The sequence below is a fragment of the Cicer arietinum genome, chromosome 3 (assembly GCF_000331145.2).
Source record: "Cicer arietinum cultivar CDC Frontier isolate Library 1 chromosome 3, Cicar.CDCFrontier_v2.0, whole genome shotgun sequence".
Classification (NCBI taxonomy): Eukaryota; Viridiplantae; Streptophyta; class Magnoliopsida; order Fabales; family Fabaceae; genus Cicer; species Cicer arietinum.
This window is the reverse complement of record NC_021162.2, coordinates 71,020,263-71,149,585: the sequence shown is the minus strand read 5'-3', so window position 1 is coordinate 71,149,585 and position 129,323 is coordinate 71,020,263. Positions and strand designations below refer to the sequence as shown.

Genomic DNA, 129,323 nt, shown 5'->3' with positions numbered 1-129,323 from the left:
TATATATATATATATATATATATATATATATATATATATATATATATATATATATATATATATATATGTTTCTAAAATATATTTTATCCGAATACACTGAGCTTTGATTTTTCATCCTAAATTTATAGGATTAAGAAAAATGTTTTGTATACTCTACTTTGAGAAATAAAGAAGTAAAAAGGATAAAAGGAGTGATGTGATAGATGAAGTCTGGTAATGGTGTAATAGGAAGAGAAATAAAGAGAAAATGAAAGTGTTAAATGGATATAGAAAAATTATAGACATGTGTATATCATTTTAAAACAGAGATATGTTAAAATAAATGGCGGGTGTGTTTGTTTGTTGTGTATAGGAAGGTGAATGCTTCAATGGCAAGAAGGGAAATGCTATCATCAGAAGGATCAGCATGCATGACAGGGAACCCAATTGATGATTGTTGGAAATGCGATCCAGAATGGCCAAACAATCGACAGAAGTTAGCAGATTGTGCAATTGGGTTTGGTCAGTATGCAAAAGGAGGAAAAGGTGGTGAATTTTATGTTGTAACAGATTCTTCAGATGATGATGCGGTTAATCCAAAACCGGGTACGTTAAGATATGGTGTGATACAAAATGAAGCATTGTGGATCGTGTTCCCTAGTAATATGTTGATTGAGTTGAAGCAGGAATTGATATTTAATAGTTATAAGACTATTGATGGACGTGGTGCTGATGTTCATATTGTGGGAGGAGGGTGTATCACTCTGCAGTATATTAGTAATGTTATCATACACAACATTCATATTCACCATTGTCACCCCTCAGGTAACACAAATGTGCGATCAAGTCCAGAACACTACGGGTACAGAACAGAATCAGACGGTGATGGAATATCTATATTCGGTTCAAAAGACATATGGATCGACCACTGTACACTCTCACGTTGCAAAGACGGATTAATAGACGCCATAATGGGGTCCACTGGAATAACAATATCAAACAACTTTATGTCACACCACAACGAAGTCATGCTCCTTGGACACAGTGACAATTACCTCCCTGACTCTGGAATGCAAGTCACAATTGCATTCAACCATTTCGGTGAGAAACTCATTCAGAGAATGCCACGTTGCAGAAGAGGTTATATCCACGTGGTCAACAATGAGTTTACTCAATGGGAAATGTATGCTATTGGAGGGAGTGGTGAACCAACTATTAATAGTCAGGGAAATCGTTACACTGCACCCATTAACCCTTTTGCTAAAGAAGTTACTAAGAGGGTTGAAACGGAACAGAGTCAATGGAAAGGCTGGAATTGGAGATCTGAAGGTGATATTTTGATTAATGGTGCTTTTTTTATTACCTCTGGTCAAAGTCTTGAGATTAAGTATGAGAAGGCTTTTAGTGTTGAACCTCAATCAGCTGATCGCATTCTTCTTCTTACCATGAATGCCGGTGTTCTCGGTAATGCAAGGTACTATTATTAATTACTCCATAATATACTTATAACTACTACTACTACTACTATTAGTCCATTAATTATGTGAATGAACAGGGACAATAATGTGGGAATGTGGAGTAGAGGTCCAAGCGGCAACAACGATGGTGTTTCATCAGATTCTGGTCCATATTACACGGATGATATGTCGGGAACTGGTTTAGTGGTGTTGTCGTATTCTTTTACTATGTTCTTGTGCCTCTTGTTGTCTTATAGAGTCATACAATTAATAGTTACTCAATGACGACGAATGCGTCTCCTATGTAATCGAACACTTTTTTTATTTCTATTTCTCGTAATTCAATTCAAAAGGCTTTGCACCTCTCTGCAACTACTATCATTTCAACTCAATCTTTATTTGCTTCATTCACTTCCTCGATGCCCTTCTATTCGAGTTTGTCTTTTTAATTGACTTTTTACTTGTGAGAGTTTTTCAATTTAAGGAACGATTTAATTATTATCATCTTCATCTCCGAAAGCATGAGGGCACATACATGCAAAGCACCAACGTTGGCAACTTTTTTATTGATTCTCTATGCAAGTTATGTGCAAATAGATTGGTTGAATTGAGTGCAACTATACTCTATACTCATCAATGTCACTATCAAATACAAATTAGTGAAAATTGGAAATAGAAACATAAATTAGTTTCTTAAACCAAATAGGTCCTGAGATTGATATAGAAAGATTGAGAGGAATATACCACAAACAGATTTGAACTCAATAGGGGCCGTTGTGACCAATTATTAAAAACGGTGGTGAATTTTTCTCAAATTTACAAAAAACTTGAAAAATTAGCAAATTTGTAGAGTTGGATGATGAACCAGTATCGTATCATTAAAAACTAGACTAAGGCCCAACTAGGCCCAAGTCCTTTAACAAAGGGGTGCAACAATACACCACTTCCTATCTGGATGGTTAATTGCAAAATTTGAAGTATTTTATCATTCGTCCCTACACCTAAATCTCTCACCCCCCAATAAACTTGAATATACAATATTACCCTTTTAACCACCCATAAAACTTTCAATTTTTTTATCTTCTCGATTTTTCACTCTCAATTTCAAAAATTTAGAAAAAAATATATTAACATTCGAAACTCTCCAAATATTCAAAATAAAAAGTAAGTACAATCTCAAAAATTTCAAAGTTCTGAAACGTAAAATTTCAAGATTTTTGAAAGTTTCAAACAATTCGAAATAATTATTTTCTAAAATTTTCGAAAGTTTTGAAATGCAATTTTCTAGAATTTTCAAAAGCTCTTAAAGTTTCAAAATGAAAAATTCTAGAATTCGAAACTTTCGAAATAGGAATAATGAGTTATAATAGGACACGTTCAAAAGTTATAGAGAATTCTTTTTTCTTTCTCATGTTGGATTCTAGTACTACTTTTTTCCTTGGTATTCTCTTATTTAGTGAAGGCTACCCTGAAATCAAGTTATTTGTTGGTATGGTAAATGTTTCCTTTATTATAGTGAACCAACAAAAAGGATGAGTCATACCAGGGGAGTGATCTTAATGAAAAGAAGGGATAATTTACCTTTATGTTTCATTTTGTTTAAGGATATCTTAGTCAATGCATTAAAATTTTACTAACCCATCTTTTCTTCCCTCATATTTCCTCTAACTTTGAAGAGCCAAAATGTAGCCAAAAAAGATTTCGTTTCTCTGCACTCCAAAAAAGTTGAATATGAACATCTCAACTTGTTTTTGGGTTTTTCCAAATTGTGTTAAAAAGTTGTCCGAGCTCTAACTGAAAGTGTCTAAAACATGGGTGTGAAAAGTTGAGACACGTCTCCATTTATCTTGGATTCTAGCTTGGCTATGAATTGGCCAAACCCTTTGCTTTCGTACAAAACAATCTCACTAGCTATAGCATTATGTATAATGTGCTTGATACTTCTCTGTGGGTGTTTATGTATTGATATTTTAGGACTTGATATTTCAGTGGCGAAGGAATCCCGAGTATTTTATCACTATTGGTTATGGAAACCCAAAAACCCATGGTTGAGAAGCTTACATACAGTGAAGAATTGCAGGTTAGCTATATTGTCACATCATATTAAAGTTGGTTGAATGCTTTTTGATTGTTTAATCATAGAGACCTATTTGTTATTTGTTTGTGGCTATCAGTGTACTGTTTTGGATGTCAATGTTGTTCAATGTCGTAGAACAATGTTTGCGGCTATCGATGTTGTTTTAGTTAATGGTGTTCTTCGTGTAGGAGATCAAATAGTTGTATGCGGAAAGCAGGCAAGCAGGCATCTTTGATTCTAAATGCATCATTTTTTAATACTTATGTTTTGCTTCTGCCTAATGAACGTTCTATTATAGGGGAAAATTGTTACCTCAATTCAAGCTTACGGACACCTCCTCCAATGAAAATGTTGGAGGTACATTTAAGTATCTTATGCAGCTTATTTATTTCAGTATCATATTTGTTGCTTGATTGGAAAATCAATACTTAGGTACATAATTTTCTATATAGTATGCATGTGAAAACAAGAAACTTTTTGGTCGGAGTTGATATCTTTTTTGTTGATTTGGCATTAAAGTCTGGTTTTGGAAGGAAAAAGAAATGTTAAAATTTGAATGATTTATATATAAACTGTTGGAAGCTAAGGAAATGACATTGAGATTTTAACATTATGCTTAACAAGAAACATCAGAGCTTTAAAACCACAGGCTCATAGCTTGATGGGCAATCTAATAGTTCATCCATGATACATCTTCAACTCTTAAATCCATGACAAAGCAAATGACTGTGATATAGTAGAAGTTTTATATTAATGAATGAACTCCTCGTCCATATATATTATTGTCAATCGTCAATTTATTTGTTTGTAGTAACATATTATAAAACAATGAACTCCCGCATTCAGATTTGTACTCCTGCTAAGTTATGGTAGTGTAATTTCAGAGAAAAGACAATCAATATTACAATCGAGTCAGAGGTACGAGGCATGTCACGATCATTGCTGCCAAGGTATTTCTTTGTGATATTGACTTCTTTATGCCTTTTTAACTATGTCTTTCTTCATTCTATTGTTTCTAAATGTTTCGAGAATCAAAGTTTTTATATTATTTTTGTATAATATTTCAGGGGATTCAAGATGCTATTGTTGACACTATGTTATATGTGTTGAAGCCGGGTCATGTCTTCCACAATGAGTGTCAATAATAATGCAAAAGAGATGCAACTAAGCTAGACCGTTCCATAGGGACTTATAACCTGAGACTTAAGTTTAGGTCAAACCATACTTATATTTAAATTGACAGAGCTAAGACTTGTTGAAAAATACTATTTTGCTAAATTGTTCGGATTTAGACCTATCTATTTTTACCAAGCCGGTGGCCTATTTACCTATTGAAACAAATATACATAATATAATTTTATTTTGTTTTGTTTTGCAGTTTAGCCTATCTTTTTAAATTATAATTTTATTCTAAATTCTACCTTTCTATATTATTCAATCTCCCAGTTTAAAGAATAAATCTAAAAATACTATACAAAAAGGAACCTATTTTTAGTAACTTTTCGTCAAATTATTTTTAATAACTATCATAAATAAAAGGTCGTTAAGAAACAAAACAACTTCAGTTTTTTCTTGTTTATTTTTAAATCTTTAACTAATAATAACTAAATTATAAAATGTTAAAATCAATTTTGTTTTATAACCTGTAACAAATTCGTTAAAGGCATTGCAAGAAGAGAAAATTTTCATTGCTTAGTTATTTATTTTAATTTGTAATGTCTTTTTAATTTTTTGTGGTTTTATTCTTCTGTTATTTTTTGTACCTAAACCAAGTTGGTGAATGTGAATGTTTTTAATTTAACACTGCTATAATTTTTCAAATATTTTCTTATTTTATAAATAAAATACTTTGAACGTTAATATTAAATATTTTGTATATGTGTAATAAATGAAATAAAAATATCAAATTTTGGTAGAAATAGTGAATTTTAACTTTAAGATCAATATATGTGGAAATAAATCAAGTGGACCAACAAATGTCCATAGTCTAGTTTACTTCAAACTCAAGTCATATTAGACTTATTTTTTCTGTAAAATATATATAAATAAAGAAGTTTGTTTAACTAAAAATGTCAAACAATATACCATTAAAACAAATTTTGAACATATCAAGCCAATATATTGAAGTAAATACAAGTAAACTATTTTTATATTATCATATTAAATTTCATATTTTGTGTTAAATCACAAATTTATTAATATTTTATGTAATTTAAAAGTATCACACAAAGTAAAGTTCTCTAAAATGTTACGTTAGATTTCAAAATATATATTAAAAGGTCAAATGAAGTAACCAAAAATATGTTTAAAAAACTAAAATATTAATAAAAGATTTGTTTAACTATATGTACTATTATAATTTTGATTTATTCAAATATTATTGTAACAATGTCTTACTCATTTAAGGACAAAAAATAATTGGTTTTATTTTATAATTCTCTTTTTTTCTACCTCAACTTTTTAGTAAAATTTATGTAATTGTTTGTACTTTAAAAAAAAATTAACAGTAAATTTCACACACTATATATAAAGAAATAATAGATTGTGAATTTAAATTCCCATTTCAACATATCATATATTATTGTAGTCCTTTATCATCTAAATCTAAATTTTACTTATAATTAAAACTAATTGCTCAAAGTTTAGTAGGGTTACTGCTAATATTTCTTTTTAAATTAAAGTTTAATAGCAGTTTTGGTCTTTCTATTTTAGTTGAATCGTTCATATGTCTATCATATCTTGTCCTAATAGAATAGTTTCTCGTTGTACAGACATCTGGGGACATGTCTGCTGTCTGGGACCACATGTCCCAACTTTTCAATTTTGATATTTATGATAGCCAAAAAGATATTTTCAATTGTTATTACAAACTGAGAAAAAATAAATAAATTTATTTATTTACAAAACAACACCTGTATTTGTGTGCTTTTTTAAATCTTAATTCGTGTTTTTGACTTTAGTTGTGGAAAACTGTTTCATAAATCAATATTAATAATATTGTTTTGAGAACAAAATTAAATAGAATGTATTTGATAATTCTGTTTTTAAGACAAGTGTCATTGCAAATTTGCAAGAGAAAACTTACGATAAATGTTAATTAATTGAACAAATAATTAGACACAGTTAAATTAAAACAAATTAATCTGTTACGTACAAAAATTTCTCAATTATTTGGGAGATGGGCCGCTCAAATTAAATAAATAATTAGACACAAATAAATTGAAACAAATTAATATGTTGACTCAATAATTCGACACGCAAGATATATATTCATAAAACTCTAATATTAGTATATTAATAATAGTGTTTATGAAAGTTGCAATACTACAGGAATCACATCATAAATTTAAAAAAGGAATATTAGCAGTACTCCCTACTAAAATTTGAGCAATTAGTTTTAATTATAAGTACAATTTAGATTTAGACGATAAAGAACTACAATAATATTTAGAACAAAAAAAATGTGCAAACAATTACAAAAATTCTACTTTAAATGTTGAGAAAAAAAAAGATAATTATAAAATAAAATTAGTTATTTTTTATGCTTAAATGAATACTGCATTGTCTTAATAGTATTTAAATAAATTAAATTACAACAGTACGTATAGTTAAACGGATCCTTTGTTAATATTTTAATTTTTTAAATATATTTTTGGTTACTTCATTTCACCTTTGTTGAACATACTCAAAGTATAAGAAATAAATATAATGTGATACATTGTTATAATGGTTGTATTGAACATATTTAAGTTGTGAATGATAAATGTTATATGTGAAATGCCATTAATAAGTTAGCATCACATTATATTAATGATTTATTAAAGTGTCCGCATTCATGCATTCATATTCATGCATTCATTCATAGTCGTGTGGTGGTGCGTCCATATTGGTTGGAGGCCACGTATCCTTGTGGGGATTTAGAGTTACAGTGGTGTTGCTTGGAAGGATCCACGAAAGTCCTTACGAGGGAGGCGATATTCCGCAATCATTACATTGACATATAGATTAAGTCGTCTGTTCGAGTATGCATTGAATCAAGTGTGATTAATGTTTTATAAAGATAAATGATGCATTGTATCTCATGATAATCAGTTGAAATAATGTTATTAACGATGTATATATTATACTGTAAAATCTGTATACATTTGTTCGTTTGGATGAAGCAATGTTAATAATGAATGAGAATATTAATAGACGCGAAGGAACAAAAATGGTAAGAGATAACATACGATGATGTGGAGGATGATGATTGGTCAAAATTAAGAAATGAGAGACAAATGATCACATTCTTTTAATGACATTTTGTTCTACATTCCTCTTACAAAAGTAATACACAAATTAGTTTCTCAACATACAAAGACATGCGAACCACCTGACATCAAATCTCTCAATTTTTATTTTTGATTTTCATGATAGCCAAAAAGATGTATTTTCAATTTGAACCCACAATTTATTGTTTTTCTATGTGAGTTTTGCTGCTAAATTATCTTGAACAAAAAAAAGAAATGCAAACAATTATATATATTTCACTAAAAATTTGAGAAAAAAAATATAATATAATTATAAAGTTAAATAAATTAGTTTTTATCATTGTTAGAATAATATTTGAATAAATTAAAATTACAATAATATCTATAATTAAACGGATTTCTTGTTAATTATTTTAATTTTTAAAATATATTTTTTAGTTTATTTAACCTTTAAATATGTATATTTTTCTTTAGTTAATTTTATAATTTTATCTATAAAATTATTAACAGAGCAAAACCTATAATAATAATTATTATTTTTAATTTATGACATTTACAACAACAAAAAAACGTGATAAAGCATGATCTCCATACAGAGAACAAAATTCCAATTCCAATTCCCTATCCCTAGCCTCTCATTCTCTACCGTAATCGCATTACGCAATGATGAGTTGATTGGCAGCACCCGCACACACATCCAAGACAGTATAACAAACAGTATAGTTTCTCATATTATAGACATATGAGTACCACATATCGGTTATAAAATAAAATTAGTTTTATTTTTAAATGAGTAAGACATTCTTACAATAGTATTTGAATAAATTAAAATTACATTAGTATATATAATTAAACAATTCTTTTATTAATATTTTAATTTTTTAAATATATTTTTCGTTATTTTATTTAACTTTTAAATATATATTTTGAAATGTAATATAACATTTTAGAAAATCTAACTTTATGTGATATTTTTAAGTTACATAAAATATTAATAAATTTGAATCAAAATATGAAATTTAATATAATAATATAAAAATAGTTTAGTTACATTTACTTCAATATATTGGCTCGATATGCTGAAAATTTATTTTACTGGTATATTTACAGAGCAAGTTCCACTATATTGCATTTGTTTTCATTTTTGTGTTGAATGCTTTATCATCAATGTAATTCTGTATTTTTTTGTTAATCACAGATTAAACTGAAGAACATGAATCACAAATAAGTATTCAACGTTCCTCGTAAAAAAAAAGAAAGAAAAAAAAAAGGAACGTCTTTCATGCGATATAGCAAAAAGAATTTAAGATAGAAAATGAAGGAATTCAATAAGGAGTTGGTAATTCATCTCATCAAGTGTAGTGCAATTGGAGCCAAAAGACCGCTGCGTGAGAATTTAATCACGACACTCATATCGATAAAGACATCACTCTAATTATATATTTATACGATTGTATTTCTTTTGGAATGTATGATTGCATTTATTTTGGAATGTGCGATTGTAATTATTTTAGAATTATTTTGGAATGTGCATTTATGTTGAAATGCTTTTATCAAAATTTGGAAAATAAATATGCTGTGACATGTTATATACATGGCGTGAAATGTTATATTCATGGCTATGTATGAAGAGCTATGTGATCATAAAAGGATCTCGTTTCATCTGGAGATTCCAGATGACCTGCAAGGAACAGAAGGAGAGATGTCTATGTCATTTGATGGATGGGGAACCGGTGCCGATGGAGGAGGAACGGTTGCCGCTGTTTGCAATGATGGGTGACGATGATATACTCGATCGAGCCGAGGAAATGAGTCCAAACAACTATACTTTGGTCAAGTCTCCCGCTGAGAGAAACAGAACTTTCAAAGAGTTCAGTTTCAGAGATCTTCCCTTGGAAGCTATTGTTAGTATGTATACTGACGAATGTAGTGAGCTCTTTGGGGCTCGTGCTAGGAGAACCTTGAAGAGAGCTGATGCTCGTGCTCGTGCTAAGAAAGCATTCGAAAGAACTTGTGTTGTCTCGGAACCGAAAACAAAGTACACTGTTATTCTCAAAAAGATTTTTAAAGTAAAAAAGGATGCACCACCCGGTGAAAAACCAATGGCCATCAAAACGCATTTAAGAGACCTTCTTATTGTACCTGAGATGATTGGCAGCATCCTTTAGTGTATAATGGAAAAGCCTTTAACCAAGTGGAAGTCAAAATCGAGATGATTGGACACTATCTCGGCGAATTCTCTATTACATACAAGCCCATTAAACATGGAAGACTTGGTATCGGCGCTACTCACTCCTCCAGGTTCATTCCTCTCAAGTGACGTGCTTTGCAGTTTTGTTTGTCTGTTGCATCTGCCATGTGCTCGTGCAAGGATCTTAAACTCATGTTATCTCATAAGTTGAACTGGTTTTCTATCCTTCAATTTGTTACTTGATTCTACAGTCCCAGGGACTAGGCTAGATGATGAAATGAATTTGATTTATGAATTTATAACTTTATATGATATTCACGTAACATAAGTTTTATAGTGAAAGACTTATGTGATGAGGCTGAAATGTTGTGACTCATGTTGAACAAGGCAATGTCTAAGTGTTTTGCTTTATGGTGTATTTACGAGCCTTTGTGTAGAGGGTGGATCATAGAATGAAACTATTGTAATGCAATTTATGTGGAAAGAATGAATGTCAATCTGAGTTAAGTTTTGCTGCCCAATAATGAATGTCAATCCTAGTCATTTATCATGAAAACTTACTATCACTAAAAAGTTGAAACAAATGGAAAAAATGAATGTCAATCTGAGTTAAGTTTTGTTGCTACTTTGACTCAAAAAGAGTGCTTCTAGGAATAATTTCTCTCAATTTTGTGACTCTGAGATTTCACAATTTTTTTTTATCAGTTATGATCTAAAACAGTTGCATATTAGGAAGTTTTCAGAATTTGGGGATATTTTCCTTAAGCCAAATCTCAGAGTAATAAGTAGGCTGCAGAGAGTCAAATTCAAAGCAGAACATATTTGCATATGTAACCCAAAATCAACACCACCCACAAGGCATTTACATGAAATCAATAAATAATCAGTTACGCTAAAATCAAAATTCAGTTTCAAGTTTACTAATTAATGCCATTAAAATATCATTACATGCACCTTACCAAAATGTAAATAACACTAATGGTAATATTAACAAAGAAATCTATAACTCAAAAATATCATAAATAGTGCATAAGCCAAACCACAAACTTCCCTTTTAAAATATTATACATAATATTTACAATATATTCACTTATGTAAGCCAAAGAATCTTATTTTATGCGAAGGATGTAGATTATTTAACAGAGACAACATACATTTATATAATAACTGTTTCAAGAAGACAAGTGAAGTTTTTGAAGAATTCAGTATTTAAATATATGAGTAAACTTCAATGTATACAAAATTAAATTTTTTATTTTTACAAAATTAGAGTTAAACTTCAACATTATGTTTGTACCAAAAAGATTAATCCTTATTATGTGGTAGTCTCGTTACAGTATGCAAAAAGGAATGCAAGACCGCTGTAAATCCTGAATCAGCGAGAGATCGAACTTTATGACCCAAAGGAAAAGAATATACCTCACTATTGATTTATGCATATTGTATTTGTTTTTCTTTTGAATTCTGTATTTGTTTTCAATCCATTACTATGTATATTGATGTACTATTTTCTAGGGTGGAAACACATACAAAACAATTACTGTAATTATATCTATTGCTGCATCACTCCAATTATATATTTATACGTATGATTGTATTTCTTTTGGAATGTATGATTGCATTTATTTTGGAATCTATGATTGCATTTATTTTGAAATGTGTGATTGTAATTATTTTAGAATTTGTGATATTGTATATATACTATGCTGAAATGCTTTTATCAAAATTTGAAAAATAAATATGGTGTGACATGTTATATTCATGGTTATGTTGAACATATTCAAAGTATGAAAAATAAATATCATGGTTATGTTGAACATATTCAAAGTATGAAACATAAATATTATGTGATATGTTGTTATAATGGTTGTGTTGAACATACTAAAAGTATAAGGAATAAATATAATGTGATACGTTGTTATAATGGTTGTATTGAACATATTCAAGTTGTAAATGATAAATGTTATATGTGAAATGCTATTAATAAGTTACCATCACATTATATTAATGATTTATTAAAGTGTCCGCATTCATGCATTCATAATCATGCATTCATTCATAGTCGTGTGGTGGTGCGTCCATAATTGGTTGGAGGCCACGTATCCTTGTGGGGATTTAGAGTTATAGTGGTGTTGCTTGGAAGGATCCACGAAAGTCTTTACGAGGGAGGCGATATTCTGCAATCATTACATTGACATATAGATTAAGTCGTCTGTTTGAGTATGCATTGAATTAAGTGTGATTAATGTTTTATAAAGATAAATGATGCATTGTATCTCATGATAATCAGTTGAAATAATGTTATTAACGATGTATATATTATACTGTAAAATCTGTATACATTTGTTCGTTTGGATGAGGCAATGTTAATAATGAATGAGAATGTTAATAGATGCGAATGAACAAAAATGGTAAGAGATAACAGACGATGATGTGGAGGATGATGATTGGTCAAAATTAAGAAATGAGAGACAAATGATCACATTCTTTTAATGACATTTTGTTCTACATTCCTCCTACAAAATCAATACACAAATTAGTTTCTCAACATACAAAGACATGTGAACCACCTCACATCAAATCTCTCAATTTTTATTTTTGATTTTCATGATAGCCAAAAAGATGTATTTTCAATTTGAACCCACAATTTATTGTTTTTCTATGTGAGTTTTGCTGCTAAATTATCTTGAACAAAAAAAGAAATGCAAACAATTATATATATTCCACTAAAAATTTGAGAAAAAAAATATAATATAATTATAAAGTTAAATAAATTATTTTTTGATCATTGTTAGAATAATATTTGAATAAATTAAAATTACAATAATATCTATAATTAAACGGATTTCTTGTTAATTATTTTAATTTTTAAAATATATTTTTTAAAATATGTATATTTTTCTTTAGTTAATTTTATAATTTTATCTATAAAACTATTAACAGAGCAAAACCTATAATAATAATAATTATTTTTAATTTCTGACATTTACAACAACAAAAAAACGTGATAAAGCATGATCTCCATATAGAGAACAAAATTCCAATTCCAATTCCCTATCCCTAGCCTCTCATTCTCTACCGTAATCGCATTACGCAATGATGAGTTGATTGGCAGCACCCGCACACACGTCCAAGACAGTATAACATTTTAGAGAATCTAACTTTATGTGATATTTTTAAGTTACATAAAATATTAACAAATTTGAAACACAAAATATGAAATTTAATATGATAATATAAAAATAGTTTAGTTACATTTACTTCAATATATTGACTCGATATGCTGAAAATTTGTAATAGTTTAGTTACATTTACTTCAATATATTGACTCGATATGCTGAAAATTTGTTTTGCTGGTATTTTTACAGAGCCAAGTTCCACTATAAAAATAGTTTAATTATATGAAAATAGTTTTATTTTTAAATGAGTAAGACATTCTTACTCTAGTATTTGAATAAATTAAAATTATATTAGTATATATAATTAAACAATTCTTTTATTAATATTTTAATTTTTTAAATATATTTTTCATTATTTTATTTAACTTTTAAATATATATTTTGAAATTTAATATAACATTTTATATAATCTAACTTTATGTGATATTTTTAAGTTACATAAAATATTAACAAATTTGAAACACAAAATATGAAATTTAATATGATAATATAAAAATAGTTTAGTTACATTTACTTCAATATATTGGCTCGATATGCTGAAAATTTGTTTTGCTGGTATATTTACAGAGCAAGTTCCACTATAAAAGGAGCCATTTCATTTTCTTCGTTATTATTCCATTTTTTTCAAAGTAAAAGAAAGGTGAAACTTGGGATTTTTGTTAAGTAGTAATGTGGTTTTGCATTTGTTTTCATTTGTGTGTTGAATGCTTTATCATCAATGTGATTCTGTATTTTTTTTGTAAAAAAAAAGTAACGTCTTCCATGCGATATAGCAAAAAGAATTTAAGATAGAAAAGGAAGGAATTCAAGAAGGAGATGGTAATTCATCTCATCAAGTGTAGTGCAATTGGAGCAAAAAGACCGCTGCGTGAGAATTTAATCACGACACTCATATCGATAAAGGCATCACTCCAATTATATATTTATATGTATGATTGTATTTCTTTTGGAATGTATGATTGCATTTATTTTGGAATGTGCAATTGTAATTATTTTAGAATTTGTGATATTGTATATGTATGTTGAAATGCTTTTATCAAAATTTGGAAAATAAATATGGTGTGACATGTTATATTCATGGCTATGTATGAAGAGCTATGTTATATTCATGCCGATGGAGGAGGAACGGTTGCCGCTGTTTGCAAGGATCAACAGGGGAGAGAGAGTCAAGTCTGTAGATTCAACAACTGCAATGATGGGTGACGATGATATACTCGATCGAGCCGAGGAAATGAGTCCAAACAACTATACTTTGGTCAAGTCTCCCGTTGAGAGAAACAGAACTTTCAAGTTCAGTTTCAGAGGTCTTCCCTTGGAAGCTATTGTTAGTATGTATACTGACGAATGTAGTGAGCTCTTTGGGCTCGTGCTAGGAGAACCTTGAAGAGAGCTGATGCTCGTGCTCGTGCTAAGAAAGCATTCGAAAGAACTTGTGTTGTCTCGGAACCGAAAACAAAGCACATTGCTATTCTCAAAGCACACTGTTTTCGGTTCCGAGAGAACACAAGTTCTTTCGAATGTTATCTTAGCACGAGCACGAGCATCAGCTCTCTTCAAGGTTCTCCTAGCACGAGCCCAAAGAGCTCACTACATTCGTCAGTATACATACTAACAATAGCTTCCAAGGGGAGACCTCTGAAACTGAACTCTTTGAAAGTTCTGTTTCTCTCAACGAGAGACTTGACCAAAGTATAGTTGTTTGGACTCATTTCCTCGGCTCGATCGAGTATATCATCGTCACCCATCATTGCAGTTGTTGAATCTACAAACTTGGCTCTCTCTCCCTTGTTGATCCTTGCAAACAGCGGCAGCCGTTCCTCCTCCATCGGCACCGGTTCCCCATCCATAAAGTCAAATGACACAGACTTGGCTCTCTCTCCCTTGTTGATCCTTGCAAACAGCGGCAGCCGTTCCTCCTCCATCGGCACCGGTTCTCCATCCATAAAGTCAAATGACATAGGCATCTCTCATTCTTCTGTTCCTTGCAGGTCATCTGAAATTTCCAGATGAAACGAGATCCTTTTATGATCACATAGCTCTTCATACTTCGGATCAACAACAATCATTGCCTTCTCAATGAGGGTTACTCCAATCAAACCTAAATACATAATAAATACATTAGCTATTATGAAATACATACATTAGATAAATAATTAATCTCAAACACTACTCTAATTTCAAACACTACAATTTTAGGAACATACTAGGAACATAAAGGGAGCCAAAACACAGCAACGCATAAAGGGAGCCAAAACACTATAATTTTATAATAGCTAATGCTCAATATTTATCAGAATCACATTAATGAGAGTGAGACTACTTACTTGTGATTCATGTTCTTCAGTTTAACTTGTGATTAACAAAAAAAATACAGAATCACATTGATGATAAAACACTCAACACAAAAATGAAAACAAATGCAAAACCACATTACTACTTAACAAAAATCCCAAGTTTCACCTCTCTTTTACCTTGAAAAAAATGGAATAATGATGAAGAGAGTGAAATGGCTCCTTTTATAGTAGAACTTGCTCTGTAAATATACCAGCAAGTGAAAATTTGAATAATAATGAAGAGAGTGAAAATTTGTTTTGCTGTATATTTACAGAGCAAGTTCCACTATAAAAGTAGCCATTTCACTCTCTTCATTATTATTCCATTTTTTTTAAGGTAAAAGAGAAGTGAAACTTAGGATTTTTGTTAACTTATTGCACTTATAGGAACAATGGTGACACTTTCTCCCATTCTACATATCTGAGTATTTATCCCCTGTGATTTGAACTGAGTTTCGAATCTAGTGATGATAAAATGATCCCGCTTCATCTGGAGATTCCAGATGACCTGCAAGGAACAAAAGAATATAGGCATTTGACTTTATGGATGGGGAACCGGTGCCGATGGATGGGGAACCGGTGCCGATGGAGGAGGAACGGTTGCCGCTGTTTGCAAGGATCAATAGGGGAGAGAGAACAGATATGTAGATTCTATAATTTCACTGATGTGGGTGACAATCCGAGGGGGTGACAATCCGAGGAGAGAGCGATGTATGTAGATTCCATAACTGCACTGTTGTGTGACGATGATGTACTTGATCAAGTTGCTTATTAATAACAGTGTACTTGGAAGCTATTATTAATATGCTCGGACGTTGCTTACGCTCGTGCTAGGAGAACCTTGAAGAGGAAGGCTGCTGATTTGAACGCTATTCTTAAGAGGCTTATAGTACGAGGACTGTGTTGTACTTGTTGAATCTAGTGACGTGGCTCACTTTTCACCTTTAATGAACTCTAGGAAAGTGATGTTGAAGTTGCATAAACAAAATGAGAACCAAGCAACATGACACATAGCTAATCAAACAAAGATAGATACTGAATCAGATACTCTGTCATCAAATTCCAACCACAAATTCACTAGGCATGTTTACCTCTGCTCTATACAATTAACACAACCATGTTCAGTTTCATGATGGGAACCCCTCAACCTTGGTTTGCAATGGATGAACATGGTTGGACCAAGGTCTTGTTTGGATAAACGCTTAATTAAAGCACTTACAGTATAGTTTATTTCTATAACAAAAAATAAATAAAAATCAAACTATACTTTTCATAATATATCACTATGAGCATCTTAAGAATAGCGTTAAAATCAGCCGCCTTCCTCTTCAAGGTTCTCCTAGCACGAGCGTAAGCAATGTCCGAGCATATTAATAATAGCTTCCAAGTACACTGATATTAATAAGCAACTCGATCAAGTACATCATCGTCACACATCAGTGCAGTTATGGAATCTACATACATCGCTCTCTCCTCGGATTGTCACCCACATCAATGCAATTATAGAATCTACAGACCTGCTTTCTCTCCCCTGTTGATCCTTGCAAACAGCTGCAACCGTTCCTCCTCCATCGGCACCGGTTCCCCATCCATCGGCACCGGTTCCCCATCCATAAAGTCAAATGACACAGACTTGGCTCTCTCTCCCTTGTTGATCCTTGCAAACAGCGGCAGCCGTTCCTCCTCCATCGGCACCGGTTCCCCATCCATAAAGTCAAATGACACAGACTTGGCTCTCTCTCCCTTGTTGATCCTTGCAAACAGCGGCAGCCGTTCCTCCTCCATCGGCACCGGTTCCCCATCCATAAAGTCAAATGACACAGACTTGGCTCTCTCTCCCTTGTTGATCCTTGCAAACAGCGGCAGCCGTTCCTCCTCCATCGGCACCGGTTCTCCATCCATAAAGTCAAATGACATAGGCATCTCTCATTCTTCTGTTCCTTGCAGGTCATCTGAAATTTCCAGATGAAACGAGATCCTTTTATGATCACATAGCTCTTCATACTTCGGATCAACAACAATCATTGCCTTCTCAATGAGGGTTACTCCAATCAAACCTAAATACATAATAAATACATTAGCTATTATGAAATACATACATTAGATAAATAATTAATCTCAAACACTACTCTAATTTCAAACACTACAATTTTAGGAACATACTAGGAACATAAAGGGAGCCAAAACACAGCAACGCATAAAGGGAGCCAAAACACTATAATTTTATAATAGCTAATGCTCAATATTTATCAGAATCACATTAATGAGAGTGAGACTACTTACTTGTGATTCATGTTCTTCAGTTTAACTTGTGATTAACAAAAAAAATACAGAATCACATTGATGATAAAACACTCAACACAAAAATGAAAACAAATGCAAAACCACATTACTACTTAACAAAAATCCCAAGTTTCACCTCTCTTTTACCTTGAAAAAAATGGAATAATGATGAAGAGAGTGAAATGGCTCCTTTTATAGTAGAACTTGCTCTGTAAATATACCAGCAAGTGAAAATTTGAATAATAATGAAGAGAGTGAAAATTTGTTTTGCTGTATATTTACAGAGCAAGTTCCACTATAAAAGTAGCCATTTCACTCTCTTCATTATTATTCCATTTTTTTTAAGGTAAAAGAGAAGTGAAACTTAGGATTTTTGTTAACTTATTGCACTTATAGGAACAATGGTGACACTTTCTCCCATTCTACATATCTGAGTATTTATCCCCTGTGATTTGAACTGAGTTTCGAATCTAGTGATGATAAAATGATCCCGCTTCATCTGGAGATTCCAGATGACCTGCAAGGAACAAAAGAATATAGGCATTTGACTTTATGGATGGGGAACCGGTGCCGATGGATGGGGAAGTGGTGCCGATGGAGGAGGAACGGTTGCCGCTGTTTGCAAGGATCAATAGGGGAGAGAGAACAGATATGTAGATTCTATAATTTCACTGATGTGGGTGACAATCCGAGGGGGTGACAATCCGAGGAGAGAGCGATGTATGTAGATTCCATAACTGCACTGTTGTGTGACGATGATGTACTTGATCAAGTTGCTTATTAATAACAGTGTACTTGGAAGCTATTATTAATATGCTCGGACGTTGCTTACGCTCGTGCTAGGAGAACCTTGAAGAGGAAGGCTGCTGATTTGAACGCTATTCTTAAGAGGCTTATAGTACGAGGACTGTGTTGTACTTGTTGAATCTAGTGACGTGGCTCACTTTTCACCTTTAATGAACTCTAGGAAAGTGATGTTGAAGTTGCATAAACAAAATGAGAACCAAGCAACATGACACATAGCTAATCAAACAAAGATAGATACTGAATCAGATACTCTGTCATCAAATTCCAACCACAAATTCACTAGGCATGTTTACCTCTGCTCTATACAATTAACACAACCATGTTCAGTTTCATGATGGGAACCCCTCAACCTTGGTTTGCAATGGATGAACATGGTTGGACCAAGGTCTTGTTTGGATAAACGCTTAATTAAAGCACTTACAGTATAGTTTATTTCTATAACAAAAAATAAATAAAAATCAAACTATACTTTTCATAATATATCCTAGACTTATGTAACTAAACTGAAAATAGATTGTAGAGTGATATGGAAGTCGATTGTTCTAATCTCACACGCGGGTGTAACAAAAAATATCATAATTATAAAAATGAATCTGCATTTGTGATTAAGTGTGTAAAATTACCCTGATACGAGCGGTGGCATCTTGACCAGACTGAAGAAGAAGCGCAATGTCGCGTCTCATCTGCCTAACCACCACCTCCCTCTTGTTCCTTAACAGCTTAATCCTGGCCACCGCCATCTTCGCCGCCGTTTTACTGCAAAACGACAACAGAAAAGAATGTCGTTTATATATTTCTATTTAAAACCCCCAAATCCAGTGAATTGAATCAGAGAGAAAGAGAGAGAGGAGTAGTTACCATTTGGAAGAGTTGAATCCGAGACCGAGAAGGGAGAGAGTGAGCTTGAAGATTCTCTTGGTGCGTGCAGTGGCTGTGGCTGCGACCGTCATGACGAAACCGCAGAGAGCGAAAGAGAGAAATGGGTTTGGGGTTTGTTAAGTAAGGAGAAGGAGTAACGGTCTGCTGAAAAAGGGAAGGTGAGAACAAAAAAGGTGTGTGGATCTCTTTTGTCGTTTTTTTGTGTGTGGGAAAATGTAGCCGTTATGGAAAAGTAGGAGCACGTTTACTGTGTTGTTTGTCAATGAAGGTTCGATCATCGATATATCTCGTTGGATTGTTGGAATTGGAATCCTATGCAATCAGATCGCCACTCACCATATGTAATGTTTAATCTACCGGCCACAATAATGCCACGTCAGTTAACTCGAGATTCGCAAGACCTATTACTTAACCTCTTTTGATAATAGTTGATAGCGAATGATTTATATAAATAGTTTATAGTTGAATAAGTTTATTGATAAAAAATAACTTTTTTATTTTTATTTTAATATAATTTGATCAGTTTACATAGGTCAATAAATTAAATAAAAAATATTATTTTTATTAAATTATATTATTATAAAACAGAGGTAATTCAATTACTAATTAATAAGTGTAAAATAATATGAAAATATATTTTTAATTAATAAATAAAATTTATATATATTTAAAAGCTGGTAATTTTAATTTATTAGTCAAATATACATTTCATTTATTAAATTAATTTTCAATTTATAAAATTTTGTTTTGATTCACGTTTTTTATACTTAATAAAAATAAAAATTAATTGATAAGAGAAAATTAAAATTCTTTCATGTTTTCTCTTTATTTTGCATTGATTGAGGTGATATTTGGTATCCTATGCAATTATAAGATTTATAATGGATTTTAATTAAAATACAAAGGATAAAGCCATAATAAAAAAAATTAAAATAGGAAAGATATAAAATTAAACGTTATTTAACATAGTATTTCAAAAAGTACTATAACTATTACTAAACATTGTTATTTTTATTAGATAAAGTATCCATTAAAAACTAGCGAATCGGCCTTTCCAAAGAGCCTAATACTTTTCAATTATTAGAAAAACTAATACTTTTGCATTTATTTAATAGTTTTGTATAAATAAAAAATAGGTAGTTAAGTGTATTAGTCCTGTTATTTCGTATAAAAAAGAAATAAAATTATTAATTTATTTATATTTTATTATGGTCATCGTTTACAACATGAAAATACATAGATTGATTGACTTTGTCTATAATTAAAAGTCAACAAATTAATACATAAACTAATTTTTTATATTTGAAATTGAAAGGAAGAATAACTAAACTTTTTTCTAACGTTTGAGTATATTTTTTTTAAACCAAAGATATTCCCACACATAATTTTATAGATTAAACTCTGAGGTAATTCTTTTAAAAGATTAACATATTTCAATATATGTTTTTTTCATATGCATTGACCATAGATTAAATATTGACCAAAAATTAGCAAGCATGGTAAATATAAATTTGAAACCAACTATTTCCAAATGGAGTATGACCATCTCTTTTTTATTTTCTCATTTTCTCTCAAGTTGTGAAAGTTGTGAGAGTGATACATATATAAAAGTCGTTTTATATGAATCTATGTATAAAAAAGAAAATGGAGTAAAACAATATTTTTGTATGTATCACTCTAACAATATGAAAGAAAACGAGAAAGTTAAAACAAGATGATCTTAATTCTTTTTATGATGGATCAAATTAGTGACGGTACACATGTATAACATTAATTGTGGTATCATTTTACAAATTAATTTAGAAAAGAGCATTTAATGAAACACTATTTTCAACATATTTATATTTATAAAACAAATCGAAAGAAAGTTTCATAAAAATTGAACGACAATTTCAAAGTTATAAATATTGATACAAAAATTAAATTACTAGAAAAACTTGAAATTTTTCCACAACCACTACTTACAACTTAATTACACATTACAACGGTTTTCACATACGAACACATCTTACTACCAAAATAGATATCTTGTTTACTTGAAAGTAGTTTCCTTAAACTGGTCATATCCTACAAGGTATTCAAAATATAGATTGTAGAACTGTAACTAATTCACCATGTGATATAAATAACATCAACTATATTAATTTTATAATAGACTAACGAGATTGATATACATTTCTTTCGAAGTTGTTACTTAAACTTAGAGAAATTCTTCTTCATGTGTCATTTCTTTTTGCAAAAGAAACACTTAGACTTTTTCTTAATTTCACCTTGTGGTGATATTTCACCTTTCCCATTTTTCTTCTTTTGATTCATGTTCTTTCTCAAAATTATCATTAGAACAACTTCACTCATTTCCTTTGTTAGTTTTTGATGTTCTTGAATAGAAATGGTCATGAGTTCATTGATTGACATTTTGTCTTTATGTGTGTTGTAAGAAATTTTGAAGGATTTATATGACGATGGAAGATAGTTAGAATATAGTGCACAAATAAAATAATTAGAAATATCTGAAGTAACAATGTCGATTTACAAGAAAGGAGGTTTGAATTGTAAATGTAACTTTTAAAAATTCCTGTTAAAAACTTAAGAAAATAACTCAAGATTGATCTTGGTTATGATAACAGAAAACGGAGAACGTTCTTGGTTTTTATTATAAAACAGAGAACGTTCCTTGATTAGCTTAAAACAGAAAATCAATTTGTGTTTTATCTTAGTTAATCAATTAAGTTTAACAAATAAAGAGATAGGATAGAGAATATCACACAAATATATATCCTGGTTCACCCAACTTGGGTTACGTCCAGTCCTCACACTGTGAGATTTTCCACTAAGTGTTTAAAACAAATAACCTTCTTGATTTTACAGCACCTAGTCTAGATCACCCTTGATCTGTTTCAATCTCTATTACTTTCCACCCATAAAGTAACAACAATACCTATCTAACTTTGATAGGATTCGATACAATCTAAACAAACTATAAAGAAACTCTTATAGTTTGAGTTTTTACAATAAGATTATTTTTTGACAGAATCTGAGATATCTCAACTCTTGTTTGAGATTTGATTCTTTACAAAGAATTCAGTAATAATCAAGCAATCTGATATGAGAATTTAGAACTGCTTATTCTTTGCGAAATTTGAGAACTTCAAGTATGTGTATGTGATTGATTTGTAGGATTTTACAGCACTCGAATTTCTTGTTGTATTCCTGGATATTGGTCTTTTATTTATAGGCTTTAGAAGCATTTAATGAAGGTCAAAAAGAGCTGTTGGTAGTGCTCTTAATTTTTCACTGAAACCAATATTTTAGAATAAAATTAATCCAGCCTTGAATTGATTTAAAACTGCTTTGACTATTCTGTTACATCTTTTAAATCAGTTTTGTCTTCTAGTTAAAGAGCCTTTGAAGTTTCTCCCTTAATCTTAGATGGTACAGTTTCGATCTTGAATTTTGAATGTAGCCAAAAGAAGTTTGGAGAAAGATTATAAGCCATTGTAGAGGAGAATAGACTGCTGCTGGAGTTATGCAGAAAACGGAGATTGATTATCAATCTGGATCTGTCATTTTGATCTTTCTGGAGATTTGATGATCAATCTAGAGTTCATGTTTTGATCATTCTGGATGTCCTTTGTAATGTCTTATCATATATCAAGGTTGATCAAACTTTCTTGACAGTTTGATTTTAGAGTTCCAAACTGTTTTAGTGAAAAATAGTTGGGATGAATCTTATTTGTTCCTTGCCATGTACTGATTCTATTTGAATGAATTTCTGAGGCAGAAAGATTAAAGAGGTGGAGAATGATTGGTCAATATGCTGTGATGAACATTCTTGAAACTGGAGATCATTCTCTATTTTTATGCAGAATGTTCTCGTTGCTGTTTTTTCTGTTTTGCTTGATTCTGTTCTTAATTAAATTCACTCAAAAGCACAAGTTAAATTAACATAACATTTTAGAGTCATAATTAACTTTCTTAATTAACATTAGTTTCTTTTTTGATGATGACAAACATGTTAATTTATATTTTAATTCTGATTCTAATATCAAGTATTTAAAGAGCTTAAAAGCTCCCCCTCAATTTATGCAATTTTTAATTTGACAGAATTTAAAACATTATATGCGATAAACTGGTTTTTCATTTAATTGTGAGCAGAATTACATAACAAGACTTTCTAAAAAAAATTAAAAGCTAACTTAATTCTCCCCCTTTGTCATTCAAAAAGGTAAGAGAAGAGCAACTAAGATGCTAAAGAGGGAGAAGATCTTTCCGAAGAGAAGGATTTTCCTGGTGGAGGAACTTTGGGAGGAGGAGGGACCAGATGAAGTGGTGGAGGTGGAATTCCCAGCTTGGGAGCAAGTTGCTCTTTGAGCCAAGTTCTCAGTAGAGTGATTTCCTGATCTTGCTGAAGCTGTCGAGCCATAATGATCTGCAGTGCAACCATGATATCTGAATTGGAAGGTTCAGACCGGCGAGGAGGAGAACGAAGATGAGTTGTTTGCTGAGTAATAATGGCAACAACTTTATTAGGAGACCCAAAAATAGATGGAAGAGTGCCAACGAATGTGGACATGGATGGGAGAAACGCAAGAGGGGTAGACGGATTTCTAGATGGGGCAGCAGGTTATGGGAAGTTCAAAAACTGACTAATGCTAAAAACAGAAGAGCTGGTTTTTTGTGGTGATACAAAGAGTGGTGACATGGTGCTCATGTTTTAATTAGTCAGAAATGTCCCAAAATCCTGAATTGGGGGGCGAAGAAGTTGAGAAAAAGAAATGAAGTCAGTTGAAGAAATGGTGGATGATGTAGGGAGAAAGGTTGAAGGATTCTGGTGTTTTGTTGGAGAACATTCTTGAGGAGGTGAAGAACGTTCTTGAGCAGGTTCAGGAACTGCTTCTTGTGAGTGTTCAGATGAGGAGGGTGTAAATGGAATGAGAATTTTGGCAGTCCGGAGTCGAGCGTGTCTTTTTCTTTTGAGAGAGGTGGGAAAGGAAGATGTGGTGGATGAAGGTGGGGCAGAAAAAGTCTTTCTCATATGAGGGAGATTTTTGGTGGAGAATTTGGAGATTTTGATTAGAGATTTTTCAGAAGAAAAGAAAACTCCAAAATACCTGAAGACTTTAGCCAATAACATTCCATAAGGAACAATATTCTTCTTGTAGTCTTTGGTTGCTGCACAGATCATGTGTTGGAGAATCACATGAGGCAGGTTCAGAAGCTTGCGATTTAGGAGATGGTGGATGAGCAGTGCGTCATTGTTAGATACATACTCATGACTCCCACAATGAGAGATTAGAGTATGCTAGCACATAATGTTGAACACTTTAGGGAGGGTTTTAAGGTATGTTGACAAGTAGCGGGTTGATCCTTCTTGAAGCAGATCAGAAAGTACTTCAGTCTTTTGAAGATTCAATGTTGAGTACCAGTTGTTGCCAAACACAGATAGGCCTTCTGTGGGCAACTGAAGAATAGAAGCCAGAATGTCCGGGGTTATTTTGATCTAAACTCCCTTTATCGTGGAAATGATAAGGGATTTGTCAGCAAAAGTCTTTGCATTGCAGTAAAATGCTCAGACAACATTTGGGTAGTAGCATTCAGACGTTCGCATGAATGATGTCCAACCAAGAACATATGTGTGATGCTGGACAACATTGCCTTCAATGATGAGTTTGTCAAAGACAAAAACTCGTCCGATCCCAACTGGGCGTTGAGCCCATTTGTTTTTGAAGTGTTTGGATTTGTTAGGGGAAATCAGAGGCGGAGTATTTTGTTTGGAATTTTTAGAGGGTGGAGATGGTTCAAATTCAGAAGAAGTGGAGGTAGAGGAATGTTCTGGAGTGGGAGAACGTTTGGCGTGTGTTGATGGTGAAGGTTGTGGACGAGGAGAGGATTTTGGAGGAGAGACTGTGGGAGCAGGAGAACGTTTTTGTGATGAAGGAGAAAAAGGAGTTTAAACTGAAGAACATTTTGGAATTGGAGAACGTTCTTGAGGTTGGGGTGAGGAACATTGTGGAGAATGTTCTGGAGAGGTGGGTTGACAGTGTTTGAGGTTTTGTTTAGGAGCGATGGTTTTTCTCCTTTGAGGATTTGGGAGATTCTTGCGAGCAAGGAATTGTGCAATCATCATGGCAGTTTTTGTTTTCATGGGTTTTGTTTTTGGTTTGGATTGAGAGGGGGATTCAGTTCGTTTAGAAAGAAGGGAGACAATTTCATTTATCAATCTCCATTTTTGGTTTGGGGGAGTTGATTGTGAGGGTTCGGAGGAGAAGGTTGATTTGGATGGTGTGGTAGGTTTGGTGTTTGTTGGTGCCCTTGCTGATGTTGGAGGGAATGAATCAGAAGTCTCAGAATCTGAGATGATGAAGTAATGTGGTTTTAGATTTGACGGTTTTGAGGTTCCAATTCCAGATTGAACCCTCAATGAGCGTCGTTTAGGAATAGTTTGGTGACGCAAATGTGGAGGAACCTGAGCAATGTTTGGTGTAGGACGAGTATATAGTGGTGGAAGAATAATAGACAGAGGATTGGAATTGAAGATTTCTTGGTTGTTGTCAAAAGAGGTTGAATGAGAGGATGTGTGTGGTGGTGTTGGTTGAGGTGGTGGAGAGGGTGAACGTTCCACAAAATCAGATGAAAGGGATGAAGAGGATGGTGAATAGGGAGAAGCATTTTTGCGTGCTGATTGTTTGGTTCACGCCATTTTTGTTTGTGAGTAAGTGATTTAGAGTGAGAGAGATGAAAGAGAAGACTGGTATTTAGATAGAATCTTGATGCAGATTTTGGGGAAAAAGAAGGTGAAGAGGTTGAAAAAGAAACTATTTTTCTGACTTGAGAAGAGGAAAAGAAAATAATGATTGTTTTTCTGACCAATTGTTGTGAACCTAGGGAAGGAGGAAAAAAATTTGGAGGCTATAAAGCATGTGTCAGCACTCTATCTTCAGACAAAGAGACGCGTGTATTAAATGCCAAGATTTACCTTTTTAGTTTTGAGAGGGAAAGTGATGACTCAGAAGAGAATGTTGGTTTTTCATAACGGAGAATGATGCTCGCGAAACGGAGACGGATAAACGTTCTCCGTTTTCTGCAGAAGCAAAATTTATCTAGAATTTTTTGGATTTTTCATAATTTTCAATTTTTCTTTGATCAAATTGAAACTATCCTCGACAAGAGGCTTTGTAAAAATGTCAGTAAGTTGATTTTGAGTATCAACAAAAATTAATTCAATATCTTTCTTATTGACATGATCACGAATAAAATAATATTTTATTTCAATATGTTTTAATCTAGAATGTTGAATTGGATTTTTAGACAAATTTATAGCACTCGTATTATCGCAATAAATTGGATTAATGCTTCGCCTAAGAACTGACATGCTTTACTCGCGTTTTTTCTTTCAATTTTATCTTCGGCATAATCAGCATCACAATATGCTATAAGATCAAAATGTCAACCCTTTCTATACCAAAGACCAAGATTAGTGGTTCCAACAAGATATCTAAATATGCGTTTTACTACTGTTAAATGAGATTTTTTTGGTGCTGATTGAAATCGAGCACATAATCCTACTGCAAACACTATATTAGGCCTACTAGCAGTTAAATAAAGCAGAGAGCCAATCATTCCTCGATACTCTTTCTCAGAAACAGAATGGTCATTTTCATCTTTTTCTAAAGAAGAAGATGGATGCATATGAGTGGTCATGATTTTTGATTCATTCATTTTGTATTTAACCAACAAATCTTTGATTTTCTTTTCTTGACAAATAAAAATGCCGTTTTCATATTGTTTAATTTGTAAACCAAAATGGTACCTTAATTTTCCCATCATCTTCATTTCAAATTCACTTTGCATAAGTTTTGAAAAACTTTCACACATTTTTTAATTTGTTGATCCAAAAATGATATCATAACAGCTAATGTATTTCTGTATTTATGTTTGATTGGAGTAACCCTCCTTCTATTGAGAAGGCAAAGATTGTTGTTGTTACGAAGTATGAAGAGCTATGCGATCATAAAAGAATCCCGCTTCATCTGGAGATCCCAGATGACCTGCAAGGAACAAGAAAGATGCTATGTCATTTGACTATGTGGATGGGGAACCGGTGCCGATGGAGGAGAAACGGTTGCAGCTGTTTGCAAGGATCAACAGGGGAGAGAAAGCAGGTCTGTAGATTCTATAATTGCATTGATGTGGGTGACAATCCGAGGAGAGAGCGATGTATGTAGATTCCATAACTGCACTGATGTGTGACGATGATGTACTTGATCGAGTTGCTTATTAATATCAGTGTACTTGGAAGCTATTATTAATATGCTCGGACATTGCTTACGCTCGTGCTAGGAGAACCTTGAAGAGGAAGGCGGCTGATTTTAACGCTATTCTTAAGATGCTCATAGTACGAGGACTGTGTTGTACTTGTTGAATCTACAGACCTGGCTCTCTCTCCCCTGTTGATCCTTGCAAACATCCGTTCCCCATCCATAAAGTCAAATGCAGGTCATCTGGAATATTCAGATGAAGCGGGATCCTTTTATAATCACATAGCTCTTCATACTTCGAAACAACAACAATCCTTGCCTTCTCAATAGAATGAGGGTTACTCCAATCAAACCTAAATACATAAATACATTAGCTATTATGAAATACATACATTAAATAAATAATAAAACAAACACTATAATTTCATAAATGGAGCCAAAACACTATAATTTCATAAATGGAGCCAAAACACTATAATTTCATAATAGCTAATGCTCAATATTTATCAGAATCACATTAATGAGAGTGAGACTACGTACTTGTGATTCATATTTTTCAGTTTAACGAATAAAGTTAGTCAAAACACTACGCTAATGCTCAATATTTGGCTCCCTTTCTGTTCCTAATATGTTTCTAAAATTGTAGTGTTTGAAATTAGAGTAGTGTTTTGGCTATCTTTATGCGTTAAACTGAAGAATATGAATCACAAGTACGTAGTCTCACTCTCATTAATGTGATTCTGATAAATATAGAGCATTAGCTATTATGAAATTATAGTGTTTTGCCTCCATTTATGAATTATAGTGTTTGAGATTAATTATTTATTTAATGTATTTCATAATAGCTAATGTATTTAGGTTTGATTGGAGTAACCCTCCTTCTATTGAGAAGGCAAGGATTTGATTGGAGTAACCCTCCTTCTATTGAGAAGGCAAGGATTGTTGTTGTTCCGAAGTATGAAGAGCTATGTGATCATAAAAGGATTCCGCTTCATCTGGAGATTCCAGCGGTTGCCGTTTGCAAGGATCAACAGGGGAGAGAGAGCAGGTCTGTAGACCAGAGATTATGCTAATAATTCTATATCATTATATTTCAATGTCATTTATTTATTTTAAAATGATTTATTAAGTGGGACTAACACATAAGTGAAAAGAGAAAGACCAGAGATGGTCACTAAAAGAAATTCATTTAAGGGTGGTCCCTAATAAGATAAAGCAACCCCTATTGGGATGCTCTAATGGACCTCTCCATTTCTACCCTTTCTATCGAAGGTTGCCTTTTGGATTGGTCTTTTCAATTTAAGCAAGTTTATGATTATTTATAAATAAATTAAAAAAAAACTTCATATATTTATAGACTTTTATGAAATTAAATAAGAGTTTTCGGAGAAGAAAATGAGACACCGAAGAAAAGGAGGGGTTGGGGAACGAGTACATAACAAAATTACAAAACTGTTTTATATTGCTCTCTTGAGAAAATGTAAGATTGGATACAAAACAAACCGGAGCTTCATCTTTCACAAAGGCCACCGTATCAACGATCAATGAAGGATTTGTTCATAAGTTCCACAGCGTCGTCCATGAACTGCATGCACACAAATAAAATAACTACATTAATCATGAAAGTTCATTGCAGGTCTCAACTGGAGATATATCCATTAATATCAAAAGATGAACAAGCTGATTGTATAACTGCAACACAACCAACCAGGCCAACCAAAATAAATAAATCCACATACAAGCAACGATATTTAAGATAAGTCATAAGAGATGATTTTTGATTCGACTAGTTCAACAAAAGCATTAAGAATAGGCTTGAACAAACTCTAAGCATTTCAGGAAAAATACATTGCACAAAATAAAGTGTGGGTTTTTGAGCAAAGCATCTGGCAAAGTCTGAAAACACTATGGTAAAAGACAGGTGAAGCTGAACTTTCTATAGCATACTGAAACTTAAAATTCAATTTGCTACAATACCGTTGGTTTTTTATTCAAGGTATTCATGGTATTTTGTATGATATGCAGCAAGGCCATGTGTTTCAGTGCAATAATAATGATTGGCATCCTTGTTATCACAAGGAGAAGTTTAAATTGTTATCATCTTCATCTCTAAAAGCATACGGGAACATATATGCCTAGTAGCAATGTTGTGCAAATATGTTGGATTGAGTGCAATTAATATACTGGGAGAAAAGTAGGCAAGTAACTCTATACTCCATCACACAATTCATCAATACGATAATATCAAATACAAAGAACTTGTTATGTTCAGCCGCAAGAAGTACCAGCAATATTTCCCATGCATGTAGGAAATATATATAAAAGAATTCACCTTGCCCATCGCCTTAAGTTCTCGCCCGACTGGTTCCAAAAATTTCAGGTCAATGTCGATAGGCCAGACCTGTCCAAAAAGGAAGCCAAAACAAAATATTTCTGAAGAGCATTGCCACAAAAGAGATGCATAAATATTAGTGAAAACCTAAACATAAACTACATGGGGAAAAAAAACATCAAAACACATGACAATAGGAGGAGGAAAGATCAGACAGAATTCACAAACATAACACACTTTTAATTTAAATTATACAGCGGGCTCAAAGATCTGTTGTTACAAAATTGATCACCTATTTGTTATGATGTATGCAAGATTTGAGGTAGCAAGAAAACTTGGACAATAAAAAGTTGTTTAATTGTTTTCTACATATCTTTCTAAACAAGCAACAAAACAAAGCAAGACACATTTTTGTAACTATTAGTAAAAATAGGAAATAGAAACATAAAACAATTGCTTAAATCTAAATAGTTCCTGAGATTGATATAGGAAGATTGAGAAAAATATGCCACAAATTTGAGAAGGAAAATGGCAAAACAAAATTCAGAATGTACTCCAAGTTTTTTAGCTGAATGATGAATGTGGTAGATGGTATTAATATTGGGATTATAACTCGTGAGGTCAATCCTAAAGATCATTTACGGTGGTTAATTATCAATTCTGAAGTTGTTAGATCAGCCTCTAACATAAGGATTAATGCTAAAATCCTCCTAAAAAATCAACAAGTTCCTAATTTTTGTTGAAAAAGTAAAGATATTATTATAAGGCCCCACAAGAAAGACAACTACAACTGTGAGCCATAGTCTGTAGTTTCTTTCTCCTATACATACATCCTTTGACAATAGATTAAAATAAAATATGCAATGGAAATTATAACAGTCCAGTACCAAATCAGTAAAATCTAGTTCGAAAATTACCCTAACACACAACGTAATCAATTATTAAAATGAAAAGAAAACATTTAAAATCAGAAGAAACCAAAAAGCATCAAACGTGAAAATTCGACATAATTTGATTTAAAAATTTGAAAGAAGAAGAAGAATATGTACCTTGAGGCCAAGTAGTCTGACGGGAGTAATCTGACCAGGTATGATGCATTCAGGACCAGCTGCTTCCACAATAGCCTCATCACCCAAACCATCACCTATAGGGTCTGGATGCTGCAAAAAAGAAATTGAAAATGAAAATGAAAACTAGGTTTGTTGAATTTGATGAAAAGTGAAAAGAGATACATACCTTCATGATGGAAATTGCATAGTCGGAAAAAGGTGTATGGGAAACGCGAAGAATTGGAGAGTGATGAATTTTAGGTATTGGCTTAACAGATGAAGATGTAGCTCTCCATGGCACGTCCTTTTCAAACGTGGAACCTTTCATCTTCGACATTTTCAACTTATTATCTATCTATCTATCTCTTCTAACTCTCTTCTTACAACACATATCATAGATGAAGTCAGAGCCACTGAAACTCTCCTAGACACAAATTTTGGATTTTTTTTTCTCTCTCTTGTTGTTCCTTCTGCATTTTTAACTTATTATTATTCTTTTGGGAAAACTACATTTTATATGGTGTGAGGTATTTTTATACGACACTCACATTTTTTAATTTTCAAAATTTACTGATTTTTTCATTACTCACTAAACAAAATTGTGTCTAATATATTTTTTTCTACCATTATTTATCAAAAAATACTTTAATATATTGTCTTAACTAAAAATATAATCATCTCTTTTAAATTATAAATATTTAGATATATGATTGTATTTTTATAAATTAAAACGAAAATTATAATCGTATCATACAGTAAATGACATGAATATATAGATGTAAGAGTGACAAAAAAATTTGATGTTATTTTTTTTTTTTGCAAAAATAAGAGAGTGAATGTATTTTCACAACTAAAGAAGGTGTAAGTGTCATTTAAAAAGAAGAATAGTCAATGCAATTTATTTATTTATTTTAATTAAGTTTAACTCAGCTCATCAAAGTGCATGTTATTTTGCCAAACTTATGTAAATGACTCAAATTACCATTTAAATTATTAAAAAAAAATGCCTGAATAGAATGTGTTCCACAAATTTAAAAAAATTAAATTTTCTAAAATACATCTACACAAAATTTAAATAGAATTTTCTAAAACATATCTAGAATCTCAGACAAAAAAGTTTAGAATTCCAACAAATTTAAAATAATAGTTTTTTCTAAAATATTTATATTTTAAAAAATTTAATTTGAATTTTCTAAAACACATGTAATCTCATCTCGCAAAACTAAAAAGTTATGTTCCAAAAATTCTAAATGAAAATTTTCAAAGCTAGTTTAAAATCTTGTGAGGGTGAGAGTTTTTCGAACTTGATTTAGTGGTAAATATAAAATTTAAGGAATTTGTAAGGATAGGAATATAATTGTAGAGGAGAATAAAATTTTCAATCAACTGATGGAGCTTCATACAAAATGAAGACCAAGGTTTCGGGCGAGAAATTTTGCCAGTGACTCTGAGATTTGGTTAAGTGTCTTTTGGTAATCCAAGACTAATTGAAGGCTCTTTAGTTCTTGCTCTGAATTATTTGGATTGTCTTAATGATATGGACAGGGGACAGAGAATTATATTTGGATTGTTTTTTCCATGCAAATCCTACATAGCGGAAAACCTACATGAAACGATTCCTCTTTACACATCTGAATACTGTCAAAGACAAACATCTAACACCACCATGTCCTTCCCATTTCCTAACGTTACACGCGGCTAAATGTTATTATGTCCATATGTGAGATTATATGATGTCGCTGTTGATAATAAATGGCATTGCATGCTAGTTTTCAACCGCGATACTAATGTTCAAACCAACCCCTGCAAAACACCTCCAATCAAAATACAAAAAATTAAGCACAAAAGGGTGGGAGGAGAGGAACTATTCCTTGTAACTACAAAATGTACCATGTTTCCAGAAAGAAAAATAAAATTTCCATATCTTTCTGTACGAGGAAAAAATACAAAAAAGCATTTCACAGAATATTCTTAATCTGCAGACATTGCTCACAATGCCAAATACATTTTGAACTTAAATAAATCATTGCTTTCTTTAACTTTCTGATTATCCAATTGAGAAAATGGAGAGCAAATATGAATTACATGTAGGGGGAAGAAACCAAAAAATAATGGCACCAGAATATAATTCTCCACCTATCCAATGAACAATCCCAGCTACGGCAATAAAATTATTTTAATTTGGCTAAACTATAATCATATCTGGCCCATTTTGTGCAGCAACATCTGACAGTCTCTTCCAATTCAATTCCCGCTGCTCTTCCACCTCTTTGGCCTTAGCCTCTCTCTCCAAATACTGCCTCTGGCACTCTTCAAATAATTCAGCATCCATTTCAACAAACATTTTTCTAACATTCACAGTCAGCCCATTAACAGCCTGGTTCCAATGACTCTGTACATTTTTCTCCAATGCTTCAAATATTATCGGTAATACAACAGTCCTGTTTTGGGCAATTAAACTGACAATGTGCTCATTATTCCACAAAAAGAGGGTCCGTTCTGCGACCTGCATTGTAAATGTGTTTAAGTATATAGACTTTTTGAAGGGGTAATTTAACTATATACAATAAATGAAACAGAATGCAATTTTTAAAAGATTAATGAAAAAATAGTCAATTAAAAGCAATCAGGATTCTCATTCCAATCTAGTATGCTAATTATCACTTGAAAGGTAAGACTTGGTGTACTTTCCCGTACTTGCACAAAGCACTTCCAAGACCGAACTTATTCTATGGAGGTTAAACTAAATCCAAACCTAAAAGCTAGTGTGTGAAGATCCGTTCTGAATCTTCTGATCATTAAGCCCTCTCTTTTGACCCTTGAGACTAATCATTATACGAAAGGGAATGCTCCAATAGAAGACAAGGGCATCTATTAGTCTTCCACAAAATGTCATTAGTCATGCATTAGGCCAGTCCTGATCTGGAATAATTACTATTTAAGTTCAAGAGGAAACCAAGAGGCCAGTCAGTCTTAATGTTTCTGAACTATTTGGGTTTATGGATCTGATCTTCAACACAAAAGGCCAACAAGAGTGAGATAATCACAAAATTAGTTCAGAATTTTCTAATTAAAAAACTAATAACCTGTAGAAAATCCTCAATCCTATAACGACTAAAGAGTTAAGACCATATTGACACTTGACAAGCCAAGCTAAAAATAACATCTTGTAGAAAGAGGTAAACGAAAATCACCTTAAATAGCACGAGGTAGAGAAAACCATATCACAGGAAATGTACACTTTTTTGTTTCCACGTATTCTAGATGTTTGAGGTTGAGACCCTGTTTTAATTTTTCCATATCTGATGAGTTTAAGCTCAAATTACCATTGATGACCAAGATTAGATTTGGTAAGCTAAAAAAAGGAAGGAATTTAGTGATGCTGAACTTTGGAATCTTGAAACAGGAGAACTGATTCACTCCTCACTTCCTTGCTTCACTTTTAAAAAGGATCACCTAACTTGTGTCCAGGGAAGAAATAAGAGCAGAGAATGGAACTACATATAAGTTTTGGATAATAAACACCCCATGGTTCTCTATTAGCTTTCTGGTAACCATTGTTGTTAGGAGCTAGATCTAAAGCGTAGGATCCTAAGATCTTACGCGTTCTACGGCATGAATAGTGTTAGAGCGAAGGAAAGATCTTTGTACGACCCGGATCTATGGGCGCGCAGAGGAAGCGCGTGGACGCGTAGGGGCGGCGCTCCCCGTCGCACTGGGTAGAGGTGTCATTTTGACCCATTTCACAGTTTTGACCTGTTTCGACCCGTTTCCGACCCGGTTGTAAAACCCTAGATCTGGCCCATTTTGCACCTCTTCGCCTTCGTATTCTGCTTGTTTCCCATATAGAAAAGACATGCGCACGAGGAGGAGAAGGCAGTAGCAGCAAACACAAAGATTTGAAGGCAGCTTTGTTTTCTGTTCGTATTCCTCCAGGAATTGCATTAAATCAAGATAAACGAAGCACTGTTCCTGTTCTGCAACTTCAATTAAATGTTTCACTTTCAGATTCTCTCCTTCTATTTCTTCTATAAATTCTTCTCATCTTAGATTATGGTGATAGGTTTTGTTTTTTAGTTTGAGACAATGGTAATTTGTGTTTCAGTTTGTGATTTTTTATTGAACCAATGAAAAATTTTATGTTACGGTTATTTTTCTTAATTTTATGGTATAATTTTGTCAATTTTGTGAGATCTTAAGATCCGCTTTACGATCCTACGATTTACGCTTTTTCTATACCCCAAAGATCTTAGGTAGGATCTAGAGTTTGACAACCTTGCTGGTAACACTGATTACTGGCAAGCCACATTACAAAGATGGCATTGAAGGAATTATTAAAAAAAATAAAATATATGGCATTGAACGTGCATTCATAGAAATTCTATTCAAACTAATTTCTCCCATTAATTACTCGGACAATTAGCACTCTAAAAAAAGCACAAATTCATTTTAATGAAAATAAATTTTCCATTTTATACATGCAATGTAAATTTTTGAAATCTAGGCTGGGTTTGGACTTTAGATTCCTCGGCACAGTAGACGTCTAATCCTATTTCCATTTTCTCACTCCATTCCAAAGAGGTACAAAACAAAGGGTTTATGTGTTAGACATGTAAATACACCACTGTGATTTGATTATATGTGTCTTTTTTCTTTTCTTTTCAGAATTTGTATTTTTAGAGCGTGTTTTGTTTGTTTTCATTCAGTTTTTCTGTTTTTGGAGTTTTTTTAAGGCAGTGGTGAAAACTGAAAACACACACAGACACTCTTAGGTTTCTCCTTTAATTTTTCACCAACATATTTATCATTTTATCAAATAAGAAAAATTTAACATCTAAGAATCAATGTTCAGCCCATGGTACAAACTTAAACTGCAAAAGTCTTATTATCATTCACACAAATAGAAAAAGATTATCAGGACAAACTAATAGAACTTATAACAAGAGACCCAATTATGAATCAATAGCTTTGAACTGCAAGACAAAATGCAATGTAGTTAAAGTACTCATCTGCACATGAAAACACATAAGCTAACACTGCAGCTTGATGATTGAAATGAAAAAGAGAAGAAACAATTCTTTAAACTAGGAGATTCAAATCAATAAAGAATGGTAGAATTTAGAACCGACACCTAAAACAGATTTATATTCAAAAGCATTATAATATAAAAGATAGGCTAAAATGCAAAGCATATGCTTCAACTCGTCTCCACCAAATAAGCCCCATGGTTGTAATTTTTGCAGTTATCCTGAAAACTTCCTATCACTAAAAAGTTGAAACAAATGGAAAGATTGAATGTCAATAGAGTTAAGTTTTGCTGCAACTTTGACTCAAAAAGAGTGCTTCTAGGAAGAATTTCTTTCAATTTTGTGACTCTGAGATTTGACAATTTTTTTATCAGTTATGATCTAAAACAGTGGCATATTAGGGAGTTTCCAGAATTTGGGGATATTTTCCTTAAGCCAAATCTCCGAGTTTTAAGTAGGCTGCAGAGAGTCAAATTCAAAGCAGACCTTATTTGTAAGCTAAAATCAACACGACCCACAAGACATTTACAAGAAACCAAGAAATAATCAGTTACGGTAAAATCAAAATTCAGTTTCAAGTTTTAGGTTTACTAATTACTGCCATTAATAAAATATCATTACATGCACCTCACCAACACTAACGGTAATATTAAGAAAGAAATCTATAACTCAAAGATATCTCAAATAGTGCATAAGCCAACGACGAATCTTATTTTATGCGATGGGTGTAGACCATTTAAAAGAGAAAATATACATTTATAAATTTCAGAGTAAATTGTCAAAAACTAGTTGTACCAAAAACAATTGTCAACAAATAGTCATCAATTGAATTAAAGAAGAAAAACAAAAAAGAATAAACAACCTCTGTACGTGAGAAATGTGTGTGATGTGACAATTATGATAGAACATTATATACTTCTCAAATTGATAGATAATCGTAAAACATAGTTCTTTTTGGTTTTCCTCCATCGCCAAATACATGAGCATTAATGTGCGAAACTGTAACTGAACTATCCACAAAACTAAACAAACTGGGTTCAACACATTAATACAATCACAGCAGAGTTTGGGACTTGAAGGATACCTCAGCTAAAGTTTACTAACTAGGAAACCAAACCTTATATTGCTCATAAGTAAATATTATACCATATAAGGGCCTAGTTGAAATCTATCTCACAAAGAAAATAACAGTTCAACAAGAAACATAGCAAATTTATAACCCAATTATCCAAAGGAAAAGGAAACTAGTAATTAATAAAAAGCTTGTATTAATCCTAATCAATCAACATCATGAAAAACCATTATCAACAAACCTGAAATTGCGGACTATTGAGACAACGTGCAATCTGTCTAAAAAGAAGAACCATGCAGCGTTGGAATTCTGCAGCCTGCATAGCCTCCAGCACCTCCTCCAGCTCCCCAAGAAATAAAATTTCCTTCTGGCAATTGGTGAGGGGCCAATACTTCAACAAACCCCTAATAACAGTATCCGCCAACTTATAATCCTTCTCAACAAACTGAGAGATGCAGTAAGACAATTGTTGATGGTACACAGCAACAGGTTTAGGTTTATGCAAAGGCAACAAAGCCCTCACAAGAAACAACTTATGTTCCTCCTTCATAGGCAAAGCAAACCCATTAATGACACTCCCAAGAATCTCAAGAAGCTCACCAATCCCACTATGTCTCTCAGTCTCATATATAAAACGGTAAAATATGTTATTAATAGCCTTCCTAATAAAAGGTCTAAGAACCATGAATTTTCCATACACGCGATGCAATATAGTTTTCACATACTCACGCTCTCTAGGGTCCTCGGAATCAAACAAATCAAGCAATTTAAGCACAAAGGAATGATCAATGTAACGTTTAGCTACCTTAGTATCAGTATCAGATGAAACCACATATCTAAGAAGAAGCTCATAAACAAGCTGCAAATGAGGCCATGCTGGCTCTAAAGACGGTTCCTCGTCTTCCGGATCTGCGGTGTCTTGCCCGGTGTTCTCGTGCGACGCCGGTGGGAGACACCGGAAAATATTCACCGACACCATTTTAATCATCTCTTCTTGACAAATCTCAGTTATCTTACCGGAACCAGATTGAATGAATTCAACCAATTCCATCAACGTTTGCCTCTTGATTTCCTTCTCCCGAACCGATTTCATCGTGTCGGTGAAATCCAACGAATGGCAACAAATCTGAAGCTTCCGGATAAACAAATTCTGTCTCTCGGAAACCGGAACGTCACGGAACAATGGAAGCGGTTCGATTGTTCCCGAAGGCGGAGGCACAACTACCGCCGTTGGATTGTTCGCCGGAGGAGCGTATCCATCGGTTGAATCCGATTTGGAGGGTTTCTTTTGCCCTCCCTTCATTATTCTCTTGAACATTTTTGTGTGTGTGAACCTTAACCCTAAAATAACGAATTAGGAAGTGAGTGATTATTATGAGGAGGGGATTGTGGAAGATGAAAGCTACTACGACGTCGTAGAGTGTTTCTTATCTGTGAATGGTTCTTCTCGCATGGTTTTCGCATCACAACTTAAACGAAGATGGATCTGAGGATTAGAGCGGTGAATGATCGGAGTTGTGGCGGGTTGATTAGTCGGAGATGTTTTCCGGCGGCGATCAAATGAGTGGTAAATAGAGAGAGAGCGTATGTTTGTGTTTTGAGTAAAATAAAATTGAATAGATTATTAGAGACAGAGAGGTGCATAATGGTGTCAACGATATCAATGGATAAAGCATTATTACTAAATTATTACGATAATAATAAGGAGAATACTTACTAATACTATTTAACTGTTTTTTGCGGAATAATTGTAAGAAAAAGGTTGAATTTCAAGTTCTGCTCTACTTTTTGACATTTGACAAATGACAGGAGTATACTCTCTCCCAACTCTATTTTTTATAAATAAAAACTATTGTATAGTCTAAAAGTCAAAATCTACATTTTAAATGTTGTTCATACTTAAGTCTTGGAGAAAATATAACCAAAAAAAAGGTCCTGAGAAAATAATTTATTAACCATTTATAATATTTTTATTTTTATTTTGTCTATAAAAAAATAATTATTTAATTTAATAATATTTACATTTGTCAATTAAGTAAAATCTATTTGTTATGTTTATCTATTTTATATACTTTTATACAATTATCAACCATGTAATAGGATTTGTAGTATACATAAATATCTATATATATAGAAAAAAAATTGTAAGCAGTTAGCAATAACATATTATTGTTTGTATTGATTGTAAGTAGTTAGTTAGTTAATTAAATATTATGTTGAGTGAAAACAATGTTAAAAAGTTCAATAATTTAATACTATTTATTTGATATAGATATAGATAAATGTATAGATATTAAAAGAAATTATAATTAAATAGAGAAAGATAAAATTGTAAATAAAATAATTCAAATCAATGGTAAATTAGCAGAAAAAATAGTAACACCAAAATTTTATATTCTCACCACATATAACCTAGATATTTATTAAAATAAATTATCTTAAAATAAATAACACGTAGATATCCTTTTTCTAGAATTAAATTTTAAACTATGTTATAAAATTTAAAACTAATATGTTGATATTTGTAAAGATAGTTTATAACTAACATAACAAAATGAAAATTAAACAAGTCATATTTAATTTTGGGTGTAGTGTTCATCAAATATTGTTCTAATAAGAGGTAACACGTGGATATCCTTTTTCTAGAATTAAATTTTAACTTTTGTTATAAAATTTAAAAATTTAAGTGTTACGAATTTTAATTAAATAAATTATATATAAAATACAGTTTAATACATTATTTTTTAAATTAAAAAATTAATTTAAAATATTAGATAAATTAATGTGTTTTTTTTATTATTTTTAATTCAATACATTCTTCATATATACGTTAAAAGCTATGAACATTCATTATTTTTTATTTATTAAATATAATTATTTGAGTAAGCTATGTCATGTACGTAGATATTATATATATTAAAAAAATACATAATGATTGTAAATTATAACTTCTATTATATTATTATATTCGTTGAATCGTTGTCATGTAAAAAGAACCTCTATTTCATTTAGTCTTATATGTCTAATTTTTTTATAGAAATGTATTATATATCTAATATAAATTTGCACAAAAATTTGTAAATGTTCCAATAAGGTGTCGCTTTCAACTTAGACAAATGTATTTTTCTTATTTTCCTTCTTTTCTTCTTTTTGTACATAGGGTATAAACAAAATCACAAAAACAAAGACACGACTTGTTTAAATATATTACTCCTCTGCGACGTATTTAAGTACACCACTATTATATCTGCCTATAAATTTAGTACCTTTTGACCTTGTATGCTATCACAATTTTAAATTTTAAACTGCAATAATTATTCTTTAATCAATGTATCTAATTATATTATCTTTTTATACAACATATAATAAATTATAAACATAAGTTTCAATGAAACATTTCATAAGGGCATCATTCTAGTTATTGAGACAATCTATAGATGAAAATTTAATTTCAAATATCTCACATCTAGAAATTAATTTTTTCACATAGAAAATGTTCTAGTTATTTGGAGTATGTTAAATGAGATTTGTGAGTGACTTAAGTTACTGTTTATAATTTTTTAATATAATCTTGTATTAAAATCTTTCTTGATGCACATTAAAACAATATAAATTGTAAACAATTTATATTAATATATGGTCTAACTCATGCAATGTGTCAACGTGTTTAAAGCAACCAAATCTCACTCACGCGTAAGAATAGAAAATACATGAACCATCAATTGAAGATGTGCAACATTTTCATTTATTTATTTATTATGGTCATGTTATTCAATACATTTATCAAAATTATCATTACAACAACAACATTGAATTAAGTTGTTTATTCTCGGCAATATATTCTGGTGTCTAAAAGTTGACTTATGGCAAGTTTGTTAAAGTTCACCCTCAAATAATATTTTTGACAATGTGTTTTGCAGTTTGATCATTTTATTGAAAAAACAGTATCTGAAAGAATATGCATAGATATTATTAAAATATGTGTATGTGTTTTTAGAGAAACTTAAAAGGAAGAATGTTGATTTGTAAGTTTTTCTATAACTCAAAATTTAAAGTGGTGTTAAGTCTATAATATTATTTTATTTTGATTATCAAAATTTATTGAATAATAATACTCTAGAATAGTTTTTTCTTTTTCTAATTCTAGAATTGTTTGTTAGTTATTACCCATGATATACTATACCAAACTACATATACCGTCACAAATTTAGCATGAAGATGATGTGTTTCGCTATTTTATTAATATGTCCATAAATATTCGATATAGTCACACACTCAAATTAAAGTTGAATCTAAGAGAAATATAGAGACTTAACTTTAATAACAAGACCACTGTATAAACATAAATGCAAAAATTAATCAAAAAATGCTTTAGACACATTACCTCAAACACCAAACACTAAATTTACCACCATTAAAATTCCCTAGATCTTAATACATTTCAACGATATTTCCGACGAAAATTTAATATGTCAAATAACATATTACATACTAAATAACATTAATATATATACCTTTCAATATACTAATATATTAAAAATTAACATTACAAAATAACAAATATCAATTATATTTAAAATTTATGAAATAATTTTTTTATATATATTTTAAACACCACTAAAAATTACATTAATTCAATCGTCACAAACTCAAGAGTAACTATATTTATAATTACAATATAGCAAATTATACTAATCATTCAAGAAAGCACAATCTATTCTTTTTATTTTATTTAAAAAAAAGTCCAAACATCAATTCAATATTCATAGCTAAACATTAACCACACATCTCTTTCTATTATATTATGATCTATGGGCACATATTTTTAACTTCATCTTAAATTTTGATCCGATCAATTCTTTAAACTCTAGCATGTTATTTAATTATCATGGAAGAGTATGAGTATCTCCAACATAGCTTAACTTTGTGTTGTTTTAGATGTCTTCACTTTCAAATAGAGTATCACTAGTTTTCACAATCTTCTTCTCAGCCTCAGCTGCTTCAAGTTCCGCCCTGTACTTTCTAAATACATCTCCTTTGTAAAATTCCTTTGTCCTAAGCACCAAAATAAAAGAAACAAAACATCCAATTAATGTTGATGTTGTGATAATAATAAAAGCCATCTTGTAACACTCTACACCAACACAAGTTAAGTCCTTCCCTTCTTGTCTCTTTAGTCCATTATTCTCCAACTGTTTCAAAGCTTCTTTATCATATAAATAACCAGTCAGTCTCACATTTAATATGTAAGATCCCACAGGACTTGCCACAGCTCCAAAATTGTACAAAGTTGAGTAGTATTTCAATCCAAAAATTTCTGATATGATTGCAAACATCAATGGCCATTGAGCTCCAAAACAAAATCCAATAATCACAGAAGAAAAGTAAAGAGAGTTTGGAATACCAAGAGCTATTAGAATATGACCAACACAAGATAGAAGCATAACAGTAGTGAGCAAGTATGGACGAGGGATTTTGTATTTGTTTAACAAGATTTCTGAACTATAACCCGCCGCAACTCGTCCTAGATAGTTCCATATACTCACTAGTGACATAAAAGTTGTAGTACTTTTACTAGGATATCCTAATGAATGACCAATTTGCCCTAAGTTATCAATTGCTGTTAATGTTCCACCAACACCAAAAGTTGTTGCTATAAAGAGGATCAACATGTCAATACTAAACAAAGCTTGCAAAATTGTGTAGTCTTCACCTCTATTTGGAGATTTAAACAGAGTCTTGAAACAAGAATTTTTGTTCTCCAAATTTGTTTTAATAGTTGATGTTATTTTTGGCACGTCCATTTCTTGTCCATGTGATGACATATTCCCATGTGGAAGTTCATTGATAACTTTCAATTGAGAAATAGAATTGTCCTTCAAGAGCTTAAATTCCTCTCTAAAAACTACAACAAGTGGAAGAAGTAGGAAGAAAATAACACCAACTCCACCAACTACATACTCAATCCTTGAGAAACTAAACTTATTTTGGACAATAATCAAAACCATGAGAAACAAAGCAAGACCAAGTGAAATATAAAGAAGATTATAAAAAAAATTACTCTCTTTTGAAAATTGTTGTTGATTCAATTTCAATATCCTAATAGTTGGAAGAAAAAGAAAAGAAACAGCAGCAGGAAGCCAAGCAATAAGTAAAATAAGAGCTTGAACATTATTTTCATCATCATAATCATAATATAAACTATGATAAATTTGTGTGATTATAGCACCACTTAAACCAACATAACCTTTCAAAAAACCTAAAACACTACCACGACTATTAGGAAAATTCTTAACACAGGTAACTAAAGCACCCGTGTTAGAAAAAGTTTGAGAATTTGCACCAATACAAATATAAAGACACATTAACCAAACTTTGGGTTTATGAATTTTTTTAGTAACAGAAAGCCATATCATGAAGTAACCAAAGAAATTCATGATGACACCGGTAGAGAGAACAACCCAAGGTGGTGTGATTTCATTGATCAAACCGGAAATAACACCAACATTGGCACCAAGGTCTTTGAAGAAACTAAGTAAGTTAAGAGTAGTTTGGTCGTAGGATAAAGAGGTTTTGATTTGGTTAGAGTAAAGACCGAACATGTAGGTTGCACCTGCGACAGACATGATTAGTGAAGAAGCAAATAACATGAACCAACGACCTGTGAGAAGATGGTAGGTGAAGCTTTTTGTAGCTACCATTTTTGGTACTCTGTTTTGATAATTCAGTTTTTGTGGATTAATGGGATCAAGCAAATAGCAAAATGAAGGATTCTGTATATAAAAGTATATGATAAGAAACACAAATTCAGTTTAGTTTATAACAACAAAAAGTAATAGAAAAAAGTCTTTTGTGGTATTGAGTGATGATGAAAGCTCGGTTTTAGTTAGAATTAGAAAATGGATATTATTCGAAAACGGGTATTATTGATCGGGACGCAATTAACTATACTTCGTTCACTATTTAAGCTAAATTATCAAAAAAAAATTAACAACATTATACATATATATATTTTATATTTTAAATATTCATTAAATATTTTATTTTATATTTATTTTAATTTTTTATTTTCTATCACATCATTAAATTATTATATTATTTTATCTATTTTTCTCTTAAAGTGTATACGTCTAATTAGATATACACAAAAATATTTTTATTTATTTAAATGTTATAGTTGATAACAAAAATTGAAATACAAGAAGTTTATATCGAAATAAATAGAGTATATGGATAGTGAAATAAATATATGTTTGCGGTCATTCTAACAAACATAAAAGGAATAGTGAACGGAATTTCAATTAAAAATTGCATATTTCTAAAGTTGGAAATACATATACACATTACTTTTTAAAGTTGGAGACTGAAAATTGAACATAAAAAATTGAACCATATAAATTTTTTAAGAAAAATATATTTAATCTTAAAATTTTGATAATATATTAAATAAATCACAAACTTACATTTTAATTTATCTCTACCTCTGTATGAATCTGTATTAAAATTGTATAATTAATTCTATATCAATACTCTTGAACAAATCTTTCTCAAGTTGAATGAGAAGAAAAGTTTATATAGATCACAATATATATAAAGTGTTTGTGGGGTCTACGAACTTAGTTTTTTAAATTTATAAAAAAAAATCGACAAATTTTTTTTTAGTTTTTTTTCAAAATTTTCTGATAATTTTTTTTTTCCCGATAGAAAATAATTTTCAAAATTCTTTTATTTTTTTCTCAAAATTTTTTAAGCGATCCTTTGGACTTTAAAATTTAATTGAGGGTTCTAAAAATACCCGTTACTTGCCTCAATATCTCATGACTTGATCATCGAAATATTTACAAGTTACCAAAATTGATCTCTCAACATACATGCATATGAAAATTTGACATCCATTTAAGACACCATGGTTGAAGAAATTAAGGCCGGTGGTGTATTTAGAAAGGATTGTCACAAGTTTTTATTTTATTTTTTATAAAGCGTAGAATTTGCTCCTCAATCAAAGGGATAAAAATAAGGTATCATAATTATGTAAGTACAATAATATGAATGGAGAAAATGACGGGCACTAAGGGGTGCTCCTCAATCTGCCAATAAGGTGGGAAAGTGGGGATCCCCATTATCATAAGAGAATTCATATGGTTTACATTTCACCACTTTGAGCCCGAGGACACAAACAACAGATTGTATTTCCTCAAAGTCACGTCTCTTTAAGTAGGGTTTATAATTGTTATGACCACTTCTTAAATGTTTGTCCTTAATGTATAAAATAATATAGCTATGTTATATCATATCATAATATAGCAATGTTGTACTATAGATTTTTCATTTTTCATTTTTCATCGTAACATTTAATATTTTTCATATATATAATTAAAGGAAAATATACATATATGAAAATAAAATATCAGTATAATAAAAGAAATAACTATAAGAAAATCAATATTGCCCTTTTTATTTTTAACCATATTTAAATTTTAAGGGAAAATGTCATTAACTTATCATTATAAAAAAAGTCAATCTACCAAAAAAAAAAATGAAATAACTACCTTATAATATAAGAAACATATGACTACCCTATAAAAAAAATAACTAGCAAAAATCCAACATTTTAAAAGAAAGTTTTCTTTTTAACAAAAATCGAGTGGTTTTTTAGAAATTAGGAACTTAAAACTTATGGCTTGTTTGATTGTGTTTTACTTTTAAGTTTTTGAAAATTAATTTAGAAAACAGTTTTTAAAAATAAAATTTTAAAAACATCTGTTTGACAACTCAATTTTTAAAATAGTTTGACGTTAAAAAAACTAAAAAATGAAAAATAAAACATCAGTTATCTGTATTGCTTTTTAGTTTTAAAAAGTATAATATTAAAAATAATTTTATAAAACAGTTTTTAAAAACAAATAATCTAAACAAGTTTTTTAGTTTTTAAATTTTAAAATACTATTTCTTAATTTTTTTTTAAATTACACAAGCTGTATTTGTAAAAATAATGATTACACTAAATATTTGCCATTGATAAATATTAACAAAATGAAAAATAAATATTTATAACTATTACATAAAACGGAATAAATAATTTTCAGTTAAATAAAAATAATCACATAAAAAATATTTATCAGTAATACATAAAAAAAACAAAGAACAAATATTAAAATAACACATGCTAAATTTATATATTTAGTGTATAAAAAAATATGGTACAAATATTTGTTAATGATAAGTATAAAAAATCACAAGATAAATATTTATTACTGATACATAAAAAACACTTTACAAATATTTGTCATTAATAAATATTAAAAAATACAAGATAAATATTTATAAATGATATAAAATAAACACGAGACAAATATTTGTAAGTGGTATAGATAAAAAATCACACGACAATTTTTTTTCTTTTTGATATATAAAAAAGTACGAAACAAATATTTGAATTTAATAAATATTAAAAAATAATTTGACAAACATTTTCGTTGTCACATAGAAAAACACAAAACAAATATTTGTTTGAAAGTTAAACGAGACAGTTAAAAAATTCCACTTACGCATAACCCGCGATAGTTTACAAGTTTTGTAACCCGCAATAGTTTACAAGTTTTTTTGCTAGTTAACTTGAAAGTATAAAATAAAAAAAAATAAAAAGATTTAGCTTCAGTTTTAGTCACTTGACTTTCACCAATTCATGAAATTGATTATTCTACTTAATATATGCCAGTTTATTATCATTCTTCTAATTTTTTAACTAAAAAATGATAGATAGTGTAAAATGACTAACAATCGTAAAATTATGATAAAATATTATGAAAACTTTAATTTCGACTTTAAAAATTATTCATTTTTATAATTTAATTAATAACATATGAATAATCAATACATCTAGAATTTTCTACATCATGAGATCGTGTGCCACACAATTTAAAATATGTGACATTATTATTTTTAAGTTCAAATGATTTGATAGATGGAGCAAATCGGTAAGGTTTTATAATAAGACAATGATAAATTTGAACAATTAAAATGACAATGATTCATCTATAAAGGAGAGAACAATGTTAGCTTACACAAGCATGAGAAACAGAAGTACACGTGAGATACCTGATGTTGAAACTCTTCACTTATGTAGAATACCATCTCTAGATAGGTATAATCACAGTAGTACAATTGCAGTTATGTGCAATTATGGAAATAATTTGGAATGAACTTCTAGTCTCAGATTCATAATTAATTTATTACTTTCTTTTTTAACTTTGAAAGAGAGAGCTCGCACATGCGCATGCATATATATATACATATATATATATGGCTTAATTGCAGTTTTGGTCTCTCTATTTTAGTTAAATTGTGAAAGTAGTCCCCCCATTTTGTTTCTCCCTAGTTTTGGTCCCCAAAACAGAATTTTGATCCAAAACTTGATGAAATTTTATTTTTTAAAATTGTATTACACCATTTATGGTAATAGATTTTAGGTACAATTGTTGCAAATGAGATCTTGAGACATATGTGACTTAAATAAATACAAAAAAAATGAAATTTAAACAAATTTTGGACAAAAATTCTGTTTGGAAGACCAAAACTGAGGATAAACAAAATAGAGGGACTACTTTCGCGATTCGGTTAAAATAGGGAGACCAAAACTGCAATTAAGCCTATATATATTTGTTTCTTGGACCATAACTTTAGGGACCTAGTGACCCTTGGATGAAAAGTTGAAAAGTAGTTGCACTGGAAATGATATATCAAGCAAAGCAATGGTCAAATATAGAATTTTAACAACCAAATACCCATATAAAGCAACATCATGTAAAAGAGTCTCATCATCTTAAGTGACAACTGTTTTTTAAATAATACACTCCAACTGTATCTAGTATTTTCATCAACTATTACCAAAATGTACTATTAGTAAGCAATGAATTTAAGGTAAGGAATAAGGCCCTCAAATATCTGAATGGACTAAATGAAAAGAATCAAATATTTAGTTACTTAAGTATAACCATGTTATTACTCAATAGAAACAACAATAACAAAGTATTTGTGAAACATCTCACTTTGTAGAAAATGAATGTCCAAACCTATAATGCCAAAGGGTGGACTATGAAGAAAGTATAGTGTCAAATGAATGTTCAACTGCAATGTGAAATATGTTGATATCTTTCTTTAAGATATCCATCCTCTATTTGCACTATCACGAATAAAAACACTTGACACTGTCTATTGTTTTGTATTATCATATTTACTCTCTCCATTTTCAAACACAAAACTCATATTAGACTTCATCTTCAGCGCAACAAAAAATGACCTTGTTTCTTGTAATAGGTTTTTGCAGTACTGTGGGATATTTTCCAACAGAAATGCACTATTTTGTGCTCCAATTGTCCTTTCCTTTACCAAATGGTTTCTTACAGTCTTACCATCAATTAGGTTAACCAAGTACTCAAATTTCTCCTTCCATCTTGTCTCTCATGCTCAATCAATTTTAAGAAAAACTATTAAAGACATCAGAATAAAAAATCATATTGCAAGCCTTATTTTGAGTCAAGAATTCATCTCGTGATTAAATTTAGGGTCATCCAATCATATTATCACAATTTCATATGAACAAATAATTCATATTGCAAGCCACATTTTGGTTCAAGAATCTATCTAGTGATTAAAATTCAGATCTTCTGAACATGCTATTCATGAATAAAAAATTCATATTGCGAGCCACAGTTTAGGACAAGAATTCATCTTGTGATTAAATTTAGAGTCATTTAATCATACTATCCCAATTTCATATGAATAAAAAAATTCATGTTGCAAGCCACATTTATGGTAAAAAAATCCATCTCGTGATTAAATTTAGGGTCATCCAATCATTTCATCTCAACTTCATTTGAATAAAAAATTCATATGACAAACCACATTTAGGGTCAATAATCTAATGCATAATTAAATTTCGAGTAATCAAAACACAATATCCCAATATAATATGAATTAAAATTCATATTTCAAACGACGTTTTGGATCAAGAATTAAACTTGTGATTAAATTTAGGGTCATCCTATATCCCAATTTCATATGAACAGAAAATTCATATTGCAAAATCACATTTTGGGTTAAGAATCCATCTCATGATTAAATTTTGATTCATCCAAACATACTATCCCAATTTCATATGACTAAAAATTCATGTTACAATCCACATTTTGGGTCAAGAACCCATCAAAAGATTAAATGTAGGATCATCCAATCATATTATCGCAATTTTCTACGAAAAAATAATTCATATTACAAGTGACATTTTAGGTCAAGAATCCATCTCGTGATTAAAATATGAGTCATCCAAACATATTACCCCAATTTAATATGAATTAAAAATTTAGGGTCATCCAATCATATTATCCCTATTTCATATGAACAGAAAATTCATATTGCAAAATCACATTTTGAGTCAAGAATCCATCTCATAAATAAATTTTGGTTCATCCAAAAATATCATCACAATTTCATATGAATAAAAATTCATATTGCAAACCACATTTTTGGTCAATAATCCATCTCATGATTAAATGTAGGATCATCTAATCAAATTATCTCCATTTTATATGAAAAATAATTCATATTGCAAGTCACATTTTGGGTCAAGAATACATCTCGTAATTACAATATGAGTCATCCAATCATATTATCTCAATTTAATATGAATTAAAAGTTCATATTTCAAGCCACGTTTTTGGTCAAGAATTCATTTCGAGATTAAATTTAGGATCATCAAATCATATTATCCCAATTTCATATGAACATAAAATTCATATTACAAGCCACATTTTGGGTCAAAAATCCATCTCACAATTAAATTTTGGTTCATCCATAAATTTCATCCTAATTTCATATTAATAAAAATTCGTATTGCAAACCACATTTGGGGTCAAGAATCCATCTCAAGATTAAATGTAGGATCATTCAATCATATTATCGTAATTTTATACGAAAAATAATTCATATTACAAGTCACATTTTAGGCCAAGAATCCATCTCGTGATTAAAATATGAGTCATACAAACATATTACCTCAATTTAATATGAATTAAAAATTCATATTTCAAGCTATATATTTTAGGTTAAGAATTCATCTCGAGATTAAATGTAGGGACATTCAATCATATTATACCTATTTTATATGAACAGAAAATTCATATTGCAAAATCACATTTTGAGTCAAAAATCCATCTCATAAAAACATTTTGGTTCATCCAAAAATATCATCCCAATTTCATATGAATAAAAATTCATATTCCAAACCACATTTTTGGTCAATAATCCATCTCATGATTAAATGCAGATCATCTAATCAAATTATCTCAATTTTATATGAAAAATAATTCATATTGCAAGTCACATTTTGGTTAAAGAATCCATCTCCTAATTATAATACAAGTCATCAAATCATATTATCTCAATTTAATATGAATTAAAATTTCATATTTCAAGCCACGTTTTTGGTCAAGAATTCATCTCGAGATTAAATTTATGGTCATCCAATCATATTATCCCAATTTCATATGAACAGAAAATTCTTATTTCAAACCACAATTTGAGTCAAGAATCCATGTCACAATTAAAATTTGGTTCATCCAGAAATATCATTCTAATTTCATATGAATAAAAATTCATATTGCAAACCACATTTTGGATCAAGAATCCATTTCATGATTCAATGAAAGATCATCTAATCAAATTATCCTAATTTCATATGAATAAAAATTCATATTGCAAACCATATTTTGGATCAAGAATCCATCTCAAGATTAAATGTAGGATCATTCAATCATATTATCCTAATTTAATACGAAAAATAATTCATATTACAAGTCACATTTTAGGCCAAGAACCCATCTCGTGATTAAAATATGAATCATCCAAACATATTACCTCAATTTAATATGAATTAAAAATTCATATTTCAAGCTATATTTTGGGTCAAGAATTCATCTCGAGATTAAATTTAGGATCATCCAATCATATTGTCCCTATTTCTTATGAACAGAAAATTCATATTGCAAAATCACATTTTGAGCCAAGAATCCATCTCATAAATAAATTTTGGTTCATCCAAAAATATCATCCCAATTTCATATGAATAAAAGTTCATATTGCAAACCACATTTTTGGTCAATAATCCATCTCACGATTAAATGTAGGATCATCTAATCAAATTATCTCCATTTTATATGAAAAATAATTCATATTGCAAGTCACATTTTGGGTCAAGAATCCATCTCGTAATTACAATATGAGTCATCCAATCATATTATCTCAATTTAATATAAATTAAAATTTCATATTTCAAGCCACGTTTTTGGTCAAGAATTCATCTCGAGATTAAATTTATGGTCATCCAATCTTATTATCCCAATTTCATATGAACATAAAATTCATATTACAAGCCACATTTTGGGTCAAAAATCCATCTCACAATTAAATTTTGGTTCATCCAAAAAATTTATCATAATTTCATATCAATAAAAATTCATATTGCAAACCACATTTTGGGTCAAGAATCCATTTCATGATTAATGTAGGATCATCTAATCAAATTATCCTAATTTCATATGAATAAAAATTCATATTGCAAACCATATTTTAGATCAAGAATCCATCTCAAGATTAAATGTAGGATCATTCAATCATATTATCCTAATTTAATACGAAAAATAATTCATATTACAAGTCACATTTTAGGCCAAGAATCCATATCGTGATTAAAATATGAATCATCCAAACATATTACCTCAATTTAATATGAATTAAAAATTCATATTTCAAGCTATATTTTGGGTCAAGAATTCATCTCGAAATTAAATTTATGGTCATCCAATCATATTATCCCTATTTCATATAAACAGAAAATTCATATTGCAAAATCACATTTTGAGTCAAGAATCCATCTCATAAATAAATTTTGGATCATCCAAAAATATCATTCCAATTTCATATGAATAAAAATTCAAATTGCAAACCCTATTTTTGGTCAATAATCCATCTCATGATTAAATGTAGGATCATCTAATCAAATTATCTCCATTTTATATGAAAAATAACTCATATTGCTAGTCACATTTTGGTTAAAGAATCCATCTTGTAATTACAATACAAGTCATCCAATCATATTATCTCAATTTAATATGAAATAAAAATTCATAGTTCAAACCACGTTTTTGGTCAAGAATTCATCTCGAGATTAAATTTAGGGTCATCGAATCATATTATCCCAATTTCATATGAACATAAAATTCATATTACAAGTCACATTTTGGATAAAAAATCCATCTCACAATTAAATTTTGGTTCATCCAAAAATTTCATCCTAATTTCATATGAATAAAAATTCTTATTGCAAACCACATTTTGAGTCAAAAATCCATTTCATGATTAAATGTAGGATCATCTAATTAAATTATTCCAATTTCATATGAATAAAAATTCATATTTCAAACCACATTTTGGGTCAAGAATCCATCTCAAAATTAAATATAGGATCATTCAATCCTATTATCCCAATTTTATACGAAAAATAATCAATATTACAAGTCACATTTTATGCCAAGAATCCAACTCGTGATTAAAATATGAGTCATCCAAAAATATTACCTCATTTTAATATGAATTAAAAATTCATATTTCAAGCTATACTTTGGGTCAATAATTCATCTCGAGATTAAATTTAGGGTCATCCAATCATATTATCCCAATTTCATATGAACATAAAATTCATATTACAAGTCACATTTTGGATAAAAAATCCATCTCACAATTAAATTTTGGTTCATCCAAAAATTTCATCCTAATTTCATATGAATAAAAATTCATATTGCAAACCATATTTTGAGTCAAGAATCCATTTCATGATTAAATGTAGGATCATCTAATCAAATTATTCCAATTTCATATGAATAAAAATTCATATTTCAAACCACATTTTGGGTCAAGAATCCATCTCAAGATTTAATGTAGGATCATTCAATCCTATTATCCCAATTTTATACGAAAAATAATCAATATTACAAGTCACATTTTATGCCAAAATCCAACTCGTGATTAAAATATGAGTCATCCAAACATATTACCTCATTTTAATATGAATTAAAAATTCATATTTCAAGCTATACTTTGGGTCAATAATTCATCTCGAGATTAAATTTAGGGTCATCCAATCATATTATCCCTATTTCATATGAACAGAAAATTCATATTGCAAAATCACATTTTGAGTCAAGAATCCATCTCATAAATAAAATTTGGTTCATCCAAAAATATCTTCCCAATTTCATATGAATAAAAGTTCATATTGCAAACCACATTTTTTGTCAATAATCCATCTCACGATTACATGTAGAATCATCTAATCAAATTATCTCCATTTTATATGAAAAATAATTCATATTGCAAGTCACATTTTGGGTCAAGAATCCATCTCGTAATTACGATATGAGTCATTCAATCATATTATCTCAATTTAATATCAATTAAAAATTCATATTTCAAACCACATTTTTGGTCAAGAATTCATCGCAAGATTAAATTTAGGGTCATCCAATCATATTATCCCAATTTCATATGAACATAAAATTCATATTACAAGCCACATTTTGGGTCAAGAATCCATCTCATAAATAAATTTTGGTTCATCCAAAAATATCTTCCCAATTTCATATGAATAAAAGTTCATATTGCAAACCACATTTTTGGTCAAGAATTCATCTCGAGATTAAATTTAGGGTCATCCAATCATATTATCCCAATTTCATATGAATAAAAGTTCATATTGCAAACCACATTTTTGGTCAAGAATTCATCTCGAGATTAAATTTAGGGTCATCCAATCATATTATCCCAATTTCATATGAATAAAAGTTCATATTGCAAACCACATTTTTGGTCAAGAATTCATCTCGAGATTAAATTTAGGGTCATCCAATCATATTATCCCAATTTCATATGAATAAAAGTTCATATTGCAAACCACATTTTTGGTCAAGAATTCATCTCGAGATTAAATTTAGGGTCATCCAATCATATTATCCCTATTTCATATGAACAGAAAATTCATATTGCAAAATCACATTTTGAGTCAAGAATCCATCTCATAAATAAATTTTGGTTCATCCAAAAATATCTTCCCAATTTCATATGAATAAAAGTTCATATTGCAAACCACATTTTTGGTCAATAATCCATCTCACGATTACATGTAGAATCATCTAATCAAATTATCTCCATTTTATATGAAAAATAATTCATATTGCAAGTCACATTCCCAATTTCATATGAATAAAAGTTCATATTGCAAACCACATTTTTGGTCAATAATCCATCTCACGATTACATGTAGAATCATCTAATCAAATTATCTCCATTTTATATGAAAAATAATTCATATTGCAAGTCACATTCCCAATTTCATATGAACATAAAATTCATATTACAAGCCACATTTTGGGTCAAAAATCCATCGCACAATTAAATTTTCGTTCATCCAAAAATTTCATCCTAATTTCATTTGAATAAAAATTCATATTGCAAACCACATTTTGGATCAAGAATCCATTTCATGATTAAATGTACGATCATCTAATCAAATTATCCCAATTTCATATGAATAAAAATTCATATTGTAAACCTAATTCTGGGTCAAGAATCCATCTCAAGATTAAATGTAGGATCATCCAATCATATTATCCCAATTTTATACGAAAAATAATTCATATTACAAGTTACATTTTAGGCCAAGAATCCATCTCGTGATTAAAATATGAGTCATCCAAACATATTATCTCAATTTAATGTGAATTAAAAATTCATATTTCAAGCTATATTTTGGGTCAAGAATTCATCTCGAGATTAAATGTAGGGATATTCAATCATATTATCCCTATTTCATATGAACAGAAAATTAATATTGCAAACCACATTTTGAGTCAAGAATCCATATCACAAATAAATTTTAGTTCATCCAAAAATATCATCCCAATTTTATATGAGTAAAAATTCATATTGCAAACCACTTTTTTTGTCAATAATCCATCTCATGATTAAATGTAGGATCATCTAATCAAATTATCTCAATTTTATATGAAAAATAATTCATATTGCAAGTCAAATTTTGGATCAAGAATCCATCTTGTAATTACAATATGAGTCATCCAAACATATTATCTCAATTTAATATGAATTAAAAATTCATATTTCAAGCCACATTTTTTGTCTAAAATTCATCTCGAGATTAAATTTAGGGTCATCCAATCATATTATCCCAATTTCATATGCACATAAAATTTATATTACAAACCATATTTTGGGTCAAAAATCCATCTCACAATTAAATTTTGCTTCATCCAAACATATAATCCCAATTTCATATTAATGAAAATTCATATTGCAAACCACAATTTGGGTCAAGAATCCATTTCATGATTATATGTAGGATCATCTTATCAAATTATTCCAATTTTATTTGAAAAATAATACATATTTCAAGTCACATTTTGAGACAAAAATTCATCTCGTGATTAAAATATAAGTCATCCAAACATTTAATCATGAAATGGATTATTGACCCAAACTGTGGTTTGCAATATGAATTTTCATTTATATCATGAATAAAAAATTCAAATTGAAAGCCACATTAAGAGTCAATAATCTAATTCGTAATGAAATTCAAGTCATCCAAACACACTATTCTAATTTAATATGAATTAAAAATTCATATTTCAAGCCACGTTTTGAATCAAGAATTCATCTCGTGATTAAATTTAGAGTCATCAACTCATATTATCACAATTTCATATGAACAGAAAATTCATATTTGAAGCCACAATTTGAACCAAGAATCAATTTTATTATTAAATTTCATATTGCAACCAAGAATCCCAACATATTGCAACCAAGAATCCCAAAAATTCACATTTTGAACCAACAATCCATCCAAATTTCATATGAATCAAAATTCATATTGCAACCTATATTTTGGGTAAAAAATCCATCTCATAACTAAATATAGGATCATCCAATCATAGTATCCCAATTTTAATGAAAAATCATTCATAAGTCACATTTTTGAGTCAAGAATCAATCTTGTGATCAAAATCTAAGTTATACAAACATACTATCATGAATAAAAAATTTATATTACAAGCCACATTTTGGGTCAAAAACCTATCTTATGATTAAATTTAAGATCATCCAATCAAATTATCCCAATTTCATATGAACAAATAATCCATATTGCTAACCACATTTTGAATCAAGAAGCATCTCATGATTAAAATCTGGATCACCCAAATATACTATCTTGAATAAAAAACTATTTAAAGCCACATTTTAGATCAAGAATTTGTAATAAAATTTAAGGTCATCATATCATATTATGCCAATTGCATATGAACAAAAAATTCATATTCCAAGTTACTCAAGAATGCACCTCGTAGTTAAATTTTAGATCATCCTAAGTTCCTAAGATAGCAACCGACTTGTCCTAGGGGGATACTTATTGAAATTTTTTGATTTTTATAAGCCTCCTTAGACATGAATAATCAGGAATGATCAAGATTATACAAGAATGTATACTCAAAAATAATATGTTAAAGTTGCAAACAAAAACCTACCCCAAAACATTCGTGGAATGCATGTTGAACAAAAGAGAAAAATCGATAAATCTGAAGGAGAATTGATTGTAAATGGAAAGGAGAGAGATGAAGCTACACAACTACTGCAGAATAATTGAAGATCCAACCAAGAAAACCATTAATTTCAAACCCTAAATTCATGAATGTTGATTATTCAAACCCTAAATTCAAAGAAACTTGAATCCGAATAACAAAGTTTGTGACTCTGTTGTCAGCTTTATCCAGTACCAATAAAAACCAGAAATCTACGGTTTGAATTATCAACATTCACTGAGATTGAACATTCTTGTTTGAATTTCAAGAACGGTATGTTACCATTACCGCCGCAAATGAAAAAGAAAAGAAAAAGTTGCCTCGAAACATCAATGCCAAACACGAAGATGACAGGTCAAATCAATTATAAAGAATTTGATTCAAAGTGCAGAAGATTGAAAATCGAAAATTAAGAACACACCTCTGCATTTCTTTCTCCAATTTCGTAAGAACAATCGAAATCAATCAACGAACAAACTAGAATGAATTCAGAATAATCGAAATCCAATCAAGAAGCTCCGATCTTTTCTTTTTCCGATTCGTCAAGTTCGCAGCTCTTTTTCTTTCTCCAATTTGTCATGTTCGTTGGCAGCTCTTTTTTTCTCCAATTTGTCATGTTCGCACCTATTTCTCTCTCTGTGAAGCAGACTCGAAACCCAAACTAGATGCAAACTCAAACCAGCTCTTATCTCTCTTGTTTCTTTTCTATTTCATGTTATTCAAATCATCTACAATCTCATTTTCTCAATAACTCACCACCTTAAACACCAACCTCTCAATAATCTCATTAGAAGAAGCAACACTAACAGAAAACAATCAAAAGTAGCAAACAGAAGATTAAAAAAACAAATGGAGGGAACAAGCAACAAGCAAACATCACAACAAAATAGATGAAAGGTATTACATGAACACACAGACACATACAAAAGACTATTCTAGGTTTTATTAAACTTACTTTGGTAAAAAGTGTACTTATAAAATGAAAGATGTAGAGCTTGTCAGGTCTTTAAACTTTCATTGCATATCATAGCCTAGAAATCATATCATAGCCTAGAAATCATATCATAGCCTAGAAATCAAATCAATAAAAGCTAAATTGAGATTTCAGTACCTTTATAAATAGCTGGATAACACCAATCTGATGAAACATAACACATCTTCCTGCAACACATGATCATAATATGCATATGAATGCAAAACCAAATTTTTGCGTTCAATTAAAGAATAAGATTTGACCTAAATTTCTAAAACTTGACTTGGATCCAAAATAGTAGCATAGAAGTTTACTTGCCTCAAAATCTAAGTTAGGGAGTGGTAAAGCTCTCAACTAAGACTAAGAGCCATCTCTAGATATGGACATCATTTGGAATCAACTTCTAGTCTCTGATTCATAACCAATTTATTGCTAATCTTGGTGCCCTTTATTTGCTACCACATTTTCAACCGACATGCTCGTTGGTAAGTGAATTTCCTCAAAGTCTATCGATACTCTCAATAGTCACTTGCACATTTTTACAAGCTTGCCCGCTGGTATTTGAAAATTCACTTGCTGGAGGTTGTGTCTATCGGAAACGTGCATGAAGCGTACTAACGGACCAATCAGACAATACACCTCAATTAGAAGGACCCTTCAGATGGTCTCCCTCCCCATCCCCTTTTCTCTCTCAACCTCTCTCTCTATATCTTTTTTCTCAGACTCTCCTAACTGGCATTACAAACAGAAGCAGCGATCCCCCACTACATTGCTTGTCCATACACGAGTTGAAGAAACCAATTCAAACTCAATAATTGTGATTGCGTAAGTCTAGAGAAGATGTCCTACTAAAGAAAACCCATGACCTAGTGACCCTTGGATGAACATTTGGAAAGTTGTTGCACTGGAAATGATATATCAAGCAAAGCAATGGTCAAATATAGAATTTTAACAACCAAATACCCATATAAAGCAACATCATGAAAAAGAGGCCCATCATCTTAATGTAAGTGAGAACCAGGTCAACGGGAGTTTGCTGCCAAGAATTTTCTAATCAGTGAGAAAATTGAGGCAGTGATGCCGGTGACAAATAGAGATATCTCTTGGTGAATGGGAAACTTCAAAGCCCAGAAATTTTTTCCAATATCCTTTATACCTATGTTTCTATCAATCACATTCTTAACTTTGGAAAATTTATGAGAACTGTGATTAACTATCACAATGTCATTTACATAGATGAGGAGGGGTGTGTATGAAGGTGTGGTAGTAACCACTAGTTCAGTAGGCTTTACTTAAATTAAAGATCGGGAAATCAATAACCTGGTGCAAGAGAATGTGCTGATATGGCAGGACAGGTATAGTGGAAATCATGGTCTGGATTGAGGAGTGGAATTGGTTGTTCTACCTAGCAAATTGTTGGAAACATATAGCGAAGGAAACCAACAAATTCTAAGGCTATCATCGTCTAGAAATGCACATTGTAAATTTTGAAGAGAACTTTTATTCAACATCATCAATGCCATTCTGTTACTGAGATATACAACTTGTAAAACTTTGCAAGTCCACAACTATTTTGGTAAGAATGACTGCTTCATTAGGGCTGAGCCACTCCTAATATGTATGGATGCTTTCTTTCCAACCCTAGCATTCTAGTAATAGATGTTTCAACACAAATAAAATGATGAACAATGCCCTTGCTTCTACACAAATCATCTGGCTTAAACACAATTTGATTATCATTTCTAATCAGTTTAGTCCTTCTTGCAAACCGATTTTCTACCATAGTAATGGAGTCTGCCACTTTTTCCAAATATCACAATTCAAGTGCATCTAGTACTGTCATCAACCATTACCAAAAAGTACTTATAGGCATGAATTCAAGGTATGGATTAAGCCCCCGAACATCTGAATGGACAAAATGAAAAGAACTAATAGCCCTGTTATTACTCAATAGAAATGTCAATCAAATTTCCTTTGCAGAGAGACAAATATCACAAGCCAGATCTTTATTAAAAACCACAATTGGAAAGTATTTGTGAAACATAGCTAACTTTGTAAAAAAAAACATGTCCAATACTATAGTATCAAAGGTCAGACTTTGAAACATCAAAAGAAATACTATTAAATAAGAACTCAAATAATTATCAAGTATACCATATGCCCTCAGGTTCAAAGGAAGCTCAACACCAACTTAGAGCATCTTTACGAAATGGACCTTCACCTGGAGAACTGAATGTGCATTCCTACCAAACTATCATACGAGAATATTATTAGAAGGAAAACAGCAGGACAATTTTACCAATTTATTTAGAACAATACCAAATTATTACCTTAACATAAATGTATTACGAAATATTTGAATAAATTAAGGAGTCACAAAATGTAGACTATTAATTACTAACAATAAGATTGGTTTTATGATTGTTTTTTTATCAGTGGTTGGTTTGAATATAAATTATTTTCAAGATCAATTCTAAAACATAATTAAATGAAACATGCTCTTAAGCACAGATCAATGCCCACCTTTAAGTATCTCCAAACAAGATTTGAATAAAAATGGTTAACCCCCAAACTTGACTACCAAATGTCCAACAGCGTTACATGCAGGACCTAAGTGTCCTCTCAACCTACATATCACCTAATAAACGGAAGAAAGAACAAAATATAAAAAATGAAAGCATAAAGTAACAATATAGACATTAGATAGAGATGGTAAATGTACTGTGTATCTCCTTGGTTCATCGCCATTAATATGATCTACGAAACTCCAAACAGGATTGTAGAGGGTGAAAGTTGTGATCATGTAAATGAGAAATGCCACAAAGCCTCCAAACCTATGTCACACATGTATAAATATATATACTGTTAATCAAAGCAAATTGACAATATGCACTAACCAATTTCAGTTTAATTTCCAATTAATTCCTTCAATTTCTATCCTCTTGCAATAAACAATTTTCAAGTTTGAAATTAGATGAGTGTTTTTTGTTCTCACTCATATGATCAGATAATTCATGCCAGAAATGACGAAACCTAATATCATAATATGACTTCAACAAAATGAATGAATGTGTACAAAGAAGAGTCTTATATACAAGAAGATGAAGTAACTAATTATGTTGGGATTAACTAAATAAACCATTATACAAGAAAATGGAGCGTTATCAATGGATATTAGTGTTACTTACGACCACGACCCCTCAATTTTTGTTGGCTATATCCATAGATACATAAGAAATAGGAAACAAACAAGTTAACTGATGGACTTGTCTCAATTTTTTATGGCTATATCCATAGATATTGGCACCCTTTATTTGCTGCCACATTTTCAACACGCACACTCAACATGAAGGAACCTGACAATACGCCTCAATGAGAAGGAACCTGGAAATGGTATCCCTCCCCATTAACAGTCCCTTTTCTCACTCAAGCTCTCTCTATCTCTACTCTAAGCCTCTATACTAACAGACGCTCCAACCAGCAGCAGCGAGCCCCCACCCCATTGCTTGTCCCACCACCACCAATGCCTTGTTTCACCCGTTGGCCCTCTCTCTCGGCATGAGTCGGAGAAACTAGTCCAAACTAAATAATTGTATTTGCGTAAATCTATCAATCATATTCTTAACTTTGAAAAGCTTATGGGGAGTGTAACTAACTATCACAATGTCATCTCCATAGATGAGGAGGGCTGTATATTAAGAGGTGTGGTGGCAGCCACTAGTTCATCAGGATGAACTGATATAGTAAGGCTAAGATTGGGAAATCTATTAAAGAAACTGGTGCAACATAATCTGTCGATATGGAAAGACAGGTACAAACAAAATCACTGATTTGAATTGATGAATGGAATTGGTTCAAGTGGCAGCAGTCAGCAGGGCTTGGGTAGGAAACAAATCCCAAGTGTGAGTAAGGTTATTGATGACTTTTGTATGGGAAAATATGGTCACAGAACACAATATGTCTGGAAACCATAATCCGTTTCCTAATGGGATCATAGACAATAACCCATTCCATATCATCTTGCAATCTAAGAAGACACACTTACCCTGACCTGCCAACATAGCAAAGGAAACCAACAATTTTAAGGTTATCAACATGTAGTAATGCACATTGTAACAGGAAAAAGGGAGAACTTTTATTCAACGTCATCAGTGTCATTCTGTTAATGAGGTATACATGTAAAACTTCAGAAGTCCACAATTATTTTGGTAAGAATGACTGCTTCATTAGAGCTTGAGCCACTCCTAAAATGTGTTGGTGTTTCCTTTCCACCCTAGCATTCTAATCAGGCGTTTCATTACAACTAAAATGATGAACAATGTCCTTTGCTTCTACGCAAATCATCTAGCCTAGGCGCAATGTAATTATACTTGTAATCAGTTTAATCCTTCTTGAGAACTGATTTTTCACCATAGTAATGAAGTCTGCAACATTTCCTATCATCTCAAACTGTTTTTAAAATAATACACTCCAACTGTATCTAGTATTTTCATCAACCATTGCCAAAAAGTACTATTAATAAGCAATGAATTTAAGGTAAGGAATAAGGCCCCCAAAATGGACTAAATGAAGAACCAAATATTTAGTTACTCAAGTATAGCCCTGCTACTACTCAATAGAAACAACAACAACAAAGTATTTGTGAAACATCTCTAACTTTGTAGAAAAGGAATGTCCAAACCTATAGTGCCAAATGGTGGACTCTGAAACATTATAAGAACTACTATCAATTCAAGTCGCATAATCCAAATGACAAAGGCTACACTTGAGGATAACCGAACCAATCTTCTACAGCGAGAAGTTCTAAATCACACAATAATCATAAGATTGGCACTGGGTTTTTTTACCTTTGTTAATATCCGGGATAAATACCAAATTGAGGTTGAAATTAGGAAAATATACGAAATCTCTCTTAGTAACCTCACCACAAGGAATTTGATTCCATGACATGATTTTGAATGCCCTCAAGTTATCACATATAAGGTCAGTAGCTCCAAAATCAATAATCCAAGGGGATAGACACAAAACAAAACACTAAAACAGTCGTGAACAACTAGATGCGAACTCAAAGAATGATCAAGTATACCATATATACCAGCTGCAATGTGAAATTTGTTGATATCTTTCTTCAAGATATCCATCCTCTGTTTGCACTATTCACGCATAAAACCACTTGACACTGCCTATTGTTTTGTATTATCATATTTCCTCTCTCCATCTTCAGACACAAAATTCACATTAGACTTCATCTTGAAAGCAACAAAAAATAGGTTTCTGCGGTATTGTGGGATGTTTTCCTACAGAAATTGCACTATTATGTGCTCCAATTGTCCTTTCCTCTACCAAATGGTTTCTTACGGTCTTACCATCAATAAGTTTAACCAACGACTCAAATTTCTCCCTCCATTTTGTCTCTATGCTCAATCAATGTTGAGAAAAACTATTAAAGGCATAAGAATAAAAAATCATATTGCAAGCCTTATTTTGAGTCAAGAATTCATCTCGTGATTAAATTCAGGGTCATCCAATCATATTATCACAATTTCATATGAATAAATAATTGCAAGTCACATTTTGGTTCAAGAATTCATCTAGTGATTAAAATTCAGGTCTTCCAAACATACTATTCAGGAATAAAAAATTCATATTGCAAGCCACATTTTTGGTCAAGAATCTATCTCGTGATTAAATTTAGAGTCATTCAATCATACTATCCCAATTTCATATGAATAAAAAAATTCATATTACAAGCCACATTTAAGGTCAAAAATCCATATCATGATTAAAGGGTCATCCTATCATATTATCCCAATTTTATTTGAATAAAAAGTTCATATGAAAAACCACATTTAGGGTCAATAATCTAGCGCATAATTAAATTGAGTCATCAAAACACACTATCCCAATATAATATGAATTAAAATTCATATTTCAAGCCACATTTTGGGTCAAGAATTCATCTCAGGATTAAATTTAGGGTCATCCAATCATATTATCCCAATTTCATATGAACTGAAAGTTCAAATTGCAAGCCACATTTTAGGTCAAAAATCCTTCTCAATTAAATTTTGGTTCATCCATACTTATTATGCCAATTTCATATGAATAAAAATTCATATTGCAAGCCACATTTTGGGTCAATAATTCATCTCATCATAAAATTTTGGTTCATCCAAACATATCATTCCAATTTCATATGAATAAAATTTCATATTGTAAACCATATTTTGGATCAAGAATCTATCTCATGATTAAATGTAGGATCATCAAATCAAATTATCCCAATTTTATAAGAAAAATAATTCATATTGCAAGTCACATTTTGGGTCAAGAATCCATCTCGTAAATAAAATATGAGTCATCCAAACATATTATCCCAATTTAATATGAATTAAAAATTCATATTTCAAGCCACATTTTTTGGGTCAAGAATTCATCTCTAGATTAAATTTAGGGTCATCCAATCATATTATCCTAATTTCATGAACTGAAAGTTCATATTGCAAGCCACATTTTGGGTCAAGAATCTTTCTCAATTAAATTTTGATTCATCCAAACTTATTATTCCAATTTCATATGAATAAAAATTCATATTGCAAACCACATTTTGGGTCAAGAATTCATCTCATAATTAAATGTAGGATCATCTAATCAAATTATTTCAATTTTATATGAAAAATAATTCATATTGCAAGTCACATTTTGGGTCAAGAATCCATCTCGTAATTAAAATATGAGTCATCCAAACATATTATCCCAATTTAATATGAATTAAAAATTCATATTTCAAGCCACATTTTGGGTCAACAATTCATCTCGAGATTAAATTTAGGGTCATCCAATTATATTATCCCAATTTCATATGAACTGAAAGTTCATATTGCAAGCCACATTTTGGGTCAAGAATCAATCTCATAATTAAATTTTGGTTCATCCAAACTTATGATCCCAATTTCATATGAATAAAAATTCATGTTGCAAACTACATTTTGGGTCAAGAATCCATCTCGTGATTAAATTTAGAGTCATTCAATCATACTATCCCAATTTAATATGAATAAAAAAATTCATATTGCAAGCCACGTTTAAGGTCAAAAATCCATCTCGTGATTAAATTTAGAGTCGTCCTATCATATTATCCCAATTTCATTTGAATAAAAAGTTCATATGGAAAACCACATTTAGGGTCAATAATCTAGCACATAATTAAATTTTGAGTCATCAAAACACACTATCCCAATATAATATGAATTAAAATTCATATTTCAAGCCATATTTTGGGTCAAGAATTCATCTGATATTAAATTTAGGGTCATCCAATCATTATCTCAATTTCATATGAACCGAACATTCATATTGCAAGCCACTTTTTGGGTCAAGAATCCATCTCATAATTAAATTTTTGTTCATCCAAACATTTCATCCCAATTTCATATTAATAAAAATTCATATTGTAAAAGCCACATTTTAGATCAGGAATTTGTAAGTAAATTTAGGATCATCTTATCATATTATCTGAATTGCATATGAACAAAAAAATTCATATTCCAATCCACTCAAGAATGCACCTCGTAATTAATTTTGGATCATCCTAAGTTCCTAACACAGCAACCGACTTGTCTTAGGGGATACTTATTGAAACTTTTTATTTTTATTAGCCTTCTTATGCATGAATAATCAGGAATGATCAAGATTATACATTCTTGGAATACTAAAAAATAATATGTTAATGTTGCAAACGAAACTTGAAAGGACTGCAGAATAATTGAAGGTCCAATCAAGAAAACCATGAATTTCAAACCCTAAAATAATGAATGTTGATTATTCAAACCCTAAATTTGAACAAACTTGAATCCGAATAACAAAGTTTGTGAGTCTGTTGTCATCTTTTTCCAGCACCAATTAAAACCAGAAATCTACGGTTTGAATTATCAACATTCACGGAGATTGAACATTCTTGTTTGAATTTGAAGAACGGGATGTTACCGTTACCGTCGCAAACGAAAAAGAAAAGAAAAAGTTGCCTCAAAACATCAACGCCAAGAGATAGGTCAAATCAATTATAAAGAATTTGATTCAAAGTGCAGAAGATTGAAAATAAAAAATTAAGAACACACCTCTGTATTTCTTTCTCCAATTTTGTAAGAACAATCGAAATCAATCAAAGAACGAACTAGAACGAATTCAGAATAATCAAAATCCAATCAAGAAGCTCCAATCTTTTCTTTTTCCGATTCGTCAAGTTCGCAGCTCTTTTTCTTTCTCCAATTCGTTTTTCTCCAATTCGTCGTGTTCGTTCGCAGCTATTTTTTTTCTCCAATTCGTCGTGTTCGTTCGCAGCTATTTTTTTCTCCAATTCGTCATGTTCGCACCTATTTATCTCTCCGTGAAGCACACTCGAAACCCACAATATGTTAAGTGTACACAACCGGACCCTTTATTTACTTTTTATGAATAGCTGGAATTTTGTGTGTGTCAAAAACAGTTGGATTATGGTGTAACGTTATACTCTGTTTTTGTATGTGAAGTAATTTTTTTTATACAACATTAAACCGTGTTTTTTTTTTTTGACCAAATTATTTTTTTTTACGTCTGTTGAACAAGATAACGTTCACTCATATTTATAATTTTTTTATATGATAATAGTATTATAGCTTTTTTACTAAAGTATTTACAATATTTTATTGCATATAAAATAAAAACAAACCATATGTGTACTTTATTTTTTTAATCAAAAAAAGTAAAAATATGTTAATTTATTGTTTTCTTTTTTTTTTTTTCGTAATTTCTTCTAAAATTTTGATTGATCTAACACGCAACTCTATAAAAATCGTTTATAACGTGTCCCTCTTTATAACGTTTTATAGAATTATGTTTTTTATTATTGTAAAACAGATTTTTTGCAACACACTATTTTTGAATTCAACATTATTAGATCTAACAGATGTATATAAATGATAGGTGACCCGATTAATAATTATAATATTATCTTATATTTTCATATTAAAAACATGTCACACATTAAATATGAATATCTCTTATAGTTGAGATTTATATTTAGTTCATTATAACGTGGAGTCTAGTCTATTTTGTTAAACTCGTCTCAGTTTGATATTATTTTCTTTTATTGAAAAAAAAATCTAAAATCTACATCAAAATAACATAAAAGTATAAAATAATTTATAATGAATAACATATCTCACCGACAACCAATTTAGAGGAGTGCAGGCATGAACCTTGGCCTTGCCCCTCTCCTTTAATCAATTCCTGCAAAATAATATAATGGTTGATCAAGTATCCAACTATTGCAAAATAATACAAAGGTTGCTCAAGTATCAAGAGGTAGAACTTGTTGTAAAAATTGATCGTCTATGCAACCCAATTTGTATCTTCATCAGCAACTCTAATTAAATTCGAAAAGTAATAAATAAAATATCAAATGTGAGACATAACAATAGTTATTGTTTTTAAAGATTTATCTGCCTTAAAACACATATTTATCAGAATTCAATAGGCTTTTCCCGATAAATCGAGATAATAGAATTGACAAAAAAGTATTGTCTTAAAGACCACATGAAGATATACTAAGATAAAATCAAAAGATGAAAGAGATATGAAGAAAACCACATGAAGATGTACTAAGACAATTGACAAGAAGTATTGTCTTAAAACTGTTGAACTATCCTCAAAATTTACAACAATCCCTCGTATATTTCAAAAGTTTAAAAAAAAAAATTTCAAAAGAATTTATTAGGTTAATATTCTAGATTTAATGCATTAGAACTATGTAGCAAACGATGAAATCAATCCTAAACTAATAAGCCTTGACACAATAAATTGCTTTAACAAGCTATGGAACCCAAGACATTTGTTGTGTTAGAGGTCTCACAATAACATTATACCCCACAATTCTTGCTCTTGACGCATTGGTGCATATTTAGACACTGGGTTTGCCTAATTTTCATCAATGCTCAAAAAACCCACCAAAGTCTCATGCAAATAGTTTCATTGACATTTGTATAAGTGATCATTTTGTATAAGTAATTTCATCTTGTGCATCCTACAACCATAAACCACACATAAGACCTTTTGATAATCATTAAAAAAATTTAAAACCGCAAGTACAAAGAAAAACTACACACAAAAAAAGGTTATTCTTATAAAATCTAATTTTCTAAAGTAACGGAAAATGTGTAAGAATAATTTGTTATGTTTAAAAAGTCTGGTTGCCAAATTCGACCATTAAATTGTGAAAAGAAAAGTATTTTGAAAGATAATTTTGACTTTAAGCAAAGCCACACTCAATCAAGTATATTCTTTTCTTTTTACATATATTTTTCACCAAAGATAATTTTATCTAGAATAAGTTATCAAAATTAAGGATGTTCATTTAAATTAATTTAAAACAAAACTGTACATTAATCTAAAAAATTTAAAAACCACACAAAATTAATTATTATTAAATGAGTCTGGATCTTTTTTGTAAAAATTATTCGGATCAGATTTCGTATTCATTTTTAAAAACCGTTTGGATGACTTTATTATTATTACGGTTGTTGCATGCATATGAATAAAATAATTTAAACGAAGAATAAAATTGTAAAAAAATCATATAAAAATTTATTATCCTTTTATATAAAAGTAAGATATTTTCAATAAAAAAGTTATAGATATTTGAAAATTAAATAATTTGATTAAATAAAGAATATTAAAATTATAAATAAAATAGTATAGATTATAATTAATTAATTAATTAGTTTACAATATCTACCCATATTATAACATTAAAATATAATTAAATAAATTATAAATGTACTTTTGACACAACAGATGTTTGTTGACATAACCTCTGTTTTTGTTTGAGTAAGCATTATAAATTTTGTTGATTATCTTCAAAAAGTGTTAATCGAACTAATAAGATTAGAAGAGAAGAGTATTTTTGGTGTCAAAGACAGACAAAAGAAGTGTTTAGAGCAATGAATAAGCAACAAGAAACAGCTAAGGCGGAAGAAACTAATAATGTAGCTCCTATGCTATCTACATATATATATATATATATATATATATATATATATATTTCTCTTTCACTCACTTTAAGACATGGAAGAAACTAAGAGAATGGAAGAAGGTTTCAATTCACCATTGGATGTTAAAGATGAGTTGAAGAATCAAGAAACTAATATTGAGTATGACAAAGACACAAAGCTTGAACAGGATCAGCAGATAAAGACAAAGAGGGTTGCAACACTTGATGCATTTAGGGGCCTCACCATAGTGGTAATTATTCAATACAACTTTTCCTTTCCTTTGTAAAAAAAAAAAGTTTTGGTAACAAGTGTTCTATTATTTATGTGTAGATGATGATACTTGTAGACAAAGCTGGTGGAGCATTTCCACGCATTGATCATGCTCCTTGGAATGGATGTACTTTGGCTGATTTCGTTATGCCTTTCTTTCTTTTCATTGTTGGGGTTGCAATAGCCCTTGCACTAAAGAGAATACACAACATAAAATATGCTGTGAAGAAGATAATGCTTAGAACATTGAAGCTTCTCTTTTGGGGTATACTTTTGCAAGGTAAACAAAACTACTCCTCAAACTCACAACTATATACATTTTTTGATTCATAACAAAAAAAAGTAAGCTTTATAATACTACAGGTGGATATTCTCATGCTCCTGATGATCTATCTTATGGAGTCAACATGAAATTTATCAGATGGTGTGGCATTCTTCAGGTGTGATTCTGATAATTAGTTAAATTAAATGTTATATTTCAACACAATTTCTTTTGAATATGCATGTGCAGAGAATAGCCCTTGTATATTGTATTGTGGCTCTAATAGAGACATTTACCACCAAGCTTAGACCTACTACCTTGACTCCTCAACGCCTAGCCATCTTCACTGCCTATAAATGGCAATGGTAAGAAAAACCCTACACACATTTAATTACAAATTTCAAATATATATGAAATTCAACTGAAATTGGTTAATGAAAATTGTGATTTTGATTTATGTAACATAATATTTATATGTGTGACATAGGTTTGGAGGCTTCGTAGCATTTTTCGTTTACATGATTACGACTTTCACTCTCTATGTTCCTGATTGGAGTTTTGTTGATCATATTAATGGCGACGAACCAAGGAGATACACAGTACATTCACCATCTCTATCTATCTAATGTCTATATACTTTATGCTTTTTTTCACATATATATATTTTGTTAGGTGATATGTGGGATGAGAGGACACTTAGGCCCTGCATGTAACGCTGTTGGACATGTGGATAGGCAAGTTTGGGGGGTTAACCATTTTTATTCACATCCTGTTTGGAGACACTTGAAGGTGAGTATTGATCTGTGCTTAAGAGCATGTTTCATTTAATTATGTTTTATAATTGATCTTGAAAAAGTAATGATAAAACTAATCTTACTGTGTTGGTAATTAATAGTCTGCATTTTGTGACTCCTATGTTTATTCAAATATTTTCTTAATACATTTATTTTAAAGTAATGTTTTGGTATTGTTCTAGATAAATTGGTAAAGTTGTACTGCTATTTTCCTTCTAACAATAGTTTTCTGTGATATTTTTGGTAGGAATGCACATTCAACTCTCCGGGTGAAGGTCCATTTCGCGAAGATGCTCCAAGTTGGTGTCGAGCTCCCTTTGAACCTGAGGGCTTGTTGAGGTTTGCCTGTCTGTTTATTTTCCTTGTACTATTATTCTCTGATGCAAAGTCCAGTAACAGAGTCCAATAACATGTTACTGGACTCTGCATCGAAAAATAATGTTCAAAGCTTGTAATTCTTTCTTTCTTATACAAACGTTTTCAAAAATTTCTATATATTAGAAATATTTTAAGAAAGTATTTTTTTAATTAGTTCCATATCAGCAATCCTCTCTGGCACCATCGGCATCCATTATGGGCACGTCTTGATTCATTTCAAGGTTACAAATTCATACTCTATGTTATATCATACACACAACATCAAACATTTATTCTATAAATTTAATTTAATTATAAGTGAAAGCCTAAAACAGAATAAATATTTGGCAGGGTCATTCAGAGAGGCTTAAACAATGGGTCTCAATGGGGTTTGTGTTACTCACAATTGCCATTATTCTTCACTTTACAAATGGTAAGCTATTGTGACAAGCACTCTCAAAATTCATCCTAGAAAACATACAATTTGAGTTCAAGATAAATCTTAATAAATTTTTTATGAAATAATAATGCAGCTATCCCAATCAACAAACAACTCTATAGCATCAGCTATGTTTGTTTGACAGCTGGAGCAGCTGGAATTGTCTTCTCTAGCCTCTACATATTGGTAATGCATTAATATTCATTCAAAAGTTTGAACCTTCATTCAATTGTTCCTTATTTATTTATTTTTTTCAACTTGTGACTCTTCTTTAATACTCTTGATAATCAAATAGATTGATGTTTGGGGGATCCGTACACCATTTTTGTTCTTGGAATGGATAGGAATGAATTCTATGTTAGTGTTTGTGATGGCAGCTGAGGGAATTTTTGCAGCATTTGTAAATGGATGGTATTATGAAGATCCAAATAACTCACTAGTAAGATTTCTATTTTTTATGCTTATGTTCTGTCTTAATAATCATAGTTTTCTAATATATATATATAACTTTTTAATACATTTTCATTTTGTACATGAATATATAAATCAGGTACATTGGATCAAGAAGCATGTGTTTGTCAATGTTTGGAACTCAGAGAGAGTTGGAACTCTCTTATATGTTATATTTGCAGAAATCACTTTCTGGGGGATTGTTTCTGGCGTGTTGCACAAGCTAGGAATATACTGGAAACTTTAAGACAATACAAGAGAGGATTATGGCATTGAGCCATTGATATAGAAAAGATCATCATTGGCCGTCAATTGGAATTTAATAAATTGGATATTTATCTTTCTGATATATACGAGAGCTTATTTTCTACTCCTCATATGTATTTTAGAAGTGTATTTTCAAAACAAAGTTTTTTTGCCTTTCGAAAGTATGCTTCTGGACACAAGTGTACTTCTTTAAAAATATAGGGAGATAAAAGTAAATAAAACAAAAAAGTTTACAGAAAAATATAAAATAATTGAGTATATTTTGAATCACGATGATTATTTTTATGGGAAATGCTAACATGTGCTCTCCAAGAACAATTTGTTAATTATTCGAATGTAGAAATTTTATCTGAAATTTGTGTTTATAAGTCTTTAAAAATCAAAACATTATTTTTTTAATAAAATATTTTTAGTTTTGATATTTTTAACATGTGCCGTCAGACACATGTTAGCATCACCGTGTATTTATTCACTCATTTCTACCTTTTTGTTGATACGAAAACATAAAAGCAAAAATATTTTGCTAATGTCCAGTCATATCTAACATATTCCTAATAAGAAAATAATTTTTTTTCCTAAGGGTTTTGTCCAACGACCAATTATCAAGCAATTCTTCCAAACCAACCTAAGGCAAGTTTCCAAACACAAGAATTTATCATTATGAAAATATGGTCAAAGCATAAGATAGGAAGGGGAATCTTTAATGTGTCAAAGAGAGAAGAAGTTTAGAGCAACAACAAGAAACAACAAAAGGTGGAACTAATTAACATCCACCAGCCTGCCAATACTAATCTAACAAATGCAAATATAAATGGACCTCTTTCTTCTCTCTACAAATTAAAATCATTCATATGTCTCTTATGTTTGTAATGTAGCTGCTATTCAAGATATTCATTCTCTCCTCAATTGACTTCACAGCCGGCCTTATCATTCATTTAGACCTCATAATTTGTCCCTTGATATATATATATATATACTCTCTCTGTCACGAAATATAAACAAAGATGAGTTAAAAAAGGTAGATGTATTTGGTCTAAACTACGTCAATTTTCTTTGATTCATTTTTGCCTATATTTTGAAACCGAGGTAGTGTGTATATATATATTTGAACTTTGTAGAATATTAACTATTCAGCCATGGATGAAGCTAAGAGAATGGAAGAAGGCCACAATTTAGCATTGGATGATGATGCTAAAGATGATTTGAAGAAGCAACAAACTAATATTGAGCATGACAGAGACGTAAAGCTTGATCATGAGCAGCCTTCACAGGTTAAGCAAAAGACAAAAAGGGTTGCAACACTTGATGCATTTAGGGGCCTCACCATAGTGGTAAGTAGTTAGTGTAAATGTGAAAGTTTATGTTGTTTTGTAAATACTCCATCTATTTGGATCTTTTACTTGTACTTTTTATTTATTTATATTTTGTTACAGAATGAGTAACTATTATAAATTTAATCATTATGCACTCAACATTGAAAAAAATATATATTATATGCAATGATAAGATATGAGTAAGCATATATGTAAAAATTATTGTGTAGTTAGAGTATAGTCAATAAATTTAGAATTTAATAGACTAAAATGATTTTTTGGGTATGTTTGTGTAGTTGATGATATTAGTGGATGATGCTGGTGGAGTTTATCCACGCATTGATCACTCTCCATGGAATGGATGTACTTTGGCAGATTTTGTTATGCCTTTCTTTCTTTTCATTGTTGGAGTTGCAATAGCCCTTGCATTGAAGGTAAATTTTTTCCATTCTCTGTCCTGTTTCCATTTGATTAAAAAAGCTATCTAATTTAGTAATTTAATTGTCATCATTTATTTAAATTTTACATATCAATATGCTCTTTTCCTATCACTTAATAAACTAATGTCCTTTAATTCATGAATAAACTTTGATTGTAATAATGCAGAGAATCCCTAAGATAAAGTATGCTATGAAGAAGATAATGCTTAGAACATTGAAGCTTCTCTTCTGGGGTATACTTTTGCAAGGTAAACAAAACTACTTCTCAAACTCACTATATAGATTTTTTAAACATCCAACAATTATAAATTACATGATTTACTAAAATATTTCTCTATAACACCGATACCTTTGATCAAATACGTGTCTTGATCTCCGATACAACACCAACATTTTTATTATATTTAATTAATTAATTTTCTCAAATTATTACTGGTGTCAATGCGTTAATCTCAGTATTGTGTCTGAGTTAGTATCCGTCCTTCGTAAAAATATTCTTTGTGCTATTAAATTTTCAAAGCTGCATAATTAGATGAATAAATCTTATAGTGCACTGTAAATTTGATTTGATTACAAAACATACTATAGGTGGATACTCTCATGCACCTGATGAACTCATATATGGAGTCAACATGAAATTTATCAGATGGTGTGGCATTCTTCAGGTGTGATTCAAAATTAAATAAATGTTTTTTATGCATGGCCTACTGCAAAATAATCACATTGCAATGCAATTTTTGAATAACCAAGTTTATGAAATTGTGTGTAGAGAATAGCACTTGTATATTGTATTGTAGCTCTAATAGAGACATTTACCACCAAGCTTAGGCCTACTACCTTGAGTCCTCAACGCCTAGCCATTTTCACTGCCTATAAATGGCAATGGTAAGAAAAACACCACACACATTTAATTTGAAATTCAACTGAAATTGGTTTGATTAAAAGTACATAATATTTATGTGTGTGACTTAGGTTTGGAGGCTTTATGGCATTTCTCATTTACATGATCACAACATTCACTTTGTATGTTCCTGATTGGAGTTTTGTAGATCAGGTTAAAGGCCACGGATCAAAGAGATATACAGTACATTCACTCTCTTTATAATGTCTAACTTTTATTTAACTCTTTTTATATTGAATACTTTAATTTAATTTTCTGTTGTTCTTTTTGTTTATTAGGTGATATGTGGAATGAGAGGACATTTAGGTCCTGCATGTAATGCAGTTGGACATGTTGATAGACAAGTTTGGGGAATTAATCATCTTTATTCTCAACCTGTTTGGAGACGCTTAAAGGTGAGTTATTATACATTACAAAAGTAAATTGATATATGAATTACTCTGTTGTTACTTTCTTAATTTTTCTATGATTTTTTTAGGCATGCACATTTGATTCTCCAGGTGAAGGTAAATTACGTGAAGATGCACCAAGTTGGTGTCTTGCTCCATTTGAACCTGAGGGGTTATTGAGGTATCAGTCTTAAAATTTTCTATTTGTTCACTTAGAAAATATATTTTCAAAAAAATATATAGTTTTTTGTTTGTTTAAAAGTAAACTAGTTTAGAATATGGGTGATGGGTGAATTGGGACTGAACCATTTGTTTTCATAAATTTTTTCTTGACAATTTTTTTTTGTAATATCTTGATATGAGTAGCATTTGATCTGTTACAAAAAATATTATTTGAAATATATATTAAAGATGGATTTTTTGTTGCTGCTAAGTTCCATATCAGCTATCCTATCTGGCACCATTGGCATCCATTATGGGCATGTCTTGATTCATTTCAAGGTTAGAAAATACTATCCTATGTTGTTAATTATACTCACACTAAATCTCTATTCTATAATTGCAATTTAGTGAAAGGCATAATACAAAAGAATAAATTTTAATTTGGCAGGGTCATTCAGAGAGACTAAAACAATGGGTTTCAATGGGATTTGTGTTACTCATAATGGCAATTATCCTTCACTTTACAGATGGTAAGCTATTTTGACAAGCACTTCTCAAAATCCATACAATTTGAGTTCAAGATAGTTCATAACAATTTTTTATGGACTAATTAATGCAGCTATCCCAATTAACAAACAACTCTACAGCTTCAGCTATGTTTGTTTCACAGCTGGGGCAGCTGGAATTGTCTTCTCTGCCTTCTACATATTGGTAGGAAAAATGCAATATATGTTCATTCTAGTAAAAAAAATTGGATGTATAGCGTCCGTGTAAATTAGTTTTATTTTGAGTTTCGCGTTGTGTGATTCTTCCTTTTAACACGTTCATGATAATCAAACAGATTGATGTTTGGGGACTTCGTACTCCGTTCTTGTTCTTGGAATGGATAGGGATGAATGCTATGTTAGTGTTTGTGATGGCAGCTGAGGGCATTTTTGCAGCATTTGTAAATGGATGGTATTATGAAGATCCAAATAACTCACTAGTAAGATTTCTATTTTCTATGATTATGTTCTGTCTTAATAATCATAGTTTTCTAATATATATACAACTTTTTAATACATTTTTATTTTGCATATGAATATATAAATCAGGTACATTGGATCAAGAAGCATGTGTTTGTCAATGTTTGGAACTCAGAGAGAGTTGGAACTCTCTTATATGTAATCTTTGCAGAAATTACTTTTTGGGGAATGGTAGCTGGCTTGTTGCACAAGTTAAAAATATATTGGAAACTCTAAGCTATAACAATCATGTGTCACGTTAACATTCAACTTTGAAATCGTTTCCTCTCTATTCTTTTTGCAATTTGGTTCATTGTATATTGAATATTATTCAATTTGCATTTGTGAAAAGAAAGAAAACAACAATGAAACTGATTTTCTCTTTACGGATTGTAATCAAGTTATAAAAATGAATGAATCAATCAAATAGAGTGCATAACTCTATTATAGTTGTGATATACTTTTATCACTAAAATTTAACTGATGTCAGATAAAATAAAAAACATAGATAATTTATAAAATTTGATAAATATTTTATAAAGAGTTAATATGAAAAAATATATTATTATAAAATTTGATAGAATTTATAATAATTAAATATATTTTTAATTGCATCGGTGAAACAATTATAAGTACAGACAAAGAACTATTTGTACAAATATAATATAATTTAAAAAAAAACAAATTAGAAAGAAAAAAACTTAAAATCCTTGTACAAAAATTAGACTAATTTTAAAAATCATGGATGTATTTTTATCCAAATATAATAGACACAAAATATCTAAATTTATAACTTGGCCCTCAAGAAGAAAAGGAAAAGAAAAAGTTAAGGAAGAAAAGAAGTCTGTGTAATTGTCAACTGAAATTAGCATGAGTGACGTTACAATGACTAAAGATGATTGAACACGTGCCTATAAAAAATGAATCATGGACAGATTTAAAATTAGTGTATGGATAATGGATGTGACATAAATATAATGCAGCCAGTGTTATTCTTGTGGGAGACAAGGACAGCCGGCGAAGTCTTCGTTAAAACAACTACTCCTATATCTATTCATTAATTATCGACAAATGTTAAGAGAAATATGTCGTTATCACAATTCACATGTATATACAAACAGTGTTTTAAAATACTCACATAAATAAATAAATATAAATGAATAAAGATTAATAAAAATGAAAGTAAGTATTATATTTATTTATATTTGTATGTGTGTATTCAAATACTATTTATTTATATTCGTGATTAAACCAAGATTTCTTCAAATGTTAATTGAATGTTTATGGATATTAGATTTCTTTGTTTAAAATTTTTTAATAATGATTTTAATTTTATATTATAAAAGTAATTTTTATGATAAATTACGTAAAAATAGTAGAAACTATTTTAAATTCATTTGTTATCGATTAAAAAAAATTATTTTTGACATTCAGTAATTTATATATTTATTATTAAAGATTTTAACTTGATAAAAAAATGGTATACAGCAAAAATAATTTTTATAAATACCTTTTCAAAATAATTTTTTATTTTAATTATTTTTTGAAATTTCATTATTAAAAAAATTGTAGCAAATGAATAAAATGCTTAAAATAATGTTTTAACATAAATTATTTGAACCAATTTTTTATTTAAAGTTTTATTTCTAAATTTAAAAAAAAATTATAACAAAAATATAAAATACTATAAGAAAATCATTTGAAAATAAACAGACATATTATTTGAGAATCTAAATTAGTAAATTTTAATTAAAAAAAATTGTGTATTTCATGCATTGTAAAATAAGTGTGAATGAACATCGTAATAAAAACATTGTTGAAGGATTCTGAACTAGTAAGTTTTAATCAAAGAATTGTGAATTCAACGCATTATAAATTGATATATTTAATTTTTTTTACTAGAATCTTTAAATAATTTAGAGCATTTGTTCCTAAGAGTCTAGATTTTTATACATAGATAATAATATAAGTTACTATCACAATGAAGGCAACTTGCTGGTCGTGGTCGTATCCTAGGAAACCAACAAAATAAAAGATGAAGGAGAAACAAGTAGTTGAGCAACAAAAGCACCATAGCCAATAGTTGTAGTTGATTATATTTGTACGTTAAAACTTGGAACAAAAGTGGCTTCACCACTAAATCACACTTTCATTTCATTACATAAGTAAGTCGTTGTCACCAAGGTTTAAAAACATTAATGCTCTAACAATATCTCTATATTTGATACAATGGTCAATTCGTAATCAAAGGAGATTGAGGCAACATATATTATAGGGAAGCTTTTATGATCCATTGATAAATTGGAGGGTGTTGATACATTTAGCTTTTTAACTAATACATTAATAATTATTTTTGTGAATAAAAAACTATTGTATTTAAAAAAAAATCATTTCATAAAAAAAAAAACATCATTTTGCTGTATATAAATTACACTAATTTTTTATATTTTATTTTAAAAAAATTCAACATTCACTATTGTAAAAGACTAGTAATAAAAAATTCAAAAAAGTTTAAATATTAATTTACTTACATTTTTTTGTGAATGTTGTTTAATTTTATAATTTTTAAATTATATTAAATATTAACTTATTTATTTAACGTTTGATTTAAAAATCAACTATAACACGTTGAATTGACATATGTACATTAGAAATACTTCAAATACAGTATTGTTGTGTCTCCAAACAAGATTATTAATTAGAAAATATTTAATTGAAACCCTAAAAATTAATATAAATCACAAATTTATTAATATTTACACGTTAAAAAAAATAGTTATGTCATTATAACGACATAAAAAAAGTCTGGACATCCCCATATTATAATCCAATTTAGACATTTTTAACTATTCTATTTATCACTAATTAGAAATTACAATGTATAATTTTTTACGGTGATTTTAAAGTTTTCCAAACATACTGATTAAATCGAGAATGTTACTGAAGTTTGGAACCCTTGATTTTCAATGATGCTCTTCATTTTCAAGGAGAATGCAAGCAAAAATAAATTTCCAAATTAAAATAAAGTTAATAGCAACTTAATATAACCATTTTATAAATATTTCATATTCATTCATAAACTGATCTAACTAACCCGCTTGCTCCTATCTTTTGTTTCATAAACTTAAGTCGCTATTTACCTTAAATTTAATTTAATGGCAGTATTAGTCTTTTATGTTAAATCCGATAATTTTAAACAAAAAATAGTGATTTACATGTTCTAACCATACAAAATCCATTCATTGTTTATAAATTATTAGTTAAATTTAAAAAATAAATAATTTTATAACCCTTTTATGAATATTAATTATTCAACTAGTTTAAAATATATCATATCACTATTTTTTAATAAAAAGATTCAAAAAAATGACCAAAATTATTGAATTTTAATAAAACTAAAAAGGAACTAAAATTATAATTAAGCATTAAATCTATAAAAACTCAAAAATATATAAGTGGTAAAGATGACTATTTTAACAATATCTGTCAATTAGATCTATCAAGTTAAATCTAGGAACTATAATAATAACCGTGTTATATGTACAAAGATATGTTAATCTAAAAGGAACATTGCCAACAACCATATATGAATCACTCCCAACCCATCAACATTTTCCAAACCCCTTTCTCAATCTTGTTGCTTGGAAAAGATAAACCCTCCCCTTCATCAAGCAAGATTCTATATACTTCGCATTCACGGTTTCCAATCACATACCTTCCAACTTCAGCCTGTTGAAACAACATTTAGTAATTTGAGATCAGATGATTTAAATAACACATGAGTTTCACTAAAAAATTAGAGCATGCATTAAAACTAAACAATATGAAGTAGCATATAGAATATGAGATGAGAAAGTACCGAAAAAATGCAAAGTCCAAGCATTTTGAGAGCAAGAGTGATATCATGAAAAACAAGGGGCCTTCCTTTGCCAGACAATTCCACAGGGTTTGCAACCAGCAGCTCTGTATCAGGGCCCCTGCTCATAACAGCTACTTTGAGTGGACGAAGTAGTTCTGTCTTGAGACGTGATGACAAAGACTCTTGCTTGCTCGGATCAACAATCTTTTTTCCATCAACTTGCATGATGAACAAGTCAATCTCACATTTTCCTCTATCTTTTGTTGAGAATCTCCCATAAGATATCTGATTGCAATCACAAATTTGATTTACTTTTAGCATGACTACAGACATATCATTGTTGCATTCAAAGATGAACTTTACATTTTATATTAACTTATTAAGGGCTGTTTGGTTTGTCTTATGTGTGCATATCTACTGACACACAAGCACATGTGAGCTGTGAGACGGTTAAAGAGAGCTAATGAAGATGTTTTCTTATATGAAAATAGTTTAACTTTAATTTATCTTTTATTATAGAAATGGTTTATCCAAACACTAACTGGCCTAAAAGCATCATTACAAAATGTTTGAATTACTGGAATTTCAATTACTATACCTGAATATTGAAGTCCTTCAAAGTTCTCATGATGTCATAAAGAAGACCTTTGTGATGTTGGCACATAATTTGGACAAGAGTGTGAGCAGGACTCAATGTGTTATCGATCACAACAGAAACAGAATCTGATGTAGAAGTCCCACTTTCCAAATCAAAGACATCTGTGATTGCATTTGGAAGAGATAAAGATGCTTGAGAAAAAGCAATCCTTTCTGAGCCAACCAATTCAATGTCAATGGTAGTGCAGCCATCCCCCAAAATAGCTGTTAATTTCTCAATTGTGTCATCCCTTCTCGTCTGTGTATGTAAAAGTTCCCTGATTAAGTACAATTATGCAATAGATCAGTTAGTTTAAAAGCACGTTTCTTGAACCAGGTGCTTAATAAGTTTCCGTGAAGATCAAAACAGTACTACCCTAGCTCGTCAGGTTTCACTTATCTCCCTTGGAATTGAAAGGTTACAGCAAAAAAAAATATTTCTTGAACTAAAAAAATGGTTTTTCAGAATATATAGGAAAACTATCACAATGGCCCTAGTTAAGACCAAAACTTTACAAGAGTGATTATATCAATGTTTTCAACTTAGCTACGTTGTTAGTCTCTTCCAAGTTCATGTGTTTAATCATTATTTAAAGAAAAATTTTAAATGCAACTTATCATATAGATAGTCTAGTGAATAAAGAAAGAAAGATCTAGCAATTATAGGGGACAAAATTACAACACAGGCCTCTTCCAAAAATATACATGTGTAGAAATGTGCAACCTTGTATCTGTGATGAAAAACAGATCCACCACTTTTCCATCAGGTGTAGTAGAGACTTTCACTTTCTTTATAGTGAGCTCTAGCTCACAAAGAACCGTTGTGACATCTGTTTCAATAATAAAGACATTATTCAGTTAGTTTTTCAATCCATCAATGACATACAACAAGCTTAAGCAAGACAATTCAATATTCTGTTTAGAAAGGATGGATAAATCATAATCAATGTTATGTTCATGTTTGGAATCACAGTAATTTTGACGAAGTCATGGTGTTACCCTGATTTTGTTAAAGCTTTAAAGTGTAGCATTACCCAAATATCATGATTTCGTCAAACTCACAACCAATACAAACATGAACTTTGACCGGTTTGATACAATCATACAAGTCAAAATCAATTCTAAATTCTAATACAATTCAACACCTATATTTTCACCAAAATAAGCTAGATGGTCTAGTGAAGATAAAATCAATTCTAATACACATATAAGAGTTGAAATTAAAAAAGGTGAGTTTCCAAAGATTACCATGTAAAAGACCTGTACGATCATTGCAACAGAATGTCAAAAGAAAAACATCAGAAGGCCTTGGAGGCTGCAAATCAGAACAGTAATAATACATTCCAGAAGCAGAAGAACAAGAAGGACAAGCCCCAATTAATCTCATCTTCAACAAACTCCACCTCGTATTTTCCTTCCCCATCACCCAAAAAACTATGTAGCACCATTTACCATCAGTAGACACATCTTCATTGCAAAAAACAAAAACAAACAAATCAATATCAAAATCTCAAACACCCCATATACCAAATTCACATAAACAACAAAAACAAAAGAAAAAGAAGAGATTTTGAACAAATCCCAAATAACCCGTCATCTAAAAAATAATAGTAACTGTATTAAACTATATAATATGAATGAATATTGAATTACCTCCTCGAAGAATGGTAAGACGAAAGAAGAGTAATATGCGACACAAATCACTGCCAAGACCAGTTTTGTCGGGACAATTCACAGTTATGATGGTAGCATCACCTTCTTTCTCAGGTTGTCTCATAATCACTACATCATCATGTAGTATACCCATAATAATAATATTGTTGTTGTTGCTATGGTTTAAATCTAAATAAAAATAAAAGGTTTCAGAATGATTGTTTTTTGACGTTAAAAAAAATATATTTTAGTGTGCTAGTAGTAGTGTGACATAGAAGCAAGGTAAGAGAGAGAGGGAAGGAAACATCGAACAGGACAAGACAAAAACAAAAACGGAGAAAATGAGAAAGAAAAAAAAAAAGATAGATTTCACAGCAAGGGAAGTTTGTTTGTTCCTTTGGGTTGTTGATTTGTTACTGAGGGTGCTTGCGATATTTATTTGGAGGCAGTGAAGTAGTTACTAATACTAGGTTATGTTATGATGGTGACTTGATTATGAATATTCACATGAATCTTTTTATAAAAGAAAAATTAATATTCACATTGAATGTGCATTAAAGTGACATGATACTCCACTAAACTTAACTTATCTTACATTACATTACCAACGGAACGGAAACTAACTATTCTGTTACTGCTTCTTTGGGATTACTACTACTGCTACCTTGGTTTATACCATGTGACCATGGTTTACACGTCATTTAGTTAGCTAGTGTATAATTTTTACAAAATCAAATATATTTTTCGTATCAAGTTAAATCTCACATTTGTATCTTTTTTTTTCTCAAACTAATTATTACTTTAGATTTAATATTTTTTTAGTAATATAATTTTATTTATTGATTTTCATTCCACTTAATTAATTCATTAATTATATTTAATAAATATATTTCTGTAATTGATACTAATTTTATGTTGAAATCAACTTGTAATTTTTTTTTCAATAGTATTTATTTTATTTGTTTTATTTATTTATTTATTTATTTATTATTTTTTATGTTATTTTCAAGAAAAACCGAGTTTAACTCAAATATCATCACAATTGAAATAAGTTAGATCAATTTTTAAATTTAAATTTAACTAACAAATATCGATATTGTTAAGTTAAACGTGTCAGATTTTAATTTAAAATTGTGTGAGTTAATTATAATTTTTCTAAAACAAAATAAAAAAATAAGCTGGATGAGTTTTCAATCAACTAGCAAATAGAATGCACGGGCTTCCATTGCTGCATTTGGAATTTACACTATAGAATCGCCATTTTTATTGCATTATTTTTCATATATGACTCCAATATTCCAGCTATATCCCGTCATCCAACTTCAATATTCAATATTCGTTGTAATTGATTATTTCACACGGATAAAAAAATAATATAATAAATAAATAAATAAATAATTATGATTTTATTGATCTACTCAATCAACTATCGATTTATTTTTATTGTCACAAATGTAAAGGAGAGAATAATAATTTAAAAATAATGATGAAAATAAATTAATTAGAGTTACATTGAAAATAAAAAATTATAATTATTTTAGAATTAACTATTTTAATAGAAAAGAAGTATTTGATATAAAAATAAAAAGACAGATATTCAATATCTCATTTTCGGATTTGTTCTCCGCCAGTACTATTAAAATAAAACAAATATAAGTTCTTGATAAATTCTAAATCTTTTTTATCTTAAAGTGGAAGTCATCTTTCAACCTAAATTTATGTTATAAAAAAAAAATAAAAACCCTCTTCCTTTTTTTTAAAGCTTTTTGTTTTTAAGTTTTTTTTAAAGCTCGGTTGACACTATAGAAAAGAAATTGTCTGCTTCAAGAAGAATAAAATCATTAATTAGGCTTTGAATTCTCAATTGATTTTCTCTCACCAAATATTTGTCGGGTCCCCACCTTGTACTAATTCCTTACCTCGATTGTCATTAATTGTGAGATAACGTACCAATAATTATGAGAAAATTACCCATAATTGATTTGCCCTTATTGCCATTGTTGACTCTACCATTAATATTACCAGGTAGAAAAAACGGCATTCTCATTACCATTTGCTTCCGTTATTAGCGATAAATTAGCATCAGATAAATCAAGAGGATTAGTTTTATGTTATTTTGGTCAACTATCAAGAGGATTCTTGCGAAAGCCCGTAGCACTTCTCTCTTTCGGGCTTTGGCCCTCTCTTTTATAAAAAAATTTACTCCCTCTGATATTTTTGTGAAGACACTTTAGAATTTTGGTTCTTAATATAATAAATAAATACAATTCTCAATTTATTAATTGTCAAATTTCCTTTTCCCCTAATTTTTATTTTAACAAGATTTTATTTTCTCAGGTAAGGAAATGCACTAATTAAAATTAAGGGTATTTGTAAAAGAAATTAAAGAAATTTCTGTTAAAGTAGTTGAATGATCTATGTATTTTTTATTATATGTTTCTTAAAAAAAGACAAGAGGGAACTATATATAGATTATTTTGTAAAATAATAAAGCCTAGTAAAGGATATAAATACTTCCCGACAAATATTTCCCGACAAATATTTCCCGACAAATATTTCCTAACAAAAGATTGATGAAAGTAACCTTTTATCCAGGCAATTTAGATTATTATTGTTATATGACCACTCAATAAAAGTCCACTTTAAATAACCAAGTTAACATGCATATATATAATCCAACAATTTGAAATATAGACCCCTAATTTCCACATGCATGCATAGAAAGCAACCAATGACTTAAAAGGAACAAAAAATGTGATCTAATTGAAGTGGAAGATGTCAGCAATTAGAGTAGATAACAATGAAAGAGTGATCAATGACGTAGATATCTAATAATGTGTAAAAGATATTAAGTAAACACGGAATGCATCTACTTCCCACTTGGGAGGAAAGTTATAAGCAACGTCGTGCTTAATTTGTCCCCACATCCACGTCCACTAATTAGAAATTAGAAGTATATTAAGGATTTTTCTTTTCTATATTGACTGAAAAGAAAGGGGCAAAAAAATGATGAGAATGAATATTCGATTTCTTTTCGTACATGAATGAATATTCAATTTGAATCCCGAAGGAACTGTATCTCATGATCGATTGTTGTACTACTATTAGTCTATTACCATACTCACTCAGTCCCAAATGTAAGTAAATAAAATAAACCAACATGGACATGAATTTTGTAGCCTTTACAGTTTAATTTATGTTACTTTATTTAAAAAAATTATTTCTTAATTTATTAAAATACTCTTGAATATACAGTAAAAATTATATAAAAAATTGGATATTATAAAATTTTTGAAAAAAATAATTTTTTTTCTCCGAAATTCTTTTATCGAAAATTTTCGATAGTTATTTTTCAATATTAAAAATTTCAATTTCTAATAGTTAGTCTTATCTGAAATTTTGAAAATCCAACTTCAACTGAAAATTTTATTTTTGAAATTTTCAATATTAAAATATAATTATCAGAAATTTTAAATTTTCAGTTGAAACTTCCAGAAACTTTAAAAATAAAATTTCTGGCATTAAAAAATAACTATAAAAAATTTGAAATTTTGTGATTGAAATTCATGAAAATTTCGTTCATTCTTAAAATTTCTGATACAAATTTTTCTTTTTTTTTTTTATTTGAAATTTGCAGTAGAATAAAATTAATTACCGAAAATATGTTAGTATAAAATTTTTGGTAGAATAAATACCGAAAATTTTATGGGGAAATTTCCAATAAATAATTCATACTACCACCTTGAAATTTCCAGTATATCATTTATACCACACACCTTGAAATTTATGATACACTAATTATACTATCGAAAATTATATTTATAATCTTCGGTAGTATTAATTTATGTACCAAATTTTTTGGAGAAATAATTTAATTATTGAAAATTTTGGTGAGGAATCTTTTATTACTTTTAATTGAATAAAAATCAAAGCAAATAAAATTGAATTTCTTTTACATTTGAGAGTATAAGTCCAATTGTGGGTAAAAAAGATATTGCATATAATCAATTAGTCAAATTTATGTATATATATTCACACAGACATATATATTTTATTTCATTTCATTTTCAAATTCAATAACAACATCCAATATATAATTCATGAGGCGGTGGTATGGTGGAGATTATCTAAATAATAAATTAAATATAGAAAAAGTCATGGACAGGTGGATCTAGTATGCATAGTACAAGATATACAATTATATACATAATATTGAATACATCCTGAAGTGATGTAGATGTTATAAAGGTCACTTTTACTTTACCCACAGCTTTAATAAATGGGTTAAGTAGGCCTAACGGGCCTTTCTTCATATCATTTTCCAGAAAAATTAATTTTATTTTCATATTTGCAGTAGAACCAAACGCAGGAAGGGATTCAACGCTCTCATACTTATTACAAGTTTTCTTAAACATTATTGGGTTTCAAGAAAATGACATTTTCATGTTTAATTAACGAGTTTACTCCCTCTATTTCATGTTAAATGTCTTATTTATCACTTTTTTTTTCTCTAAAATTATTTGTCATTTTACAAACAAACACTATATACTGTATGTGACGATCCAAGCACCAAATAAAAACCTTTCTCTCCTTTTCTTTCTACTCCTAAATCTCAAATAAGATCTAAGAAGATTCTGATTCTGCTTAAGGCATGCTAAAGTACAAAATAAACATTTAAACAAACAAAAAAACTGAGTTAATATTGTTTATTCATATAAACTATAGTAAAATACCCGTTTGTTTGCATGAATCCGCGGGATTGTGTTTCACAGATCGTATTGATATTATATAAATGTAGGGTTTCTAAATCCTTGTGGCATCACACATTCATCTTGTGTCAGTTTATCACGATATCTATACGTAATATGCCAGAAGCTCTTTGGCTCCGGGGGCTTACAGCCTACCTTCATGATCAACACATACTTTATACTTATAATTGACTTTATACGAGAATAGAATAATCTTTTATTTTCTAGCCAGAAAACTTTGGACTATTATCTTTATGTTAAGTTGCCAACTTACAAACTATCTCAGCCCATGCATTATATTTTTATAATAATAACAAAGAGGTAATAAAAGCTATATACATAAACCATTTAACGGGATCATGCTTTTTACCTATTCTTAACCTTTATGGCTACTCCATGTTAGTCCTGCTTAACATCTACATCTCCAGCTTTAACAGGTTCTACTGGAGCCCGTACAGCTTCTACTTCGACCTGCTAGCAGTTTCAAACATTAAACCATCAATATGTGTTTCTAAGCCGGCAATGATGCACATGCATCAATGTAAGCATTGTACATCACATTCACGATGCAATAAACCCAAAATAAAACCAATCACCGAGGATCACTCCAACTAATTGTTGATACAGGGATGTGTATGTATATAACTAACATGAGCTTGTCAATTAAACCTAATACTTATGTCTATCTTTTAACAATTTGGCATGGATCATATTATTCCCCTCTGATAAAGACTCTTAACAACTTTTTATATGCGACCACCCTCCAATAATGGCATATGATCATCCTATCAGGTAAAATAGAATAATGTCTTGAGTAAACTTGTGATTGAACGAATCGGTTTATGTAGAACAGTAAACCTAGAGTATTTCATAACCTTGATAATAAATCTAGGATGCTCTTCCAGGCAAAGTGCTCCTTTAATTAGAACAATAGACCCAGAATACCGTTTTTACTGGGTTTCCGAAACTGTCTAAGCAGAAAAGAAATCATAACATTATAATTATGCAAACAAGCCAGACTAACATAAGGGGAGAGACTTCATTATGCAAGTAATCCACATAAGAGGAAAAAGTTAGACATTTCAATCATTGATAAGAAAGTCGACAATTCATATTACATACACATGCATAACAAATCATAAAATTATTCAAACATAATATATGGACCAGACCGGAGCAAAATGCACAAACACAGTATAACAATTTAAAATTAATGGACGTATTCACGAATCACACGATAGGTGGCAACTCAACATATAAGAAGAGCATAAAAGTTCAAAAATGGAAAAACTGACAAATCAAAAGGCTCCAAATTACTTAAGAGTGAAGGATGGTGAGATAGGGTTCTCTTTGTTGGAGTTGGATTCAGCTTGATAGAGCCTATGTTTCAGCTCATTGGAGTAGGGTTCGTTCACTTTATTGGCTTGTTTTGGTTCATTGCTACCTTGCAACAATGAGTTTGTTCATGTTCTCTAATTCGTGATTTCCTTTTAACTTGGGAGCTACAGGGGTAAGATTTGTTGCAACATCATTCACCTCCTCTGGAGATGGGTTCATGTTGGGATGTATGTTATATTAGATGCATTTGTGGAGTAGTTGCTACAGCTGCAAGTTAATATTTTCTGCACTAGCACCTTATTACTCAACTGTTACATTTTGGGTTTTCTAAAAACGACCATAACACTGTCATTCAAGGCTAAATAACAATTATATAGTAGACTTGCTCAATCGTCCTCAAACTCGGGATTTTGAGTAGTCTATAACTATTAAGAGTCTACCCAAGTTGGCAAAAAAACTTTTAATAAGTTAGTTAACTCAATTTTGATACCTACACCTAGAGTCATAAATTCGTATGAGTTGATTCAAGAGTTTGAAAACCATGTCTTCCAATATATACATTCTACGAGGTCATTGTTGGTTGAATGACTCGAAGATTAGCTTGGGCTAAGAGTGGCTAAGCTGGTTTGAATCTAGATATGGATGATGGTTATGGATTGCTGTCGTGTTTTCTACCGGCTTCTCACTTACACATTCCTTTTGTTGAGAATTCTTGAGCTGCTTCATTTTGGGTTTTTCTAATCCATGAGATTTATGACCACTCGGTGCTTCGATAGTTAGAAGGATGTTGTTTACTCAATGGCTGGTCAGATCACCTTCATCCAGACTTCTTTAGCAGTATTCACCATTTCACCTCAAGTATTTTCACTGTTTCTGAATCAAGGTAGGCATGGCAATAATAGAGAAAGCCATGTAAGTGGTCAAGACTTGGGAGCGAACAAACAGAGAAGGTGTCACATTGTTAACTTTGAGTTTTGTTGTAAGTCTAAGATTGATCTCAATATATTCATGGCAATCATTTCCTACTGTAGCTATGAAAAGAATCGAATGACTTTTTAGTTTTTAACAATTAGAAATTAGAATAGAGGATCAAGCCCCAGTTATTTAATTGAAACAAAAGTTCACAAATTGAAATGAAACTAGCTATACATTAAATATGCTTCATAGTCATTCATTTCATTATAAGTTTAGAACTAAATAATATATTAGGCATTCACTTACTTCACTGTCCCTTTTGGCTGCAGGCTTGTAAGGACATGCTGGAGGGACCCTCTCTGGTTTCTTGTATTCCCAGCCGAAAAGCCCATATACTTTTCCCTGAAAATTTTATGAAGTTCAAAAACTACCGGAAAATAAGATAACATATGTGCCTTTAACAACTATCAAGAGAGACACAAGAATGATTCAAATTTCTCATATACGATTTTCCTCAGAAAAAATTAGTAGGGAAAAATATAAATCACTTCCTTTGGGTTTGTGCAACAAAATCACTACATGAAATTATAGCCCCTCCCCCAAAAAAAAATTGCACTAAGCTTTAAAATCATTGAGCTCATGAAAAGAACAGGGGCTTGCAATTAAAAATGCTGTAGCCTATATCCATCTGCAGAAAAATCAATTTCATCTTCGTGAATAGTAATATGACTGCAAAACTCCGAGTCGTTTGAATTAAAATAGGTTTAGTAAATAGGATAAAAAGAATTGTAGTTTGGTTATGATTTATTTCAGTGTTCTCAAATAGTGGCTCTATAGTGTAGCGGAATTCAAACAAACAGTTGTTCTGCAATACACTATTTAATACAAAGTTGTCAAATTGAACCACAATTGACAACACTAATTTATTTCTGAGAAACATAATAAATTGTCATCTCAACTGCTGATTTATTTTTCCAAAAGTTATGTTATCAATTCAAAGTAAGCTAATCCAAATACACAAGATAATAGGGTTAATCAGAATTGAGATTTGGTCATGTATTCAAAAAATCAAGTGAAAGAACGAGATATAAAACGAGAAATAATGGAATAGACGCATCACTTACCTTGACATAATAGAAGAGGATAGGCAATATGTTGACGATCGGAACGAGGAAAAGGGGCAATAAGCAAAACAAGCAAACCTAAATCACGTAATCAACAAAATGAATCAATCGAGCGTTCGAAAATTGGAGTATAAAGAGATTAAATAGGCGCTTACCATTTTGGAATGAATTATGGATTGTGGTCGGAGACTCTTGGTGTTGATGCAAAGAGTCAAGAAGAATGGAAGATGAGTTAAAATATTCTTAAAAAGAATAGAAATAAAAAAACAATAAAATTTGGCCCATGCAGGTCTCGAACCTGCGACCTTCGCGTTATTAGCACGACACTCTAACCAACTGAGCTAATGGGCCACACATAAACCAACTGAGCTAATGGGCCTCTATTTTCTTTTTAAACTTATTTAAATTATTAAACCAACGTTTTAAAATTATTTATATGATTAAATCAATAGTTAACCCTTTAATTATTTGATTGGAGTTGAGGAGGAATAAAAGCAGCATTGTAAAGTACTCATTAATTATAGACATTATATTTGATGCAAGCTATGAATTCAATATCCTACAAATGAGACCATTGTATTTTTGGATCAAACTTCTTATTGATTTAACTCTAACCTAATATATATATATATATATACATAAGAAAAACACTTTAAAATTTTATGATTTCTTGTATTTGATGGTTATTAATAGAATATATTCAATTTCGTTAAAAAAATATATTTAGTTAGTTTCTTTTGCATAGCATGACATTGAATTCAATTAAAACATACATTAACATATTTTTTTCAAAAATATAAAACAAATCATCTCTTAAACTTTCATATTTTGTGCAAAAATCATTTTAGTTTTTAGTTTTTTCCTAACACAGGCATAACATCCATCAAGGACAACTAGATCAAATTTTAGATGTCTTCAACAACAACAAAAACTTGACTTATTTTAATTTTCATCTTTTAGAAATCTTTTAAAAAACATAGATCATAGTAATTCAAAATTTAACTAAGAGATAAATAAAGTCTTACTAAAAATTATTTTAACCATAATCAACCACATATGCTCCCTGATAAAATTAGTTTTGTCTGAGCGAAAAATATCTATTAATATATTGAGTCACCATAAATGGGACAAATGTCCAAATTCAAATTAGATTCTAACATATGGGAGCTTCACCATTAAAAAAATTGATCACTTTTTATTTACAATTGAAAAGTCATGATAAGCTTATAGATATCCTTGAAGAAGTTTAACAAGAGCATCTATTAAATTGATATGTAATAGGCCATGAGCTAATTTCAACTTATAAGAAATGTTATTGCTATTAGTTTTTATAGTAACAAATGTTAATTGTTATTATTTTGTTAGTAAAAGGCCAAACCTTGCAAATGAACTATGAGGATGAGACACACAACTAACATTTCAAAAGCACATCCATAATAGCAGACAATACGGACCATGGAGATCAAGTTTAGGATGCTTGATTTAGTTTTTTGAGAGGGTCAAATGAGATTTTGACTAAAGCTTACAGGCAGCATGTTGCTTCGATAACAAAGAAAAAAAGTGCTTTGAAAAACGCTTGTTCTACTTTCATGGAAATGCAACCAAACAAGCTATATGCATCCATCAAAAACATTTAAAAAATATATGCGTAGAGTAATCAACCTTCAAACTCATCCATATAACTGCTGAACATATCCATTTGCATTTAACAAAGCATGTTACAGACATGTTTCTACTCCAAGTTCCTATATTCAACCATATTCATCAAATTACAAATTCAGAATGTATTCAAGTGAGTACCTTGGTTATTCATGACAATCTCCATTCAAGGATTTCTTACAACATAAAGTGATGGACAAAACATAAACTAGGTATTCAGCTTACCTATGATTTATATAATGATGTAAATTATATTGGTCATACATTTGCTTTTGTATACAAATTTGTGCAAACACACAGCACATGAAAGACAATAAGCTTCCATGATTGCATCCCAACCACAAATATTTCTTTGATTAAGAAGCACACTCACTCTCCTTACAAGGAACGTTCTTGCAGCGGCAAACGGGTCTACCAGAAGCTTCCCAACCATTGAAGCCACGTTCTAAGACCATAATGTTCTTTATCCCAACATCTTCCTTGCTGTTTTCAAGATAATTGACAAGCTTCCTAGCACAACTTGGGCCTCGAACCTATGAATAGTTCATACAACTTTCAGTTTAGAGAGTGACATTCTGATATAGTACAAAAAGGGAATACAAAGATACTCGTGTTCTCACTGCAAAAAAAGCTTTTCTAATCAATAAAAACTTGTTTCTGATCAGGTATGTCAGGTTGATTTTTTTGAAGATAACAACTATAAAAAATCGCTAGCAATTAGAGCATGGAAGTGCATATAAGAATCTGATCAGTCAATCATGAAAATTTTGAAATTTTATAACAAGAAGAGCATCCTAAGAACATGAATCAGATACAGCAAGAGAATATTTAATGTGGCACTTTGCCTAAGACAGTGAAATATGGTTAAAAAAACAATATCAACAAATTTGAATAATTTATTTTTCTCTTTCTTAAGAAAGAAGTTCTCATCCTACTGAAACCATTGCAGTCTGTTCCTCCAAAGCCAGTGGCTTTACAGTGTACTCCCTCTTCTTACTAAACTACCAAGGAAAACACCAAATTAAGGAACATCATCCTTTGAAAAAGGAGTTGCTCAGAACATAAATTTGTATAGCTGTCATTTGTGTTTGGAGAAGTGGTGGAATGCTTGGTAAAATAAAACAATGTCTTATGACAACAGATAGGTATATTCCACTACCCCTCCTCATGAATGATTGATGGTTTAACATTCAGTCACTTGCATTTTTTTCAAATAATTATAATTAAGTGTCCACGTGTCCCAATCTTCAATTGTTGGAGCTACACGCGGTGCTAACAGCAAATTTCAGACTTTAATTATGGAATTCATTCATTTGAGCGTTATATAAAAATTAATTAATGAAGAATTGAACAGACATATAAATACAAGAAATAAATGAAATTGTGGGATCCATAACGAAACTAGTGGTAATAAACATATGGATCTAAGTGATTTGGATTGATATGAAGTGGAATAAGATAGCAGAAATAAAAGAGGGGGTGTGGTGTGGAGTTGACCTGACTTAGAGCGCAGTGAAAGACGAGGGTGTCTTTGCCTTTAACTTCGTGAATAAGCTTAGAGATGTTATCGGTGAAACCATCGCTTGCGTAATGAAGAGAACCGGATATGTGTCCATCGTGAGTCCTCTCGTCGTCTCTGACATCGACTATGGCGATGGTTGGTTGGCGTCTGAGAGAGAGAAGCTGCGACCCTGTAATGTATGAGATACTGCGACCTGCCATCTCTTTCTTCTTTCTTCTTTCTTCTTTCTCTTTCCGACTCCATGACTCTCTCTCTGCCTCACTTTTATTTTGGGATTTGCAACCCGAACCGGATGTACCGCCCGGTTCCAAATCATTTTCAATTTTTCATGCAAAAAAGACTATATTGTATTTTTAGTCATTTAAATTATTTTTATATTCTATTTTTTTCTGGTATTTTTCATTTCATTTTATTCCTTTAATTACAAAAATAAAACTTTTTTTTTATTGTTTTCATTTTCACATTATTTTTTAAAATTACAAAGTCCGTAAATTTAGAATTTGACAAAATCAATCGGTCTATTAAAATTTTATTTATTTATTTTTTATTTGAATTTAAAATTGAAGTAATCTATAACAAATTAAATGTCATTATTTCATACGAGTTTCAGTTTCAATAATCAAAAACATTAAATAACTGGATCAACTACTTGCAATTTAGTCTTTCTATATAAAAAAAAAAAATTAAATTATCTAATTCATCTTTGATTGTGTATAAGACACTTTCAAATAGACTTTTGTGATTACAAATATTTATAAAAAAAAAATCATTGACTAAATACATCTTTGACTATTTAACTTATTTTAAAATAGTTTGATTTATAATTCTAAAAGACAATCAAATTGGTCCGTTAACTTAAATTTGTTAACACAACTTAATCTTTTTATGTAAAGTCTATTTTAAACATCATCAAAACTTCATGGTGTGGCCTCTAAAATGTATATAGTAGTTGTAGTATGTCCCTAAATCAATTTATGGTGTGCTTAGTTGAATATAGACAAAGTGAAGTAAAATTATTCATAAAGTTCATTTTGTTTTTTTTCTCTATTTTTAAAAGATTTAGAGGATAATGAAGGAGAATAAAATAACTTAAAATCTATCTATTGAATATTGCATTTTGTTCTTATATTAAATTGTTTTAAATATTATAAAAAAAAATTATTCAAAAGCGGCTACAAGAGAATGATGACAATACATAGAGTTTATTTTAAATATTTTGAATATGCTAAAAAACCACACATAACATATCTTAATTAATCAATAATGATCTTAATTAATTATTAATAAATATTTTTTTTCTTGTAATTGTTCTATTTATATTTTATAATGATATTTTGGTGTAACATTGATTTATGATAATTCACTATTTTTGTGAAATTTATATTATTTGATGGTAAAATTTCTGTTTGTAATGACTCTAGAGTAGAATTAATAATAAAACTTTTTATTATTACTTCTGATTTTTAATAAAACTTATCTCAATTAATTAGAGGGTGTTGTGTTTCACCGTTAGAAGAACGGACATACGTTTCCAATGGAGAATGTTTGACTTCATGTTTGTTTGAAATCGCTTAAAACTCCATTGGACAAACCCAATTGTACTCCTAAATGACGTTGACCCAAAAGTATGACCACCTTACTTTTACGTTTCTCGTTCTCCGATGCCAAGATATGTTCCCATTTTATCCTGTCAAAAAAGCATTTGTATTAGAAATTTGACAAATAAAGATAGGCTAGACAGTAACATCAAATCTCACCACGCCAGTGTCTTTCTTTTTTCTTTTTTTTTTTTGCGCGCAAAAGTATGTTTTTTTTTATATCCTATTATTTATTTTATTTTAAAGCAAAGTCCAATTTTTTATTTTATGGAGTTTAGATGTTTATTTTTAATAAAGTAATAGTAATAAGTAATTATTAAGAATTACACTAATATTTAAAGGTTTAACTTATTTTTGAACAAGAAAAAAGTTATATATATTTTTGTGGTAGATAAAAAAATAAAATATAAATCACGTCGGAAAAACTCAATTTTAACTAAAAAAGGAAAATTTACTCGAGAGTAGCAAAATAAAAATCCAAAGACAAGAGTATGATGCATTTAAGTGTTAATAAATAAATGAACGTGTATGAAAGTAGAGGGTTGTTTCCGCGCGTCTGTTGGTTCCCCCTCCCTATCTACATTTAAACGTCTCAGTTTGGGCTACATGTTTTCTTCTACTGACTCACCACACTAAATGGACCCCTTCCATTGGCGCAACTTCAACCACAACAATCTTCCCTCCTTTTGGCCTAACTTCAACCACTACGACATTCCCTTCGATTGGCGTTACTTCAACGAGGCTGATATTCCCACTACTGAATCTCTCATGGCTGCCGGAGCCGATCCTCGATTCACCGCATATTTGTTAGAAGGTCACACCGACGACGAACAAGACGACGAAGAAGATGACGATGATGAGGAGTACGTTCCCGATGTTCAGTCCCCTAGGGTTTCTAACGAAGCTCCTCGTAATTCTACATCTGATGAAGCAATCGTTATTCTCGACGATGAACGTCAAAGTTCGGTTGAAAACGAAACAAACAAACGACGCAGAACTGAAGCGGGAGAGGCTTCGTCTTCTTCGTTACCAAATGGAAGCGCAGACGGTAGTCAAGAGAATGAATGTAATCTCGCCGACATTGACGGTCTCATTTGCCCTATTTGTATGGACGCTTGGACCGATAAGGGTGATCATCACGTCTGGTGCAAATGCTAAACCCTAATTCTACATTTTCATTTTGAATTTAAATTATTTGATATACACGTTACAAATTGTGGTTGATTTATTTATTTTTTGTTAGTTGTCTTCCTTGTGGACACATTTATGGCATGTCTTGCATTAAAAAGTGGCTTCAACAGCGAAAAAATTCGGGGAAGGTATGAAATTTGAATGTAATTATCTTTGTGATTTTCATATACCTACAAAAGAAGAAGGAAGAAGACCTTTAACATTCATATTTTGTGTGTTCCAGTGTCCTCAATGTAATAGGAAATGTTCGATGAAGGATGTGAGGAAACTTTATGCTTCTCGAATAGTTGCTGTTGATGAAGAATCTCAGAAGGTTGTCTCAGTGTTAAGAACAAAAGAAAGTGTCAATTTTCAAGAATATTGTCTGTCTGATTCTTTCTTTTCTGTTTGCAGAGAATTCGGTCACTTGAGATCAAATGTGCTACTCTTGAAAGTAAGGTAAGGTGCTGATCATGTCTTCATATTCACGAAGACTTTTCTGTTGTCTGGTGTTTTATGCTATTGCATTTTGTTGACTTGGATTATCCTAGAATATAGGAGGACATGTTTTCATTAGTCTTTGTTAAAAGAATTTGTCAATTATGTTATTAGGATGGTGATTGGCGGATGAAAGAAGCGGGATGGAAGAAGAGAGAATCTGCATTGCATCTTGATGTTAAGAACCTTAAACAGGTATACTTTTTTCATTATGATGATGGATGGATATGTGCCGTGTAGATTGCAAAGAATCTGTGGTTTTTCAAAATTAGAACCCTTTTCTGTATTAGAACCACTTCTGGTACAAGTTTGTAACTTTGTATTCTATATATGGAATATCTGGCTGAACAATATCATGTTTACCCCACATCTTTGCGCCACTCCTCACCCATTAGAGTAGTTTAGACAATGCAATCATTTTAATATCTCCAATTTTTCTAGTTACTTTGTTACTCTGCTACCGTGATAATGATTCTGTGCTGCATGAGTTTATACAATGATTTGGTGCAATTTGTATAAGCCTTTGTGTTTGGATCATTATGGATCTGTGGTTTTAAATAATTTTAGTTTGTAAGTTTGTTTTTGTAGAGACAGACTTATCTGGAGCAGCTGGTACTAGATATGCAGAGCAGACAATCTGGATTAATGGATGCCAATGGGAACTCTCAATGGAGATATGAACCTGGTAATAATTGTCTAAAAATTCAAATGACATATCGTCACCTCATAAGGCCTGTTGTGATTTGCTTCCCCCTTGCCATCTCAATAACCACAAAAGCCGTTTTTTTTCACCAAGAAATGTTGAATTCAATTTCATTGAGGACATTCTCTTTTTTACTCCTTGCTTCTTGCAGAGCGCAGCTGTAACCCGAGGTCCCATGGAAAAGGATCTTTTTGCAATTTTGAATTTCAGGTTAGCCCTTTTTTTTTCTCTTTCTCTATGTTCTCCACCCATATAAGTGCCGATTTTTTCCAAATACCTAGAATATTACAAAAATATTTCGTTAAGCATATCATTATATGGTATAGTATGATTTTTGGTAATATGAGTTTCATCTACTAAGTTGTTTCTCCTTTTTTAGAAAGCATTTCATCTGGAAGGTGCTCGTGTATTTGATATGGACACTTCTAATGAAATTTTATTAGTCGCACAAAAGCCAAGAGCAATGGGTGATGTGCACTTGCTCACTAAAGTAAGATTCTTGAAGTCGAATAATTCATGTGTAGATGAGCTTTATGGATACTTGGCTTTTAAATCTCATTATTCATTGACTGATTTTACTTTGACCTTTATGGAAACCTGGCTTTGTAGATGAGCTTGATATCTCCATTTGAGATGCAAGATATTGTACTGCCTTCATCTGCAAATGGTATTAGAGACCTGCATATTTCTCCTTTTGATAGTAGACAGGCCCTTTATGCTTCGTTAGGGAAAAAATTATCAGTTCTCAGGTATAGTTGCATTAAGTAGTGATTCGTTTGGTCATTATAATGTAAAATTTTGGTCATCAGTGTATTTCATTCATGTTTGTGTATTTCATGTTACAGCTTCGAAAGTGGCACCCCTGTTCTCAATTATGATCTACAGGTAGATGTTTGATCAATTATTCTGTTTGTGGAATTAAAACTGATGGTACTAGTTCACAATTTCTACACTGTGATTTTTTAAGATGATATTGCAATTTACATATAGTATTCTATTTTTATAATTAATAAAGAATCAAAATGAAAGTAAATTTCGAGTATAAGTGTGTCCTCCTTGAATTATTTAAAAGAAAACCAAAGTGAACAGCCGAGAAGATGGCCTTTTGGAAAATTAGAGCTAGCCACTATATGTTGACGTACCCATTAAATGAGCATAGGAAAGGAAGTAAGAAAAACCACCTTATTCCATAAAGGATGCTGCTGTAACTTGTGTAAGTAGCTATCCTGAGAATTCTAGTTTTATTCTCCAATCACAAAGCTCCAAATAACAGCAAAAGTTGCACCACCAGAGGACCTAATACTCTTTGGTTCCTCAACAGCCTAAAAAATGACAGAAGATGCTCCCACCTACTTATATGATAGTAAATTTCCATACATTTTTTCTCCTGTTGTACTGACGTTATTGCCTAAACCTTGCAATCTTCACCAATCAGATTATATGCCCTATGTTGAGTTTATAACTTTACTATAATCATATTCCAGGTTTCTGCTTGGTCCTGTGCATGGGATATTAACAGTACACATTACATCTATGCTGGGCTGCAGGTCAGCACTTTCTTTTTTGGCATTTATTTATTGTATCTAGGAACTTTAAGTGCTGATCTTCATATAACTTTCCTGCAGAATGGTTCTGTCCTGGTGTTTGACATGAGACAAACTGCAGGACCCTTAAAATCTTTAGCTGGGTTGACTTGCAACCCTGTTCATAGTGTGTATTCTCTTGCAGAAACATCAAGTCTTCCTTCTGGTGCCAGAACCATCCTATCCGCATCTGCCATTGGCCCTTGTCAGTGGGACATTGATTCTGAAGAACGGTAGGCCATTTAAATTTTATGGATATTAGCTTTAAGCTTGCTTTTGTTTATATTATCAATGACTTATAAATAATTTTTTCAACTGGTTGCCTGACACTAGGGGTCGCAAGTTGATCCAATTATCCATCATCCAATCCATCCAACTATAAATTCATCCATTGCATAATATGAATTTTAATGGATTGGATCCAATCCATCCAAATTTTTTTCAAAATCCGATGACTCCCATAGTTTATTTAATAAAATCCAATGCATTACATTTAAAAAAATATTATATATTTAATTCAAAGATATATTTTTTATTATAAAACTATTCTAAAAATTGTTGTTTTAATTATAAAACTAAATAATTCTAAAAATAGTTTTATTTATTGTTTTTTCAAAAACTGATTTAAAATTTATTATTTTACAAACTATTTTTAGAAAAATCAGAATATTTAAATATTATTTTTATTACTAATATATTTATTATATTTAAAAAACAGAATATAAATAATGTTTTGCTTTTATTATAAAACAGAATTTTATTAAAAAAAAAGATATTCTCTTATTAAAAAACCGCCCCCGCTGGGCGCTGTGGTGGCTGCAGGATCGCTGTCTACGGCCGCCACCCCTATTATTTAATTATTAATTTATAAACTATTTTGATATTTAAAATAATAATAAACAGTTTTATAAAAATAATACATAAAATGTTTTTTAAGTATCTTTTAAAAAATATTTAAAAAGAGTAATTTTCAGTATTTTTAAATATTTTTAAAACAGTTTTATTAATATTTAAAAATAATAAATTAATTAATTTTAGAAATAAGAAAAACTGTTAATTTTTTTTTTTTGCTACAATAAATAATAACCATTATTATTATTATTTTAGGTATATAATTTATTAAAAAAATTATTAAGTGGATTTGATGGACATCCATCTATTAAAATGTGATAAAAGATGGATTGGATGGTTTTTATTTTTAATGGATGGATTGGATGGTTTTTATTTTTAATGGATGGATTGAATTGTAATTTTTTTAAGAACTTTTAGTAGATTGTTAATGGATTATTTTGATTCATCCATTATATTCTCCAAGTTTTTAGATGGTTTCTTTTGCATTTTTGAAATTCACATATTACTTAATTGTAACTAAGTCTGATATGTGATATCATATTATAGGAGAGTGGGATTTAAACCATTCCCTCGTATGACTCCCAAGTCCCAACTCCTTTATCCCACACTCTCAACCACCGCCATCCTTATGACTTTTGCATTTTTTTTCAATTTTAATTTTGTTTTGTAAAGTCAGTTTTGAATTTGGAAGTAATTATTGGGGGAAAAAAGTGATGCTATATATTTAGCTCTCCTAATGCTTCATTTTTTTTTCCTCTGAAAATATGTAGGCCATTTATGGTTCCTGAGACTGATAATCAAGGAGTTTGTATATCTCTTGCCTATTGCCCGAGCAGTGATGACATTGTTGTTTCATACCGTCCAAAGTTCAACACATTGATGGATGCGCCTCTTTCTCAACCGTCGCCCACTCCTTATCATGCTGTTGGACAAGGAGTACAGGGATGTCATGTATTGTTAAAGAGAACAGGCAGTCATAATTTCGAAAAGATGGGTTCCTCGTATGCCAATGTTAGTAAAATTCGACTACCAAAATGTGTAATTATAGACATAGACAATCAGAATAGATTGTTTGCATCGGGAGATGAAGTTACAGGTGACTTGGTCTTGCAAGAATTGCCATCTTTTAGAGTTATTCAGCAATTCAAAATGCCAGCTCAGGCCCGTGATATTAGGTACTCACCTAGCCATGGAATACTTGGTTGTTTAAGTGAGAACTCATTGCAACTTTTCCGCACCAATCTCTCTTGAGTAAGGTAATTCTGTACTGGGTTCATTAAGTTTTTTGTTGTTTTTTTTTATCTTAGAATTATAGCTGTCCGTAAAGTAGTTCAGATATTTATTACTTTGCCTCGAGCCTGTGAATGAATTGTTCATTTTTCTCTAATTATTTTGAAAGGGCATTTCTTTTGTAACTGTTGCTTTATTTTATAAACTAGACTGTAAAATTGATATTGGAATTTGTATTTTCTGACGGTAATGGATATTCTAACATTAATGACAAAGTATGTATTGACCGGAAATCAAAGAAGATCGATTTGAGACTTTGGTTCACATTTTTCAAAATTGACAATTCTAATTGATTTAATTGATTTATGTATTGGACAAAAATTTAGGTACATTTCTTTATGTATTTTATGTGTAGTTTTTAAATTAATCAATTATAATCTTTTTTTAAAATTTGTTATAACCACAAAAAATTATGTTTTATGTTAAGAATTGTTCGAATAGTACATAAAAAATGCATTTAAGTATTTTCTGTGTATTTTGCATTTTAGGCGTCCAAACTTGCTGCACAACCTCATGTTGGAAAGAAAAACATAGGGAGCGTTTTTAAAAATAAAGATTAAGGATTGGATGTTTGGGATTATAAAATGACCTTATGTTTATTTCAACCTGAGGAAATCCTTTCTCCCAGCACAACTTTAACAGTGTAATTGTGTAAAGTAGCACCACTGGGGCAACAACCTGGAATATGAAGCTCTTGAGAGGGAAAAGAAACATTTTGTTTGCCTTCCGGATAGTGCTAAAACACAGTTTTTTTTGCCACTCCTCGTGATTTTAAAAAATCACTCCTATGTAGTATACTTCCAGACAAAACAAAACAAAGTTTTTTCAGGAAGTATATTTTTGGAGGGAAAAACTGTAATTTTTAAGACACCTATAGTCCTGAAGTGCATGTCGGTCGCGAGAAAAATACTTCCAAAACTAATGGTATTTTGATTTGCAATCTGCAAAAGGTCAGGTTGTCCATTTAGCTTAGCCCACCATTGTTTCAATTACCATCACTTATCTCTACTAGTTGGTACTTCTACTTCACCCTTTCACAAACATGTCCTTCTGAGTGCGACTCTTTGAATTGAGTTGCCACCATCATGATTGAGATTGAGCGACTGGGTTTTGAGCAGCCCTTCACCAAAGTTGTTGCATCCAACTTAAAAATCACTCCTATGTAGTATACTTCCAGACAAAACAAAACAAAGTTTTTTCAGGAAGTATATTTTTGGAGGGAAAAACTGTAATTTTTAAGACACCTATAGTCCTGAAGTGCACGTCGGTCGCGAGAAAAATACTTCCAAAACTAATGGTATTTTGATTTGCAATCTGCAAAAGGTCAGGTTGTCCATTTAGCTTAGCCCACCATTGTTTCAATTACCATCACTTATCTCTACTAGTTGGTACTTCTACTTCACCCTTTCACAAACATGTCCTTCTGAGTGCGACTCTTTGAATTGAGTTGCCACCATCATGATTGAGATTGAGCGACTGGGTTTTGAGCAGCCCTTCACCAAAGTTGTTGCATCCAACTTTACATTGGCATGGAAATGGGCAAAGAGAGTTTCTTTTAACCTCCAATGTTTCTAACAAACTACATTTTTCGTCTCAAAGTACACATTAGAGGGCAAAGAAACTGTGTTTTTTTAATATGTATTGTTGAATTGTACGTAGAAGGTGAAAAAGAATCTCCCATTTACGTATATAAGAATCTACCATATACGAAAAAGAATCCTTGCAGGTGTGAATCGTCGTCCTCTTCAATCGGATGCTACTACTCCCGTGTTTGTGTGTCTCTGCGGTAGCAATAGTTATTTCCCGATCTCACATGTGTATCAATACTCCACAATTTATTTTGTAATTTGTGAAATTGATTTGTGAATTTGGTTCACAGTTTTTAAAATTTACAAACTTTAATTGATTTACGCATGTAACATTCTAATCACCCCATTTGGTGTGTTTTTTTTATTTATTCTCTTCGTCCCAAAATATACCATTAATTTTGTGTGAGAAAAAAACATGACTTATTTTACAATATTACCTTTCAGTAATGGCAGGGAAAAAATAAATTAAAAAAATTGAAAAAAAAAAGAATAAATAGTAATGGGTATGAATATAATAGAAAACAATATTAATAATTTTGATACCGCAAGATAACATATAAAATATAACAAATTTCGTTGGATAGAGTGACTTGTACCTACAACATATTAACTAATTTTCCATCACTAAAAACGAATAAGAAAGAATAGGTAAAAATACTCACAATATTTAAGTTAATAGCATAAAACGATATAATACCTATAAATAATGTGATAAAATTAAAATAATTAGAATGTTTATGGATCTGCAACAACATAGTCATTGTGAATCAGTAGTTGATCAAAATTGATCTATAGTTTAAATTAAACGAAAATCACAACAAGAAATCAAACAAAAAATCAAACAACTTCAATTTAAAACGATAAAATTTTAAAACAAAAAACTAATTTGTGTGAAAATTATTTATTTTGATTAAAACATAAAAAAAAAAAAAAAAAGCACAAGAATTGTTATAACCAAAAAGTCTTTTAAAATAAATTTCATTTAAATACCTACAAGGATGGATGGCGAATCTATCTTTCTCTCCGTTTTACTTTTTGTGTGTCTGATAAACTCTGTTTTACTTCATGGTCCGCGATGTTTATACGAGTCATGTGATCTTTTTACGCGCAACGAACATTTTTTTTGGGATAACATTGATAACATATTTCATGGTTGTTTATGATGTGATGATTGTGTTCTCGTTTTCATCGTTGAAATGACAATAATGTTATAAAATGCTGTAATGACAATAACGTTATAAAATGAAGGGTATGTTTATAATAATATTCGCACTCAACTGCCACATTTACCAACCCATAAATAATTGTCCACTTTGCTTTTCTTGGACATTCACATTATTCCTCTCTATCTCCCTCTTTTTTTTTCCGCTTTTGGTTTACACCAAACAAAACAGATACGACAAAGACAAAAAAAAAACCCACACCATCTTCCAAATTTTCTCGTGTCTTAAGAGCCTTGGACGTTTAACCCCTTTCAGTTGCATAAATAATGTTGTCAAATGAGTGGGGCCCATCTCAAGTCACCCCCACAAAGTAAAAAGAAAACTTTCTCAAACAAACAAACAAAATACATCACAAGAGAATAGTGTTTTCGCCACCCCACCTCAATTTTGTCCAATGTGTGTTTGAATCAACAGTGAATTTGTCAGATATCCAGTGGGCCAATGTGATTTTGAAAAAAAACTATATTTTACGGCTTCAATAAAATCACGACACTACTATGATCATCTAAAATTCACCGTCAATTCAAACATGTACTAAATCTTCAATCTTTAACTCCAACACTCGGGTGTTAATCTATGATCTCTTTTGGGGTCTTGACAATAGTTATAAGCGAGTTGATATCTTTGCACCCATCTCATAGCTCTATATTGTTGTGAGGTTAACCCACCAGAACCATATGGTGAGGCTGAAACTGGATGGCACCAAAGAGGAGCAAAGGCTGTGCAACCACTAGCTTTAAAATTTGTATACCTTGCAACAAAAGGTTGATATTTGTAATCAGCTTTGTATTTTCCATCTTCAGTTGCCCATGATGATGCATCCCATATTGAACCATAAAGCCACATTGGTCTTATAGGAAATGTTGCATCACTCTTCCTCGGGTACCTCCTTATAGGCACATCATCCACAAGGAATCTGACATGTTACTCAATGTTAGTGTAAAACAAATACTATATAATAATATGTCATAACATCAACTCAATACAAAACATCAATATCTCTAACTACAAAACAATTGTAATTCCGTCTTTTTATTAATTAAAGAATTATAATTTACAGTGCTATAACTCATATTTTAATACTACGTTACAATACTAATACTACTTTTGAACTCGTTGGTTGGTGCATGCCCACTTGCTAGAAACTTTGAGACATACCCATTATAATCATTTATAAGATTCACATAATAGCTAGTACAGCTTTTTGAAAGTTATTTAATTTATAACCCTTCATCAATAAATTAATGTTACTTTTTCAATAGCTTTTCATTAGTTGGATGTTATCATATTTGTTTGCCCCACACTTCTATGTTATGATTTTTGTGCCATTCATGTGACCTTGATTTTGTATTTCTATATGATTTATTATTAATCCTGTCAAATTCCTATTTGCCTTCTTCCTTTATTTCAGACAAAATAATATTCTTAATCTTTCATTTTCCACTACCTTCCAAAAAATAAAAAATTTCATTTTCCAAACTATCAATCACTCTTGCCTAAACTTTGATACCAATAGATTAAGAACCAATCAAAACAATGCCACTTATGCAGAATCCAAGCTTACCCAATGGATTCTCTTCATCTCTTATCTTAGGGATCAAAATTTCATATGGGATGAAATTTCTACAAATCACTGTAGTCAGCTAACCCAAACCATTGATATGTAGTAACAACACTTTGAATTGAATGTTTTGGTGTCCTATCATTGTCTAACACCAACACATTTGATTATTGTTATAGTCTAATAATATATTTAATTATTTCTATTTTTTTAAATTATTATCGATATTTATTTATTAGTATCAATATCAATGTCGTGTTAAGTGTCTGTTGACTCCGGTGAGAGCACGGAATCCATTTTACCTGTCCTACCTCAGCAAAAAAAGGAAATAGTATCTACTCTGTCTACCCTGCCTTTTTAGACTAGAACTAATAATCAATCTATTCAATTTCAATTTCACATTCAGAAAAACAGTTAAATCTAGAGTTACTTACATTATTTCCTTAGGACTCCAAAGTATAGCATAGTGATGAAAATCTTTGGTAGGATCAAACCATAGATGAAACTTCATCTCTCTACCAACAATTTTCCCATCTCCACTCCCTCTTATATAAACATTGGTCTGCAAAGTATAAGGTTTTCCAAATGTTGTCCCTAGAAACTCAATGTCCACTTCATCATGGTAACCAGGATGTGCCTCATTGTTTGATAGCTACAATTAATCAAAATAATCATTATCATTAATTAGTACTAATAACAATTAATTAGCTAAAAAAAATGTGTAATTGTTTCTTACATAGAAAGCTGTTATAACTCCTGCAGTATAACCTGGTTGAAGCTTAATAGAAGCACCAAAGTAACCGGATCGAAACGGACGAACCGATTTGAATCCACTTCCTGAGGTTCTATCAAGCCAAATTGTTAATGCATTTTGATCTATTCTTTGGTGTTGAGGACCCCAAAGATTTGTAAAACCTTTGTAAAAGTTGATAGAGTTGAACTTAGAACTTGGCCAGTAAGCAGGTGAAGGTGGCCAATAAGCATTGCATGAAGTAGTCATCAAGATTAAAATAGTAACTAGAAAAAGAGCCATCAAGTAAAGTGAAGGGTAAAGTTTTTTAGAAGAAAGAAGAATGATTCTCTTGTGTGTGAGAAAGTGATGAAAGTAAGGATCATATGGAAGTGAGTTTGGTATAAATAAGAGATTTAGTGGGTCCCAAATTGAGAATTAGTGTGGTTAAATGAAATTTTGGAAGTATATGAATTAAATTTACCATATCAATCATTGTTTATAGAATCGTTGTAGATAGACGAAATTATCTTTCATTGTATTTTTTTCAGGTGATAATTATTATTTATTGTCTGGTTAAAAATTAAAATAAAATATGTTAATTTTTTAGTTATTATTTTTGTTTATATTTTATTTTACAGTAGTATATGTGTACAAAAAATGTTATTACGATAAGAGAAAAATATTAATAGTAAAGATTTAACTTTGAATCTCCTACATGAAACTCATTTAATATCGTTTTGTTAAATCATTGAACTATTCTTTTAGAGATGATGATCTCTAATTGTTAACGTTGAAATTTGATCTGATTTATAAAGATTTAACTTATATCTCACAAAGGCTTGTGTTTAAATGTAAAAATTTCATTGGTGAGTAATGTACAATTACCTCTTTAACATATTCTGAGTTATGATGTTTTCTTTAACCCTAGTTAATTCTATGGACTCACCCACCTATACTTTTTTAAATAAAAAATCTTTAAAAGTTGAACATTCAATTATGCTTTGCATTGGCATTAAAATTATGTTAAATTATAGGATGCATTTAGAAAATTGTGGCTACATTCTCGCACCTAATTAATTTAAATGAGCTACTTGTACTCCATTGACTTATTTTTTTTTTAAATTTTAATTTTTAAAATTAATAAATCATACAATCGATTTTAATTATAATTAGTTGTAAATAACTTATCACAATTTTTGAAAAGTAAAATAGATCTCACCTTAAATTATTGTGATTTTCTTTTTTTCACATTACAACTAGTTTTAGTTTTTCCCCATCTCTTGGTGACAAAAAACCCTGTTTGCTTGGTTGGAAAGGGTAAAAAGATGATGGGATGCAGAAGAGGTAGATGGGTATGCCTTAAATGTGGATCTTAATATTGTTTGTTTTGCATGGCTTTCTGAATCCAACTACAACCTAGGCTTCTACCTATTTCTTTTCTACCATTTAAGGCTATATCTATTTCTGTCTCATCACTCAAAGCAATATTTTGATTAACTTAACCTTAATTATTTGGGTGTTTTTATATTTTTATTTCTTTAACATGTGTTTTTGACGTACTTATTATTAATATTTTTTTTAGCTTTTATTATAAATTTTTTAAAAGCGGAAAATGCATTGAAATAATGAAAATTTTGAATCATAGTTTAACTATTTTAAATTGGATGAAATTCACATGTAAATGATTCCGAATATGGTTCAATCCGTTAAATAATTATTTTCTATTTAAATTTAAAAAGATTGTTTACCGTGCTATTTACTTTTTCATCGAGTCAATTACCGTAGAGTAATGTCTAAAAATGAAGACAAAGGCCAAAATGAGGTAAGAGACAAAATGAGCCAATAAATGATATATGAAACATAATAAAAGTAGTAATTGAATTGAGGGACAGATTCTAATATAGTCAAATCTCAGTAATCAAGCAAGAGCAACGGTGTGTTTAAACTTGTGAACTTCATCAATGAAAGGTGGTGGGTCACAAACTATCTATCTATTAATTAAAGGACCCTCAAAAAGCTTGATTTGATTTTCAGTAGGGCACATGCATGATTGATTGATACATAGAATATATAATCCTTAGTAAGAATTATTTGAAATCTTGATTCATTGATTGATCTATCAACAAAAGGAGTCTATATAGATTGCAACCAACCACATTATTATTTAAATTAATAGGGCAATTAAGTATCACAATCCTTTTGTTAGCATTGTGAGTTGTGATGATAAATCACATGAACAAAATATTAGATTATTTTTTAAAAGTGTTTAATGATAAAATTTAAATAACAATTTTAGAAGATGAAAATTTAGAATTCGAATATACGTACTAGTATATCAATTGTCTATATTCTAACGAATCAATTGTCTATATAGTTTCTATATAAATGGTAATTATGAGACAAAAATGCTAGAGTTTAATTAGCTCCAACTTTTTATTTTCCTATTGTCACATTTTTGGTATAAATAAATATTTGAAAATAAATGTGTTTTTGAATAAATATTCATAAATATAAAGTTTAGTGCAATTTATCTTAACTATTTTATTTTCATCATTTCGGGTTAGTTTATTATTTTAAAATGAAATCGTTTTTGTCTCAAAACAACCAAATTAGCAATGATACGTTATTCAAATAACATTTGATAGGAGGTAAAATCGAATATGATATTATAATATAATATGAAACCAAAATATTTTGTTTGATGATGGCATGGAGACTACTTTGCTGGCACACTGACTATAGTGGTGGAATTATCATTAATTTCTCTTATTTTTTCTCTGATTTGGCAATAGAGAGACATAAACCACACAAAATTAGATATGATAAAATAAAGAACATACAAAGATTTATATTCATCCATCAATTTGATCTACATGATTGAGAAAGACTTATTACCTTATTTTTGGCTTTAAACCATCATGTTCCCAATAAAACTTTAATTTAATAATTAAAAATTAAACAAAATCTAATAAAAATTTGAATTCAAATAATCTCAAACCATTTATCATAAATCAAAATTTATCAACTATTTAAACTTAATTGAAAAAAAAAATTATTTAAAGAGCGCGAATTTTATCACCATCAAATTTATTTTATTTTTAAAGAAAATACAATTGATTTTTTTTATACTTATTTTCGAACCTCATTGCAATTCAATCTTGCACTTAATTAAGGCATTGTTCCCGGGAAGCAAACCACAAAATCACATGATATAACTTACAAGACCCTTTTGTTGTGTGAGCTCTCGCTAGTAGCCAGTACTAGCTAGCTATACAGCTCATACATACTTTGAATCGTGATCTTATAAATTAAAGGTTAAATTATTTTATTTTTTTATTTTATTGTTCTATTTTATTGTTCTATTTTCGTCTTTCAATTATATTTTTATTATTTTATTTAGTCGTTTATTTTAATTTATGTTAAAAATATTAATTTTACCATCTCATTTATCTTACTCATCTTCAAATTCATAATTTTTTTATTTCGTCCAATCTAAATATTTAAAAAATTCATTAAATTTATGATTTTCAAATTCATAACTTACAATTTTAAATCTATAACATTTGAAACTTAAAAAAATTAAATAAATAAATACCTAAATTCATTTATTTTCTTTAGAATTCTCTTGTTAATCAAAAACTTTATCATTTAAATAATTTTTTTAAAATAAAAATTAATAAATTTATTGTATTCGTCACCTTCGTCATCTAAACCTAGAAATTCATCATCTTTTTAATTCAAAAATTCATCAAACTCATAATCTTCAAATTCAACCTCAAATCCAAAAAGACATATATGACATCAAATTAATGATAGACATAACATCAGAGATTAATGAGTAGTGAGTCTTTTTATTTAAAATCTCTCGTGGATATAAAAAAGATACAAAAGTTAACGTTTTTTTGTAGAAATTAATAGAATTGATCAACTTAACTAACAAAAGTATAGTTAAATAACCAAAATATAACGTAAAATAATCAAGAGACTGAAATAAAACTAAAAAATAAGTTAAGAGATTAAAAGAGTAATTTAGCCTGAATTAAACCACTCATTTTAAACAATAAAATGAGCAATAATAATAGTCCTCTTTGTTTTAGATTTAAAAAAAATTGATTTTGATTTTATATTTAAATTTTTTTTTATGAAAACGTACTTAAAAATAAATAATAGAAGTTATATATTTCAAATTAATTTGTTATTGATTAAAAAAATTAATTTTTACATTTAATAACTTATAATTTTATTATTAAGGATTCTTACATGACAAAAATCAGTTTTTTTATGAATGATATCTCTCAAAAATGATTTTTATGAATTGTTTCTCCAAATAATTTTTTATTTTAATCATTTTTTCAAATTTAATTATCAAAAAAAAAATTACAACAAATAGATGAAATACTTAAAATGATATTTTAATTGTTTAAATATGTCTTTGGTCTTTGCAATTATTATTTTATTTTATTTTATTTTAATCCTTGTAAATTTTTGTATTTGATTAACATCCTTGTAAATATAATTTCATTTTAAAATTGTACTTTCATTTAATATATCTATCTAAACCAATTTTTCATTTAAAATTTTATTATTATAATTCTTTTTAAAAAATTATAACAAAAAAAAAATAATACTATAAAAAATATTTTTTTAAACTGTAATAAATGAGTCCAATATTTAATGAGAAAATAATTTATAATTGATATTATATGTGCCTTACTCACAAATTGTTAATGACTGAAATGTCAATCATTTATTGTAAAAAAATAAAAAGAAATGTCGATAATTTCTTAAAACATTTTTTACAATCCTAAAGCGATCTCCTTTATTTTTGGGTCCTTTTTTTATTTTTTTAGTGAAGGTGGTGATTTAAGACCAATTTTATCACTCTTTTAAATTAATTTTTTTTTTAGTCAATTAAGTAATTTTTATATTTATTTTAATTTTCGTCTTGTTGTCACGTTGTTTTGATTTCCTAATTTGTTGTATAATTCGTTTGATTTTAGATTGACAAATTAACTTCGACCAATTGCAAATTCAACCAATAACTTTGACGTCAATGTTTAATCTCTAGAAGTATGAACATTTCATGCACTTTGATTTTATTATATTTATAGATTTGTTACACTTGTAAACATTATAATATTATAAATTTATTAACGGTTTAATTCTTTTTATTGTTAGTAATTTTAAATTGTATTCTTAATTGTAATTTTTATTTATTTAAATGAGTAAATACTATTTTTATTAAAAAATAATAATTTTATTTAAAAAATACTTTATTTTTTACTTTTATTAATTAGTAATTTTAAAAGAGTTAAATTCACAATACGTAATAAAAAAGAGTACAAATGAAGAGAAAAACTAAATAGATAAATAAATAAATAAAGAGTTGCAAGTAACATATGTCGGTCCTCAAATGAAACACATATTTTATAATAAGCTTTATGAGAAAGAAGTGTGTTATCCTTTATAAAAAATAGTGTAATACCAACATTCGTCATAACTTTTTATTATATTCTCCATTATTTATTGAAATTACGTAGATTTCATCATTTTAAAAATGATTTTCACATAAAATAGTGAGAAAAACAGTTAAGTTGAGTTGCTTAGAAAAATTATTAATTATGAAGAGTATATCCAATAGTTTAATTTTAAGTTTAATTACTTATTTGTTTTCACATAACTATAAATATTTGTCAAAAGGCACGAGGGAGAGGGATGGATGAACTAGAGCCCATGTGTGTTTGCATTTCTACATACGTCATTTTATAAACGTGTGATACTCTTTTTATAGATAAATACGTGATAATTATTTTACAAACTTGTTAAACTTATAAACATATCCTGAAATTTCATTTATAAGTTACTATTAATTTACAGTTTGCAGGAGCTTCTTTTCTTGACCAAATTATATGTGTAGACAAATTCACACTATTTTGTCGGTCACACCAAGTAGGGTCCACCTTGGCCGACATATAATCCAAAAAATTTGATTAGTTTTATTTATGCTATAATATCGATCAGAGATGGACGTTAGGATCACCTCACATCTTGATTAGACCCTCCAACGTTAGGGAATAAATTACATTTGTTACATCCAATTATCAGAAGCTTTCATTCTCTATTTTGATCTTTTTAAGATGAATTCATGCTTTTGATTTTGTCTCCATTGATTCTGTATATGCATGCTAACATAGGGGCAGGACTTTTCTTTTGCACTGGATTTATTAACAACAAAGATTTTAATTTATGTAAAATATACTTGAATTTTCAAAATGGATTTTTTGCTTTACTATTTGATTATTTTGGTTATCACTTTAGTGTATTTAAGGGAGATCGATAATTAAAATAAATTCTTTACATTAAAGAGAATAGTTAATTAAGTAACAAAACAGTACAAAAAATCAGTTACAAAAATAGAGAATTCAAACTGCGTTGATGTTCAAGTTTAATAAAATTTAAGATTTGCTTTAAGTGATTAACGTTTGGATGTGAATTTAGTATGTTTTTTGAACTATCACTTTTTTTATTATTAAGAAAGTCAGCAACATACTTTTTAACATATAATTTTTAATGTTTTTTTTTTCTAATGTAAATTTATAGTTTTGGTCCCTCTATTTTAGCTGAATCACAAAAGTAGACACCTCATTTTATTTCTCCTCAGTTTTGGTCCCCAAATAGAATTTTGGTCCAAAACTTGATAAATTGACATTTTAAAGTCACCCACACCATTTATAATAATAGATTACATGTATAATTGTTGCATAACAAGAGTTTGATGCATGGTGTGACATAAATAAACGCAAAATAATGAAATTTCATCAAGTTTTGGACTAAAATTCTATTTGGGGACCAAAACTGAAAAAAAATAAAATGAGAGGGTATTTTTAAGATTCAACTAAAATAAGAGGAACCAAAACTGTTATTAAACCTATATTTAATATAAAATTAAAGCAATAGAAGGAGTGTATTAAATATTTTATTATTGACATTTTTCTTACAAATCATTATGTCAAATCATCTTATGACTCATTTTTTGAAATTGATTAAAATGATGTATGTGATATTTCACATTTTTTAATATTGCAGTGGAAGAGATACCATAGCTATATATATAGAGTAGTAGAATCGTTTTAAATAGTCATGTTCTAATCTTAAAAATTAGATTCATAATAAATAAAAATGTACTTTTAATAATAATAAAAGAGATAAAATAAATTTGAATTTCTATAAAATTTTAAAATTTTATTTTAGTTCCTATTTTGAAAAGTTATTTTTTTGTAAAAGAATGATATTTTGATCCCTATATAATCATAATAGAGACTAGAAGTAAATAAAAAAATTTATTAACAAAACTTATAATGTTGTGATTTCATAGTAATTAAAAATCACTCTTATTTTATTATATTATAAATATAAAAAATTGGAGTCATCACCAATTGAGGGTTTGTGCTATTGGGTTGTTTGCACAACTCAATAATCGGCCATGAATTCTAATTCTTTATTATATACTACATTAGTTAAAAAAACTTTAAGTTTCTATATGATTTTATTTTATTTTTTATATTTTTATGTTAGAATATTGTGATATGTATTTTAGATATTTATTTTAGAGGAATTGTGGTGTATTAGGAGCCATTAATTATTTGAGAGAAGTTTAAGTGTTGATTTTTTTCCACATAGTGAATAATCCTGATTTTTAAAATAGATAGACTAATTTTACGAATTCATAAAATATTAGGTTGTTTGCACAACCCAATAATCGGCCATGAATTTTAGTTCTTTATTATATACTACATTAGTTAAAAATACTTTAAATTTATATATGATTTTATTTATTTTTTCTTAAATTTTTATGTTAGAATATTGTGATATCTATTTTAGATATTTATTTTAGAGGGGTTGTGGTGTATTAGGAGCCATGAATTATTTGAGAGAAGTTTAAGTGTTGATTTTTTTCCACATAGTGAATAATTGTGGTTTTTAAAATAGATAGACTAATTTTACGAATTCATAAAATAACACGATCAAAATTAAAATTAAATTTAAAAATAATTATAATTAAGAATAAATGTAATTAATAATTTGACAATCATAATTCATCGATAGTATTAAAAATTATTTCCAGAAATAGAGTTTCTAAATAAAATACTTTGTAGTAGTTTAGAAGGTCTTTTTTTTAACATTGTCTGTTACTAGGACATTTATTTATTTTTCTGAAAATTTTACTCTATACTCTCTCATTTATCAGTATACTCCAAAATATAAATAAAAAAAGACCAAAATACTATCATATATAGTAAAAATGACTATTTTTTTCATTTCAGAACACACTAGTGAATGTCAAAAAATTCTTTTTTTTGGAATCTTTTTTTCAAGTTTTTCGGTAAACAACTTCAACTCTGAAAAACTTTTTTCAAGTTTTCTGGTACAGAACATCACTTTCGAAAATCATTTTTGAAATTCTCCGAAATTATCGAGAAACTTATTTCAAGTTTTCCAAAAAAAAATACACTACTGACAAACTTCAACGTAACATTTCCGAAAGCTACTGGAAAACTTCATCCACAAGTTTTTCGGTAGTTGTTTGATTTTTTAAAAATATTTTTTAAATTAATTTTTCATTATATTAGTATTTATGTAATTTATTTGATTTTAACTAAATTTTTTTTTCCAGTAGATAGGGCTAGATGTAGAGACGACAAAGTTTTAGCAAGAATATGTGATCGTCTATGGATGCTCCGAAAAGCGTTTGTGTTTCGCGTAGAAGGCGACGATTTTTAATGGAAGAAGATGACCTGAACACGAAGAGATACAAGGAGGATCAGGAGCATGAGTAGGAGGAGGGTGAAGTTGAGTTGATACGTACTTATTAATTATTATTTATGGTATATTAATTATAATGTATCAATAATGTATTAATTATTTATGGTGTATTTTTAGTGTATTAATTATTGTGTATTATTTATTTATGATGTATTAATTATTTAATTGTGTCTTTATGGTGTATTAATTACTTAAAAATATTTATGGTGTATTATTATTTAAAAATATTTATGGTGTATTAATTATGGTATATTAAAAAAAAAGTGTGCACCGGAAAACTTGTGTATGAAGTTTTTTGGAAACATGAAAAACTTGAAGAAATTTTTTCAGTAATAAATATCTTTTTATTTTGCATCGGAAAAATATTTTGAGTTTTCCAATAAATACATTTTGTACCAGAAAATTTGTAAAAAATTATCCATAAACACTAAGTGTACTAGAATTCTTCTAAATAGTTTTTCGAAAATTGCCAGAAAATTTTTACCAAAAATCTTTTTACTGGTTCTAAAAATAATAAAATGATAAAAAAAAAATTTTTTTTGGCATTTTCATAAATTTATAGAGTATAAATATAAAAATAGATGTACGGAGTAATTTTTTTTATTTTTCTTCTTCTTATAAAGTACAAAACAATAGTTTTTTTGTTCTTGCACAAAACAATAGTTTGTGCTACGGCCCATTGGGTTACAAAATATGAGTTGATGATATTTATAAGAAAAATCTACTAGACATCCTGCGCTTATTCATCACACCCTACCGTTAAGCTAAAATAAATAAATTATTCGTTTTAATATGCAAGAAAAAAATATATTTTGTTTTGCATTCAGTTTGGAAAATCTAAAATTTAAAAAAAAAATTGTGAAATCAAAGAGGACAAAAGTGGATTTTAAAAAAATTATAGGAGTGTGAGGAATAAATGTCGAAGTGATGATAGATTCCTCTGTTCATAGTCACTATAAAGTTTTTATTTGGTATTCCATAAAAAAATAATATTTTTCTTTTATTAATTGTTACTATAATTTATTAAATACTAGTATCTATTTTAAAAAAGTTCAAAAAATAAATACTCTAAAAGTTATTTCATACCTGTAAAATTGAGTTTTACATTTTTAATTGATATTGGTAGGTATTGATTCTGCCTTTAATTTTTATGTATCGATGCATTTGTCATGGCTTCTGTGTAAACTCTTGCCACTGTAGGCTGTTGTTAACCTCTTCTAACAACTTTAAGAGATGGACTTTGCATTGCATGAAATATATGTGGACAGACTGAGGATACCAGAATAACTATTTTATGTGTTTATGACCTATGATTTACTAAATTTATGACTTAGAATTTGGAATCGAACACTTACTCACGTCTATATGTGTCCTAGTATATATAAGAAAATATGTGAAGTCTCATTCTTGTCCCTTGACATCATCATACTTTTCACTTTAATCAATAAAGAAAAATAATAATTAATCTCTGCAAAAAATAATAATTAAGAAAAAGTTATTCAATTTTATGGAGTTACACACTTGTTGTATGTATGTTTTTTTCTCATATTTTTATCACCCTATTTGTTGTCCCTTTTCCTTTGCATTCAAACCCTAACTCTCACCATGCATTCTCACTAGAAAGACTTCTATTGATCCTTAACAACTATCTTTTATTATATTATATATCTATAAAATCAAACATCTACCAAAATTACTAAACCACCCATCTTTAAACATCACAATTTTGGAATAATTATAATATTTTTTTCTTCTAATTTTAAATTAAAAGATGAAATTTATATTAATCAAAGTGATATTAATGATCATTTTACTATTTTTTCTACGGCCTATTTTACTTATCTCTATTTTTTCTTTCTTCCATATTTTATTATTTTCTATTATTTTTTTATTTCTCTTCTCTTTATTAAATTTCTATTATATATATATTCCCATATACTAACACAAGTTTAGCTCATTTAAAGTGAAATATTAATAAAATGAAAAAATCAATGATTAATATTATAAATATTTGTGATTAATTATGCATGTGCATATAATATTAATATTTAATTTGTTTATCAATTGTTGATATTACTCATTTTATTTTTTAAAAGTGAATTATTCACTTTGGTCCAACACAAATAACTTATCTATAATATAATTTTATAACAACTAAGTTTTTCATAGTTAAAAACATATTTCACTATCAGAAAAACAAACTTTTCACTTTCTATTTTCTTCTCCCTCTTAAATTTTTATATTTTTATATTTTGTTTATTCTTTCCATTTCTCTTTATCTCTTTTATTTTTTTCATACTTTATTATGTTCTATTATTTTTTCTATTATCTCATGTTTCTTAAATTTCTAGTATCTATTATATAAATTTTATAATATATTTTCTATCTATTATATATCTATAAATATATATAAAATATAATCTTACTGACTACTAACATTTATTTATAAATAAAAAAACATAATGTCTTGCACAAATACCTTTTTACCTTAATTTAATTTTTATAACACGTAAGAGAAAATACTGGATAGTGCTCATGGTGTATATTTTTATATACTTCTATCATTGGTATATTTCTTTATGTTTCTTTTGTATAATCAAGCATAAAGTGAAAATTGTTTAATCACTTTGTGTTTCTTTTTAATTTATTAATTAATACATAAATGGCAGGCATAAAAGTCACCGTTAAATAATCATCTGCAGTTAAATTGTATAGATCACTATCATCATTTATGTATGTCTTTTTTCATGGGATTATTAAATTTAATTGAAGAAAAGATCGATAATTAATTTGTCAAAAAAAAAAGGTTGATAATTATTCTTCACAGGTCAATTAATGAATTCATATTTGATTGTGAGTTCCTAATTATAAACGGCTCTTCATGAGTCAATTAGCTAATAAACAACTTTTTACATATCAATTACTTAATAGATGAATTCATAGTTATTGACGACTCTTATGAGTCAATTAATTAATAGATGAGTTTATATTTAATTTTTTTGTTGTTGATGTAAAGTAACGCCAATTTATTAACTAGAAGAAGAAGATGGACTTAACCCTTTACAATCAGAATGCAAAATGATGTCAAATAAAACATAAAACTCAATAAAGAAACATAAGTTCAAAGAGCCACACATGTCTTCTTTTGTTAGGAAATTCATACTATGATTAGCTTCCCAGAAGATGTGATGAAAAAAGTTCTACAATCAGAAAGATGGAAGAGAGATTGGACCTCTATCAAATGAGGTTGGAGACATGATAATATAAAAAATACACTTTAGATCATGTTAATGGAGGTTTAGAGTCACTTTCAAAAATGACATTTTTAAACTCATATTTCGAGTCACTCTAATATCTTGAAAAATAGCTCAAACTTCAGCAAAAATAACATTTCCAGCACCTAAGTTGTCATAGTAACCGGTACAATAATTACCTTTCTCGTCGCAAATGAGACCACCAAATGAGGAATTTCGGGTAATAGGTTGGAAGGCTCCACCAACATTCACCTTATAATAATCAGTTGGTGGTGTTTTCTAAGTAGTCTCAATACTAATATTCTTGTGTATCTAAATTCTAAGGGGTTTATTAGTCTCTTTAACAATCAAATGAACATGTGTTAGGTTTTAATCCATAAATCTTTGTACAAATAAACAGGAGTTTGAAAACACAAAATAATTCCTATCATTCCAAAGCCTCTAAACTATGGCACCAAAATAGATAGACCAAGACCAAATAACACAACCAATATTATTAGTAGAAAAATTCCAATTCAACCAAGCATACATATCCAACTTGAAGAAACGATTATCCTGAACTGAATTTTTTATGGTATTCCAAAATGCAGACAACGACTCACAGTCACAAAGTATATGCATTATGAATTTACTAAGTGTAGTTCATATTTAACTATTAATTTGTCTTTTGAATATCTAATAAATAAAAGTGTGAGAAATTTTTATAAATAAAAACATATTATTTGTATGAATTCAGTCTTTTCAATTTACATACAATAAAGCGAATCCATGTGAATGCACCTGTAATTTGCTAGTTTCTAAAAGAAAACAAATTAGAATTTTTCCCAACCGATTTTTGATAAAGAGGATCTCAATTTAAAAAAAGAAATTGGATGTGAATTGATTAGAAAGAATCTTGATAGAAAAGAAATTATAATTGATTATAAAAATTGGTTATGATAAATGATTTTAATACGAATGACGATTGGTTACATGAATATGGTATTCAAGTGCAACTTTAATGACTAAAATAAATGACTTAAATAAAATAAAAAAGTAAAAAAAAGTGACTTAATTGGGGCATGAAGAATACTTTATGTCCTTTTCAAGTGTGTTTTTCTTTCACATTAATGAATATAGGAAATATAGCGTGTTTTTCTTTCACATTAATGAATATAGGAAATATATCTTATATAATTTTTAAGTTACACGAAAATAATAAATTATTAATTTTTTTTAATATCAAGTTTGTTATTTATATTTATAAATATTTATTCGACTTATCTTAATTTTAAATTGATAAAATTGAATTTTAAAATTCTTAATTTTTTTATAAATTTATGTAATTCTAAGAGGTTTTGATTGCAATAATCATAAGAACAAAAATTATTAAAAAGAGAATTCCATTGAGATTGATTTTAGAATTTTTAAAATGAAAAGTAAAATTCTCTAAATTTATGTCATAAAATTACATGAAAATTTATTATGATATTTTTTATATAATAGATAACACAACTCATAGGACAATTTTAAAAATCTCTAACTAAAAATGATTGAAATAAAATTATATAATAAAATAATTCAATATTGTAACTTTTACCAACTTAAAAAAATTAACTTGATAAAAAAAATTAAATAATAAATTCAAAATTTTCACGCAACTTAAAAGACAATCAAATGCCCCATGTATCGGTTACCTCTGAGAAAAATAAATAAATAAATAAAATAATAAGAATACGAATTATATTATTAAATCTCAATGATTGAAATATAAAAATTGACATCTGTTTTTCTTCGTAAGCATACCAAACGAGACGCTTTTCTGACTCCTCGCAGTTCAGTTCAGTTCACTGCGCATTTCGCAAAAAGGTTTCGTTTTTCCCTTTCGACTTAAAGTTTTCAATTCACACGACGCATCTCTTCATCATATCATATTCATGCGCACTCTAAATATTCAATTCTTTTCTTAATTAACCGATTGTTTTATCAATGAAATCATTGCTGTTTCATTATTATTGATTTTTTGTTTTTATTTATTATAATAGATAGATAATAGATATTACTTGCTGCTGTTACTGTTTTATTGAAATGACGGTGGTGGTTGCATTGAAAAGAAATTTGAATTCGATTCGATTGCAGTAACACGTTCTTGTGATCAAGGAATCATAGGTGATTGATTTCTTGGAGTAACAGTTTCTTGCATTGGTTTGATTTTGATTCCTAGGTTTTCTGTAATATCATATGTTTGTTGGTGCCATTGACTTTGTAGTACACAAGTCAAAGAAAAGGGAACGGGTTTATTTATTTATTTATTTATTTATTTATTCATGTTGTTGTATGTTTCGTTTGAGGTGTTGTATTGTGCTTGTGATTAGTGGTTCAACAACAATGTATGTATTGTCACAATTAAATATCTTCTTCAGTATGATTATTTTGCTCCCCATGAGGGAAGGGATGCTTCCCTGAACCCTCTGCCGTTGGTTAGTTTACTAGAATTACGCAGTTAGTTGTCTGATACAATGTTCCAAATGTAAGTAACAGATAGTTTGTAATAAAAAAAATCTGTCATTTATATTGCAAAACGTTCATAATTTGTTATACATATTACATCAACTATTGATTTACTTATCAGTGGTTGAGATTGTTTACTTTATCCACTAAAAGGGAATTGCTTACTTTAGAAAAGTCAAATTCTTTCGTAATAGATTTTTGTTCTTTTTGGAATTATTAGTTGCTGAAAAGTTTGGTATTAAGAAATAGACTTTGTATTTGCAATTTGTTCGTTTTGAATGTGGAATTTAGAGTATGAAAATGCATTATTTTCAATTGCTTAACTAGATGATCTTTTGCATGTGTACCAAATCTCCTAAATACTTGAATTTTTATGTGGTGGCTTAGAAATGATTTCATATTCATATATCATGAATGACAAGCTTTCCCTCTAACAGAGTCTTCTTTCCATATAATTTCTATACAGTTAACAGTTTAGAAGGAAATGTTATAAGGCTCTACATAGAAGATGGAATTAATCGGTTGTAGTTCAAGTGCCCATCAGAGTGACTCTTCAGGAGGGTCACATGATGTCAGCAAAAATAATTTGACTGGGAAAGAAGCCTTTGTAAACCATGGTATGTCCTTTTCTGACTTAGTTTTATTATCAACAATTCTACTTTAGCAAAATCAGAATTAGCTTGCATTAGCAAAAAATCTCTTTCATGCTTTGAGTTTTTTTGGGTATCTTGCAAGCACATAGATCTTAGACAGATCTGCGAAAAGGCTGATGTGTTTGTGTTTAACTTCAAATTAATAGGTTTGACAGGTCTCAAGTATTGTTCTTGTTTTTTGTTCTCCCTTAGAATGTTTTAAACTTCCCAGCATGATGTTTTTAGTCCTTTGTTTTTTTTCTTTTGTGTTTCCTAGGTAAGGCATGAGGCAACTTGCATATACTGTATGTCTGTGGCTTCCTAGTAGGAAAAAATGAATGTGTTAAAATTGTAGTACATAGTTTGGCATATGATTGTATTAGTCTTTTACTCTATATTCCATATGATACACAATTGCACACTAACAAATATATACATGTATCTATTTTGCTTACCGAGCTAGATGTAGCCCAGATTATAGAACTATCTGGCATTAATCCTTTCCAGATCTCTGAAACCATTTAGAAAATATAAAATATATCTAAAAAAAGTTGTTGTATTTTAATGTTGACTCATGTGAGACTCTTCTTAGCGATTGATTTCTCCAGTGTCAAATGCAGTCCAATTATAAGCCTCTTCTTAGAATACTCTCAAGTATATTCTTGTTCTCATGCAGGTGAAATAGCGTGGAATCAAATAAGGAAAGAATGGGTTGGTGATCAGTCTACAAAATTACAGAGACCACCGAAAGATTCAACTATATGGTACATACATATTTCTGATTTTCATCCATTTTCATAATATGTCTGAAAAATAAAAGTGGCGTTTGGTCAATTGTAGTAAAAGATAATTCTTCATTCATGCATTTCTTTCGGATTTGATGTTTGGTCAATTGTAGTAAAAGATAATTCTTCATTCATGCATTTCTTTCGGATTTGATAGACTTCAAATTTCCATATTTAGCCAAACTTGGAAGAACAAGGGTATCATGTAAGTTGTCTATGTAACTAACAGAAATATAGGCGCCAACTAAATAGAACAAGCAAGATTACTACGAACGAATTTATTGACCTCTTTGTGGATTCATTCCATGCTTTAGATTATCAAATTTGTCTCTTTACTGTGTCTCTTAAGCACTGTACATATGTTACATATATCATGCTTTTAATTGTTTGGCTTGCCAATATTAAGTGGAAACCTTTACTTCAATAAACTTGTACATGTTGCCACTCGCTCATTGTTGGTGCCGCGTGCCAAGTCATGTTTTATGTAACCTTGAATATCTATTTCATGTTTGCCAAAAGTAACTTGGACATCTCTTTCAGCCTGACAGAAAGTTCTGACGATATACTTTTCTCCAAAGAACCTTTTCGTCCGCCTATACCATTAGCTGTAAGTTCTTTAAGACACAGTCCTTCATTTTCAAATTTTGGAATGCATTAATATGATAGAAGTATGTTGGTGTTTTTGGGTTATGCAGACGATCGTAAGCTATTTACTAAAAAATTGGCATGAGGAAGGTCTCTATGAAATAGGTAACAGGTAATTCAGCTGCAAATTTCAGTAAGAATCTTGCACAATTTTATGTGCACAGAAGCAATCACAAGCACATTGGCGAGAGTGAGACAAACCTTTTAACATGAGATTGATTGAAGTCATTGAATTATATTGTTATTGGTTCTGTTTAATGCACAAATAAGCTTAATAGCAGTTTCGGCCTGCCACACTGCAGATTTTTTTAGTCGTTTGTGACTGGCTAAACATTCATCCTTGTAGTTAGTTTTTACATTTTTGAACTTGAATACATTCTCCACGATTACAAAGTGGTCAATCTCACCCAATGTTTTAATGAATTTTGAGACAAATTTTTCTGATAGTTATATTCAAATTGGAGAAACTGCTAATCGAAAAGTGCACCAGTCATGTAAATATAGTAGCCATGGGATTTTGAAGGATAGTACTGCGTGTGCAATACATCCATGGCTCACAGTCATACTTCAATTGTTCTTCAATTGTTGTCCTTCATGGTATTGTAATATAATTTAATTGGTATACATGGCCTTTATGTGAAATGTATACGATTGACTCAAGTAGGTGACAAGTAAATGAATCCTTCATAGTAGTTGCAGAGTCATTGGATTCAGCTTAGTGAATTCCTCGTAATTTCCATATTTGCATGGGTACTCTACAATTGTCTGATCCATTGTTGGTTTGGATCGACCAAATATATCCTATAGAACAAGGGCGGTAGAATTAAGGTTGATATAATAACAACTAATTTTAGGAACATAAATCTATTTTTGTTTAAAAGGTTTATTTCAAATGAAAAAATTATTTTACCAAAATAAGAGAATCCAAATATGCAATTAGTTTGTATACATATCTGGGTCAGTGGAGAAACACTATATATGGGGTCAATGATGACTCTGGTTATGTTGGTGTATTTTTGGCAAATTTGGTTCAGTGTGGACTTACTAAGCCTTTTCATTTTGGCTTCTTCAGCACGATATGTTGCTTACAAACAACAGGAAAAGTAAGACGCGTCTTGCTATGTCGTATTACTACCACTGAGCTGACCTTTATGAAACATCTCTGCATGTGTCGGGTGATTTCCCATAGCTTAGAGGGATTACTTTAATATATTTTTAAATTTTTTTATGAATTTATTTCTATTATTGATAATATTTAGTTTATCTTTTTAATTTTTTTTTTGTTATCTTAGTGACATCCTCAAGATGTGAGATTCGGCCTTTACTCCAATATTTTATTTATAAAAATACAAATCAAAATTATTTGTTTGGAAGGTCTCGCCTAAGTGCAAAAAAAGAATATAGTTTGGTATATATAATTAAAAAATAGGGTTTTTTTTTTTAAATGAGATAATAAAATCCTCCTTACAAGGCAAACAAGAAAGGTATTTTTATTTGGTAAAAATTAATGTGTGTCTACCTTAAACGAAAAAGAAACTGAAAGAATCTTAATTTAAGATATTTAAATATTATGTAATTTAAGACTTTTTAAAAAGTAAAAGTTATTTTATGTTTATTTATTGTAATAAATATTATTTTTTTAAACAATTATAACAAAATAATTTTTATAATAAATTATTCAAAATAACTTTTTACTGGAAATCATTTTTAGATAAATATTTTCCGTTTTTGATTTTGGTCAAATAAAAACTCTTAAAGTTGATTTATTTTTTTTAAAAAAGTAATTAGTTGTTTTTAAAAAATGTAACAAATAGGCTCATCAATAACTGAGTTTAAAGTTATCTAATAAACTCTCTTTATAATATATATTTTTTGACAAAAGCTTTTAATTTAATATGTTTTTCACATATCTAATAAAGTAAGTTATTATAGGAAGTTATATATTTAATGTATTTGAATATATTTTTATATTTTAAGTTTTAACCAATTATAATGTTATTTAAAATCTTTAAACAATATCCTTATAACCCTCTATTGAAATTTTTAAACAATATCCATTGATCTATATATGTAAAATTTTGATTCAAACATTTGAAATTTAAAATTGTAAGGCTGCATCACTTTACTCCCTCTCACATTATTATATCTTTTTTTTATTAACTACATTTTTAATAGTTTAAAATGATTATAAAATTGACGACATTTTAATTAAGATTGGTTAGAGTTAGTATTTATATTTGTTATCGTCAGTATTTGTTATAGAGCTGTCAAATAGACCAATTTAGTCTAAAGTGTCATAACACATAAAAGAGCTATAGTAGAATCGACTCAATTACAATTAAGCTACAAATAATCAAACTCGACCAAGACCATGTGGATTTTGTGGGCTAATGGAGCAATTCTACCCTTTTGTTTTTTTTAGGAAAACAAAATAAAATTAGATCAATCTAAATATAAATTATAGATGAATACTTAAAATTTGTGAAGTAACTTTTGTCACCACACAGTAACTACCAAGAACTAGACCGAAATCCCACTTAACAACCACAAACACAACATAGTGTGAGAGATACAATGAATTAAGTTTAGTGACCAATTCTATTAATTTTTTGTAAGATGAGTTAATTAGTGTGCAAGGCCCACTAATATTTTGTTTACTTTATTCACCTGAATTATTACGTTACACACTCATTGCAAAAAAACAAAAGGGTCATTGACATTTATTTTTTAAAGCATCGGTCTAAAGTTTAGTAAGTTAATTTGACCCAGCTCTATTTATAAATTAATATAAGTGGACTCTACTAAAAAAAGACTCAATTGTTTTTTAGTTATATTTTTTAACAATCGTTTAGATTAAAATGTGAGTTCATTCGCAGTCTCAAGTTCATTTTGATAATTCTAATGAGTATACAAAGATTGATAATACTCAATTGTGTTGAGTTGTTTTTTTTTTTTTTCTTTTTCATACTTAGACTAAAATGTTGACCAATTTAATAACTTGAGCTAATTTTGACAACTCTAATAAACATTGATTAAAATTATACAAAAGTTAATAATACTATCAACCTCTTTATTATAAATTAAAGTGTTTATGATTTGATTTAAAGATGAATTTAAAACTAATATATACCAGCATCTGAAATCTTAAACATATGGACAAATTCAATTAAAATTTTGCAAATCTGAAAAAAGCAAATTTGATGTTTTGAAGGTAAATTAAGTAAAGCATAAGAGAAGCTTACGTGCCTCCTTCTTTTTCATTTTATAAAAAATTGTTGACTTAAAGATATCTTTTGAATTCATAATCTCTTGTATAAATTATCTTTTATTTAAATAAATAATTTTTACAAATATTTTTGTTACTGATATTTTATCAATGATTTTATCATCTCAATATAAATATTATTTTATTCATCGTTTTAATGTAACGTGATTTAATTTTTTTATTACAATCTTTTTTTTAAATTTATATATTAATTTTTAATCAATTGATAATTATAGATTAAATTAATGACTTTGACATATGTATTTTTTTTCTTTCATATTTAGTTATTTACTCAATTTGATATTTTGACATATATATTTTTCTTTCATATTTAATTATTTACTCAATTTGATATTCTTAAAAAAAAACAAGTAAATTGAATAATTACTCAATTTGTCAATGATTGCGATTTTCTAGATCTGAATCTTATACAATACTTAAGTGAAATATGAGCAAAAAGAATAACTAAAAAACTATTATATCTGATTTAATTTTTTAATCAAATAAATCATATTTTCAACTGTTAATAACAAATTATGATTGGAGCATCCATTTCTTCATGTCCTTATTAATTAGGTCCATTGTTGTTGAGTGTTTGTTCTTATCTCACTAACATAACAAAACAAAATTTTCATCTTCAATTCTTCTTCCAACCAAATATCTATCTTCCAATCCTATTGATTTGTTCTTCCGCACACACACAACCAAAAGGGTCACAATCGTTCACTCATTTCACCACAAGCACCCATTCCTAACTCATACAAAATACACTCCACAGAATTCAACTTTCTCAAAAAGTTTTCTTTTTGACGAAGACCCAGGTTTGCTTTTTGTGGAAAACAGCATTAAATTTTCAATCTTTAGATACCCAATTTGTTCTAATTGTTTTTTTGCTCAGATTTTGTGTTCGTTGGTCAACATGGAGATCGATGAAGCGATTAGAGGGTGTGAGGATCGAAGACTTCAGACTAAGTATAACAATGCTACTTATGTTATTCAGAGAGCTTTGGCTTTGTATTCGTAAGTCTTCTTGTGGCTTGTAGTTTTTTGGTATTTTTTTCTTAAACCTTTCTTTGAACTGAATTTGAATTTTATGTGTGTGAAGTTAGATTCATTTGCCCCTTTTTAATTGGATATGGAAAAGAATGTTATGTGCTGTTGTTTGTTGTTTTTCAACTGGAAAACATGAATTAGTGCTCAATGTGGATTTGATGTTTGGTTTATATATGATTCATTTGATGAGATTCTGATTATAATTTTGCTGAGACAGGTTTTTGTTAAAAAAAAATTCAGTCTGTTGACTGGAAGAATAGTAAACAGAAATTTCTGTTAAAACAATAATGTAATGAACATGAAGTTCCACTTGATCTGAGTTACTGGTGTAAATGTGTAATCTGAAAACAGGAAATAGCGTTGATGTATTTGTGTTAGTTTGCGTAGATTCGTAGATAGGAGGGTACAAGTTTTGTCAATCGTTATCTTTATCAGGGTTCTTGTCTGAACAACTGAACAAATCTTACAACTTCATAGCAACAGTTTTCGCATTGATGGAAGCAGAATAAGGATATAAACTTGATTGTTGATAAGTTGTCCTTGGATTAACATTTAAATGAAAAAAAATGATTTTTCATTTTAATTTGTGATCTTTTATGACTATCTTCTTAAACCTGATTGTCCTTGTTAATGTGAGTATACCAAGTATGCATTTTTTTGTTCTTAATCATCTGGGTTCTAAGGGAATAGTTTGACTATTGATTGTTGTAGTCAGGGTTTGAACTCGGGTTCTCCCGAATGATTCTCCCTTAAGCGAAGCTCGTTAACTACTTGAAGCCAACTACTTGGTTACCAATGTATGCATTTATTAATAATGTATTTCTTCTTACAGTATTGAGGAGGTTGCTTTCAGTTTCAATGGTGGAAAGGATTCGACGGTGAGTTTCAATGTGTGTAATCATTTTTCATTCAACAGAATATTTGAGCCCAATAATGATGATATCGAGCTATGGCATGTAGGTTTTGTTGCACCTACTCAGGGCTGGCTATTTCTTGCATAAAGCAGGGCAAAATAGTGCAAATGGGGATGTAAAAAATTTCCCAATTCGAACAATATATTTTGAAAGTCCTTGTGCTTTCCCGGAAATCAACTCATTTACCTATGATATCGCTGCCACGTGAGTGAATATTTTTCTTCCTTTCTTCTAACATAGAAAAGTGATATGTCAAATTTTCTCTTTTGAAAGTTAAGGGATGTTCTCCTCTAAAGGATGGAGCAACTAATGATTTTTGTTTGAGCAGCTATGGTTTGCAAATTGACACCATCAGCTTAGATTTCAAGTCTGGCTTGGAGACTTTGCTGAAAGAAAAGCCAATTCGAGCTATTTTCCTTGGTGTTCGAATCGGAGACCCTACTGCGGTATCCTTAGTTCTTCACCTTGAGATACCTATTTTGTATTCAAGTGCATATTTTCTTGTTTATTCATTTTTTTACAACAGTTTTATGAATAGTTATTGAAAGCAAAATTTTATTTGAAAGTGCTTGAGGATCCGTAGAAGCATGCAAAAGTGAAGGTTTCAAATAAGTAATTTTACAGTGTAGTAGTATACATTGTTTGGACGTCTCCTTTATTCTGTTAAAAAGGAATGCATAATGTTTGACTTGCTGGACGAATCCTGAAGATATCTTCATAGAAAAATGTCAATCTATAAGCCTAGGCATTAGATTGTTTTCTGTTATGCTTTATACCAACATTGCCATATCTATTTACACATGTTTGCTACCTCCTTTCAGGTTGGCCAAGAACAATTCTCCCCCAGTTCACCTGGGTGGCCACCTTTCATGAGAGTCAATCCCATTTTAGATTGGTCATACAGGTTTGCTCCTGATTAATATTAATATGTTGTTTCTTTTTACTGTTTTTTTTTAAATCTTATCTAGATGAGCAAACAAATAAAGATCTGGAAAAAAAAATACAATTTATCTTGACCACATTAGTTATTGGATGAACAAACAAATAAATCTTGTCCTTGGTACAAGTTTGAATAGATTTATAATGTTTTGGCATTATATAGACTTTCATATTTGGTTAACTTTGTACATGAATAGCTAATGAAAACTAGAAAGCCTCAGGTGAAAGCTTATGGTAGCTGGTTGTTAGAAATATACCTTACTCTAAATGAACATATGTTTATTTAGCACAATGGTTATGGCATTGTTTGATCTGTGTAGTTAACCCCTTCTAATGCATTGTTCCTGC

General features: G+C 29.8%; 14 protein-coding genes, 1 long non-coding RNA gene, 1 other non-coding gene and 1 pseudogene across 28 annotated transcripts in view; 7 read left to right on the top strand and 10 right to left on the bottom strand.

Annotated features, from left to right (window-relative positions):
- The window catches only part of LOC101507578 (probable pectate lyase 12), a 3,846-nt gene extending 2,018 nt beyond the window's left edge, over positions 1-1,828 (top strand). The window contains exons 2-3 of the mRNA XM_004494025.4: positions 353-1,453; positions 1,535-1,828. Coding sequence (XP_004494082.1) covers positions 353-1,453; positions 1,535-1,721 — 1,288 coding nt within the window. The 3' untranslated portion in view covers positions 1,722-1,828. The remainder of the gene's footprint in view (positions 1-352; positions 1,454-1,534) is intronic.
- Positions 1,829-9,439: 7,611 nt separating this feature from the next.
- Positions 9,440-10,083, top strand: LOC101508439 (uncharacterized; annotated as a pseudogene).
- Positions 10,084-11,969: 1,886 nt separating this feature from the next.
- On the bottom strand, positions 11,970-19,739 carry LOC101507056 (uncharacterized). 3 transcript variants are annotated; one of them, XM_004494023.4, is made up of 3 exons: positions 19,415-19,739; positions 19,180-19,312; positions 11,970-12,131 (listed from the first exon to the last, which is right to left on the bottom strand). In XM_004494023.4, exons 1-3 carry the CDS (start codon positions 19,504-19,506, stop codon positions 11,985-11,987), a joined length of 372 nt encoding a protein of 123 aa, XP_004494080.1. In that variant the 5' UTR covers positions 19,507-19,739; the 3' UTR covers positions 11,970-11,984. The 3 variants fall into 3 exon arrangements, with proteins under 3 accessions (XP_004494080.1, XP_004494081.1, XP_073221842.1); XM_004494024.4 differs by lacking the exon at positions 11,970-12,131 and adding an exon at positions 17,054-17,523 and having other exon boundaries at positions 19,415-19,671; XM_073365741.1 differs by lacking the exon at positions 11,970-12,131 and adding an exon at positions 18,359-18,772 and having other exon boundaries at positions 19,415-19,697.
- Positions 19,740-29,023: 9,284 nt separating this feature from the next.
- LOC101506721 (uncharacterized) lies at positions 29,024-31,563 on the bottom strand. 2 transcript variants are annotated; one of them, XM_027332272.2, is made up of 4 exons: positions 31,262-31,563; positions 31,075-31,185; positions 29,979-30,094; positions 29,024-29,278 (listed from the first exon to the last, which is right to left on the bottom strand). In XM_027332272.2, exons 1-4 carry the CDS (start codon positions 31,409-31,411, stop codon positions 29,251-29,253), a joined length of 405 nt encoding a protein of 134 aa, XP_027188073.1. In that variant the 5' UTR covers positions 31,412-31,563; the 3' UTR covers positions 29,024-29,250. The 2 variants fall into 2 exon arrangements, with proteins under 2 accessions (XP_027188073.1, XP_004494079.1); XM_004494022.4 differs by having other exon boundaries at positions 30,026-30,094; positions 31,262-31,559.
- Positions 31,564-32,974: 1,411 nt separating this feature from the next.
- On the bottom strand, positions 32,975-38,858 carry LOC101506388 (serine/threonine protein phosphatase 2A 57 kDa regulatory subunit B' beta isoform). Its single transcript, XM_004494021.4, has 2 exons — positions 37,415-38,858; positions 32,975-33,580 (listed from the first exon to the last, which is right to left on the bottom strand). Exons 1-2 carry the CDS (start codon positions 38,489-38,491, stop codon positions 33,260-33,262), a joined length of 1,398 nt encoding a protein of 465 aa, XP_004494078.1. The 5' UTR covers positions 38,492-38,858; the 3' UTR covers positions 32,975-33,259.
- Positions 38,859-41,814: 2,956 nt separating this feature from the next.
- LOC101506073 (protein NUCLEAR FUSION DEFECTIVE 4-like) lies at positions 41,815-44,091 on the bottom strand. The gene has a single exon (XM_004494020.4). The coding sequence runs from the start codon at positions 43,872-43,874 to the stop codon at positions 42,108-42,110; it is 1,767 nt and encodes a 588-aa protein (XP_004494077.1). The 5' UTR covers positions 43,875-44,091; the 3' UTR covers positions 41,815-42,107.
- Positions 44,092-57,206: 13,115 nt separating this feature from the next.
- On the bottom strand, positions 57,207-66,348 carry LOC101505848 (uncharacterized). Of its 8 annotated transcripts, XR_012162389.1 has the most exons (7): positions 65,964-66,348; positions 60,569-60,680; positions 60,370-60,484; positions 58,161-60,097; positions 57,985-58,030; positions 57,829-57,904; positions 57,207-57,675 (listed from the first exon to the last, which is right to left on the bottom strand). It is a non-coding gene; the product is annotated as an uncharacterized lncRNA (long non-coding RNA). The 8 variants fall into 8 exon arrangements; XR_012162384.1 differs by having other exon boundaries at positions 57,829-58,030; XR_012162386.1 differs by having other exon boundaries at positions 57,207-57,904.
- A 2,607-nt stretch (positions 66,349-68,955) lies between these two features.
- On the top strand, positions 68,956-71,972 carry LOC140918593 (uncharacterized). The gene is made up of 12 exons (XM_027332547.2): positions 68,956-69,123; positions 69,204-69,423; positions 69,507-69,583; positions 69,655-69,770; positions 69,893-70,004; positions 70,078-70,194; positions 70,447-70,538; positions 70,732-70,798; positions 70,908-70,989; positions 71,090-71,181; positions 71,291-71,434; positions 71,546-71,972. The coding sequence occupies exons 1-12, from the start codon at positions 68,965-68,967 to the stop codon at positions 71,690-71,692; spliced, it is 1,425 nt and encodes a 474-aa protein (XP_027188348.1). The 5' UTR covers positions 68,956-68,964; the 3' UTR covers positions 71,693-71,972.
- Positions 71,973-72,729: 757 nt separating this feature from the next.
- Positions 72,730-76,307, top strand: LOC101507490 (uncharacterized). The gene is made up of 13 exons (XM_027332545.2): positions 72,730-73,043; positions 73,322-73,459; positions 73,632-73,713; positions 74,054-74,130; positions 74,235-74,350; positions 74,438-74,549; positions 74,645-74,761; positions 74,845-74,936; positions 75,190-75,256; positions 75,366-75,447; positions 75,537-75,628; positions 75,759-75,902; positions 76,012-76,307. Exons 1-13 carry the CDS (start codon positions 72,849-72,851, stop codon positions 76,156-76,158), a joined length of 1,461 nt encoding a protein of 486 aa, XP_027188346.1. The 5' UTR covers positions 72,730-72,848; the 3' UTR covers positions 76,159-76,307.
- A 3,044-nt stretch (positions 76,308-79,351) lies between these two features.
- LOC101505514 (ACT domain-containing protein ACR10-like) lies at positions 79,352-82,850 on the bottom strand. The gene is made up of 6 exons (XM_004494019.4): positions 82,070-82,850; positions 81,665-81,883; positions 81,141-81,246; positions 80,379-80,694; positions 79,781-80,065; positions 79,352-79,650 (listed from the first exon to the last, which is right to left on the bottom strand). The coding sequence occupies exons 1-6, from the start codon at positions 82,221-82,223 to the stop codon at positions 79,513-79,515; spliced, it is 1,218 nt and encodes a 405-aa protein (XP_004494076.1). The 5' UTR covers positions 82,224-82,850; the 3' UTR covers positions 79,352-79,512.
- A 4,160-nt stretch (positions 82,851-87,010) lies between these two features.
- On the bottom strand, positions 87,011-90,501 carry LOC101505001 (uncharacterized). 2 transcript variants are annotated; one of them, XM_004494017.4, is made up of 4 exons: positions 90,350-90,501; positions 90,195-90,272; positions 89,377-89,472; positions 87,011-87,291 (listed from the first exon to the last, which is right to left on the bottom strand). In XM_004494017.4, the coding sequence occupies exons 1-4, from the start codon at positions 90,350-90,352 to the stop codon at positions 87,217-87,219; spliced, it is 252 nt and encodes an 83-aa protein (XP_004494074.1). In that variant the 5' UTR covers positions 90,353-90,501; the 3' UTR covers positions 87,011-87,216. The 2 variants fall into 2 exon arrangements, with proteins under 2 accessions (XP_004494074.1, XP_004494075.1); XM_004494018.4 differs by having other exon boundaries at positions 87,011-87,288.
- TRNAI-AAU (transfer RNA isoleucine (anticodon AAU)) lies at positions 90,472-90,545 on the bottom strand. The gene has a single exon. It is a non-coding gene; the product is annotated as a tRNA-Ile (tRNA).
- Positions 90,546-91,873: 1,328 nt separating this feature from the next.
- LOC101507173 (dual specificity phosphatase Cdc25) lies at positions 91,874-93,651 on the bottom strand. Its single transcript, XM_004494843.3, has 2 exons — positions 93,351-93,651; positions 91,874-92,386 (listed from the first exon to the last, which is right to left on the bottom strand). Exons 1-2 carry the CDS (start codon positions 93,573-93,575, stop codon positions 92,210-92,212), a joined length of 402 nt encoding a protein of 133 aa, XP_004494900.2. The 5' UTR covers positions 93,576-93,651; the 3' UTR covers positions 91,874-92,209.
- A 1,826-nt stretch (positions 93,652-95,477) lies between these two features.
- On the top strand, positions 95,478-101,323 carry LOC101504242 (uncharacterized). The gene is made up of 13 exons (XM_004494014.4): positions 95,478-96,118; positions 96,217-96,292; positions 96,388-96,477; positions 96,558-96,602; positions 96,756-96,836; positions 97,230-97,326; positions 97,496-97,554; positions 97,724-97,834; positions 97,954-98,093; positions 98,190-98,229; positions 98,829-98,891; positions 98,970-99,160; positions 100,550-101,323. The coding sequence occupies exons 1-13, from the start codon at positions 95,610-95,612 to the stop codon at positions 101,028-101,030; spliced, it is 1,983 nt and encodes a 660-aa protein (XP_004494071.1). The 5' UTR covers positions 95,478-95,609; the 3' UTR covers positions 101,031-101,323.
- Positions 101,324-103,893: 2,570 nt separating this feature from the next.
- Positions 103,894-106,546, bottom strand: LOC101503922 (probable xyloglucan endotransglucosylase/hydrolase protein 32). The gene is made up of 3 exons (XM_004494013.4): positions 106,179-106,546; positions 105,877-106,094; positions 103,894-104,797 (listed from the first exon to the last, which is right to left on the bottom strand). The coding sequence occupies exons 1-3, from the start codon at positions 106,473-106,475 to the stop codon at positions 104,431-104,433; spliced, it is 882 nt and encodes a 293-aa protein (XP_004494070.1). The 5' UTR covers positions 106,476-106,546; the 3' UTR covers positions 103,894-104,430.
- A 13,443-nt stretch (positions 106,547-119,989) lies between these two features.
- Positions 119,990-123,278, top strand: LOC101503600 (uncharacterized). Of its 2 annotated transcripts, none has more exons than XM_004494012.4 (5): positions 119,990-120,100; positions 121,209-121,359; positions 122,051-122,138; positions 122,700-122,766; positions 122,855-123,278. In XM_004494012.4, exons 2-5 carry the CDS (start codon positions 121,251-121,253, stop codon positions 122,918-122,920), a joined length of 330 nt encoding a protein of 109 aa, XP_004494069.1. In that variant the 5' UTR covers positions 119,990-120,100; positions 121,209-121,250; the 3' UTR covers positions 122,921-123,278. The 2 variants fall into 2 exon arrangements, with proteins under 2 accessions (XP_004494069.1, XP_027188257.1); XM_027332456.2 differs by having other exon boundaries at positions 120,081-120,400.
- A 3,376-nt stretch (positions 123,279-126,654) lies between these two features.
- Positions 126,655-129,323, top strand: part of LOC101502847 (uncharacterized) — a 6,844-nt gene continuing 4,175 nt past the window's right edge. Inside the window, exons 1-6 of the mRNA XM_012714229.3 lie at positions 126,655-126,890; positions 126,968-127,089; positions 127,955-128,000; positions 128,083-128,240; positions 128,365-128,482; positions 128,858-128,940. Of these exons, the coding sequence (XP_012569683.1) occupies positions 126,989-127,089; positions 127,955-128,000; positions 128,083-128,240; positions 128,365-128,482; positions 128,858-128,940 (506 nt within the window). The 5' untranslated portion in view covers positions 126,655-126,890; positions 126,968-126,988. The remainder of the gene's footprint in view (positions 126,891-126,967; positions 127,090-127,954; positions 128,001-128,082; positions 128,241-128,364; positions 128,483-128,857; positions 128,941-129,323) is intronic.

Excerpts from the sequence above, each read along its gene's own strand:
- LOC101506388 (XM_004494021.4), bottom strand. The coding sequence starts at position 38,491 with ATGTTCAAGAGAATAATGAAGGGAGGGCAAAAGAAACCCTCCAAATCG. Across the intron at positions 33,581-37,414 it reads TCAATAGTCCGCAATTTCAG|GTCGCAGAACGGACCCTCTT; the intron begins GTTTGTTGATAA and ends TTTACAATGCAG.
- LOC101504242 (XM_004494014.4), top strand. The coding sequence starts at position 95,610 with ATGGACCCCTTCCATTGGCGCAACTTCAACCACAACAATCTTCCCTCC. Across the intron at positions 96,293-96,387 it reads AGCGAAAAAATTCGGGGAAG|TGTCCTCAATGTAATAGGAA; the intron begins GTATGAAATTTG and ends TGTGTGTTCCAG. Across the intron at positions 96,478-96,557 it reads TTGATGAAGAATCTCAGAAG|AGAATTCGGTCACTTGAGAT; the intron begins GTTGTCTCAGTG and ends TTCTGTTTGCAG.
- LOC101506721 (XM_027332272.2), bottom strand. The coding sequence starts at position 31,411 with ATGTCGAAGATGAAAGGTTCCACGTTTGAAAAGGACGTGCCATGGAGA. Across the intron at positions 31,186-31,261 it reads ATGCAATTTCCATCATGAAG|CATCCAGACCCTATAGGTGA; the intron begins GTATGTATCTCT and ends TCTTTTTTGCAG. Across the intron at positions 29,279-29,978 it reads ATGCATGGGAAATATTGCTG|TTCATGGACGACGCTGTGGA; the intron begins GTACTTCTTGCG and ends GTGTGCATGCAG.
- LOC101505514 (XM_004494019.4), bottom strand. The coding sequence starts at position 82,223 with ATGGGTATACTACATGATGATGTAGTGATTATGAGACAACCTGAGAAA. Across the intron at positions 81,884-82,069 it reads TCTTACCATTCTTCGAGGAG|ATGTGTCTACTGATGGTAAA; the intron begins GTAATTCAATAT and ends TTTGCAATGAAG. Across the intron at positions 80,695-81,140 it reads TTTTTCATCACAGATACAAG|GGAACTTTTACATACACAGA; the intron begins GTTGCACATTTC and ends GTACTTAATCAG.
- LOC101506073 (XM_004494020.4), bottom strand. The coding sequence starts at position 43,874 with ATGGTAGCTACAAAAAGCTTCACCTACCATCTTCTCACAGGTCGTTGG.
- LOC140918593 (XM_027332547.2), top strand. The coding sequence starts at position 68,965 with ATGGAAGAAGGTTTCAATTCACCATTGGATGTTAAAGATGAGTTGAAG. Across the intron at positions 69,124-69,203 it reads TTAGGGGCCTCACCATAGTG|ATGATGATACTTGTAGACAA; the intron begins GTAATTATTCAA and ends ATTTATGTGTAG. Across the intron at positions 69,424-69,506 it reads TTGGGGTATACTTTTGCAAG|GTGGATATTCTCATGCTCCT; the intron begins GTAAACAAAACT and ends ATAATACTACAG.
- LOC101503922 (XM_004494013.4), bottom strand. The coding sequence starts at position 106,475 with ATGGCTCTTTTTCTAGTTACTATTTTAATCTTGATGACTACTTCATGC. Across the intron at positions 106,095-106,178 it reads GAGTTATAACAGCTTTCTAT|CTATCAAACAATGAGGCACA; the intron begins GTAAGAAACAAT and ends GATTAATTGTAG. Across the intron at positions 104,798-105,876 it reads TGGAGTCCTAAGGAAATAAT|ATTCCTTGTGGATGATGTGC; the intron begins GTAAGTAACTCT and ends GTAACATGTCAG.
- LOC101507056 (XM_004494023.4), bottom strand. The coding sequence starts at position 19,506 with ATGACGGTCGCAGCCACAGCCACTGCACGCACCAAGAGAATCTTCAAG. Across the intron at positions 19,313-19,414 it reads GGATTCAACTCTTCCAAATG|TAAAACGGCGGCGAAGATGG; the intron begins GTAACTACTCCT and ends GTCGTTTTGCAG. Across the intron at positions 12,132-19,179 it reads ATGCCACCGCTCGTATCAGG|AATATCGCCTCCCTCGTAAA; the intron begins GTAATTTTACAC and ends TAATGATTGCAG.
- LOC101505001 (XM_004494017.4), bottom strand. Across the intron at positions 89,473-90,194 it reads TCCTCTTCTATTATGTCAAG|GGAAAAGTATATGGGCTTTT; the intron begins GTAAGTGATGCG and ends TAAAATTTTCAG. Across the intron at positions 87,292-89,376 it reads CAGCCAAAAGGGACAGTGAA|CAGGTCGAAGTAGAAGCTGT; the intron begins GTAAGTGAATGC and ends TGAAACTGCTAG.
- LOC101507173 (XM_004494843.3), bottom strand. The coding sequence starts at position 93,575 with ATGGCAGGTCGCAGTATCTCATACATTACAGGGTCGCAGCTTCTCTCT. Across the intron at positions 92,387-93,350 it reads TTCACTGCGCTCTAAGTCAG|GTTCGAGGCCCAAGTTGTGC; the intron begins GTCAACTCCACA and ends AACTATTCATAG.
- LOC101507490 (XM_027332545.2), top strand. The coding sequence starts at position 72,849 with ATGGATGAAGCTAAGAGAATGGAAGAAGGCCACAATTTAGCATTGGAT. Across the intron at positions 74,131-74,234 it reads GATGGTGTGGCATTCTTCAG|AGAATAGCACTTGTATATTG; the intron begins GTGTGATTCAAA and ends AATTGTGTGTAG. Across the intron at positions 75,629-75,758 it reads TCTCTGCCTTCTACATATTG|ATTGATGTTTGGGGACTTCG; the intron begins GTAGGAAAAATG and ends ATAATCAAACAG.
- LOC101503600 (XM_004494012.4), top strand. The coding sequence starts at position 121,251 with ATGGAATTAATCGGTTGTAGTTCAAGTGCCCATCAGAGTGACTCTTCA. Across the intron at positions 121,360-122,050 it reads AGAAGCCTTTGTAAACCATG|GTGAAATAGCGTGGAATCAA; the intron begins GTATGTCCTTTT and ends GTTCTCATGCAG. Across the intron at positions 122,767-122,854 it reads GTCCGCCTATACCATTAGCT|ACGATCGTAAGCTATTTACT; the intron begins GTAAGTTCTTTA and ends TGGGTTATGCAG.